Source organism: Chelmon rostratus, chromosome 16 (assembly GCF_017976325.1).
Source record: "Chelmon rostratus isolate fCheRos1 chromosome 16, fCheRos1.pri, whole genome shotgun sequence".
NCBI lineage: Eukaryota > Metazoa > Chordata > Actinopteri > Chaetodontiformes > Chaetodontidae > Chelmon > Chelmon rostratus.
In genome coordinates, this window is record NC_055673.1 from 20,122,615 (window position 1) to 20,261,229 (window position 138,615).

Genomic DNA, 138,615 nt, shown 5'->3' on the forward strand with positions numbered 1-138,615 from the left:
TCTCGTATGGGCGGAACAAAAATCCTGCACAACAGTTACCACAGGGAAAGTCAAATAACTGAACCAAAAGCAAATAAATATACACAATGTATGAAACATTTTCAGATCAAATCATTTGGTCTGTAATTTTGGTAGTAAAATATTTGAGAGGAGCGTATTCAGTATTGTTGGCAGACGACAGAGTTACAAACCAAAACTGTTGTGTTCACATTAATACAATCATATGCAGGGAAATCAAGAACTGTGTGCAACATATTGTTTATGGTTTATTTTTAAATCAAAAATACAACATATTTCGGATGCTTGCAAGTTTAAGATAGCCGAATAAACACTGGAGCTTGGTGAGCAATCCCAACAAGCACCAAACTGACTGTTACAAGTGAAATGTCATGCAATAACTGCTGTGTCCCATCTATTTAAAGACATGGCACAATGAGACTTATTGTACTCAAAGGGCACCTTTAAAGCTACTTAACTGAAATGGGCTTTTTGGGTTCAGCTGTTTGAGTTTCTCTTGAGCAGACTTGACTAAACTGAAGAAAGGGGAGCAACTGATCAGTCGACAACAAAGAACTTAATGAAATTACAATCACCACAATAAAAGTATCCACTGTACACAACAACCTATTAGCCCTTTATAAATCAAATTCACTTTTTTAATCAAGGCAGAAACATTCAAACAAAAGCAGTCCTTTTCTCGACATTTGGTGGTTATGATCTGATGACTCATCCGTCTTCTTCAGCGGTGGATTCTCTGGCACGTGATGAGATATTCAGGAAAAGCCTGCGTATCGTTGAAGATGACAAACATGGTCGGCTTCGTGATGTCGTCAGTCACGCTGTCGTATCTGATTGGAATATCACCAGTCTCCTTCAGCGGGGCCGCCTTCATCGAGTGGCAGCCTTTAGTGTAGTCTCCCGTTAGAACCTTTGACACGAAAACAAACTTGTATCCATCTGCGTTGGGGGGTGAGTACTGATCATGGACCGACAGCGCAGAGTTGACAGCAAAATACACTCCTTGACCATAGACGGTGGCTGTGGAGAGAAACCAAGATGTCAGAAATTGACACCAAAGATACAACAAACTGAGTCAGACAAGAGAACAGCGGTGCCAAAAACATACCATTCTTTCCACAGAAGCTTCTGTTGAATCCATGGACGCAGATCTCTTTCACACTCGTCTCACTTGTGCCATGGTAGAGCGTCCGTTCAACTTCCGGATACACGGCACGCTGCAGTACGCTCGCCTTCTTCAACTTGTACTGATTGTACAGCAGTCGATTCATGAGCTTCTCCACCTGGGGAAAATCTTTGCGTTACTACAGGCTCACCAGCTCATTTGTTGCAAAATATATAGCTCATTTTTTCACCTGAATGATTCTGATTTTGCTGTGGTATTCCTGTATGGTCTCATAGAAGTTCTTCACCACATTCTGAAATTCATCAGACTCCTCGTGCACTTTGGTCACTTCAGGCATGTTTGACAGCAGAGAGTATTCCTCTTCTGTTAACACAGGATTCCCTTTCATATTAGATTTTCTTATTTTTACAATTCACATCATTTATCATTTATCCGCATGGATATGGAGCCCCAAATCTCGCTAAATGCAGTAAAGGATGATCAGATGGATCAACAATATAACTGAGTGGATCAATAAATGTTATCTGAATCAGTAAAATTTAGTATATATAAAGTTCCTTTTACCTGGTACTTCCTCAACCAAATCCCCTACATTGATCAACTTCCTGGAAATTTTCACAGACTTCCCAGAACTTATGCTGTATTCTTGCATTTTCTCGAAGTTTATGGTGTGGGGCTGATTGTCCAGCAAAATATCAATCTTTTTCAGCTTCATCCTCCAAACATTCTCGATGAACACTGTAGCGTCCGGTGAATAGGGAGTCGTGTCTGAAGAGACTGGGTCATGATGCACCCACTGGACAGCTTTCAGAATTTCCTGGTCAGATACAGAATTAGACAATTTCTCCAGCAGCAGCTTCAGGTCACACAGTGCTCCCTTCACAAAGTCCTTGAAGCCAGAAACAGTGATTACGGTGCCCTGGACTTGAATCTCGACCGCGTGCTTCCTCTTAATCAACTCCAGACACTTCCTGTGGTACTCGGACATGTTCTTCACAGTCCTGTGCTCGAGTTTCTCCTCAACCTGTCTCTGGCTGACCCTTTTCCCAAAGGCTATGTCCACCCGAATCAGGTCACAATTATAACCTGCAAACACATCTAGCTGTATGGTGTTGGCTGCCTTAATGGTGTCTTGTAAGGAAATATTGATGGGCCTCTTACGCTGCTTCACCTGGGGGCTCTTGTTGTTACTACTACAGGATGCTTCATGTTGGATCATTTTCTTGGACAGCTCCAAGGCTTTTTGCATCTGTTTCTCCTCATCCTCCAGGGACCAATGGCTCGACTCCATAGAGTACTGAATAGCTAGAGACAGTTGGGCCTCTTCTTCGAGGTCACTAGAAAGGCCAAGAGGTCCATCACTCAGCTGGGGTAACCCACTCATAGTGTTCCCTTCAGCTGAGGGCTGGGAAGCGTCCACAGCTATCACGTCAGAGTCTTGGTCTGCCAGGCTGGTCGGATCCTCGGCTGTGTACAGGTCCATGTCATCCATATCATCAAGTTGGTCTGAATTGGACACACCCTCCTCGTGTCTTCCATCGATGGCTGAGACGATTCTCTTTGCCTCCTCTAAAAGGCCTACAAAGAGGCAAACAGACAGTTTGAGACTGCACGGAAATAAGACAAATTATTGAAGCTGCTATTTAAGTTAATGAATTATTGATTACCTCTGCCTGCAGCTGCATTATCATCAGTTTGCACTGAATCTGATTTTAACTCCTGTGCAGAACTATCCGAAGACACTTTCTGGAAGTTTGTGTGGGACATCATGGTCCATGCTGTTTCAAAAATGTCCTGAAAAAATAAAAACAATGTTTCTGTGAACTCAGAATGTTTCTGCCACAAGGAGGCCTGAATTCATTATTTGGATCCCCATTAGCTGCCACTTAGGTAGCAGCTCTTCTTCCTGGGGTCTACACACAGCAAAGCATAAAAGATAAAACAAGACACACAGCGTAATGCATGTAAAAACACGGAACAAGTGCCTCAAATCACCTTAACATAGCACAGCCATGACAACATTAATCATTCTTCATCTGCCAGGAGCAGATATTGTAGGGAAAATAAACCAAACATGTTGACAATGGATAGTTTGCAAATACATTCATTATAACTGGTCGGTGGTCAGCTGTACGTGTCTTACAAATGACTTTATTTTTGCAAACCAGGTGCAATTAAAAACACATTTTCGCAGACAGACATCTTTTTCACATGTGTGAAAAAGCTGTTCTCTGTCATCCACATGCCAATGAATGCCTCTGCATATTCTTTTTAAAGGATGATTTAGTTTTTATTATGTGAATATTATGCATCATATATGCAAATTACTTCACATTTACATGTAAATTAGCTGATTCTGACTTAATGTCAGAAAAATTATAACTGTAATATAATACATTTTCTGTACGGAAGGTAGGAAACCGTAACAATAACAAAAAGAAAAAAACATCTTGGTAAGACTAATAAAATATAAAACCAAACAATGGATAGATTTTGTTTTTCTGCTGATCTTTGGTGCACATTTGGTGAAGCAGAGTCACACTGATCCTGCTCTGTTTTATTGCCTTTAAAGCAGAGGTGGTTCCACTTCCACGGCTCACTGAACAGTGATGATATATTTCATTAAACTGCTGGCTGCTGTTTATTCATTTGGTGTCGTCAGTCAGGGTGTGATTCTCATGAGTGTGCCGACGCATTTTTATCAGCTCGTGTACCAGGAGTACAATAGCTCGCAATAATCAAACGATCTGAAATGGATCAGGCTTTATAAACATAAAGTGCCATTAAAAGAATAGTTTGACATTTTAAGAACTACTTATTTGCTTTCTTGAGAGCTAGATAAAAAGATCAATACCACCTCCTATACCTGTTTGTAAAACATGAAGCAAGCTGGCAATTAGCTTAGCTTAGCAGGAGACTGGAAACAGGTGGAAACAGCTAGCCTTGCTCCATCCTTTCTTATTCCTTTTTCATTTCTTGGTCTTGCACAGTGAATTTTTCAGCAAGACAGCAAAGACTTCCTACAAAAACAGCTTGCTTCCCCAACACTAGGAATGTTTTCATTGTGTGGTAGAGCAGCTGCAAGAACTAAGTGAAAATGTGTCTTGCACTTGTGAGTGCATGGAACGTCTGTCAAGCTATGAGATAATATGAGAGAGTGAGCTGCAGAAAAGCATCACATTTACATACTATGCTGCTAGAATAATCCATGCCAGAAGAAGAGCAATAAGCAGAATTGGAGACTATATGTATATAAATATGCATTAAAAGTTTGCTGTTGAGATTTTTTCAACAAGAATTCATATTCACCAACAAGAAAAAGTTTCAACGGTCCTCTCTCCTCACACTGTACCTGAATTATAATGGGACTCTGTGAACTCTGTGATAACTTGATTCTCATACAAACATTACTGAACCAGTGGCTGGAGGCTCAGAAAGTACATTCATCAATCTAAGAAACTGGTATGCTTTGAAAAATGGCCAGCAGACTTCTTCAGACAAACAGTAAACAGCAGTTTTCACTTGTGTATGCCGCTGAGCTGAGTCGTCTGAGAGGAAGTGCGGAAGAATGAAGTTGGATATAGCTTCAAAAACAAAAAAAAAACACAGAGGAATACAAAAGGAAACACTTGCTTTGTTCCATCCTTACGTTACCTGGTGTGGCAGGGGTTCCCAGGGCACGTGTTTTGTGATGATATAGACCTGAAACTTTGTCTCCATCTCTTTCAGGATGCTCTTGCAGTCCTTGTCGTCCAAAAAGCGGGTCACTCCTGGAGCGTTTACTGTGATGGTTCTGGTGCAGATAGAAGAGACCACACCTTGCAACACCTCCTCAGCCATTTGACAAGCGACAGCCTGGCCATGGATCTATCAGGTACGTTAAAAAAAGAAAAAAAAGATGAAAGGGAGAAAAGATGAAACAATCTGATGAGTCTAGGGATTTTATATATAATGTTAAAAGGGCACCAGAAATGAATAAAAAAGGAGCTTGAAAAGTGCACTGCACTCAAACAATCTACACACTGATACGCCACATACCTTTAACCCACACGCATCCTCTGCTTCGAGTGGAAAGATAGACACTTGGTCCATGTCAGCCAACAGCTGATGACAATGGATCTGGATGTATTTCAGCATGCCTGGTACCATAGAGATAACTGTGTCCCTCTCAATGGGTGTGTTGAGAAACTCCAGGATAGCAGTCTGCTTCTCATTCTCCATCCCTTTCAGAGTCCACACATCAATATTCCCCCCTCGCTCTGACACCTTTACAGAGGAGAAACCCAGAGCCTGCAGGAACTCAGACCATTCTCTGCAATAAAACATGCCTTCATACTCGCCGGCCATCGGTATGCTGAAGTGACCCAGCTGGGATTTCAAAAAGCTACATGCTTGGACAGCCGAGTCCTGTGATATTGAGGTTACTACAGCGTTACAGTCTGATACGGTGTACGTAGCCGGCGGTGATCCAGACTGATTCATGGTCTGCAGTAGTCGCTCTTTCACATCTTTTCTTGCAAGAAGCTCAGCCTTTTCTGGTTCGAGGGTGAAATGAGCCTCAGCCATGTTGGCAAAATAGTCCAAGATAGAGTGTTTGACCAGCTGAAGTGTTCGTCTGTCATTACCTGCAATGTGTACACCATTGTCTTTGAGTTGCACAGTGACATTTGGGTGAGCCTTTTCAGTGTCCCGCTGAAAGGTGCTGAGTTGAAACAAAGCAAGTTTGACTATGTCAGTAATAGTAATATGGCTTGATAGCATATCTTCGACCTCCATTTGATCCTCTGTGACTTCCTCCGCCGCTTTCTCTACTGCCTCGCAGGCAGCAAGGGGCTTTGAGGCTGTCAGAGAGGAGGACTGGCTGTTTGTACTGACCACCATGGGAGGACTGGTCTGCATCTGCATATCACTCAGATCCTCTGAGTTTCTCTCCGTCACATCTTGGCTTCCAACTCCAGAGTCTTGCGATGTTAAACTTTGCGTGGCTTGAAGAAAGTCGAAGTACGGCACCACGACAAGATCAGCACCTTCCAGCTTGTGTGCGTGATCCAGGACAGGGCCCACAGCTGATAAAAGAAATACAGACCTTTTGTTTAAGAAAGAAAACTGCCAGGCAAGAACCAAAGAGTTTAAAAGGTTGCCTAATACAAAACTTACAGTCATAATTGACAAAGGACACCTTGGCTGTACCCTCTGAAAGCATTGCGACCTCCTTCACCTTCTGATTCCCACCTCCCTTGTTCTCAAAATACATTGTGAGCAGGTCTGGGGTGATGCTGGGGTGCAGGTTCTCCACTAACACGGAGTCAGTTTGCTCAATCTGCTCAAGAGCGACCACGGCCCCATCAAGTGTCCTTTTGGAGATTTTAGCACTAAGGTTTTGGAAATCTACAGAAAAAAAAAGAAAAACAACAATTTACGGTGAAAGAAAATTTGGAGCATTTGGAAACATTAAAAAAACATCAGCATGTTTTGAAGAAACAAGACAACATGTGCATTCAACACACCTTTCAAGAAGGGTTGGCTGAGGTGAATGAGGATGGAATCTCTCCCTGCCGATGGATGCAGAGTGTAGTCAGGCACGTTCAGCCCCATCATGTTCTCCACGTAGAGCTCTATCATCTCGACGCTGGTGCTGGGGTTGATCCCCCGCAGCAGCAGTCTACACGGGTCCTTGGAGGCCGGCTTTCTCACACTCAGCTCCACATTATGCAGAACGTGGTGCCCTTTGGACAACACTTGGGCTGCAGCTGTTAGAATGAGCAGAGCAGAAATAAAGGCAAAGTTGAAGTAGAATTTTCTGTGTGCCAGTGCAGTAATGCTTGTCTCTACTCCAGTGCTTCTGGAGCTAAAAGGGAGTGATGTTTAAAAGCTTTTAATCTGTTTGGGAGTTTGGTCCTCTAAGAAACTGTGCATATTCTACCTCCATCAAGTGCTGTGCAGACTACACCAATGCACCTGTTGCCAATGATGATATATTTTTTTGGTTGGTAAATTGGATAAAGAACACTTTGAAAGCAGATAATATCAAAGGCTAACAAATCAAATCCATATATGGATATACATGCAAAAAATATCCCAGACAAATACCCTCTGTGTTGCACTTGCCTTCTGCCTCTTCAAACACCAGTATGGCTCCATCACCCTTCCTCTCCACAGAGACAAGTGGACCTCCCCCGGAGCGGCGCTTATTCTCGAAGTACAGGCAGAGCAGCTCCTCGTCCACTCCCGCGGGCAGCGCCAGCACCTCCACCGTCCTCTCCTCCGGGCTTTCAACAGGCATCCTGGAAAATACAAACACATACAGGTTACACCACACCAGCTGAAGGGGTTCAAATCAACTCAAATGTATGACCACTTTACTTTTCATTGTGCCACTAATAATATTTTTATAGGTGGCTGAACATACTGATAATAAGATAATGCTGTGATAATTACTATTATAGATAATTCATTTTGCCCACTTGTAGCAGTAACACAGTTTAACCCCTCTGTTACAGCTCAGTCCTGTACTAAGTGAGGTTATCCATGAGCAGTTTAACAGAAAGTTGCCTTTTGAAACATATGACATGATTGTGTGCTGATTTAATTCAATTTAATGTTGACCCATATGCATCAAAACATGGCATCAAACCTTGAAAAGTATAATCACGACTGATCTCTAAACTTATGGGAGATATCCAACGTTTGTCCTTTAATGTAACCAAAGAAGAAGAAGTCTGATCTTATGGTCTTTTCTCATAGATACACAACATATTTACTGTCACTCAACTACATTTAACAGAAGTCATTTTATATTAGTGCACACATATTCACCATTAACTAGCTGCTTATTAGCATGTATGCTAGAATCATATTGGCTTTTAATAAGCCATTCTAAAACACTTATTCAGCATGAACATACAGTACACCAGGCCATTTCCTCAAAAACCTGATTACTGCTAATGGACAGGAAGAAAGGAAGCTGCTCTAACTGAGATTAATTAGGATTTTAATTACCTTAAAATAAAGTGTGAGCCAGCTTTAAAAACGGCAGCATTTGTTTGTTTACGTGGAGAGACTTAGGAAACGAGGCTGACAGGACGGTTACTCCGGCCTCCCTGACACCTGACAGGAAGCTCGGCCTGTGGAGCTGCTTCTTCATTAAGGAGAGAAATGTTCGCCACAAGAAAGCTTTACTTCAGCGGTTCACATGTAGAGCCAGTGTAGCGCTTTGTTTCTGCTTCTTTACTGCGGACTGAGCCTGAAGTTCACGGACGCTACGCTCACTCATGTCCGCCAACTAGAAAGTGAAAGCAGCGGCCACAGCGGCCATGTTTCCCCTCTGACGCTGTACTTTATCGCTTCTGCCTTTCATTCTGGCCACAGAGGGAGAAAATACCTTGTGACGAAGGATTGAGGAGCTTTGCCTACCTGTGCTACAGAGAAAACATCTGTCCAGAGAAGCGCTCCGTCCGTCCTGGAAGTGGACTCAGTCATGAACACTTCCTTGTTGTGCTGCTTGTTGACCAGCAGGTGGCGTCATCAGCTGCACGTGTTAAAGGGGAACAGACAGTTCATCATCAGCACCATGGTGCCAGCGGGAGCAACTATTATTACTATTATTATTATTATTTATTTAGTTATTTTAAATATATTTAAGCAACTAATATTATAATTGAGACTGTCACCCAAAAGTCTGTGTTTATCTATACCTTATTTGTTTATGATCAATTTATTTTTTCTTTCTTTCTTTCTTTCTTTCTTTCTTTCTTTCTTTCTTTCTTTCTTTCTTTCTATCCCAGTGATGTAGATCACGTCACGCCATTACAAAGACCTGAAATTGTTTTGTGCTGCTGTTTCCTGAAAAATGAACTCACTGTATTATATAATACAAATATATGCCACTGTTTAACGTGGTGGAAATAAGAAAAGGAAAAGGAAAAGGACTTTATCACACACACATCTATATGCTGGACTTTATCACACACACATCTATATGCTGGACTTAATTGTGGACAAAGCGATTGTTGTACACTGTCATTTTGCACAAATGCTCTACTGTGTCCACATTTAACCGCCAGAGGTTTATTTTATACAGCTTAGTTCTATATTTTTATCTATCTGTCTATCTAAAAGTGGAAGTGGAACTGGAATTCTACTCCAACACGCTTTAAAGGGAAATATTGAACTTGTGCTGTTATTCCACCACATTTTGTTACAGTTACTAATTCATTTGCATATTTAATTACATGTACAAAACAGGCGGTCAACCCATTAGACTTTACGTATTATTATAGACTGAACTACTCAAAAATATTGCTTACACGTTCATGCATCAATAATAATAATCCAATAATGTATCACACAATGATGTACACTTTTTATTCTTTCACATTTTGTCAATAATGCCATTGTGCTTTTGCAGTAAGAATAAAACTCTTAATGCTGGACTTTTACTTGCAATGGATTATTTTTACATTGCAGTTTAAGGTGTTCTGCCACTGCTGTTAGAACGTGGTGCACTGTAAGCATATGAAAACCTCATACTATTTCATAACTTATAAAAATTTTAATCAGAACTGAAGGACGTTCCTTCACCATACGACTATGAGGCTTGTGAAATCGGACAGCAGTCAGTGTTGTATAGAGTTCTAAGTTATATAGGGAGGAGAGGATGACGCTCTTGAGCACTTAACTGCATTTTATGACTCACACTAAAGTCGTCATTTGATCAGAAGGCCACACTGAATCTTTTAAACTGCATTGTGTTCAGTCACTGAATTATACTGTGGAAGCATTCATGCGTGAACGTACAATTTAAATAGCCTTGACATGTAATGTCTGAGTTATACATTCAATGGCTGCAAGTCCAACACACTTCCATGCATGTACCCTGCAGCTTTTTATGATAAGCTTATACATGCTTGATCAGTTTTCCATACTGCATGTTATCTTCACTATAGTAGCACTGCATATATGATGAGCTAGTCCTGAGACTGAATGCAACCCTGCATGTATGGGCCGTAATGCAATGCATAGCTTCGAATTACTCAGATTATTCTGTCTGTGTGAAATGGGATGGAATGAGATGCCAGCAAGTTCACATCTGGTTTATATCTCTTGAAAACTAGAAATGTTTTCATTTTAAGCAGAGTATCTATTATTGAATTATATGCCATACTTTGCATTAAAATAAATCACAAGTGTCATCAATATGTGCTCAGAAGAAGCTCATCAGTGTGCAATACTGAGCATACTGAATTTTGCTTGCAGTGTTATTATACACTGGATGAGATGTAAATAACTTAGAGACTGAGCTGATGCCATACAGTTCAACGCATTCTACATCTCATTACCTTTCCATGCCGTTATTATGAGCTTATACATAGATAATCAGCGAGCCAAAGGGAACATTGTGAAATTTTAATGTAACATGTGCAGTGTATATATAAATACATTGAGTGAATATGCCCATTGCCTTAAATACATTCAATATCTCATAATAACTCCCATACCGTTCATGTCATTATAAGTGCTGATGAATGTAGGTTGTGTCGTTGACAATGGACAGCCATTAAAGCTATGGATAAAAAAGTATAAAGTTTATTAATAGGAGGCGCTCGCTGATTCAGCAAGCACACTAATTACACTAATTTGTGAAAATGAACCAGTTTCCCCCCACAGCAGCCACAAAACAGCTGTGCTGTGAAGTCAAGCTGTGAGAGGTTGAGCTGCCTCATAATGAACAAAAAAAGCAAAGAACATGAACGCGTAGCAGCACTCCGGCAGCCGATTCTTCAGGGATAACAACAGCAGTTTATCAGATTACATCACATGTGCATTCTGATGGTCTCACTTTACGTGTTTATACGTAGATTATCTCAGCAAGAAACATGAGGTGACATAACAGCATAGATTCAGTAGTTTCCTTGTGTAGTAAACAGAAAGAAGAAACAATAACCTCTGGCTTTCACAAAATGTTTTAATCAGTATTCTGGTGTGTTAGTTGCAGCGTGTAACGGTGGTTTAAATAAACATACCACACAGAGAGGGGCACTCAAATGAACACCCCCTCGCTAATTGAAGCTGACAAATGGCCATGTTTCAGTTTTCATCCTTTAAAAGAAAACATTTTAAATGATGGACATGAGATGAATACCTTTGAGAAAAAAGACAATCTTCATAACAACAGAAACCAGAGAAATATGTTCAAAGTTGTTGCCATGGGGCGCATCTTCATATTTTTTTTTTAGAAACAATTAATGGCTAGAACCACTGAAATGTGATGTATTTCTCTTCAAATCAAGGAAATCGTTCATTCAAAATGATCCACATTTTCCTTTGTGAAATTAAACCATTTACACCACCATTAACTTCCAAACACTGGGATGCATTTGACTTGTCTCCACTGTTACAGGCTGACGTGCTTCAGTGTGGTTCATGTATGCCAGCCTGCATGCAAGCTAAATGACAGCTTACCCACACAAAATCTGCATAAAGTTCTGAAATGTATTATTTAGAATTAATTAACCTCCTTGTCCTTTTCACACATTTTAGCAGCAAAAAAAAACAAGCTCCAATTGTATTTCACCATGCTGTTGGAGTCCACTGAATAACTGAATAATGCAAGTTTTCATTATCCATCCCACGCAAGTCAGCAGCAGTGACCTTCTTCAGACAACAAAAAATAAGCCACGGACATAAACATGAGATATTTGTGAAGGTGAGTTTTTAATGATTTTCAAATAACTGGATGGAAAAGTATATCAAATACAGGTGAGTGACAAACTTTGAACATTAAACAATGATTAGGCCTACAGTGAGTGAGTGTCAGTTCATATTAAGCCATCACATCAGTCATATAAAGGACAAATCAAGTGACGTTAATGCTGATGCATGTTCGTGTCCACTAGGTGACAGTGTCCCCTGCTCAACAACTGTACACCACCGTCATCTACAAGTTGGCTGACAAATTTGAACTGAACAAATATTGTGGTTCCTCTGCTTATCGGCCTGCTCTCACATGGAGAGAAAAGCCATCATGAAGACACTGACCGGGCAAATGTCCCATTATGTTTCAAGGCACATGGAGCAAATCATAGCCTATTAGAGAAGCACCACCGAGCTCAGGTCCTGACGAATGTGAGGCTTGCGACATTTCAGATCACAGATTTGATTGTGAAAATGACACCACGAGGGCGGGATAAAAGCTTCTGTGTTTCTTTAAGTCATAAAGCATTTAGTATTTAGACATCTACGACAAGTTCAGCAAGTGCAGCTAATAATGTTGAGCCTGGACAAAACATAGCTGCTTTCATCAAAACTGCAGAGCCAAAGATGGTGATATCCCGACACTATGTGCATACAACAAACAGCTTGTTCTGTGGCATACACAAAACTCTCACTGACAAAGATGGTTATACTGTGTGTATCATGCATATGATTCTTTAAAACTGACACTGTATATACCGCAATAACACAAACTTATAAAGGTTGCTGACAAATACAGTGATGCAAATGGCAGAATTACAATACAGCACAAAAAAATGGTAAATAGTTTAAAAATCCCATTAAAGGCACTTCACACCCAATTTTCATGAAAAACCTATGTCACAATGGACATCAAAAGTGTACATCATTGATTTTAATGCTAAGGCACCCCTGTATAGGCTGTTTTATATTCCCATGATGAATGATGTGCGTCTGCAACGTGAAAAAGAACCTGGTGCTTGAGTAACACCTCGAGCACTTAAACCTTTCTATCCCCTCAGTGGCTTCACTATAGCACGACTCTGCTCACTTTGTTATGATTCATGTAGTTAAAAGGATGTGAATCATAATCTTAATCTCAATAATCTCAACCATCTGAGCCTTTGACGCTGCTCCAGCACTGTGCCGATAGCTGCAGCTACAGCTTCAATTCTGCAGCCATTCAAGCAGCTCTGTGACGCTGCACGTACGGAGCTAAATGCTACCGACCGCAAGTTTAGCGTGCTAATGTTTGCTAATTAGCAAAAAATGCAAAAATTATATTTTTGACCTGATGATGAAGTTAAATGAAAAAGGGTTATTACATTCATCCTGCGGGGGACATGAGTGTGTGTATGCCAAATTTCATTGTAATCCATTTCATGGCTGTTAGGATATTTTGCTCTAAACCTGCTGGCGGCGTTAGAGGAAAAAAAATCAGGGGATCAGGAAAGTTCTTGAGATTCATGGAGAACATGAATGTCTGGCGGAGCTACTGACCAATGGGCATTGCCATCCCGAGAGCCACACTGCTAGCGTGGCTATAAACGTACAAGTTGTTTTGGGTCGCTGATTTTAGCATTTAGCATTTTTTTTCAATTTGTTCAAATTTGATTGACTCTCTTTGTTGACTCTTTGGTTAACAAAATATGTACATAAATAAATATTCAGTTGAACAAACCAATTAATAAATATTACAAATTTAGGGACTTTTTCGTATAGTCAAACCTGTGCGCAAGGTGTTGGAGGGACCTGGCTTCGTTCCTGTGGGTAATCTATGTCACATTACAGTAAACTATGTTCTTCGGGCCTGATTTTGATTGTAGCCTTATATTTTACAGCCCCAATCAGACAAGCAAGATACGAGCAACTCTGCAGCGCACGTAGTTTTTATGGTTTCGGTCAGAATCGGTCAGTGTGGTGGAAAAAGAGCTGATACTCTCTCTCATACCTGCCAGTATTACAATGTAAAACACCTTTGCTGCTGTATGGTGATCATTTATCCTCAAGTGACATTTACAGTATTGTCAGTGGTGTTTTTGTTCTAAAGCTCATTAAAATGCTTTTAAGTTTGTTTCTTGGACTCAAACTGCTTCCAGTATACACCTTTTAGATCATTGGACAGCGGTTAAAATTATATGAGACACTCTTCCTGTATAAATGACACTGATGAACTTTGCACAAAATCCCCCTCTGCTATGTCTACAGTATACATCAACAGGGTAATATGGCACTTTGTCTGACTCATTTGTGTCAGTGATCATTTACACACAAAGCTTCAGGTAGCCACAATGCTAACCATTTATAGAAAAGAGAAAATAGAGAGTATACACATACTATATAATAGTACTCAGTCTTTTTATGTATAGCATGCTTTATCGTATCTTTTCATGTTGTCTGTGTGTTCACTGTGTGATTTGGGGTCACAGATTCTGAAACAAGTGGCAGTGCTGCTTTTGCCTCGTCTGAAATGTTGAATAGTGAACTGTTGGGTCTCTGTACATTAGAGAGCACAGACCTGCTCTGTATGTCAAAGTGCCGTGAGCCAACTTTTGTCGTTAAATGACGCTATGTATGAAAAAAAATGAATCGAATTGAGACAAAAGCTGTTGCTTGAAGTGATGAACTGGGAAATGAACAGAACAGAAGAATTCATGGGAGAATCTCTTTGGGGATAATGGCAGAAATGTTCTCCCAGAGAAAGGGGAAGGAAAAATAAACATTAGAAGGATGTTGAGGTTCATTTGGTGGTCGTCCCATCGCACATATGGGCTTGGTATCATCTGCCTTTAAACATTCGGATTTTGTGCTTGTCTGCCAGCAGCAGGGTGACATTATATTCATAATCCCCGTCATGGACTCCTGTGTGTCGGAAAGCACCGGCCAAATGGTTCTTCTCCCAGTAGTGGTGCCAGTTTCCATACTGGTCTGCACCATATCCAAACACACTGACCTGGAGCAAGCGAGGAATAGAAGCATCATGTCACAAGCACAGGAAAACATCATACCCACTCATTCATCAGTACACTTTGTTCAATTTGCACCTAATATCAGGTGCGCAGCAGGTCAGCTTACCTCATCACATATGTGGATGGCGAACAGTAAGCTGAGGAAGCCAGTGGAAGGATATCGTCCATGACCATCAAGCCAAGACTCATAGACATATTTGAAAAATGTGGGACTGTAAATCAACACCTGCAAAAGAGTCATAGGAGTTTCTTCTGCAAGTTCCCAAGAGAATAAATTCATTTCTGTACACTGACATGCTTAATTTTACACAATTTGACATAAAAAACTCTTTACTGAAAAAGAAATATAAGGAAGAAAGAATATGTACACTCAAAGGTAAAGAGTGGTTTGGAGAGCTTTGTTCTGGGGCTGCTGTTAGTAGTTTGAGCTGACCCTCTTAACTGAAGCAAAAAGTATAATATTTTTATTTAAGTAAAGCACTTGAGTAAGTGTACTTAGTTACTTTTCACCACTGGAAGTACCACTAAGAATCAGCATGTGACACTTCAGCGAGATGGGCACACTGGCGTCAGCACACAGTAATTCATGCCCACTGTTTTGGAGTGAGATGTTTGACAATGACACACAAACAAAAGCAGTGCCAGGTATGATTAATGATATGAAAAAATCGTTGGCCTTTGTGTAACTCACCTTATCTTTGTTTGCCTTTATCCTGGATGAAACAGGTGCATACGTGCTGTAACACAAGAAAACACCAGCAGCTTAAAGACCGGGCTTTGCCATGAGAAGCAGTGATGCTGTTTCTGCAGAACGATGTTTGTCTGGTATCACGTCCACAGTCTCAGTATGATCCATCCACCCGTGATTTTAATCGCATTTAACTGAGGACATGTCTAAAAATAAATACCCAGTGTCTGTCCTTTTCACAACTGTATGGAGAAAGCTGATTACATCTCACGGGCAGATTCAGAGCTCTTCGCATTAACATATGCTCACAATCGACGTTTTTGCTTTTTGACTCATCAGGCGAGAGCAGTGCGGAGTTGTTTGGCATTCCAGGTTGGTGAAGAGAGTTGAGTTAAACCATAAAACTGGGAGAGGCCCTTTAAATAAAGGTGTGTGCAGCTTCCATGAAAGTCATTCGTTTATACTAACTCCATATAAAGGAGCTAATAAAACAAAGATATCGAACCGTTAAAGTCTAAATCAAGTCAGTGCAAATTCCACACCACGCCTGTGCAGACTCTGCTGAGACCGTAAAGGGGTGGCATGCTAATGACTGAAACGAAAAGTAATGAGGAAACGGTGAGATACAAATGTTTCCAATTAAAGCAAGGTTTATCAAGGCTATTACCTCCACAGCAGTGACTGCCATTAAAGTTCAAAGATTATACAGACTGCTCTAATGCCATTTAGAAATATGCTCTGTGCAACAGATGAGCCCAACTGCTCCTCTCCGTTTTGTGGTGAATGAATACGAAAATGACCGGTCATGAGTCTGGTGAATTGTACGAAAGACGACATTATACACCCTAATGTTAAAAAGTACATCCTTTAACACACACTGGCTTGACACTTTTTCAGAGAGGAGCTCCTTTTCAAAGTTTGCGGAGCAGTCCTGCGTCCCTTCACGCAGTCCAGTCCTTTCATAGAGCCCCGTTTTATTTCACAAGACTAGAAAATGCAACAAAATCATTCACAACACTCAGTTAAGATCTAATGGCTGTTGGGCTAATGCTGACATTACTGCCAGTACAGTGAAATTTAATGATGCAGAATGATTGCTTTGGCAGAGTTGGAAGGCAACTGCATATTTATAGGAAACATTTGTTTGGATTTACTCGTCCTCCCACCATCTAACATGTTGGCGTGTTTGAGTCGTTGGCAGCGGCATTAATTGGCAGCGGCTTCATTTTTTTTCCTGGATGTCCAGTAATCAAGCTAATGATTCCAGGTCACTGAGAATGAAGCAGCTGAAGGTGAAATTTACTGGGAGATTAAGGCTGAGTGATTATACTTGTTATGGCAATCTGACAAATAGCAATACTGAGTGAGGGTGATTGTTAGAACAATCTGGTATTTGGAGAGGGGAAGTGAACGTGGGAGTGCGACACATGCATGATGCATGGTGATGCTTTGATAAGGCAGTTAAAGTTCTTGAACTCTCGTTTCATTGACAAATTGAGTTGTAGATGAAGCACCTCTACTCCCCACATTTCCAAATGAGATTAAAGCCCATTTTTCATCACTTTCAAAAATGAGAGAGCCTCTTGTGGATGTAGAATAAGTATTTCTTGGTTGAATGCCAGCAAATGCAGTGTAACAGTGATGCATGTTGGCTTAATTTTAAGGACTTCTGAAACGTGTGACTGAATGATGGCTACAGAAATCATGCTCATGCATCTGTGACAGGGAAGTTAAAAAAAGAAAAAGAAATTCAAACCATGAAATAATCACAATAAAGCGAGCATACATGTCTGAACTCAATATACTATCGTGTATTGAGACATACAAGAGTTGTGGACATTTAATCCCTGCCCCCCTTTTTAGGGTTGTTTCTGGCCACCTGGCCAGTCCAATATCAACTTTCCTTTTGGCTCTGTTTTGGTCTCCACCATCCCCAGACTCTGGCTCCTTAGCTGCTAAATGCTCCATGATATATGGACCAGCTAGTTGCTAACTTTGTCTGTCGGTCGTGTGGTGCCAGGATGTTTGCTCTGTAAAGCCGAGGAGATCTGCTGAGGGTAAGGTGATTCATAAGGTCACTCGGAGCAACACCTTTCTCATCACACAGACTCATTTGCACCACTCTTGATATGTAAATATTGATTAGTGCACCTTTAACATCTGATAAGTACACTTACAATTTAATGGTACCGGTGGTCAGAGCGCTAATCATCCACTGCAGGTCCAGAGTCTTGAAAGGGATCAGCACGAGACTGGTGGTGTCGTCCAGGTCTATGGCACTTTCTGGATACATGACGTGATGTGTCGTTCTGGCACCCACATCCTCCTCAAACCCACTGGTGGGAGCCTGGTTCATTCTGCAGGGACAAGGAAGCAGCCATTTGTTTCTTATTTTTCTAACATCCTTCCCATTTATTTTCCCGGACAGCTCAAATTGAGGTTTATTTCGCCCACATGTTACAAAGATGGGAAACATTTGCCTTTTGTTGTACTTATACCCATAATCTACAGATGGGTTAATTTTCAGGAGTCTTCCAGGTCAGCCAAGCCACACCAGTTATGATGACTATAGAAAAAACATGTAAATATAAAGACAGAGACAAACAAAACGCACAAATTGTCCCACTTTACCATGTTGTGGACATCCAAACAACAATTCAGAACAATCCAGTGTCCATTTAGAGCTCAACAATTACAGCTTGGCAAGCTAGGCGAGGCGTCCCTATTATTACGTCCAACAATGCTCACTCAAGCCGGAGCTGTAATTGGCAGGAGCATAGTTCGACAGTGGCAGCGGGGCTGCGGAAGGAGGTGGCACTTAAAAGAAAAATCACGAGGCTGACCACCCGTGTGACGAGCATCACCTGTTTGGGCGCTCAGGTCTGAGCAATATCACCTTCCTCATTACTGGCTCCGAGATGACAGCTATATAACAACTTGACATTTTCAGCCTGAGCCTGTCAGGACTCAAAACAACCTCCGGCAAAAGGCATTTTGTGCCCAGGCTATATCTTGCAGTTGATGAGAATTTGTTTTGCTATTCCATGCTGCAACTTAAGTCCATCCTAACAACTGAAAATTAATAAGTCACCAGAGTCTTTCATTTGTCCCTGCCTTTTGTGCTCCATGCTAATGCTGTAAAACTTGTTGCAGCTCTTGGGCCAAAAGGCAAACCATTTGGTTCAATGAGTGTTAAAAATATGAAAGCTAAAGTCATTTTTTTTTTTACATGTATATTCTATTTGTCTCAGATGGGCTGTAGCATACGCACACAACACCTCATATTCTTAGACTGAATTTGGATAAGAAAAGTCTTGCATTAAACATTAAACCTGCATTCACCATTCACTTATTTATTTTTTTTGGCCAATTGAGGGCAAAGGGAGCAACCTGTTTACGCAACACTTTCACAGCAGCATCCAACAAATATGACATTCATTTGGAGTTCTGTTTCTGGCCATCTGGCAAATGTAAGTGCAATACTGACTCCCCTTTTAGCTCTGTTTTTGATTTTCATCAGCTCCTCGTGGACATTTTTTTTTTCAGCTCTTTAGCAGATAAAAGCTCCACTGTGTTCACCAGCTAGTCGCTAAGTTTGTGCGTCTCATGGCGGATTTATCGGAGTCTAACACTGCAAACGGCTGCGTACTGCACCTTGAAACAAAGCCAAGGAGAGCAGAGAGCGAGAAAGACAAGCTGAGAGGTTGATATGTGAACCAAACCAAGAACCAAAATGAAAAACATACATCAGCTTATGAAAAGAGGAAGGATATGGAGACATGACGCGCAGCTGTCTTTGATGCAACAGCTAACTAAACGCTTCAGCTGTGAAACGGCAGGAAGGCCACTCGGGCCCAGAGGAGGGAGGTGTTTTGTCACCAGTAATAAAGCTGCCGCGCCAGATGTGGTTATTATCAACACAGCGCTGATTATTGTGATGCTGCAGCATCAGCTGTAGCGTTCTGGGGGAAAAGAAGCAGTACCTTAGAGAATAACAGCGTGTCATTTTATGTGAACACATCTCCAAAACTCACGGCACAGTCCGGTTTACATCCGAAATGGAGAGAATGAGGAGAAACAGCGCTCTCCATTAACAAGTAATGTGCATCATTTCCTTCAAGCCAAAGCAGGTTCACGGCACTGACTGAGCTAAAACTGCAGTCTGGAAGAAGACAACTATTGACAGGAGGTTTTATGGTGCAATATCTCAGCAGAAAAGAACCGTTTCTGACAGAAACTACACTGGCAGATTTCTCCTTTAATGATAACTACAGCTTCTGGGAATTAAGGGAATTGCTCAGCAAATGGATCCCCGCCGTCCAGAGCAGATGAAAAAGCACGGCAGCGAGGGCAGAGGAGCACCATGCAACATATTAAATAGCATAATGTGAAGAATCCATCAGTTCTGCAGCAGATTCAGAGATAGTCTACTGTAACACCACATTACTCCGTGTTAGCACTTGCAGGTAGTTTTCCTTCGATCAGGCTTTGGTGGAACTTTATGTGATGCCCTTCTCAACTCACGCCCAGCAGGAAAACAATAGACTCTGCCTTGATTCCTTCTTCTGCCACCTTTTTCTATTTCTCAAAAATGACCAAACTATATTTGACACCGTACACAACAGCGAAAAAGTTGTCATTCAGTACAACAGACATGTTTTTGAACATTTCTTGCTTTTTTTCAGCTCATTTTTCATGTTACTCTGACCGTATGGATCATCCCATTACTCACTGCGGGGGGTCAATGCCGCGATAATGCAAGTCTGTAAGGGCACTCAAGAAGTTAACTTAGCCGTTAAATGAATTCAGTGGGCCGCTCGTTCACTTAATCTTGCGGGGGCGTGTGGTGTCAACTGCTCTAAGGAGGCGAATATTTCAGATTGGTCTAATCAATATTCAACTTCTACTCTAAGTCCCCTCTGGCACTGGAAATGTGTACCAGATGGACTTGAAGCAAACCGGAGCAGATGTATTGAGCCTTTGAAAAGCCCATCTCACCAACAAGATTGCTTGCACAGGAAAACAAGGCTTTTTACCTGGAATATACAAACAGTCAGAGAACACATAATACAGGTGAGATCGAGAATGATATTAAGAGCTTTAATTAATCTTATTTAAGTGCTTTTCATGCATATCAAACAAGATTTTGATGTGTCTCTGTTATAATAGATTTGGAGAATCTTAAAGATTAGTGGGTCTGTAATACCCTTCCAGACAAAACATGAAACCAGGACAGATGACTAATTCTGAGTGGAAATGATTTACTGATGACAGATATCTTGACCAGTGATTTTACAGCAGGATCATGGGTAGGCTAAGTACAAAGCGTCAGTGCTTTGAGCATCAACTTCACTCAACTGGAGCGACGCTTAAAAGCTCAAGTTGGAGCGTTTCACTGCAAATGGCAGCACTGTTGTATCTGCACATATTTTCAGTCCTGCTCGTTTTTATAATTTAGACATCAGTGGGTGAGGACGACCTCTTCATCGGATCCGAGGGATTGCACCAAAAACACTTCGCTTCAGATAAAAAGAAGACCATGCATAAATGAAACATCACTCAGCCAGGTATTTTAATTGTTAACACGCTGGTTTGGGCCTAATGCAGCGCACCTGCTTGTGTGGATTATGGGCTGCTGATGTGATGTCTATGCAATGTTTGATCTATTACATTGACATCAGGCCTCAGTGCTTGGTTTTTACAGATAAAATACAAGTTCGAATTAGCGTGGAGCCCCTAAAAGAGACCCGAGCTCGCCTGAAAGCAACCAAAGCTCTAGTGTGGGAGGTCTAAAATAAAGCCAAATTAAACTCCAATGTGCTGGAGTTTTAAATGTTTGTGGTTAGTGTGGCTGACTTTGTCTTGCCAGTAACGGATAAAACTACAGACTGCTTTGTGGAATTGTTTTGTGTCTTTGCTTAAGTGTGTAAGGTAGACCAGCGAGCAGTGACCAGGCTCCAAACTGGTCCATGGCGCGTTGGTTACTGGTCCACAAAGATGTTTTGAGCAAAGAACTGACACGTCCTACCTGCTCCACCTCCTGCCAGTGTGAATAATGATCACGCACTTCCGGGCTGCCACAAAAACTAAACCTTTGCAGAGAAACACCTCCCAGTAACACTCATTTCGCGGTATAACACTTCTCATTCGGTGGTGGCAGTGGCTGATCAGGCAGCGATAGCCTCGTTCCCTCCCCTCCTTTCTCTCCTCCTTCTAAACCAGTTGACTGTTTTTAGATCTCTGAGTCTGCTCACACCTGATTCACTCAGTGAGTCATAAAGGTCTGGTGCTGCTCCTCGCCTTTAATTGTGCCGCACATTCATGCACACGCACATGTATGCACTTATGCACGCGCCACAGGCGTTTCCATCACATTTTAGGGCTTAGCACACCTACCGAGCACACCTTTCAACACCACGGATGCCGTGAGAGCAGCATGTTCGTTGCCGGGTACTTTATGCAGGAAGGAGTAAGCCTCCTGGAGCTCTTCAGAAAAGACAGACTTTCTCTTTGGCATGCCGGCCAGCCATTAGCATACTGACAGGTTCTGTCAGAAAGAGCCTATGACGCTTGACTATGATTCACTGGCTTGCAACAGCCTTGACAACGACATATTGATTGATTGACACACATATAGACAAAACAGCATTGGATTCAGAAGCGTGGTCCATTGTTTATGTTTTTATATTGGGTTGGTAATAATGGGTGGGACAGAACATGATAAACCTCTATATAAGAACTGAAAACAAACATAATATAATTATCATTTTAATTGAGGTGAAAGCTGGGATAATTTGGTAATGCATGTTGAAAACCGGGACATTTCAGTGTTTTACAGATGTCAGGACTCCAAACACCCAGTCTGAAACCAGGACTATCCTGGATGAACCTGTCTGCTCACATGGGTACAGGTTGAAAGATTTTGTCCGTGGAGGCTAACCAATTGATGAGAGCTACATTACTCGCGTTTATGTATTCCTATTTTCAGACAAATGGATTTTTGCTTATGACATTAAAACAGGTTGAGGTTTCAGGCCTCTGCAGTTTCCCTTGAAAAATGAGAAAAGTGAGACTGTGATGCTGATATGATTAATGGAATGTTTAATGTCAAGGCTATTTGCCTGCCAGCAGGCTGTTGGACGTTATTTGTCTAATTGTTATTCATTTGCTCTAAAACTCTCAGAGCCGAGAAGCACAGTAGTCCGAAACACGGCCACGTGCCACGAGGTGCAGCCAGATCATGAAGCGTGACGCAGCCAACGCTTCAAAGGTCAGTGGTATTTCAGTAGCCTTCTGTCTCGTTTCTTCACAGGCTCACTAGTTTGCTGCTGTTAGCGCTGCGCTCCTTTGTAAGCCCGACTGTGCGTGCGTTCTCAAAATGCTTTGCAGTTCCAGCTGACTAACAGTCATGATGAGGAGTGAACGCTGTGTACATTTTTATCAGGTAAGTGAAGCAGCGAGGCCAGAATGAGGCAACGGCAGCAGATGAGATGAAGGCACAGAGTCCCAGGTGTGGCTTTAAAGCTTGAGGCTTTGTAATGAACAGGGCGAGTACAAAACCTGCACTCAATGTGGCACTCAAGGTTGTTTTGAGAACAGTGTGGTCCTCGGCCTGTTTGCTGTAGACGGCTTGCAGTTGTCCTGGAACCACAGCTGACATTATCCACCCGCTGTGGACTGATGAAATACCAGCAGCCCAGCTCTGTAGGCCAGGAGACCAACAGAAAGTTTGTCTCATATGCTGGAGGTGGGTAGCAGCGTGTTGCAATCGATTCCTGTTCTAATAGGTGTCCAGTGAAGAGCTGGAAGAGTAAACCTTACCCAGTCTCATCAAAAGTTTAATGTTCAGCTCTTTGCCAGACTGCCAAGTACAATAGCCAACAACAATGAATGCCCTTTCCTCACTGACTGATTCCTCTTAATTAAACACACATGCCCTCACCATGCCTTACCTCACACAGCAAGGAGCTCTCAGCTTGCACAATGTGGGAACACACACGAGTGCTCTAACCCACATTGTGTATCACATTTGTTCAGCGTTAATGAGTACGTCTGCAGTCGGGATGTAAGCGCACAGCTTTTGCTGACATTTTGGGTGCTGCCACCTTTGGTTTTCTCTCCAGACAAGTGGTTTGGTGCCCGGCTGGATTCATTTGTAGCTATGTAGCTGCATCTTCATTAAGGGATCGATTGGCAGAGCGACACAAAAGCTATAAGGCACAGTTCAAATACATTTTCCTCTGACAAATAGTTGATTTTTGAAGATTTTTGCTTGCTTGGACTCATGTTAGGGTTTCTTTGTTGTTTCACTCTGTGTGGCATGAAATAAAATCTAATTAATGCACACATTACATTTCATTCAGTTCCATGAGCCATCACCAGCAAGAGGACATAAAAACATTTATACCCATATATTATTATCTTTCCTATTCTTCTGCTCGTTATTTGGGTGAGCAGCTATGCTAAGCTAACGGTAGACACAACACACTGCACGAAAAACAAATTAAGGTACAAGTAATGCCGCCTGAAAACGACCTGCAGTTAAAATAGGCTGTCATTTTAATTCATGTCTGCAGATGGGCATTTTGTTGGATGCTCTTCGGTTAGCGTGGGCAGCTCAAGTGGCAATCAAGCCCCTGAACTCCATAACACATCGGTGAGCGAAGGACAGGACTGATTGTAGAGTGGATTGTGCACAAATGAAAATAAAGTTTTAATCAGAAAATTCTAGTAAAGGCGGATCTTTGGAAGCACTGTTCACTCTGTCCTATAATAATAATAATAATAATAATGCTAATGCTAGTAATAAAAATAATAATGAGAAATAATAATAAAAACAAGCTTCAACACTTGAGCTGTGCTCAAGCTTTAGGGCACTGATTACAAAGACAAAGTGCAGCTCTTCTGTCCTTGGTCAGAGGTTGTTGATGGTAAGAGCCACTTGTAAGGATTCTGGTCATTCGTGGGCCCTCAGGAACACATCATTATGGTAATAACACCCTCACAGAGGAAGGACAAAGTCATTTTCTGAATCTTGTAAACAGGTTCAAAGGACATCATTACTAGTTGCTTGGCAAACCCAGACGCCGGCTCAAGCTGGAAAGCTTGCATATTAGTTGTGAAGATCCTGGTTTTAAAGCCAATTTCAATCAGGAATTTTGAGCCACAAACGCGACTATGCCTACCTATTACATCTGCTGGCTTTGAGATCCATCTTAATGAAGTTATTTGCAAGGGCTTACATCATCGTGTAGAGTATAAGCTTGACTGATCCTCAATTCAGCAGAGTAAATATGAATGATGAGACAATCACATAACCGGGACAGCCTACTTCTTTTTTCTTCTGTGAGCGATTATGCTGCTGTAAAAATGTGAATCCTTCTTTGTCTGGGTTCTGAGAGACCAACATTTCATTAAAAATGTATTCTGGACAGACTGTTGCCCTCAAGCATGTTGCTCCAGCTTTGTGAAATATGCATCCCACACCTTAGTGTTAAACAGCACCTTCCGGTGTAGATGGGGTGACCTTTCGGCTCGGCGGCGCGGCTTCCAACCGAGCGTGACTCCAAATGCGATGCTCGAGATAGAATCGATAAAACGAAAACAGCATATTACCAAAGCACGCTTCTGCAGGAAACTACTCTGCTAATAGTAATAACTCTTGTCTCTGTGCTGTCCCTGTCATGTGATAATTGAATTGCTAGACAACGGCATGCTGCTGTCTCAGCGGGGGCTGACAAAAACAATAAGCGCAGTAATGTGGCTTTATATGAAGGCAACATGTCGCAGCAGGTCGACGGAGCCACGCTGGGATAAATTAAGTGCCATGCAGCAATACTGCATGAAATTTGCTTTCAGATGTTTAAGTGGCGCCCCGGTTACTCTCATGATAAGATCTTCATGTCATCCACATCATCGTGAAGCTCGTTTGCCATCAATCTTGCCAGAGTCCTCGGTGTCAATGTCACTCCGCTGACTTTCCAAACTGAATCCAGCTGTTATTCCCAAAAACTGCCTGTTTGAACGGAGCCACTCACTTCACTGCCAACCTACCACAGCTATGCGCTCTCCGCTGCAAAGCGTGATCATTCAGAAGCTGGATCCACTTAAAAAAAATTCTTTCAGTGGAGAACACATTTAGAAATAGATTTGGAGAGCTGACCGTCGAATTCATCCTGCACGCATCCTGCTGACAGCAACAGCAGCGTGATGTTTCTGTTTGTGCTCCAGTCAGCAGCCAACGCGGACGACGAGAGGCCGAGTTACGAGTTTGAGAGGCGGCTCGTCTTGCATGTTCCACAGGTTTGGAAGGAAATCTGGGAGCTGTTGGGAGTAATTGTGTCATCAGCAATACGTAGATAACGGCACACATTCACGATTCCTACAGAGGCAGCAACATAAATAACTTGCATAGCCTACAAAAGGTAACTGACATCTGCTTTATGGACACATTCTCACTTCCAACTCGTCACAGTTTTTCCCTCTGTCTTCATCGTCATTCTCATCGTCTCACCTGGTGTGTGTGTGTGTGTGTGTGTTCCAGTCTTTTCCTGAGTGTTTTTTTTTGCGATTTTGTACTTTTGCTTTCTTTTTCACTGGACTTTGCCTGTTTTTTCATTGGTTGATAGACTTTCTATAGAAGTCTACCTGACTCCCCTGCACTTTGAAAATGGGACTAAAGGCGTACCCAGGGCCTTAAAGGCCTACACCTCTGCCTGTGGAAATGTTGCTATGTTATATTTGTGCACATGTAAGTATTTAGTGTGCACTCAAGCACGTTCACTCACATACTTATTCTCTTTGCTGTTTTATTCCATGATGTTGCATTATTAAATAAGTCAGTTGCCTCTACTGTATTGTTCATGTACATGTCCAGCTTTGTTGCTCCCCTCACCTTTAAGATGCACTTTCCATTACACTTAATTGATCATGACGTGAGGCAAGCATCCACCAGGGCTTGTTGCTTGTTGTTTCCTCCTTATCTCCACTGTGTCCAATCTACAACAGTAACTGTGATATCCTATCTGTGCCCTCAGCTCTGTAAACTTTGCTGTATTTTCACATTTACTAGATAAAAGCATTGCCTCAGTGTCTAAAATGTGCTTTTTATCTGCAATCAAATACTAATTGGAAATGGGTATGTGTGTACCTTTAGGTTTCCTTAAGATAAAATGTCCAAGCGAGTGCATCTGCCTATTAACTCGTGTGTCTCAGAAGAACAAAAACCTGATTCAAATCTAATTTGAATAAATATGATGACTTATTAGTTCTTCAAACAACACATCCTTACAAAAAATAATTGTTCCAAAGCCACAGAGCTCATTTGTGTCTGTCTAAGGCAGATGCAAAGGCTCTTTTTATGACTCAGATCTATTTCACCACTTCAATCTGCAGAGTAAACAAGAGGCTTTAGCCGATAGGCCAATACCGCTCAATATTCATAAAAGTCTAAAGCAGGCTTTAGAGGATCTGGGTGAATTGCATTGTGGATATTTGACAGTCATTGTTCTTCAGTTGCTGCTCAGGCTCACACTTCCTGTCATTTCTGAGCGGATATCTTATCAATGTCATTAGTTTTAAACATTTGAAGATTTCTGTCATCTGCCGTTGTGCATGATAAGTATCTTCTACATCATCCTGCTGCCCCCTTAAGGCAGTCATTTCTGCGCAGAAACAGTCTCACAAAGATGATTATTTCTTATAGTATACTTGTAGTAGATAATGCAATCTCAGATCGTAATATTATTTAAAATTGTCATCTAAAATTCGAAGAACAAGTCAGGGGAATACCACTCCACTCTTCAGGGATTTGCATATTCTGCCCCTGCAGCCTTTAACAAAACCTGCAGAGAGACAGCCAAGACTCAAGTCTGTGACTTGTACAGCCTGGGGATATTGCATGAACATTGAACTGTCTGAGCGAGAATGTTTGTTTACCCTTTAACGTCCAAATTAGCTTAATTTTATCATAAAGCCGGCAGTTTTGCAGCAGAAAGCACACCCGCAGCCCCTCAGAGGAAATCTTGTCGTGTTTTCCATCTTTTCCAATTTATTCTCTGCAGGGCTACAATTGCTGTGACAGATAACAGGGAGCGACAAACCCTTCTCTTGTTTGCTGCCGCCCTAAGGCACGGGAAAAAAAACATTTGAATACTCAAAGTGTGTATTGTTTTAAATCTGCTGCATTGTTAAGATAAATTTCTCAAATGTTTATCGAATGCAGAACAAAGACGTGTGAAGAGAAATCTCCGACCACACCTCTGAGCTGAGCGCAGGCTGGGACACAGCAGAAATAAATGTGAGGGAGAGGGAGACAGTACGCAGCCAGCAAAATGGAGGCTTTTCCAAGTGTTAGTGCCACTGAAGTAATGAGTGAATAACTTAGACTGGATCAGAGCGACAGGAAATTGACAAAATAAAAGCACACTAGCCTAAATCTCACCTAACTAACCCGATGAGAAACAGTTTTTGTTATTCCAGTCAGCAAAAGCTCAGTATCGGGTTAAGATGCACACATTGTGATCCAAACGTTGTTGCATGTCATTTGTCCTGTCTCCACCCTCATTTCCTGTCACCGCCCTGCTGTCCAGCTTTTAAATGAAGACAAAAATGTCGTAAGACGCTGAGAAGCACTTTGAATATGTTTCCATTGAGCTATACATCTGACATCTGTTAGACTTCATGAATTATTCAAATAATCTAAAGATAATGAGGATAATCATTAGTTGCATGTACCGTTTACGACCAAGTGGGTCTTATTTTTGTAGATTTGACCATCATTTGAATTGGTAACATACACTGTATAAAGTTAATGAATGAGGCGACATCAGGTTTTAAACCCCCACATTACTGAATGGCAAAACATGACCCTAGCTGGCAGCTCTAAACATGCATCACTGTGTACATACTGACTTCCATACTCAACTTTGACCCGTACTTGCTGCAGTCGTGTGCACACACACATTCTTCCTGTGACCTGAGGGCAGAGCCACAGCCAGGATTTTAAAAATACTCGTTCTATCTTCTTTTACGGTTTTTGTTTTTGCATGTGTGTTTTTGTGATACTGAGTCTAAACAGGAGCATAGTGAGCCAAATTACAAGAAAAAAAGCAGAGGACATGACTCAGTGGTAGCTATGGCCCTGAATAAGGACGTATTACCAACATTTCCGGTGCACTCTTTCATTTTTACCTCCAAAGAGGTTTAGATAATCCAGCTCGATTGCTGGCTTGTACAACCTGATGATCCTTCTTGCCCTGTCTATGTTTGTTTGCGATGTTTCTGTATTTCCAAAATGTCAGCATGTACTTTGGTGGGAACAGTGTTATAACTGATAGAAATTTAGCCAAAGCTACAAAAATAAGACCCAAGTTGAGAAACTGAAATAATCTTAAAAAAAAAAAAAAAGCAGTGGGAGACTATTGTCAGTGAGAAAAATGAATAAATGTCATAGCAAATGTCAAAAGTTTGCGACTGTGTTATTTTCAAAGCCACATCACAGATTGACGTGCTAACTGACCTTATGATGAAATCGCTGGAGTCGATGAGGCCGCCGTACTGGGAGCCTTTCAGGTTCCCGGAGTTTCCCACCACGGAACAGGTCCTGCAGCGCTCGGGGCCGGCGTCCATGTAGACCACCTCATCAGGGATGACCTGGAACAGCTCCTCCACCACCCTGCTGAAATTGGCCGGATTCCTCTCTGACTGCAGCCACTGGTGACACAGCAGAGACAGGCCTCAGAGACAGCCACGGCTCCGGGGCCACTTTAAGTAGAAGTGATTGAACAAGGGCAGCGGGACTCGAGACACCGAGCACATTTCTGAAATAACCTCAGGGGCGGCTTAGCTTCGTCTGCAGGGGCTCTTTTAGCCTGGCCGTCTTCTGGCGGCTTTGAACTTGGAGAGACAGCAAATAAATGCAGGAATGTGTGTGCCCTGTATACCGCTACATATTGTTCTGTGGCAGCTGGAAACAGAACAGATACAGAATGTTCTGCAACAATCTCTCGTGAGTTTTAATGCAGAGTTTTACTGACTTGTGGTCTAAATATTATTGTGGAGACTTTTCCACCTCACAATACAATTCTGAGGAAACCACTAAACATTTTTTGGCACTGAATATGAGCAATAAGCTATTATGTATTGAAATACAGCTTTCAATAATAAGACTAAAAATCTAATTCGGTATACACGGAAAAAAAAAAAAAACAGATTCCACATATTTTCTATCTTATTTGAAACTCTCCTTTACAGAAGTTACATTGTGCTCTGTAACATGTGAGCTTTAACATGGAACAAAGAGACCATGAACACCTGAAAGGTCACGCCCTTGTCTTGCAGCAGCACAGCCCGAACCATCCAGCCGGGCTACCGTTGATATGTGGCACTTGCCTCATCAAGCTCCCTGTGAGCAGCACTTCCTGAAACGAGTAGTGACAGGAGGCAACCTTGCAGTAATTTTTCTATTCTTGCCTCTAATTGGACATGGTGTGAGGTGAATGTGGGAATACCTAAGGCGCTGGACGCCTTCCAGACCAACGTAGGATAATTGTGTGACATAAATTTTGTGAATAGGCTTTTCTAATTTAGAGAGCTGTACTCTAATAATGGGAATTACAGAAAGTACAGTATACATCGGTTGGATGGAATTAAATTAAGGCTGGTATGTAGTTAGTAATATATGTGACATGAAATCTAATTTACAAGAAAGTGGATTTAAACATGAAACCCTCAATAAAACACTCTAACAGCTATTGTATCTAATAATTCTGGGATGATTTTTATGGTTGGTGAGATTGCTGTGGATGTCTGGCCAGTACTGGTGGCCTTACATCCATATAGCTATTTTCAGGGGAGCTCAAATGGAGTTTGATATGAGGAAAGGTTTAAGCTGCACTAACAGCAAACACCCGCTTTTTGTGTCAATCACTCGGAATCCAAAGGTTTGTCCCCTCAAGCAGCCATTTAACAGTGACACACAGCAATCATATAGGTGACAACATCATGGAATAGGGAGAGATATCAGTTCCTCCACTCACTGCAGTGGCAGGTGGCAGTGTACAAATAAAAAGTGGAGTAAAATTAGTCCTGTACTGTACATCTGCCAGATAGGTATTCATCTTACTTAGAACTTGCAAAGGAAAGGCTGAATATTCATTGACGTATTAGCTCTGATTGGAAAGGAGAGTTTTCATGAAGCGATACCAGGATGACCAGAGTTCATTACTGTTTAACCTTTAAAGGCGCAATCCAGTCTCGTAAAGTTGGGGAAGATAGATTAAAAAAAAGAGGTCAATATGTGTGCAGCAGAAGCAGATGATACTGACTTGACCAGTCCACAGTGTGGCTCAAGCTCCAGATACACTGGATCCTACACTTCCCACAATTCAACATGATAGCATCTTCAGTTAGACGCCCTCCGACTGGTCAAAGCCCACCTCTTTCAAACTCCACATCCCCAGTTTGTAGCACAGGCTGATTTTCTCAGCTTAAACACAGCTCGCCCTGGGCCACAGAAGACGACTGTTCTCACAGGCTGAGCAGGACCAATCATGGCATGAGCGATACAGTACGTTACACATAACTGGACAGTATAACCAATCAGCAGATTGTTTATTAAGGCCGAGTGAGAGCAACAGGGAAGCTCAGCTAAAGAGCCCAATACATCAGTATTATTAATAGCCTGTCTAGTCTAGCGTACCATCGTGGGAACGATAAAACAAATAGTTCAGCATTTTGGGAAGTAAGAGTTGCTCTCTTGCTGAGGAAGATGAGAAGACCGACCCACTCATCTTCTCAGCATGAGGCTGCAGAAGCTTAGCTTAGCATGAAGACTGAACACGGGTGGAAACAGCTGTCCAGCTTCTAAATACGCCAACCAGTACCTATAAAGCTCACCAGTTGATATGTTCTAGCTTGTTTGTCGTCACCATGACATTATTGGGCCACCAGTGTAGACTCCAAGAAGTCACTGCCTGGGTAATGATAAACCACATCATTCATTTTTATATCTCTGTTTGGATGCAATAAACACACATTTTAGTGTGTTCAGTAGTGACACAGTAGTGAAAAGAGCAGACAATGGCTCTCAGTGCTCTGCCCTGTATCCACCTCCTACCCAGCTGCTCCCCTACCGCCGCCGTATGTCCCATCTCCACAAGCTCAACAGCCACAAGCCGCCGCTGCAGTAGAGGCACGAGCGCAGGGAGTGGTCCCTAAGCAAGAGCCTGCAGCAGGGGACCCGCCGCCTGACGTAAAACCAAAGACAATGAGGACTGTTCCAGCGGGGGTGAATCCATTATTAACACCTCCACACACTCGGTCAGGACAAACTTATGACAGATCCACCGATCCTGCACCCGCCTGCCCTGATGATGCCCATAGTGGAAGCAGCAGGGCCACAGGGGCCGATGCTTGTATTCCACTACTGGACCACCACTGATGTCATGGAAGCAGCCAGGTATCTTCCCGATACTCCAGGATGCTCCTCTTGCAGAGCTCCGCAGACATGCAGTGCACATCCATGAGCGCATGCAACAGAAGAAGAAGCATAGTGAGGGCAGGAAAACAGCAGATCTGCACAACGCTGCCCTCACCATGCTGAAAGCTGTCCAGATTAACACCCCAGGTGACAGACAGCTAAGCGACCGGGGAAGAGGGCGTGAAAGAGGACGAGGGCACAGAAGAGAAAGCCAACCAGAGCATTCATTGCAGACGATGTGTGTTACACATGTGGGAAGAAAAGACACTGACCACGGGACTGTTACAAACACAGGTCGGACTGACGGGGAGAGCAGGAGGAGGAGAGGGAAGGGCCCCAGCTGCAACTCACTGTGTTGTACAAACAAGGTACTGCACACACACATACTAACACCGGTGATAACACTGATAACAGAAGAGCAGATATAAACCGAGGCACATATGTTCATTATCACACAGGGGCGTATCAGCGATTGCGTTAACTGTAAGGGAAAAGAAATTGACATTTCTTGATGATTTGGGCGCAACAAACTCCGTTATAAGAGCGCATGATCTCTCTCCCTCTCCAAAAATGAGTGGACGCTATATGTATTCTATAGGGGCATCAGGCGCATTTTACTGATCCTCTTCCCTGTAAAGACACTGATAATGTTACAACTAAACTTGCATTTCTATTGTCTGACCACTGCCCAATTAATCTTCTGGGAAGAGACTTAATGATAGCACTGGGAATATCAATTTTGTCAACAATAGAGACCACACAGAGACAAGCAGCGCTCTAATTGAACAGGCAGAGACAATCATGACAGCTCCTAAAGTAACACGTATGACCTGCACTGTATTTCACATATATCTGAGGGTAATGACATGACATATGAAACTGACTGGTACCAGTGTAAATCACCTGACGACTTTGACATGCTGACTGTTATGCTATAAAATGGGATGTAGATAAGTGTGCAGCAACCATAAGCTTGCCAAAAGACTTGACGACGTTCTTTGATGTTCCCAATTCAGTCCCACATGTAGCATTAGCAAAGACAAACAACTGTGAGTGGGACGACATGGGACCATTTGTTATTAACTGCTCCCAAGTGACTGACTGGACAGACACGTCTACTGAGGGAGTCCAACTGGACTCTGCACAAGTAGCTGAACTGATAGCACTAACTGAAGCATGCAACACTGCAAAAGACAAGTCTGTGACCATTTATACAGATTCAAGATATGCATTCGGACTTGTTCATGATTTTGGAACGTTGTGGCAGTATCGTAACTTCATGAAATCTGATGGGAAGCCTATCTTGAATGCCAACTATGTAGCTGTGTTGCTAGAAGCCATCCTGTTGCCATCAGAAATTGCTGTCTGTAAATGCCAAGCTCACTTAAACGACAGGGATGATGTTTCTCGGGGAAATGCCAGAGCAGATTCAGCTGCAACGTCTGCAGCATTGTCTAAGCACTTTTATACAATGCTTGTTACCACCACTAACGTATCTCCTTCTGAAGCAGTGTTAGCAGTTCAGTCACGAGCAACGCCTGCTGATGTGTCTTCATGGAAGAAGAGTGACTGCAGAAAAAAATGATGGTGTAGGGTATGGACCAGATGACAAGCCTTGCCTCCCTAAAGCATATTTTCCTCATTATGCTAAATTGACACATGGGTTAGACCATGTGTCAAAAGGGGGGATGCATACAGCAGTGACAAAATTTTGGTTTACAAAAGGGTTTCAGAGTAATGCAGAATAATACTGCAACAGGTGCCATATTTGCATGTCACACAATACTGGGAGACCGATGCCTATCAAGCAGGTAGCACACCCACAACCGACGCAACCATTTGATCACATACAGATTGACTTCATTGAATCAACACCGAGTGAAGGAAAATCTTATTGTTTAGTAGTGGTTGACATGTTTTCTAAGTGGGTTGAAGTTTTCCCTGCATCTGCTCAAACTGCACATGTGGTGTCCAAAGCGTTACTGTCAGAAATAATACCCAGGTGGGGGATTCCACACAAAATCAGCTGTGATAATGGAAGACATTTTGCTAACGCCGTCATTGCAAGACTAAGTGAGTTCCTACACATTAATCCAAAGTACCATTGTGCTTATCATCCGGCTAGTGCAGGGGCGGTGTATGCCCGACCACCACATCACAGGTGACCTGAAGGCAAGGAGGTGGAACCAGAAGAAGTGGCTAGGACCATACCAAGTCCTCCTGATAACTCACACTGCAGTGAAAACAGCGGAAAGAGCGACGTGGATACACGCCAGCCACTGCAGGGAGGTGCCAGAGCCAGCAGACGACACTGTTCAGGATTAGCCATCGCACAACATCACTCGCTCACACACACTCATAGCAAAGCAGCGTGGAGCATCCGACAAAGGGACATCAAGGGAACACAGATCTACGTGGAATCATCCGAAAACACACATGATGGAAAAGAAAACAAAAGAACTAAGCATAGCAATGTGTAGAATTGAAGCTGTAAGCATTTTCTCAACTGATAGATGAATAGTTTATCATAAATGATAAAAAGGGGGGAGTTGTGATGGAATTTCTGCACGTTTCTATACTTTTCTATTTTGTTTTCCTATTTTTATGTAGTTGATCTGTAATCTTAGCTGTTTTACTGTTGTATTGACCAGAGGATTACCTGGTGAATTAGCTGTTGTAACTCCACTGCAATTAACCCTTGGGTACAGAGCAAAGTGCATGAGGAAATTATACCTGGCTGTTAATTCCTGAGAGATAAGAATACCATCAGGTTTTATGCACACAAATTTTTTCCTGATGCCATCTGTTAAAAACAAGTTCTGCTAAGATCAACCAAAGGCCAGAGGCATGTCAGAGTATAAGAATGGGGTGAAAACATCTGATCAGGGAGCACAACTCTGAACTGCTTACTGCCGTGTGGTTCAGTGTGTGTCTCCTCTCTATGGAGATTAAACACTTTGTGCATGTTACTTGCTTTCCAGAGTGGTTTGTTTCGCTCTCTATTGGCAGACCGGGAAAGTTTTCCACAACAGTCTCTATATCTAATTTAAAAGTGAATGGTTATGGTATCACCTATAAGTTGTGATGGAAAATATCTCTCCTCATCTATAGATGGAAAAATGGTGAGAGTGAACAACAATTTCCATATCTATGGAAGCAAATCTGTGCCATCGGAGTATGAATTTGAATTTTTAGCACTGAATTTTTTTCCATTGAATTTCTGGCACTGATTTTTTTTTTGCATCGAAATCAGACTATGAATTTTAAAAGTCATCGAATTTCAAGCATTGAATTTTATTTGATTCTGATTTTTTCCAATGTCTAAAACAATTCAGTGTAAAAACAAATTCAATGTCTCAAAAAATTCAGTGTAAAAAAAATCAATGTCTAAAAAAAAATTCAGTGTTGAAAATTCAGTGTCTCCAAAGATTCATTGTCAAAAATTCAGTGTCAAAAATTCAGAGTCAACATCCGGGTAACAAAACAGAAGCAATCGATCCCTGAATCAAATCGTTCAACAACCAGCCAATCACGCTACGCTCCACCTGTGACCTGTGACCCCGAAACAGAGAGCGGTGAAGCTCACTCAGCTATGGCAACAGCAGGCAGAAACGACGGCCCTTCGGTGAGTGTATTTACTCATTATTTACCATTTTTGTTCAAAAAAATTCAGTAACAGATATTACCGGACTCGTTGCACATTAACAGAAGTTCTTGAGCAGTATCTGCACAGAACGTATTATGAGTTGGCGTCCGTTAAAACGGTTGGCAATTAGCTAACGGTATGTTAAGATGTGACCGGCAAGAAATATTTGTTAGTTTGTTTAAGCGCAGACTATTAAGTTACTGGCTACTTCACATTTCCAAAAACATTAAAAGAAGGCGCAAATGATTTAATTACAGTGTTAACTGGTAACAGCATGTGTCATACTAGCTCATAAGTTAGTGATGACAACTACAAGCAATATAGGTTGTTTGTAATGAATGAAACAAACAAGCAAAACGTAGCCTAGGGCTCGGCTATGAGTTGGCAGCGCAGCTATAGCCCAAATTGGAATTTTTGTAACAGTTACCTTCAGTTGGCAAGTGGCCAAATTAATCGACTTGTATGTAAGTCTTAAATGTGGCAATATTATGTATATTTTCTGTTCTGGTTTATTCATTTTTTTCCGCTCCTTTCTGAATCACTTTGCGACTTATTTTATTGAAATGTCTTTATATAAATGTATTTTTCTTTGAGCCAAACGTTGGAGTGGAAATGTCTCCCTTCCTCCTGAGTCCCAGGAAAAATATATTTCATTTAATTTTTGACATAAATTAAGTGTTGGGGTGGTTAAAAAAACACATTGCAAAGAAAAAATTTTAAATCTTTGCTTCATTCAAATTTTAAAGTATGTCCACGTAATTGGACAACAGGAAGTATTCTTGATGTACTGTTAGAAATACTGCAGTCTCTATGGCTCAGGGCAGCATTATCTGGTGTAATTCTGCATACTTTCTAACACAGGCATAAACTTGAGGAGAAAGACAAAGTACAAACAATATTTTAGCACAATTAACATCACAGTGGGATATATCACTTGAGAATCTCTTCAGTGATTCTGTAAATAATTGTCTCTGTTTTATCAAAGTCTGTCTACTGAAAAATATTCCAAAAAACATAAGTGCAAAGTCGTGACTTCCACTACAGAGGACATTTATAAATCAATCATGAATTTGCTTCTCTATTGGTAATTTTCTATTTCGTTTTTCTTTGCTAGGAATTCCTGCTTAATTACCTGTTAGAGAGACTTCGCTCTCGACTGGAGCATATTCTGGGACGCATGCCTCTGGATCTGGACTTCTTAGAGTTCACTCGCACACAAGAACTTGTGTTTTTAAATGCAGTATCCAGTCAAGTAACTGTTTGTTCAGCTATTTTAGATTCTTTGACACAGCTGCACAATCTTATCAATTTGGAAAAAGACAAAGGGGAGCAACACATTGCAGTTGTGCAGTTTGAGCAAGGACCAGCTGGGCGACAACGAATGGTCATATCCCCAGAGTACCTTAGCAAACTTTTGGAACTTAATTTGTCTGTTCCATATATAGCCAAACTTTTGGGGATGTCCACACGCACAGTATACCGACGCATGGCTGAGTCTGATCTCTCAGTAAAGGCATTATACAGCACCATGACAGATGAAGAGTTAGATCAGTGTGTGAGAGAGATTAAATCGAGGGAGCCTCACTCTGGATATCGCATGATGAAGGCCCTTCTGCAAGCCAGAGGACTGAGGGTGCAGTATGACCGTGTCAGAGCCTCCATGCACCGTGTTGACACCACTGGTGTCATAACTCGGATGGTCAATGTAGGATGCATTGCTCGACGGACCTACTCAGTTCCAGGACCCCAGTGTTTGATGCACATAGATACAAACCATAAATTGATACGGTAAATTCTTATTAAGCTATCTTTTTGACAAACTACATAAATTTAAAAACTATGCAGCAGTTATCAGTAGGCACCATAACATTTTTTTACTGCTTCTTTCATGTTACTGTGTGTACACCATCACAGCTGATCTCTTAAAATTGCATGTCTATTACATTCAGCAACTGTGTGTAGAACACTTTACTTATTTGCAGTATGTTATATACAGTTGACCAATTATCATTATTATTATTTTTTTCTCTTTCAGCTACAACATTGTTGTCTTTGGTGGTATTGACGGTTTTTCCCGTAAGGTAAGTACAGTTGTTTGGACTAAATGTACACATTTCTATAATCATTAAGGAATTGTGTCTCTCATGGAGGTGTAATTCCATTTATGCTGCAGATAGTGTATCTCCGTGCAGCCTCCAACAACCTTGCATCAACCACTCTGGCTTTCTTCCAAGAATCTGTTGAGAAGTTTGGTTTTCCACTTAGGTAAATACATATTTTAAACTAGGAGTTGTTACATTATGTCAGTACAGTCTGTGGCAAAAAGTACATTTACTCAAGTATTGTACTTAAAGATCCCCCTCAGACAGGTTTTAAGGTGTATATGAAATATTTCTTTGAGAAATATTAATTAAAATGGATTTTCAACAAACTCAGAAAAACTTCCCCGTCAGCAGATGAATGTGAAAACAGCCCTTAGGTGTCAAATTCTGAACATGTATCGTACTGTACACTGAAACTGTAACTGGCAATAAGAACAAACACTATAATTTGAGTGGAGGAGGACTTTTAAGTACAAATTTAAGGTACTTGTACTGTACAGTAGTTAAGTATTTCCATGTGATTCTAGTTTATAATTCCCTCCCCTACATCCCTGAGGAAATTTTGTACTTTCTACTCTACTAGATTTATTTGACAGCTATAGTCAGATGAAGATTTGACACAATGGATAATGAATTGTTTTTCAGATGTCTATTGACAGCTTTACCACTGTACTTTTACTGTAATACTGCATACTATCTCAAAATCACAATACTTCTGAAATTTCACTGAAGTTGGATCTCCAATGCATGGTTTTTTCTTGTAATGCAGTAATTTTACATTGCTTTATTGATACTTATAGATAAGTAAAGGATATAAATACTTCTTCCACCTCTGAGAACAATACAATGCCCAAATCACACTACCCCCTACAATTAGTATAATTTGAAAGGAAAAAAAAAAAGATTTATATACATTTTCAGAATTTTAAACCACTCCTGTTGCATTGTGTTAATAAGCAACCAATAAACTGTAACCAAAATTACATAAATGTGATCTTTGAAGGTGTTGTGTGTCTCCTTTAGGGTTCGTGGTGATCAGGGAGTGGAAAACGTGGACGTTGCACGCTTGATGTTTACAGTTCGTGGCACCGGAAGGAGCAGCTTTATATCTGGAAAGAGTGTTCACAACCAACGGTTTGTTCAAGGGAATAGTTACTGTTACTTAAAGCAGCCACCTCATGTAGTGGTAGTATGTTAACATACACTTGTTAGCAGGAGTACTATAATTTGTCACGTTTGCATAGGGGGTAATGACATGCAGTATTTATGTAACAAGATCTAATTCTAAATATAGTGGGTTATGCATAAACACTATAACAATAAAGTAGAAATCCTAAGGCATGGTCTTAACTATTATATCAGTCATTTTATAATTGTGCATGTGTGGATCAAAACCTTTTCATAAAAAAGTTTTTTTCGTTCTCAATTACAATTTTCCAGGATTGAGAGGTTGTGGAGAGACGTGTGGGCAGCTGTAACATGCATCTACTATGATGTTCTCCACTACCTTGAAGAAGAGGGCTTCCTCAGCATCGCCAATGATACACACCTCTTCTGCTGTCACTTTGTGTTTGTCCCACGCCTGCAGGATGACCTGGATACTTTTTGCAGTGGTTGGGACAATCATCCGCTGACAACAGAAAGCAACATGACCCCTAACCAGCTGTGGGAGCTGGGCCGTACATATTACCCAATTCCAGGACCAGATAACACACTGGATTTTCCTGACATTGAGTGGGAAAACAGCGGACTTCAGTATAATGACCACTCAACCATCGTTGTTCCAGACACAGCATGCCCTCTGACTGATGGACAAATGACAGCTTTAAGAGAGGCAGTTAACCCAAGAGCTGCATCCCAGTCCTTTGGCTGCGATACTTACATTGCTGCTGTTCAATTCTGTGAGCAGTTTCTTGATCTGTGAAAGAACTGATCAGAGAATCAGAAGGTCTTTTGAGTTGAGAGACTGAAGAGACAATGATTCATATTTTGTATTTTTGCAAAATCTGAATGTTGTTATTATTCTTATTGCTTTGGCAAGAGAATAAGAGAAAGGTGCTGCCTAGTAACATTGCAAAAATGAAACCAGTACAGCTCATTTCAATGTATACACCTATATTAATGATCTATTCAGTGTAATACAAGGAATGTTACAAAAATGGCTTTCATTCCCTTTTAATTCACTTGTGTGAATGATATCAGTACAGAGAGAGAGACTGTTGACAAGGAACATGTTAAACTGCAAAAACGTAAGATATACCACATTTTTTATGTGAAACCTGAGATTGACATGTTTGTACTATTGCAAAGGACTCTCAGTAACAGTGTGGAAATAAATTCAGTATGCAATAAGAACTTCTTGAATGCTTAAAGAGATAGTTTACAAGGAAGATTTGTGAAGTACTTCCTTGGGCTAGTTCCCTTCAGTTTTACAAATGTTAAAACCATAATTTAACAGAATAACTAACAAGCTTAAAAACAAACACTGAACAAATCTTGTCTGACAAGGGTAAATGCAGGCCACATGACACTCACACAAGACCAAATCCTGTATGGCAAGTGGAAATACAGGCCAGGATGTCATGTTTAAAAGATGTGTAATCCTTGTAGTGCCCTGGGATGCGCAAGGTCTCAAAGCAGGTGGAGGCTGTGGGGTATCTGCTCTTGACCACTTCTACAGAGAGACTTGGTGGTAGAATCTCCCATCCGGTCCAGAATTTGACCAGGTTGGTCAGTTCAGTTGGTGTTGCTATGGAGTAATTAAAAAAGGAATAAAAAATCTATTTTGACTTCATTAGTCATCAGGATAAATCACCAACTATGACAGTAACAGCTTACACTCAACAGAAGATTAGTCAAACCCTTGAGATAAGTTAACAGAAAAATAATTTTTAGAATGAGACTGGTTGGACTTGACTATTGAGTTGAAAACAGTGACATGACTATAAATGCTTTTTTCTTTTTAATCAGGTGGATTTTTAAAAATAAATGTATGTCATGTTACTGTTTCCAGCTCAATAGTAAATGTATGAAATTCACACTGAATGTTTAAAAAGCTATGTAGCTTTTAGACAGCTACATAACCAAATATTTAAATGGCACCTCCAAGTATCTCTGTAAACCTACCATTAGCAATGAACTGTCGAAGATAGCCTAATATGCAGCATTTGGTGTCAACTGAACACTCATCATCATCGTCGCTATCCTCATGAGGCCATGTGAGTCGCTGAAGAAGTACCTGCATTGAAAAATAGCATGAGAAAGACCTTGGTCATCTTAAAATTACATCTAACTTTTGCACTCAATTGTGGGTTGTGTATGTAGGGAAACAGAAATAACAAGAACAAGACTGACAACAGAATAGATGCTGACCAGGTATGAACCCTAATATTTGCTAGGAAAATGATATAAGATCAGAGTAATTAAAATTAACCTCAGGGCTGAAATGTCCTGCTCCCTCTTTAGGGAAAAGCAAGGCCACTGTGTCAGGTCTCTGGGTCACCAGTGCCCACATTGGGGTTTCTTTAAGACCTCGTCTCAGCTGCTTAATTTGCCTTGTGACACGTCCAACTACCTGTTAATAGTAATAAGACAGAGAGGATGAACTCAAAACATTCCTTATCTATAAGTAAGATTTAAGATAAAAAACAATAAATCCATTTGAATACATTTATTATGCTTCAATCCACTTGTGAAAGAGGAAATAATACTGTTAATAATAATACCCACTATCTTTTATGTTTCTGGAAAAAAAAAGGTTTTTTTTGTTTGTTTGTTTTTTAGCTTTCTAATAAAGAAAAGTACAACAATTTAATTTTGTCATTTTGACATTTTTTTAGAATCTTAGCAATGTGCATTTATGAACATCACTCACAGGATAAAAAAACAAGTAGTTTCACTCACAGCATGGATCAGTAGCTTCTCAAAAAGCCATCTCCTGTTTTTCTCAGTTGGGGAAGGGAGGTCCCAGGCAAGGGCCAAGTCCTGGACGAGCTGTTTATCCTTATCTGACAGTATGGATCTCCCTTCAAGCTTCAAGACAGAGGGAAACTAGTCTGACAACAGGCCAGACTGAAGAAGTCAATGATAACAAAACAAGTCCATTTTTTTTGTTGACTTTTATAAATAAAATTACAATCAATTAGTTTGCAGTTGCTGATTTGCAGTTAGGCATGACCTAATAAATGTTCACAAAATTCCTTAAATTGAAATGGCTTAATAATAAATGTACAGTTTGAAGAAATCTTTTGAAGTTTTATTTAGGTACCATCTGTTCAAAAATAAAGTAACAGTGTTGCGCATTGCATAATGTGAAGTTAGCTGCCACATATGTACTGTTTTTTATGAGTGAGCAACTGTCAATCTGGGTCACCCTACCTGCAGATTTGTATAGCAGCCACCCACCAGTAACATCCCCCAATTTTGGAAATAGAACTTTGAGGGCATCACATAACTGTAAGCAAAAAATGGATGCAAGTGTAAGCCTCTCCAGAAGAGAATTAAAGCTCATCATTCCAGCCAGAAATAGCATTTATCACACTGCATGACAAACTAGCAAATCCTTACAATACAGCTAGCCTTAAACAACTAACTTCTTGTTATTACCTCTTCATGTGTTGTGTTTTCATCTAGATGAGCAGTCCGGCGGCCCAATCCTGCATGCATATGGACTATTTGCTCCTGCTCTTTTGGGGTTTTTTCACACTGCTTCGGCAACAAATAGAAGGCCACATCAAGTGGTTTAAGTCTCTTGGCAGGAACAAGATTTGCTGCAGGAAAGCACCTCTTCCCTCTGCCCTTGTTAAAAAGACCTGGGAAGGATCTATAGAAAAGACAAAAACATGGCACTGTATTGCCTATCCTCACCAGTTTCGTATAAAGTGCAATAGGCAATCTTTTACACCTTCAAATCCCATATATATTTTTTAGTTCAAAAAAGCAATTTCACATTAGCCTTAAGTTAAACAGGACTTTATACATTTTGAAGAGTCACAAAACATCAGATACTTTCTTCCAGGGTTTACCAACTTAGATTTGAATGTCTGCAATATTGGTAAAAAACATACCATGCAACACAATATTATAGTTACTTTCTGTAAAAGTAAAGAGCAGAATTTTACCTGTACAAATCAGCAGCATCTGAAAATGTGCATACATAGGGCTTGCATTTAAATTGACCTTAAGTCTTTACCTGGTCATTTCCATTTGAAGTGGTGGTCTCTCTGTCTGTCTCTGTTCTCTGCAGGATTGTATCCAAAAAATATTCATTAATCATCAATACATCTGCAACAGATCAAGCAGTAAATCAAGCCATATGTACATGAACTGAAGTTTAACACTAAACCTCAAATCTTGATTTGTTGCGCCACCACTGGCTGAGCCCCTCTCAGACGAACTTATTAGCTGCAATAAGTGCCTGGCTGACTGCACAAGGTCAGCCTGACTATCCTGTCATCACAAATAGAGCACCAAAAAATAAGGATCTACAAGCCAGCGGCACAAAGAGGGTTTAAACAGCGGAACGATAATGACAAGCAATGAGTTTGATGACAGCTACATGATTTGCTGTCCATTTGTACTATTTTTAAAACTGTTTTGGGTAAAGCAACTGTTAAATGTACTGTCAGTCAAATATTTCTTGTCAGATACTCGCTGCCACAGAACTGTGAGTGACATTACTAGCAGTAACCCATGCAAACATACCGTTAGCTAATTGCCAACCGTTTTAACGGACGCCAACTCATAATACGTTCTGTGCAGATACTGCTCAAGAACTTCTGTTAATGTGCAACGAGTCCGGTAATATCTGTTACTGAATTTTTTTGAACAAAAATGGTAAATAATGAGTAAATACACTCACCGAAGGGCCGTCGTTTCTGCCTGCTGTTGCCATAGCTGAGTGAGCTTCACTGCTCTCTGTTTCGGGGTCACAGGTCACAGGTGGAGCGTAACGTGATTGGCTGGTTGTTCAACGATTTGATTCAGGGATCGATTGCTTCTGTTTTGTTACTCTGAATTTTTGACACTGAATTTTTGACACTGAATTTTTGACAATGAATCTTTGGAGACACTGAATTTTCAACACTGAATTTTTTGAGACATTGAATTTGTTTTTACACTGAATTGTTTTAGACATTGGAAAAAATCAGAATCAAATAAAATTCAATGCTTGAAATTCGATGACTTTTAAAATTCATAGTCTGATTTCGATGCAAAAAAAAATTCAGTGCCAGAAATTCAATGCAAAAAAATTCAGTGCTAAAAATTCAAATTCATACTCCGATGGCACAGATTTGCTTCCATACATATCCGCCAGCTCACTTGCTAAATGTGAACAAATTGTGCGTGGGAGTTTGCTTCACAACTTGATCCTGGTGAGGATCGCTTGGATTTGAAACAATCAATGTGGCAGAAACAAGCATTTCCTGGTAGCATTACAGCAGTGCGTGATCTCCGTTCTTTATTCATGATCTTTCTTTTCGGCACCTCTCAGGAGCTGAATGTGCATGTTTTTCCTTTCAATCCTCTGTAGCAAAGCATCGCAAATCCCCCGAAACACATCCTGAGAATCTTACCTGCCACCATTTAAAGGTTTCGTCGGCGAGGACACTGTTCTCCCTGGTCATCAGAGGGTGGATGGACTGATTGAAGCGCTCGACAAACCAGGGGTCGTCCTCCAGCTCCGTCATGCACTGTCGACAGGCGCACAGCCCTTTGGAGAAAAAGTTGTCCGTATTCCCAGAATACCCGCTGGACCCCGTAGTTGGATCTGTCCTAATACGGCCTCTCGTCTTAGAGGCACTAATGAAGAAGTGCAGCGAGGGGTCCCAGAAAGTGTAGCTGAACAGGAACATTGTGAACGTAATGACGCAAAACAGCAGAGCAAAAGTCCTGATTTTCGTTCGCCTGGGTACAGTCATGTCGCCGCAGTCAAAATCAGTCGGCTGGGAACTTTAAGGAAGTGCAACGGACAAAAATAGCATCATGATAAATGTAGAGTCCCAGAGGTGTGAGAAAAAAGCAACCCTGTTGACCACATGGTGCAAGAGGCTGAACTATATCACAGCTGTCCAGTGAGCAGATCCTGTTGTTCTTACTTGTCAGAGAGGATGTCTTCAATAAAATCCATTGAAATGTCTTTGTCAAGCTCGGTGGCTCCTGGTTAATCATTCATCCACTTTCAATAACCACTTAGTTGTTGATTCTTTGAAGTCAGTGACTGGTGTGTCATCCATTTTTTGACGGTCCACCTACAGGGCAAATAAAAGGACATTTTGTGACACACAAACTGGGACAAAAGGGGGGAAAAACAGCCCATGAGCCTTCAATACTGTTTGAAACAGACTGCTAAATTAATGGATAAATGGTTGAAATAGATAAAAGTAATGGATGCTGTTCATGGTTGCATTAGCTAAAAGGAACATGCAGCTAGTGTGACTATATGAATGCAAACCAACCGAAACACAAAATATTGTAACAATATGCACATTTATGTAATTAATGGTGTTAAATAGCATCTGGTTAAAATCAGTTCAAGTCGACACATTTGGAACACGACAGGAGTTATGTGCTTCATATGACAGAGCTGTAGGAGCACGTCTTAGTGTGGGGAACCACTGCTATAAACCATGCTGGAGTGACTATAGAGTGTTCTATACAGTTAGTCAGACAGCAGCTGGGGAGAAAATTGCCAGAATAAAATAGAGTAGGGGAATTTTTTTTCATGACTGACAAAGCAGGCAGACCTCCTGGGGTTTCATTTTCAACATGAAAAGGCCACCTCTGCTTTTAAACAGGGCCTGGGTTTCATTCTGACGTGCAGCTGTGTTTAGGCTCCCACAAATACTTCTATATTTAGCGAACAGCAGATCCACATCGGAGATTAAGCGCTATCATCGCCGCGCAGGGCGAGGAATGTACCTGAAAAATGAGCCCGAGAAAACATGCTACCTGCCCTTTGCTCTGAACAATTTCTGAGTGAGCCGTCCATATAGAAGATTTGTGGGGAACTCCATTACAACGAGAGAAAAGGCTTCGGGTCTTTCCTGATTAGAAATTGATCAGGTCATTCAAATTCCACCCTGGAGGGAAGCAAAGAGGATTGGGTTTAAGACTGGCTGGGAAAGACTGCGCAGCGACACAGCTTGCCTGTTGATTTCATTCTCGCTATCAGAGCAGAAAAACAAACCGTGCAGCCGTTTATCAGCAGCACTGACACAGGCCAATGCACAGGAAGGCTTATAAGTGATCCCGTCTGCTGTTCGGAGCTCCGTAACTCACAGCAGACTGCAGATTTGCATACAGCCCAAGGTTGGTTATTGTCTAAGGCAGCAGGTTTGACAAGGATACCTGGGGACACGTATAATGGACACTTCAATGAATATGCCTACTTCTATAAAGCAGGCTGTTGACTCCACTCAGTTTGAAGCCCTTTGGCATGAAGGGTCCAGGTAGATGTGAGAGCAGGCAGAGTACATTCTCAAACAGGTGGCAGCTCCCCGCTTTTGACAACCCATCGGCCGTCATCCCGTTCCCCTGACCTTGTCCGACTGAAGGCTGGCAACCTCGCGCTGATCAAAGTTCCCTAAGCTGAGACAGCAAAGCGTCTGTTCACACTTCAGAGAGGAGGGAGAGAGAGGAAGAAAGAGAGGCGGTGGAGAGCAGCAGCGTGTGAGCTGTGATTTTCACCCTAATCTTCAGTTTTGAGAAGTCATCAACTTTGCAGGGGTGTAGTTACAGTGAAGTGTTTTCAGTTTGTGTTGTGTGGAAATTGTTTTTCTCCCCGGCTTACCTCTGCTACTTGCGAGCAATTTGAGAAATCAGAATTCTGCGGTTCTGAAGACTCCTATGTATTATGTACTTGAGAAAGGTATTTCTGCTAAGCTGAAAGAGTGTGTTTGCTGAGTTGAACCAAGCCTCTCAGCGGGACTTAACTCTAAGAAGTAACTCTGACACTTGACAGAGACATGCACCTCGTTACATAAATGGGACTCCAGTTCGGGATGTCGGCTTCATCTCAGAATATGCGCCTCACGCACCAGGTGCCAAATATCACGTGAGCACCGTGGCTCCGTAAAGATCCTGTCATGCCTTATTAAGTGTGCCGAAAACAGCCCTGAAACGCATGGAGCCGTGCCGATGGGAGCAGCCTTTGCAGGATGACATCGCACTGCAGTTAAGATAAGTCCAGCTTTTTTCCCGGATGACCCTGCGTTCTTTTGCTGGAGGCTCCTTCGTTAGCATAGCCAGCTTCAAAAGAGTGGCCTCATTCAAATGAATGATGAGCCTGTGCCTTTTCATGCAGGGTTAAAATCAGTCTGGTGGTCAATAGAGGAAGGCTGCACGACAGACATTTACATAACGGACACCTACCGAATGTCTGAGTGACAAAAATCCATTACGAACAGATGTTACTTTTCCCATGTCTAAATTGAACTTTAGAAACCCTTAATGAAAAAATAAAGTAGCCACACAACCCAGTTCCTTAATATGAATGATATCGTGCCAAAGCTCGGGATAAAAACACTTGAATCTCTGACATCATCAACATTCAATATCTGAAACTGCACCAGACGGGACGAATAAGAAGAGATGTTAAAGGCGACACAGGAGAAATCCAGAGGGATTTCCTGTGAAATTCCCGCTCCATAACTAATAATATCGCTCAGAGAATAAAAAATGGAAAAGCTCCAGATTTTACATTTGATGGCATCACATCTGTGACTCTTCACGCCGCAGTCTCCGGCTTTGGTGAGGAGTATTTCATTAGCGCAGATATTGACTTTCAGTCAGCGCTTTATTCTGATGAAAAGGGAGGCACGGTCGTGTTTCTTTCTCAAGCACATAAAGAGGATTCTACAGGCTTGGAGTGACTGAGAGGTGTGGGCAAGGTCTTCTCACAATGACTCTGAGAGATGCCTCTGAAGTCAGCGCACAGACATGAACATAACACTGGGTCAGTCGGCAGATGAATTTAATGAAAGTGAGGATGGATTGTATTAAAAAAACACACACACGCAACCACAATTACTTTGTTGGGCTCTTAGAACTGCGAAGCTAAAACCATGTTTACTATGAAAACCTCATTCTTGTTCATTTTGCTATGTTTCAGCTGAGGGTTTATATGTTCCTCAGAGGACTGTGAGCAGTGTGTGACCCCTGGCTTTATGAAACCCTTTCAAAATCCAGAGGACAAAACAGGAGATGCAGGGTGGTCAAATTTAAAATGAGCCTGACATTTTGAAGGTGAGAGCCTTTATTTTTGCCCATCAACGTGTTATTTATGCATTTTTAAACACGTGTGCTTTTCTAGCTGTTGATGTTTCCTCGTCCTGGTTTGTGTGTGTGTGACCTGCATCCTTGCACAGGTCATCAGAGGGAACAAACTATACTTTATCATCAAAAACACTGTTTGCACTGGGCTTGAAAGAGGCTGGAGACCACTGCAGGTGCTCTTACTTGGTTATTCATTAAAGCAGGCCTGGCCAACCCGCGGCTCTTAAGTTCATGTCGAATTTTGCGTTTGTGCGTTGATGCAAATGACTTTGTGGGAAAAAAACGTTGAGAAGGGTAGGCCTACCAATTCGCTCTCAAAATGGAAGGGAAGAAATGTACAGCAAAACGAAAACATGAAGATGTCAAAATACTGCCTGACCTGGTGCAAAGTGTGCTTGCGTTTGCCAACAAACTGAAGCTGTTCAAGACGCATATTCAGAAGAGAGATTTAATGCATTTTCCCACTCTGCTAAAAGCCAGCCGGCAAGTCACCGGCGCTGTCCTGAATAAGCAAACAGCCAGATGTGCAACAGTGGTTGAAAACCTGCACAAAAGCTCCGTGATCTTCAACTGAAAAGGCCACAGATTATGTTCCTCGTCGACCCGTTCAATGTGCAATGTTTGAAAACCCCGCTGGTCACAGATGAGCCTGCGGCCGAGTTGGAGATGATCGATCTTTGCGAAGAGGACCAACTGAAACCTGCTTTGGGAGAAGGGACCATTGAGTTCTCAAACGAGCTGCGCTCCAGCTACTGTTAATGTTTGGGTCAACTTATGTCTGCGAGCTTGTTTTTCTACCCTGAAAAACGTGAAATCAAAGCATCGATCTGTTCTGACAGACACACGTGAAGGAATTGCTTCGAGCGGCAACAACTGACTGTAAACCAGACTTGAAAAGGATTGTTGAGGGCAAGGAATGCCAGAAGTCCCACAAAGCAACATGCACGATTGTAAATTATTCTATTTTTATTTGTTGACATGAACACTAAACTGAGAGTTTGTTTGTGAGACGGTGCACACAGTGTTTGTTCATTGTTGAAAATGCCTGGCCTGTGGTCTTCATTCTGTGGGTGTCAATTTTTGTCATTATCATGTTGATGTGTGACATTTACAGTAAATCTGGCAGAGCAGAGGTCTCTTTGTGTAAGAGAGAGCGAGAGAGTAAGGGGGAGGGATGGGGGCAGTTCATGTGTGCCCATGTGCATGATGTGGCTGTTTGCAGTAACACAGTAAAAAGCGTGGCTCTTAGCCTCTGACTGGTTGGCCACCCCTGTGTTAGAGGGTAAAGCTAGTTCTTATCATCAAATCCCATGAGAAGACCAAATCTTTATAACATCATAAGTCGTGAACTGATCTTACTGAACAAGTAATGTCTCTGTATCAAAAGCTTAATGCAGTCTTGTCCCTTTGTGCCACTGTCAAAAACAAGATGAGTCTACAGCCATGCTAGCGACTTTGGTAATTGGGTAATTTGAGCTAAATGCTAATGATGGGACTAATATCCTGAGATTAAGCAGGTTGCACTAATCAGTCACTGCTTTGCATGCTCACTAACATATAAATGTGCATTAATCCACCCCTGAAAAAAGTCCCCAAAAAGTGCTCCACTTATTACTGTTTGAGTGATGTTTGCTAAAAACTACACTGGCCAACTGTTTTAGGAAATTACTGAGCCATCCTAAAAAATGATATGATATACTGTGATATCTTCTATAAGATAGTAACTATATCTATGTATATAGATATGTATCTTAGACAGTCTGGTCTTTAGGTGAGGTTTACAGGATTGGAGTGGCACAGACAGTGTAGGGAAGCCAAAAAGAGACGGACTAACCGATGATTGGTTTCGGTCATAATTTGTTGTTGTTCATTGTTTTCTCATTGTGCTGGTTCCCAAATAGGCCTATTATATACAAGAATATTTAGATTTATTTTGGTCAAATGATTGGTTGGCCATAGCATTTATTAGACATCTCATATGCTGTTACATGGGTGAGATGCTCCACTGCTACACAGCTACACTGGTCTTTCCAGTTACATCATCCCCTGCTTCTTTTATGTCCTTGTTGCAGCTAGGTGTACTGTTATTAACATAACTCCAATGGACCTTTACTCGTTTGCCCTGGCTCAGCGGCTTATTATATCGCTAATTTTATTATCGCAAAATTGCATTATCCGACCAGTTTGACTTTCTCTCATTGCATTTCCACTGATTACTGCAGACTCTTATTCGTCACGTCCTTCACGCCCGTCCATGTACCTGTAGTTGCCAGGAGCAATAAAGTCTCCCTGGTGTGTTAACTCCCTGTGAGGCTGCCTTATTCACTTCAGGCTGGTGTCACTGAATACAAGCACAGAGCACTGCAGTCTGAGGAGAACCACCACACTATTACTCTGAGCAATTCCTCCAGCTCCGACTTACCATTTTAAACCCCGCAACATACTGTTTTTCTCTGTTTTCCCCTTTAATTTAGGAAAAAATCATCCACAATGTACAAAAGGTTCATATATATATTCTGTAACACCTTCTTCCACATTTCTATTTGGCCTACAGCATATAACGTCAACGATGAGTGATATTCAAACCCAGGAGTCAATGATTTTTAACGGCTGTACCATGCCATCCAGTGAAAAACTCCAAAATCAGTTTGAAATCTTTGGATTATTTGGCATCTCCACAAGAATTTAAACTTAAATTCTGTGAGTTTTAACAATGTTTACATGCACAGCATAAGTTGTGCTAAGAGTGACTGGCCCACTGGTGGGTCACTGCAATTTATAATTTAGCCTAGTGCTAATGCCCAGGCCACAATATATGCTGATCCATAATTACATGTTTATTTAATGCTGTTAAGGTAGAATCCATCGACTATCTGGGAATTTATTTATTCACAGTATTGAAAAATGCATTTAAAAATAAAAAATGTCAAGGAAATGAAGCTCTGCACTACTGCTCAGTGATGAATCCTCTCTATATCACCGTCACAAGAGCATAATTTTCAAATCACAAGAGTTGATTTTTGACACGGTTCACTAAACATGTAGAGAGTGAATGTTTAAGCCAGCAAATGATTTTTCTCGCTATCATGACAACTGCTGCAAGCAATGTGGGCCGACTCTACTGTAGTTAATTAATGTTCATTCTAGGAGTTGGCAAAAGAAATCTTGGCTGCTGCCTGGTTAATTTGCTCTCTGCACTGATGGCCTGTTGTAGACCTGACTGACTCCGTGTATTTGACCTGATGCTGCAGAAACAATAGTTGCGATAATATGTGGTTGAATCACATATTGCTTAATACAATGTGGACCAAAAATACAGGCCTCTCGCTTAATTCATACAAAACAATTTACATTGCAAGCGCAATATCAGTCAGAAAATCTGCAGTTTGATATTTTCAGCAAATTGTTCAGCCCGGCTCTGTGCTGTATGTTCAAGAAGTAGGCACAAAATGAAGAAAAAAAGAAAAAACATACCAATATATAGCATGCATGATAGATAGAGCGGTTCAGTTTGAAGTCTACAAACCACTCGTTCTACCCAGCTCAGATTTCCAGATAGGAAAAGCCCCTGATTTAATAAAACCAAATGCAGGTAAAGGAAGACTCAGCTCCGTCCGCCCCCTCCTCCCCCCAAAATTGGTTTTGATGTTTACTCTCAAATGGAAAATCTCCAACCATTTTGCATGCAGTCAAATGTTTTTTTTCCTGCACTTCCACTGATAGCAAGGTGGACAGAATGTAAAGCAGCTCCGATTATTGATGTGTGTTGTCAAGCACATTCTCGGTCCAAAACGAGACGTCTGTCCCATTAATCATTAACAAAGCGGAAGACGTGGGATGCGCCTGATGGAATGAAATGGGTAGCCCATTTGCACATTTGTCAACACAGAATACGTGTTCCAATGATGCTGGTGATTTTTTTTTTTTTTTCCAGTTTCCTATGTTTTTATCTCTATTTTATGATGAGGCCATTTTGCATGCAGACAAATGTTTTTCCTGCACTTGCACTGATAGCTAGATGCAACCAGGAAGAGAATGTAAAACAGGCCTTGGTATTAATGTGTTTTGTCAAGGAAGTTCTCCCTCCAAAATGCGATGTCTGTCCCATTAATCATCAGCAACGGGGAAGGTGTGGGCAGCCTCGAATGAAATAAACCAGTGCATTTGCATTTTTGTCACCATAAATGTGCCTGCCATGATACTGATGATTCTTTACGTTCCCTGTATTAGATCATAGGCTTTATGCAGCCTGTTTTACACCAGAGGGATGCATTTTCTGCTTCATGAAGACGTGAAAATATGAGCCACAAAAGGAGATCAGAGAGCAAGACAGCATGTTTACTGAAGGCTGGCTACACATGGTAACAAAATAGCTTACAGTGTGGAAGAATCCTCCAAGGACTGCAGAGACCTGGCGCACAACTAGGAAACATGTTTCAAACAGAACTGCTTCCAAGTGCAAGTGGTCTTAAACATCTGCGCGGCACAAGGACGCTTTCTCTGTTTAATTTCTTCAAATCTCGGGGGATATCAGATGCATCGCTACAGTTCATTAACAGGGCTTTTTTTTTTTTTTCTTCTGAATCGGATGATTTCTCCATCAGTGTCAGTCAGATCCACTGAGGAGTTCAGTCTGTCTCTGATCTTGTTCCAGATCCACTTCTGCATTTGGAAAAAATCCACTTCTGTCAAGAACAACATGAAAAGCACACTGTCCTCTCCAGAGATCGACCGCATTGGCTGTTTGTTCGAACTTAAAAGGACCTATATTTATGTTCAGTACCGTGGCGCAGCAGAAAGTGGTGTGATGTCCTTATAGTGGAATGAAAATTAAGCATGGCGCAAAGTGTGAGACTTTGACACAGAAGACTGCGATTTGCATCAAGTCTTCTACCAACACTCAGAGAGCGGAGCACTCTGAAAGCTCACTCCACCTGACAGCTACAGATTCAATCAGCCTGGGGACCATGATGCTGTATATTAGCGGAGATCTGATATTGTTGTTGGTCAGCAACAATGAGTTGATCAATACCTGTTGGAGTGCTGACATTTCTGGCTTTCACGGCTCACTGTCTAGCTCGTGCTCTGCTTTGGTACAAAGACTCTCTGCTCTAAGGATCCCAGTCTTCTCTACCAACCTCAATTGCCACGAGGCGCCGCAGAGAAAGATGGTGCCAGATGTGAGTAACGCACCTAAGCTCTTCGGGTTAAAGCTCTTTAGATCTAAGATCTACCTTTTATTTTAATATTGAGTGATGATATGTGAAAGGGTTGTGAATGCTGTGGAGCCCACAGAGAAAGAGCACTCAGCATGGCAATGTCGGTCCGTCCACCACCTTGATCCAAACTTAAATACTGTAAAATAGCCTTTCTCCTACGCCCTTAACCCGCCATTGTGCTGACACGCCTTACCGCTGCTTGGATTATGCTCACAGTCAAGTTTGTTTGAGTGAATGAAACACCACATTTCATGTACTGCAGTGGAGTTGCAGGGAGGTGGATGGTGGGCGTATGAAGTGCAGGACTGTGACACCAGACTCCAGGGACTGCTGCTGACTTTGACTCTGTATTAAGACAGACCATGATCTTTCTCTGACATTGGCCGAGTGCTGTCTGTGCCTTGACATGCTTTAAAGTGTTGTGTGGTTGCTGTGGTCACTATGAACCGAGCAAAGCAAATATAAGTATGTTGTTAGTGAACATACGTTGAGTATGAAGAAACTTGTCAGGTACGTTAATGAAAAATATTTCCTCATTATGTCAATACAAATGTAATTTGGTCAGCATCATGTTTCTTTCAAAATGTATTTGCTGTTGCTAATGAATTATATGTATTTGGAGGAGACAGGCCTCATTGAGCCAACACTTGAATTGCGCCACCATTTTTCTTTGCTGTTGAATGGATTGCCATGAAATTTATTACAGGCATTCGTGTCCAACTCAGGATGATTTGCTATCTCTTCGGGGATTCCTTTAGTTTTCATATTAATTAGCGTACGATTAGTAAATGTTAACAAACTAGCAAACTAAAGTAAGAGGGTGAATGTGATCAGGACCGCTGCGAAAGATCAGCATGCAATAATTGGCACACTGATGGTGTCATTTAGCTTAATAAGAATAATAACAAAAGTAATGTTTATAGAGCATGTTTCATGATTCATTTCAAGTTACAAAGTGTGTCGCAAAGGAAGCAAAGTAAAACAGACAAGTCATAAAATCACCAGGTTTGTAGAAAAAAGCTGGCAGCAGGATTTTAGGTCAGGCGACCAAGGCTACAAAAGCTGTGTGACTGTACAGTATGAAATAAAGAATTATTTATTATTATGGCATATACCAGGGTTTTTAAAATGATTTATGATTTTCAATACCGCCTGGATTCAGCTGCTCTTCAGATGGACAAACCATGCGTCTCTGTAGAGCTGCATGCATCACACTGATTCGCTCTCTCTGTCTCTTTCCCACAAACACATCACAGCTGTCTGTGTAGCCCCTCCTCTCCGTGAACACGCCTGTCTGCAGGGTTGTCAACCTGGCGACTGCCTTGCTAGATTTAGTGACTTTCTGACCTTCTTCGCGACTTTATTTCTAAAAAGTGTTTCATTGGCTCTTCTGCCAACAGGGTCAGGGTCTCACCCCCACCTCCTCTTGCGCCGTGTGCAGGCATTCAGCGTGTGGATGCGTGGCGTCTGGGGCTACTAAAACAAAGCCTTGATGAGTAAATACAGGCTGGTCTCATATAGAAGTCGCTGATTAAATCTACAGTGGCTTTTTTAACACATTGTTAAAGTTAAATAAATTAAATTTTGCTCTGACGTACTGTTGTTTAGCTACAATAGTTTGAGGAAACTGACAGTATTCTGCCAGCTGAGCAGCTTTTGATGTCAACCAGATGAGGGAAGTGTTGAGTTTGTGTTAATGACGACAGCGACAAAAACAAAGTGACACGACAACATGGAGCACTCTCTACTATAGTAGTACTAGTGGCCTGTGTCAAGTGTCTCAACTCGATAATTTTTCAGTTTTGGAGGAACTCACCAACATCGGTGATTTCCTGTCACTTATGGATAAGTAGCAGTTGATGTGCATGGCCAAAAAAAAAAAGCCCTTAAGCCAAAAATGCAAATGCCAAAACAGTGGCAGTGCTTTGCATGCTGTTCACTAGAACTTTTGTCCGGCCTCTGCTGTTTACCAGCTTTCTCATCTCTGTTACAATAAATATGGGAGCCAGCAAATGAGGAGGGAGGGATGGGGGAGACAGTGTCGAGGCTTGCGTAGGAGGAGATATTTTCTATCAGCGTTGTTGCAAATCGCACTGGTCCCCAAGAGAAACTAATAAAAACCATACAATGTTTAATGAACATATATATATGTTGACAGTTTATGTCTTGAGAAATCACGGTGAAATGACTGTTACTTCACTGTGACATCAGTCTCAAAAGAAACGCAGAAAACCATTTAAAATGTTTTTTTATGCTCTCTTACATTCAAAATCACCTACATCAAGGGACCTCGACAACTTTTTAAAAAGTTTCCAAACTTCGTACATTCAAGAAGCCTGTGTGCAGGGAACAGATGGACTTATTTGGCAGACTTTTCAGTTACAGTGTGTGGGATTAAGACAGGCAGCATTAAATAACCTGAACCTCCTCAGGAAGAACAGCCAGCTCTGCCCTGTCTAATCTATTGCCACAGTGTTATCGGACCACTGCAGGTTTTTAATAATGTCCCCGGCAAGTAGTCAGGACCGAGGCTGCCATGCGGGATGGACCCTGTGCCTTCTGGCTAAGCCAGAAATCCACAAGCAGCTAGTTTGTTTTAGTCCCAGCATGGTGGCAGTGCTGGGGGTCAATCAGTGGTGTCAGTCAGGAATAAAATCAGCAGTCAGGGTCTAACAAACAGCACATTAACATGCAATATGACGCTTTTATCGACCAGTTCAAATCACTACAACATTATTACATCTAATCCCCCTCTATGGACCACTGTGGGTTCAGGCTGAACTAAACCAGCTGCCATTATAGCAGTGACTTCTCACTCTTACACCACTGTACACTGTACATGTATGTGCAGGAGATAATAAGATGGCCAACAAACACCATCAAAATAAAGGTTGTGATCTAAAAAAAAATACGAATGGAAGTAATGAAAATTAACTGATGAAAGTACACATGACTTAAAAAAGGGGGTAAAAATGGATGACAGATGAAAAATGGAGTAGGAAATTATCAAGTGAGGTGATTAATTTAAAGCTGATTTGATTTAAACAGTCGTGAGATGATGAAAACAGAGTCATGTTTCATCATTTAAGCAGAAGTGATGAAGGTGCTTACGTGTTAGTAATGAAAGTGATGGAATGTGTCTGAATTCAAAAATAAAGAAATCAATTGTGAATTGATTTTGATAAACTTGAATGACATTTTATTGTAAATAGTGTTGCAGTGATAACCAGCTGGGCTGTGTTACTATCTGCTCTCTACCATTCGTCCATTACAATATCCAACTGACATTTAGTGTTTACAGCAAGCTATTTTTGTTACTTCCAACCACATTTTAAAGCAAACACCACGCCCACTGACTGAGCAACAGAGTCACCTGAAGCTCAGTATCAGCAGAACCAAAAGGCCTGTGCTGGACTACAATGCTTCAAATATGGATGCTGCTGCAAAGATGCTACTGACTGTAAAACATGGCTGCTTCACACACATCCTCAACTCGGCAGCACAAAAGATCTAAACAATCAGCACAGTTTCAAGGTGGACACACAACTCAGTATCTGACCACATGTGAAATATGGCCACAATCTGCCTTCTGTTCCTGAGTTGTGATGCTGAAAAGAGTTTTTGCACAACATTATGATGCTACAGTGAAGCTGACCTTTGACCTTCTGGATATAAAATGTCATCATTTCATTTTTTCATCCTGTGAGACATGTGTGAAATTTTAGCATTTGAATTCTGGAGTTATGATTAAAAAAATGTGTTGTGTGTTGTCACGGTGACTTTTGACCTTTGACCACCGACATCTGATCATTTCATCTTTGAGGCCAAGTGGATGTCTGCGCCAGATGTAATGATATTCCCTCCAGGTGTTACAGAGATGAACGCGCTGAACGACTGCAGATCGGATAGACAGGAGTCACAAAACTCTTCCTGTTTCTGCTGTGTTTCAGTAATTACATTTTTTTTGTTTGTTTTATGCGGAAAACTGCCTAGGTCCAACATGTCTAAATCTCTCAGGCCATAATGTCCAGAGAAAATAATTCCTGAGTCAGATTTGAAAATATTCTGGCGCCACACGCTGTTTCCCTCACTGCTTCTCTGAGCTCCACCCTCTCGCTCCTCTCCTGACTGATGATAAAATTACTGGTTCTGTGAATGGAGTCTGGCGGCTTTGGCGACCTATAGCAGCTATTGAAAAAAGGATCTCACTCTTCAACAAAAAGGTTTATCTCTGTAGGGATCCTTTCCATAATGTCATCAGACACTTTTTAACATTGTCAGTGGCAAAACAAAACACTTTTAGTGGACAAATATTGACAGCGTTCAAACGCCTGAAGCAATTACACTGCAGCCCATTCCAGCTGCCGGCTGCAGAGCTCTTGCGAAATACTGGAAAAAAAATTCAAAAATCATTGTCTCCATTAGTCACTTGGACACAAAAATGAGGGAAAATAGAGTCCATAATCAGATATTATCAGACCTGAATATCTCCTGTTTGTCCAGGACATTGAAATCTGAAGTAGTATGAAGTATGAAGTAGTATCTCTCTTGTATTTCTATTTTGTTCTCCCGCTTGTGGGGGTAATGCACAAAAAAAAGATATTTGTATGGTTTTACGAGAAGGAATATTCGAACATGATTACAGTCAGGAGAGACAAGTGAATGAAGTAAAGATGATCGTTTATTATGACAGATGTTATGTGATAATTAAGTCTCATCAGAAAGTCTTCAGCGCTTAGACTCCGCAGGGAGAGTTTGCAATCGACTGGCATCGCCCTGACCTGCAGCAAGATAAATCTCCCCATGGAGTCCAGACGCTGGTGGTGGCGGTGGCTGATGACTCTGTTGACTGATGAGGACGCTGAATAGATGAATAGATGGAGCTGAAGATCTGCGAAGACTGCTAACGGTGAAGGTGTGACGCGGTGCTATTGGATAGATGCGACCAGCTGATACCTCAACTGACGGCCCCAGACAATGACGGCAGGAAATTGCGAGTGAGCAAGAATGAGAGGAATGACCGGAGGATGTGAAAGAATAGTCTTCCTCACTGAACTGCAGCTTCATTCCTTTGTTTGCTCAGCTGTTGCCATCAGGTTTCACCATTTGTCAGCTGTTTTGTGCATTTATTTCATCATCATCATCATCAACAGCATCATCATACCCTCCGATTTATATTCCATATCATCTCGCCCTTTTGCACTTCGCTCCGCAGCACCTACATGAACTAAAGTGACCGGTGTGCCTCCAGAAGCCGACACACACCCCAAGTAAGTTTGCAAGTTTGTTATCTTATAATTATAAGGCGGTGAGTAATTCCTGCGTGGTTCAGTAGCTCCACAGCACTTTCACATCCATGCTGTTATTTTTTTTTTCCCCAAACCCTGTATCATACCTAATTTCACACCCGTGTTTTGAGTCTGAATAACTTCCACATTTACATATCTGTCAGACCCAAACATCTCTGCTTCCACTGTCAGAGGAATGGTGTTCATTTTGACTCTGCAGGAATGGCGGCGTCACAGAGCGCAGCATGTAAATCAGCAGGCGGATTAGTCTGCACAAATAAAAACTGGTGTTGAACCATACATTTAACAACCCGCCATAGACATATTATGGTCATTTTGCACTGAGAAGTACATGTTTTCTTAAATACTTAACCTCTCAAAGTCAGTAGCCAAGGAATAAACTGGACAAAGAAGGAAAAAAATGATTTATCGACAGCGGCTAATGCTCTGGGCACCTGAATGTAAATGTCACAGTGTCAGTTATCAATAATCAATAATTTCCTGCATAATCACTAATAAAGGCACTCAAACACTCACCGCACTTAATGCAGTACATGCAGGCTGTACTGCATTAACCTTTACCGATGCAAAATGCAAGATGTTTCTCCGACCTACACGAGCCCACACCCCATCACTGCAGCCTAAAACCATTTTGTGCTTACACATATGAAATTTGTAAAGCCTCTCCAGGTAGTTTAAACTCAAACTCAAACCACTGACACATCAAAAATGGCCTCAAACGGACACAAAGACTCGACCTGGAGTATTCTGGCCTCTCTGAAAAACCACAAAATACGTGGAGCGCCTTCATTGTTATGGCAGCACCTATCGAGATATGTGTAATTAGCGCTTTAGGCAGCGGTATGCACAACCAAAAGGTCACGGTCAATAATGAGCACGAGATACTGAGAGCTGTTATTTTCCATTAAGGGGCCAAACCCTCAAGCACTGTATGTATTTTTCAAACATGATCCACAGAAATACTAATTATCTTTTTTTTCTGTAAAAACCAAAGGTTCACATTTCTTGTTTGAGTCTAGTTCATGGGTGGCTGCATATCGCCAACAATAGATACATATCTAATATTGTGGGAAAAAAATCAATGAACCCAAAAGGAATTTTCTGGGCTAGTGAAATGAAATGAAATGAATGTATCTGGTAAAACAGGATGCAGGGCCTTACACAGGGTCCACTGAGGGCTTGTGTGGGTTTGGTGCATGTTGAAGCTGAGCTGCGCAAGCATCCAAGCTTAAGCTCAGAGCAGACTGAGCATGGTATACACTGAACATGTAAATGATCCCAGCTGCCATGATCTGATTTGCATAAGGCCCAGTTAAATACAACCTGATGTTTCAGACAAGCGATGCTCATTGCTGGAAAGAAGTGTCGCACAAAAGAAACTTGGAATGGTGGTTGAAGACATAGCATTTCTTGCTGGAAAGAAAAAAAAAAGACCCAAAGAGACGCAGAACAATGACAGAGAAGCGCAAAGCAAAACATCTAACCGTAACTGTGCCACTGCTGTCTGGTGCTGTGCTGAACTGTAGGGAATCTTCTAATTTGCTAATTTGATGTTCTTTACTGCTTTCACTAAAATATTTTATGGTCACCGTTTCTCCCTCTCTCTATGTCTCACTCACTATTTCACAGTGGAAGAATGTGTTAAGATGTAAGATGTGTTAAGTAAAAGTGAAATACCACAGCCTAGAAATATTCAGCTCCAAGTACAAGTACTTAAAATATCATAAGAAAAAGTACACATTGTGCAAAAGGGATCCTTTAAAATATTATAGGACATTATATTGTATTTTTTTAGCACTAACAAATACATGAAAGACCATTTAAAGTTGTATTTTCTCAATGTGGAGCCAATTTTTAGATGTATACAACTGGGTAGATAAGTATATTATCTTATATCATGCTGTTTATATAAAACTAGTAACTTTTAGTGTCAAATAAATTAGTGGAGTAAAAAGTGGCTGCAATATTTCCCTCTGAAATATATGAAGTGCAAGTATAAAGTGGCACAAAATGGAAACAGTCAAGTTAAATGAGTGTGGTACTGGAATAAATGTACTTAGTTACTTTCCCCTGCTGCTGTTTCAACCTTGTATTTTCTCCCTCCATGTGTACCTGATAGAAGAGTGGCACAGATTTTACACCTCCGTTTCTCAGCCCTGCAATTTCCGATGCAGTTTCTGCTGCCACAGTGATCGGCCTGCAGTCTCACATAAGGCTCAGCGGCTATTTGGAAACATTTCCAACAAAAACATTCATATTTTGTGCCTCTGAACAAGAAAGTATCAGCTGCATGAGCCTCAACACAGTTCTCTGTGTCGCTTTTCATTCATTTTACTCGCATAATATCTCTGTGCGGCCATTCAGTAAATCAGGACAAATAAAATTTGACTGTTCAGTGCCATAAAAAGGGGAGCAAATCCTTAATAAATAACCCCCTGTGCACTGTATGTGCATTAAAATGGAGCTGTGACATCAGCTGTCTGCTGCCTACAATGCTAACATCACTAGATCATCACTGAGACTAAAAACGCCAGCTCATGTATATGAGGAAGAAGTCAATATAAAGTGGCTCTTTCCTCAAACATGTCCTCATTTATCAGGAGGCGTGGCGCCTCCACCGAGACAAATGCAGAGGAATCCCACCTGACAGCAGACTTTAAGGAGCCAGTCAACCATTTAATTACCAGTCCAGTGGATTGTTTTAAACTGTGTTTGACATCTTGCTGCCTGGATGACTCATATGGATCCACACAGACCTTTCCTAAAGTCATCCTGGTTCTCATCAATGTTAAATCCTGTAACTGGGGTCATCAGCGTGGCTTTTTATGGTGTAGTTAAGGTCTAGCTCGAATCAGAGGTAAGAAGGCAAACGAGATGACAGGACGGCGCTTTGAGGTGGCCCCTGGAATGATACAAGCTGGGGCCTTTGGGCAAGATAGTCTGTAATCCAGGACACCGGGGCAGCCACCTGCATTGCCTGTGGCTTATCCCCCCACATGTTAAAAGCACAGGGAGAGGGAAAAAAAAGGACCTCGCAGCGCTATCATAGTCATCTAAACGGGAGGAGGAGCTGGTGAGCAGCTGGGTGATGGCATCATCCAGCAGGGGATGAGCCTGGAAGGCAAACTGAGGGGATAAGCGGGGGTCCAAAGAGAGTCTCAGGAGGAGTCTGGGATGATCCAGGTGAAATTCACCACTGCTCTACAGCCGCTGAGTAGATTCACATGCACTCAAAGAGAATCAATATTAACCTGATACAGGAAGGACTCTAGCTTTCTTTATCCGAGCAGTTTAATTTAACAAAGCATCTCACAGAGTGAGCAGATACGGACTCTGAAAGAAGCTCCTGTCACAGCGTGCTGTGAAAAAGGAAAGATCTGGGAGAGCTGGTTCGTCCATTTAGACTGTTACATCGATTACACAAAGCCATTAGAGAGCCAATTCACCGGATTAAAATTTACACTGATTCCCGCACATTAAACGCTGTGTTTGTAGAAATCTGCTGAGGGACTCCATACAGCCAGCCAGCGAGCCCACCAGAGATGTCTGATATCTCTGTTTACATTACAAGGTCCAGAGCCATTAAAATTCATGCACATTTTCTTTTGCTCCAATACAGCGATATGGGATTCCTTCAGCTTTCTTTCTTTCTTCCCCTGCAGCCTTTTTTCATGGGTCCTGGCTTTTGTTTCCACTGCCCTCCACCTGCTTTGATGGCGAGTTCCTGGAATTAAATTAGGGCGCAGGCCAGCAGATGATGGTTAATGCAAGTTCCAGGTATTTCCAGGGGTCGGCTGCATTGCTGTCCATCATGATCAGTCAAGCAGCAACAGAGATACAGACACCCAGCCGAGCACAGGGGGAAAAAAATGAAAAGGTGAAAACAGAAAAATAAAGAATCACAATGCACACAGAGGAGCAAATAGGTAAACTACTAAAGGTTTGATGCCCTGGATGCCACCTCGGGCAACAAACAGCTCGTGCCGACCCCAGCAGCGCCCTGGATTTCCTGTCAACATCTCGTGTTTATGCAAGTGTGAAAGAACATAACTGACAACATCAGGGCCATCTTGCACTGCTGTCTGTCCCACGACCACTTAACTTCACTCTCCTGCCAAAGAACACATAAGAATATATTGATTGGAATTGAAATGAGCTGATATTGTCTTTTCGGTGTGTCTGAAACATCCAAACTGGGACCCATTTGCCAAATTTGCAACATGGAAGCTGCAATTTGCAAAATGACATCAAATCCTCTTCAGCTTGTTTTGACACATATCGTTCAGGTTGCAGGAGACACACAGGAATGAGGATCCGCTCATAGAAGCAGCTCCAACGTCTGGAGGTCAAACAGGTCTCTTCCACTGCATGGTATGGCTTGGCTGGACACCACGCTCCTCACTGTTTTTTTCTTCCATGTGGACGGCACCTGGCGGCACCTGTACTTCTTCAGTTGTCACCTGGGTCGAGGTTCAAAGTGAGCTGAGTCGGTGATGTGAAAACACTGCAGATCACTGATTGGTCAGAGGGAATCGTCACCGGAAACGCAACTCGCGCTACACGGGACCACTGTTCACCTCGCACAAACCCGGCATTTTTAAATAGCCAAGCTACCAGCAACAGTGACCACGATTTCTTTTACTCCCCCCGCCCAGATAATATCAAAAGGTGATGTACGACATCCCTTTGATGTCCTCCGCATGTGGTTGAGGAACAGGTTAGCGGTGAAGTTGTCGGTTTAGCATTAAATGCACAGTGTAGGATACAGTTTGCCAGTGAATAAAGGCTTCAGCCTCTCCAGACCAAAGTAAAGCTCCGTGTTGTTTCACAACTGCTGGGAAAGTCAAGGGGGTGCTGCGTTGCTATGACGATCAGCCACAAATCCTGTCTAAGTTGAGGGAGTACTACTGCAGAATCTTGAGAAAGCTACCTGGAAACAAAATCGGGTCGAGTCGAGCCACGCAGTGGAAATGCTATGCTAATGCTATCTATATATTACTACAGATTCAAAAGAGCTCTGAACTGAGGAGCAGACTCAACACTTAGCATATTCGCTAACTGCTGCGGAGAGCCTACCTTCGCCTTATCTTCGATAAGTGACAAAGATATTTCACACTGACTGATTCTTATAAAAACACGCCCCACGCTCTCAGCTCTAAAGGCAGCTGGTGTGACACTTCACACACATTCTGCTGCTGAGAGCATCTCGGCTGCAGGCGAAGCATCGCCGGCACATCTCCGCCGACTCCTTCCTCCTTTCACCTAACTCTCTGCTCAGATAGAGTACTGTGCATAAATGTCAAACCAAAAGTCAAATAAATGTATTTCATCCTTTATCCCGGCAGAATGCGCAAACAGAACACTTTTTGTGGCTGAGCTATGGGGCTGTAAGCGGAGGTTATGGGATGCATTTCTCACCCATTTGATTTCTCCGGAGCTTTTCCCTTTTGACAGACACATCTCTCGTAAATGGGGGATCAGGACAGGGCCGACACCTAAATGTTGCATGTGTTGAAGACCACGGTGTCTGCACTCACTCCTCTTATAAAGCAAATGTCCCATTACTTTGACTAACAAAATTATTCATGATGAACAGTGAGTAGGTTCGTGCTACTTGGCTTTGACTAAGTAATATTTAAATGTCTCCTTTTTAGAAGTGTCCTGGATTCTCTCCTCTTGTCCTTTAAAATTTCAAAGTGCTCAGCGTAAGTGGGAGAGCTTTATGACGATGCTGCGGACTTTTTCCTCAAAGAAGACTCCCAAATTATGTTATTATCTGTCAGTTTTTGCACTGAAACCCCTCCTCTAGCTGTCAGGCTCTTCTGTGCTGTGCGCTGATTGAAGCTGACAACGCCGATGCTAGTAATTGGGAACTATAATGAATCGCATGAATATTCAAACTGTGTTAATAATAAATGAGAAGTGCATTGTTAGTGATGATAATGATGAACACTAAATTGCTCCAAACATTGCGAGTGGCTTTACGTGTCAATCAAAATACATTCATCAACACCAAACAACCTCTGTAAACAGGCAGGCAGCCACATTTCATGAATCCAAACATGACAAACCAATGTGAAAGCCAAAAACAAGCACAGAAATGAATACGTATACAAATCAATCACCCCTGTCTGTTATTTCTAATGATGCTGCTTTTTCAATGTCTAAGTCTTATCAAATGGACAAATAAGCACTTTTTCAGAGTATTAGCTCTGCTCTAATCCCTCTGGATAAGCACCCTCTTGAGTGGACATGCTGTCCTCATCACGCACCTTGGATCAGTGATAATTCAGCAGAAGCAGCAGCATAAAAGCGGTCTGGGGAACATCCAGCATGTGCTCACAGCTCTATCTCTGTGCTGAGGCTCACAGGCTACATACAACCTGAACTTGAAAACAAATAAATGTCTCTCACATTCGCCATTATTGGCAACAAAGTGGACAAATAGAGCCAGATTAACCCAGTAGAGCTCCCCAGGGAAAACACCCCCCTCGCCCAGTTTTCTCTTTGTGACGTGTTGCCTTTATGTACCCGTGGAGTACAGTGCACACAGCTGGCTACACATGACAGCTTTATTACGCTTTTCCTTCAGCCCCAGAAATCAAACAGTGCTCCAGTGATTATTACCTGGCCACAGGTCTGCTGCGTGTCAGCTGTCGTTTTGATTAATCTCAAAGTCATGTAAGAATTACACAGTGGGAGATTCAGCGCTTTATAGTCTGACGGGTACTTTACCAATTAATGACCAATTAATGAGAGTTAGAAAAATTACATAAAGTTGGCTGACATTTTTTTTTTAACCTAAAACACACAAAAACATGTTTATTTTTTTTATTTTAAAGAATTTTGACCAAGACATGTCCTGAGTGGGGCATTTTGCAGTGCCTGGGGCTCTGAGAGGCTGGATTTATAGGCACAGCTTTGAGCTAAATGCTAATTTCACCATGTGAACATGCTCACAGTGCTCAAATGCTGTTTATCATCATAGTTCAGTGCATTACCATGCTAACCACATCAACTAATTAGCACAAAAGACAAAGTGCAGCTGAGGCTGATGGGAATGTGATTAAATGTCATTCAAACACATGACTTTAAACCAAAAGGTGAACCTGCTGGTGGCACCGCAACAGGAAAAGTCAGGGGGTCACCAGAGTCATTAGGCTTCATCCTCTGGAGACCACAATTTTTGTGCCAGTCCATCTCGTAGATGTTGAGATATTTCACATGCAAAGTGAAACCATCGAGGAAAACTCAGGGGATTGCATGGCTTTCCCTGGATTTCCAAGGATGAGCTGGATTTCCATAGTTCATGGTTGTTGAGATATTTCAGTCTTGACCAAAGTGGTGGACTGACCGACCAACCAACCGACTGACACCGCCACCCCCTTCGCCAGACTGCTAGCGTGGCTATAAATAACCATGTCAGCGCTCTCTGGTGAACAAAATATGACATAGTGACACTTCTGTGCTGCAGTTTCCTGTAACTTATCAGCTGACACTAACACTGATGTATTTGCAATAAGCTCGTATTGGTCAATATACTGGCCTCATCCGTCTTTAGACACTAACTGTTCCTGTATTCAGCAGGCTAGCTTGTTTAGAGATTCTCAGCCGAAGGCTTTGGTTTGGAATGTATTTATTTTGCTTCCTGTCCTCTAGATAAATGTAGAGCACAGGGTGGGTGGCCGTCTTTGTTTTGATTTTGATTCGTCACCGTGTGCTGTGCCTGCAGGGGGTGCTATTTTACATAAATCTTACATAATCTACCTTTGAGCTGAAAACAGGAGTTTCTGGAGATTTCTTTCAGCAACAAAATATCAACTCCAAGTGCAGGTCTTATCCTCTGGAGGAGACAGCTTTAATATTTAGCAGGAAATGTATTTTTCCATTTTCTGTCAGCGGTCTCCGTCGGGCATGCTGTACCTTCCTGCAGTTCATATATCCTGAGTAAACGCATCCCTCGGTGTACTCTAAATAAGTAGACTGCTTTTAGGGTGCTTCAAAGGTTTTCGGGGGCGCTGGCTGTGAAGGTTCCAGCTCGAACCCTCTGAGGCTGCTCTCCAGTTTTTTGAAGAATGGCGTGCTTCTCTGCTTGCCTTTCCACTCACCTTAACTTTTACCACAGCTCCAAAAGGCATCGGAAATACTTTTCAAATCTATAGTCTCCTGTTTGTTTGTCTGGGTTTTCAGTCCCAAGCAGCCCCAGCTTCACGCTGATGCATGCTGATGTATAGCAGCCTCACATAAAAGTTGTACCTCCGCTGTGTTTTAGGCCCTTGTCATAAATCCTGTCCTCATAAAATATTAACCACGCTGATGTATGCTGTGGTTTTATATTATGAATCAGCCTGAAAAGGGGAGTAAGCTGCATTCTGCAGATAAAACACTGGGTTAATTTGAGTTTACGGCACATCCCTGCCACCGCTATACACAACTGTCAACACTTCAAATCCCTCTAATGTGCAATGATCAATAAGTCGTCATGGGCAACGGGGAGCCTGTGCAGGTTGCATGGCACAATATTTGTGATCATGCCTTGCGTGTGTGAAAATACACGATCAAAACAGCGGTGCAGATCCCGATGGATTCAAACATAGCTCATTAGTTGCACAGTCTGTGTTAGTTAATTCATTTTGGCCTTGTAAGTTCATCAATTAACATGAGTGTGATTTTGGTTCCTATAGAGGGGGTTGAATCTTGAATGTTTGGCCTTAACATCCGACCTCTCTGTGCTGATTAGACTGATTAGCAGCTCTTGATTCGGCTGTTTTTGCATTTGAAAAGTGGACAAGGCTGCTTATAAAAATACAGCATCTTAAGACAAAAACCAACAATGAATGTATCCTACTAACAAGTATTACATGTGTATCCCAAGCCTTATATATCTTATTCTCTATACCATAGAGCTCCATTGTTGTCCAAAAACTACCAAAATATCAGTGAGCCACATCTTTGCCACTGGATGACATATTCCTCCACTACCATAAACGTATAGACATATATACACGTATATATACACATACACCTTTAACTCAGACACATTTAACTCAGCTTTTCTGCATGAAAATAATGTACGCCTTCTATGCCTACACCGAACGCAAACATGGCACCACCGATATTGTCCATTCAACAAAGGCATTGTCAAGACAGAGGGGGGCCTTGTTACCTCGTGTGCAGTTCTTTGAATGGAAGGCAGGGAGAAAAAAAAGGGCTATGCACCTGAATGATGCTGGTCAGAAGCAGACAGAGTGGTCTGCTCTGTGGCAGAGTTCAGGTGGATTTCTCAGTCAATGTGCCACATCATGAAAATGCTGCATGCAAAATGCAATAACATGAAAAAATATCTGATCTTAGGACACAATATCCGCTCGTAGCAACTACAGCATTATTAAACATCATTATGGTCGTGTTCAGGCACTGGCAGCTCTGGGTTAAGGCTGGGGAAAGATCATGATCTTGAATTAACCTCCTCCACATGACTTCTGTGCATAAACATAGCTCTATATTCAGTTAGAAAATTCAGAATTGGTTAAATAAAATAGATTAGTACAATAATTTCTTGGAGACTGAATGAATAATTGCTATTGTGGGCCGTGTGATATGGTTGAAAGCTCTGAAAACAGCTAGCCTTGAACCTTGAGTTGGAATCTACTATTTTCAAGGTCGAGTGAGAACTTTGATTCTCATGCTGTCGGTCGTTAAAGGAATTTGAACAGATGACCTGGGCTCTTTTTTTTTTTTTGAGGAGGCAGGTGTAGTAAATGCAGTGTTTTGATTGTAATCAGCAGCTTCAGTCAGTCACAGAAAAGCGTTTCATCAAATGTGGGGATTTTCAGATTTAAAGGAGGCGAAACCTGATGGGAGCAGAAGGTGCTGATAGATAAGCAGATGTGCATGAAAGGCTTTTATTTAGCCGCAGCCACTATGCAAGGCAACGATATAGCTCTTCTCAGAGATCTACTCTATTTATGCTGTAATAGTATCAACAAATGGCTTTCTTCCCATTCAGCCAGCCCCATACGTGTTCTATACGTTGATGCAGGACTGATCCCATGAATGTCAATTTATTGACTGTCACAGTTTTTATTATGTATCATGAAGCAGCCGCTCGCCCTCAGGTCACGTGTGCTCGGGAGGGAAAGCTTGACTGGTGATTTTCATTTTGCTTACTTTCATCACATTCACTCTGGAGGACAACTACAAAATATTAAGTCTCCACTTTTGATGCGCTGGCGAGGCAATGGGGGCAATAAAATAAGTTAATTCCAATTTGGAGAGAGCAAAGTGAAATTGTCAGGGTGGATACAGGAGATCACAAGCCACTGGAGATAAGGAAAAACTCAATAATGGTGGTATTATCCTTTAAGCTGATTACCAGCGCCTATGAGATGTCGGCCTAATCTGACAAAGAGATTGTGTGTGTTTACGTGGATGATGAGAAAGTTATATGTGTGATTCACATCACTGCTGGATCCAACCGTGAAGAAACTTCTTCTTCTTTTTCCTTCTCTAAGGACTCAGGTCATTTGATTAACTGGAGGTGAGGGTCCGTCTGTTTCATTTCCTCCACCCTGTGTTCTTTTCTGCAGCCGGGCTTTGACAACAGCATCGGTGACACAGACAAATTTAGCTGTTTGATCAATGAAAATGAAAGCTGCAGAGCCTGAAAGCCACACAGGCACTAGTTTGTGCTTCCATTTGTGAGGAATGAGACGGAGCCTGTCACGCTGTGAAGCTCAGTGGGTGAGTCCAGCACAACAGCGAATCAAAGGTGGAGGAACACAGCCAGCTGCAAATATAGCTCTCCATTGTGGCTACATACCGCGTACGGCATATTAGCATGGGAGTTCTACGTGTTTTTAACTTTTCATACCCCCTGCAGTACGACTGACGCTAAAATAATGAAAGTACTTCTGTCAGAATTTCTTGAATTCATTCATCTCAGGAAAAACAAAGTGTATATTAAAAAGTCACATTATTTGAGATCCAGTCATGCTTAAATTACTGCTCGTGTATCACAGACACAGACTTAATGGTATCAGTACGAACATGTACGAACATGTACAAGGGAGACGTAGTATTTTAAACATATATAATATTCCTGTTCTAAGCTACTGTGGTCACATTGTTCCACAACTGATTTTGATTAAGGTGTATTTCCTGCTCACAATCTAAATCTCAGGGTTCAGGAGTCTCAGAATTGGACTTTACGTGTGGCCAGGTGAAAAACATTACACAATAAAGGAAGTACCGTCATGTCATATTGTCTCAAGGCTGGATAACCAATAGACCAACTTCTCCAGGGCCCCGGACCCTGAAAGCCCCAGATTCACAGCATGTCAACTGGTTTTGGTGATTTCATTGTTAGATATTTTGCACCAATTAAGGACTCACCTTTACTGTCCCTAATGTTTGGGATTATTGTAACGAGGGATCCTGTGTCCGAAATAAAATAACCACAAAATAATAATAATTGGGTGTTTCTAACTTTTAGTTAACTAAAAACCAGTACTATGCTGGAATAATGGATTAATTAACAGGGACCTGTGCTACAGGTGGAGGTCAGCAGGGGCCTAACAGCAATTTCGGTGGATGGACTTAGTGCTGCATTAATGACAAGCAGATTCAAGAGCAAATTAAGAGAGGAGCAGGTCAGAAAACATGGACGACTTTTAATAAAACATGATAAATTATAGTTATAAAGCTGCAAAATCTAATACAAGTTTCAAGTCAACGCTCGCGTCTCTGAAGTTAGATGGCAGGCAGCATCGGAGGGTTTACAGTGCTTCCCACCATCTACCCCATAACTCCATCGAGTGCTTCTTTAGGAAGTCTACATTCAGTTTAAATACAAATACCATGACATTTACATTTTTCAATACATGTTCTAGCCAATTCTTCCTGTTTTCCTCCCCGTAGCATTATCTCAGTACCCCAGTTTTTTAGTAGGTACTCTGTATTTATGCATTAACAAAAAAATGTAAGAAATGATTATACAGTAGTGCCCAGTAATGACATATTTTTACATCCCCAACCCCATACTAACCCATCCTTCCAGAGGAATTTACTTCTATATCTTTCACAATCTCCTCTTTCTTTTTTATCTACATTTTACTGGTGTTTATTTGAAAAGGCTGAGATTAAAATGGGGACATAAGAAGATTTCCAACTGTGTTAACAAAGCCTGAGACACAATGAAAACTGTAATCACAGGCTGGAGGTGTTACAGCAGCAGGATCTCACCAAGATCAGGAGGTTCCTCTGAGATGAATGACTGCGCAGAAAGAAGCTCATCAGGGAAGAACAGAGGCCGGCAGCAACATTAGCAGCAGCGGGACATGCTGTACGCACGAGTCCTCCCGCTCCATGGATGTAATAGCTCATTTGCATGTTTGTAAGGTTTCTGGGCTATGTGGAGCGGTGGCAAGACAGACACCACTTTCCCCTAAAAATAACATCCCGTCCATCTTAATTAGGCAAGAAGCTGCACTCGGAATGATGCAGGAAGGTGTCCCGGGGCGGGCGAAACTGGAGTTCGAACTTTTTTTGGCCGAAAGATTTGATGAAGAGTCAATATTGTGATTTACATTGTGTCTATATCATTGTACTAATATTCCAAGAAACTCCAGCTCTGTATTTCCCGTCTACTTTGTATCAAAGATACATTTGTACCAAGCATAATGAACAAATTCATCTTGTTGCTACATAAATGGAATCAGAAAGAATAATGCAACCAGCAGTTTTTTGACTCTCTCACATTATAAACATTAGTTGTACAGCAGTACTCAGCAATATTCATTAGTAGTGTAATTGGCCAACAACTAGTTGGCCAGTTATGCTAATAATGACTGCTAATGCTTTCATGTCACACAGATGACAGCTGATAATACTGTTGATAGCCCTGCACTTTAGCTGACGTTAGCGTCAGAGTGCTACACAGCTCTGGATCCCAGGGGGTCTGCATTCAACTTGAACAGTGATTTAAAATGACAGGCTGTGCTTAAAGCAATATTTCTCCACAATACACTCATATTCCATTTTTCCGAGAGTTAGACGAGAAGATCGATGCAACTCTGATGCTTGCACAGTAAATATGAAGCTACGGCCAACAGCTTAGACGTAGCTTAGCATAAAGCCTGGCTACGTCTAATGGTAATAATATCCACCTACCTGCACCTGTAAAAGCTCTCTAATTAACAAGTTATGTCTTGTTTGTTTACCTGGTGCCGGTGCTAAAAGGACTCGCTGTGGTTTAATGGGAGGACATTCTTTTTTGTTGATTTGCCAACTCACACGATCAACATTAATTAACTGCAGTTGAGTAAATCCACAGGTGACAGTCGTCATTACAGCCGCTGAAATCAACAGCCGGCGTTTAAAACTTTCACCCGCTACAGGTTGTTGAGACACGCGTTTGTTAATTATGCAAGTCCCAATTAGCGCACGCTTTCAAATCCAGATTTGGACATAGCCCCGAGGCTTACGCTCCTCCATGAAGCAGCTCCCGGTTCGACACCATGTTTTAAACACAATGAAAAATGAATGAATGTTAAACAGGAACACGCAGTGCCACGGGCACCATTCACCCAGCACAGTTCAGCAGTGTGCAAAGAGGAGCTGACCTGGTTCAGTGTGTGTCAACAAATGAATGAGTGCATGCAGATCTACTATAGATCCTCTAATAAAAAGTGTGCATTAAAAAATGACTGGGATTAAGTTAACTCCAGTCACCAGCAATCAATCAGAGACTGTAAGTGCACTGCTGTGTTGGAAGTGTGCTGGTGCTGCGTCATGCGACCAGGCTGGACGGGAGCTGTGGTCAGGATACAGGCGGAGATAAATGGCTCCTAATACCAAGATATTTTGGGAGGGAAATCTGCTGCCCTCTGGAACAAAAAAAACACAACGCCGGAGTCAAAGAAGAACTCCATCTTTCAACTTGACAGCAAGCGAAGCGCGTGCACAGCCGAATCAGCCACCAGCCGAGACAAAAGGAAGGTCTTTTTCCTGGACTTCTACATTTGAACAAACACAGTGTGGAGTGATCCACGGAGAGGTGCGCAGGGAGAGACGCTTCAGTCCTAAGAGACAAATCCAAGATTCATACGCCAGAAACTCATCCAAAAAGGTCACGGTTGTTATCCAAGCAATAAGTGCAGGGTGTTCACCATTACATAACCGGGACTTTTCTATTTTTAATACATTGTCAGAAATTAGCTGCCTTTCATTTTTACCTTTTGCTCATTGCTTCGGCATATCCGAAATGAAAATGGAAAAATCAAGTTTGATTTAATAGGTTTTCCTTTCAGCCTTCAAGGCAATAAATACTAGAAAATTAGACAGAGCCTGTAGACGTCTGATATCCATGCTATATCCACACAGAAGTCAGCCAGATGTACTTCCAATACTGATTACAGAATTACTGAAGACAGTAATTATTCATAACCATTACAGAAGCCAACTAGCATGTGTGCGGTGCTCTGATGTCTTTCAAGGACTGAGGCAGAGTGCCAGACTAGAGCATACTGTGCACAGAACCAGTGCTTGTGGAATATATATACACACACACACATACATATATATATATATATATATATATATATATATATATATATATATATATATATATATATATACAGTAATTGCAGATGGATTGGGGCAATGGTTCATTCTATGTATTATTAGCAATAATCTAATCTCAACGCAAACAGCTACCTCAGTGTGAATGTGTATATGAGATCTACGTAAAGGTGTAGCTTTTTGGAACAGCTCAGCGTTTTGGGAAGTTTATTTTTCCATATTTCTGAGAGTAAAATGAGAAAATAAATCAACCAGTGTCATTTCTGTGCATTAAAGCAGCTATAATCAATGTTTTTACGTGATAAGTACGGAGCTCAACTCAGGATGTGGTTAGCCTAGCCCGGGGGGAGCAGCGAGCTGAAACCGGAAACCTCGCTGTGACCACTTCAGGAAGCTGCACACCGTCACAGCCCTGCTGAAAGTAGTTGCAGCGTGCAACTCTCTGAAATCACAAGGTGCCACTTTTATATTTCTGCATATGTGCACGTTACAAACACAGAAGATGCAAAGTGGCAGTTTTATAGTCAATTCTGGAGGTGTTAAGAGCTAAGCTAAGCTAAGCTAAGTTATGCTTAACACGCCCTGACTCCAGCTTTGTACTTAACGTGCAAACAGGACTGATGTGGATCTTCTTGGGTCGCTCAAAGCAAATAAGAAATTCAGAAAATGTTAAGTTATTCCTTTCACTCGTAAGTGAATTTAGATGTCTAAACCATTTTGCATTTTTTCCACAAAACTACAGAAATAAATGCCCAGTTGAAAGCTGCTTTTCTGTGCTATTTTTTCCCCCTTTCTGACAAAGCATTTTCACTCCCCTCCTGCTTGTATTAAAGTAAACATCTCATTATGTGGCTGAATCTCAAATTTGGCTTGTCTCAGGTATTCTAAGTGCCCCAGCAGTTAAGCAAAGAGGAGTATTTACATTTCTCCCGCTCATTATTCCTGAAATGACCTCCAGAGCAAAATTAAGCTCCACTCTGTAGCTCAGTGGGTCCAGTCAAGGAGAAGTCCTTTTCACAGAATGGTGCTGCTGTTTTCCATAGCATGTTTAATTAATGAACTGTTATTAACGATGGTAGCAGTGGAGCATTAGTGGAGGTAATGGTTCTGCTGTCAGTAATTATAGCAGCGATAGCCCTGTTTATTATGATTAGTCTGTTATAACACAGTGATCTGCTGTTTTTGCTATTCTATGTGACCTTTCTATTGTTCTATGTTTTTAAATCGTCATTTGCAAGTTAGTTGTTACTTATTGTTGCTGGATTACTGATTAAACATGAGCCGTATATGCTGAAAATGAGAATTCTCTTGGGTAATGTACATGTATACCGTGTACGTAGGTTGAAGCACACGCTGAAAAAGCTTAAGGCCTAAACAGAACAGTTCCTGGAAAAATAAACTACAACAACAACAACAAATCACACAGATCCAGATCATCCTCAGCTGTGCTGCACCACGTTAACACACTCCGCCTAAGGCTGCAAACACAACGCGGTTACGACGTATTTCTAAGCATTTCGCTCTGCTCTACCCGTCAAGATATAGCACGCTTCACAGCTTTACATTTCAAATTCCCATTGTGATCAGAGAACAAAGGGCTGACACATATGGGAATTAGAGTGAACTTTGGATGCTGGAGACAATGCAACCCTGTTGACTTTGTGCTGTGAAAAGACAAAGGTCTTCTGTCCTCCAGAGCACAGCGATGCAAGGCGCATTTTATCAGTTTGTTTGTGTCATGCACAGGACACACCTGTTTGGCCTTTCGAAAGGACAAAACATTATGACTGGCGTGCTCTCTGAGCAGTTAGTCAACACTTATGAAGGTCATGGGCGACCTTTCGCCACCGCTCTGCATCATGTACATGCAGAGGAATCATACAGATGACTCTGCGAGTTACCAATGTCAGCTTCCACTTTCTTGTGAAAAGCAGCTGCACTATCTCTAGATTAAATCGCTGCCTTTTCTCCACAGTTTCCCGCTCAGTGTTATTACCGCGCTGAAGAAAAGACTTAATGTGGATTCTGCTTGTGAGTGAAAATCTTTTGCCGGAATCGATTTTAACATTCATCTCTCTCCGTGAATAGAAAACTATACTATCATGATCGTCCAATCATCCTTCATTTGCCTTGTACATACAGACGCTGAAACAAACACTAAAAGCCTTTCGGATCCCAGCTATTATTCACATTCACTGGCTAAACTTATTTTTTCCCTACAGAACACAGGTAAACAAACCTGGGCAGGCTGTGCGGGGTGTTGATGTGCTGCCACATCACTTCCTCTGTGGTATCAGAGGCCTGAAACAAAGAGGTGAGATGTACAGTGACGTTTGCATCAAAAGATTCCACTAATTTCTCTGAACTTTATTTTCATGCCAGCTTCAAAAGGCTTGTTAATCTACGTAGCATAAAAACAACCTTTTTACAGCCGCTTTGCAGCTCCGCCATTTTTGCAAAGTTGGCCGGCACCCGTTGGCTTCTTTTCTTCTCCTTTCCTGCCTCTCACTCTTTTCCTGTCTGTCTTCTTTTACGAGGCGATACCCACATAATGCCAAGGCCGACGGTTTTGCTGGGAGCACCTGGTGAGTTAAAGGCTAGGCCAGGTGGTACACAGCTTTGACTGCCAATTAGAGCGGTGACCATGTGAGAGCTGCCCGAGATAACTTCTAATTAACAATGGACCTCGGAGGCATAACAATTAGCCTTTCCTTCAAATAAACCCACAGAAAGGATGCCATGTCAAGCCCACTCACAAATTCTTTTTTTTCCATTTTTAGTTGCCAAATAATACCCTACTGAGGACAAGCAAAGCAACTGAAAAAAAAAACATGCAGGAAGTAACAGTAATCCTGAGCAAAGCCTTGCAGAGGAGAGCTTATGGATGGCGTACATATTGTAGAGGCGAGTCTCTATTTAAGCAAAGAATGGAGGCATTTCTCCTGACAAGGTCGGAGATGCTGCGGGCCTGTCAACATGACTGCAAGGAGAATAAAAGGTACAAGAGACGCTTTACATTGATGATGACACTGGGCGAACGGCGCCGACGGAGAGATGCACGCTGTCAGCCTAACTGATTGTACCATAAAACGATTATGACAGCGAGGGGACAATTTGTGGAGAACGGCTCGGCCTGACAACAAAGTGATGAAAGTCAAGGATGGCGCATGTGTCCGTCAAAACGGGGGGGAGAGGGGGAAGCTCCTGAGGTCTTGTGATGTGGAGATGCATGGTTGTGTATCTGAGCTAGCCATCAGAAGGAAGCAACATCTGCTGCACAGCACGCTATGGCTTTACATAATGCATCCATCCCTCTTGAAACAGCTGTGGATTCCCTTCCCATGCTCCTCCGAAGGCACCTGCCAGTGAGCATTATCAAACAAGCAGTCGCCAGATAAAAGCCACGCAGTAATTTGACAAGCCTAATTGCAGGAGTGATGCGTAGTCTCGACATCGCTGATTGCTCTGGGGAAAGATTAAGACAGCAATCACGGGACGGCTTTCTTTGTCGCGGAGGCGGTCCTGCTTAAACTGTCGTTTCGCGGTCGTCCGTGATAACCTCACAAGTGGGTAAATTGTAGCGAAACGGCAGCGAGATGTTGTTTTGTGAATGCTCACGTTCAGTGAAAGCCATGTTTTCTTCACGTGTGCCCAGAGTATAGGAAGTCTGCTCATGCTTGGAGAAAAAAAAACTACAAAAAAAAAAAAAACGAACGGTGCTGAGGAGTTTCTTGGAAAACAGCCAGGATTGTTAAGTGGAAACAGAGGGCAAATCAAAAAGCCAGGGAGAAGTCCAAGGGGAATACTGCGAAGGAAAAAGACTGCCTGCGACCGAGCCGAGGGGCCTGAACAAAAGACACTAACTATTAGTGAAATATACATGTACGCGCTGCAGGCACATGCAGACCACCACCCGAGGGACTGGAAACATTTCTGCCGCTGCTGCTGCAGTCTTGGGTTTCTGGACCACGCTAGAAAGCCGAGCACTTAAAGGGTCTGATTGGGTCTGCGGCGAGCCACGGGGATTCCTCTGTCTGGAGCTGGGAGTCTGAATGCCAGAGCTGAATAACTGATTACAGTAAAACCCACGCTGACTTAACTCAGCCTTCACGCCACTGCGACTAAAGACTCAAGGATATACCTCGCAGGGAAGATCTTAAAACTGGAAGTTGCATCGTTAGAGGAACTTGCGCAAACTTCGAATGAGACGTCGGGCGCCCTCGCGGAACGCTGTGCGTTTCTGCTCGGGCCTGGCGCGCTTTGAAGTGGAAACGGCAGCACGACTGCGACTGCAGTTCATCAGACTTTTCCTCGCAGGATGTCTTCATCTGGCTGGCAGCTGGTGAGAGTTGCCATGATTCACTGTGACTCACTGCCTCTTCCCTGCTCTATTGTTAAAAGGAGCCCACAAAGGACTTCCTTTCAGACAAATCACACAGATCTTTTAAATGTATATGCAGATGAGGAAACCTGAGTGAAGTGCACGTTATCCGGGTGATACACATTTCTCTCAAAATAGCTCCTCCGTCTTTTATAGTGCAACAAATGGCAATTGCTTATGGAAACTACAATTTCCAGATGTAATTGGGTTCCTTGATAATGGAGGCTCCCCATCTCCATCTCTGCCACCCTCCTCTCTAAATACTGCAGCGCGGTCCCCCAAGGTCACGCCATCCAATCTGATTGGAGATGTGATGAGGAGCCGCCTGAGCCAATGTATTCCACTTGCTTATTATTTATAATGGCACGGAGAGGTTTGAGCGGAAAATTAACCAGCAGACACCTTCATTAGCAAATGAGGTGACAGCTCCTGTAAAGTAGACAACAGAGGGGGTAATTTCAAAACTCATAACCCATAAACCTGGAGTTTACTCACGCTGACACCGAAACACAGAGCGACTCACTCACGAGGCTGCTTCCAGGACAAACACACACTCCTGTGCCGTGGACAGCACAGATATCTCCCCTCTGCTGTACATTCAACAGTTGCTCCAGCCTGGCGTACAGCTGCACACAGTGGAGGGTGCCCGGTCTTTTTGAAGTCACAAAGCTGGGCCCCCACCTCACAATCTGAAGCCAAGAAATCAAAAAGCGATCCTCAAAAAGAAGAAGTTCCTCTCAACGCGATGGTGGCTGCAAACACTCACAGAGAGAGAAAAAGAGCATTTCAAAGAGAAATGAGCGCAAACGTGCGCACACTGAAACCTGACAGGCAGGGGAGGGGAGGGGGGGTGAGGGTGAATTATGAAATTCGCCTCATTATAAGCAGTGAAAACTAATCATGGAAATCAGCAGGTGTGACTTGAACAGCAACATGTTTGATACAGCAGCAACACGCGGCTGCTTCCTATCACACATCCAAGGAATCGTGTTTATTTCCGCGGAGGAAAGTTACAGCGAAACACCTGGTCGGCAGCACTTTAAGACTTTAAGCCTTCGTGTGCGCCTCTGTGTTTAAAGCACCGAGATTAAAAGCTATAATTAGATTATAAGGTGAGCGGAGCGCGGCGCTGGGGGGGGTTAAAAGCAGGCGATACTCACTTTAAGTCTGCGAGCGAAGTCCCGTCCGTTCCGCGCGGTGCGGCGGCGGCGGCTCCGCGGAGGACCGGGAGCGAGCGATGCGGCGCCGAGGCTCCAATTTAAGAGGAAAACAAGCTCCGAACTGGCAACCTCGCACCTCCGCCCGCTCTGAACGTGAAAACACCGGTAGGAGGTTCGCTCCCCTCCCGGAACGAGCGCATCCGTGCGTTTTTGTTTTCTTTTCGCGGAGGATGGCAAGAGTTTCTCGCGTACACCGTTCCTCGCTCCCAGGCAATGAGAGGCACGCATGTTAATTCCTGAGCGCTGACCATGAGGGGCTCAACGCTGCTACGCCCCTCAGCATCCTCACTCACACTCTTTCACGTCAGGCGGGTTTTTCTTTTTTTTTTTTGGCAGGCGTGACCGGGTCCTGCTGTTAGCCTCCAGCTTATTGCTGCGGGGATGAACAATAAGCTCCAACACACCAATGAAGCACCCATCTGCATTTACGCGCCCTGTTAATATCAAACAGGAGCTGCGATGCTCTTATATATATTATAATTATATTATTAAACACTCGCAGTAAGTGACTATCACCAGCTTTGATTGATAAATCTAATATTCTAGCTGCAGTGCTCCTGTAATATTCCCATAATATCCCCCAGGGCGAGGCGTTAAAGGCCTGCTAAGTTGCACAGTCTTTGATCCATAAAATATTTGTAGACTTCTAATTTTGCTGACAGGATCACTGCAGCTCGTTTCCATAAGTGCTGCACACTAATAGGATAATAGAGGTGAGTGGTAGCTTAACTGCGGCGAGGTGAACTCGCCCAAGCTGGAGACCGCTCAGCTGTAACAGCCTCTGGCCTGCAGATACCTGTTGGTCAGATTTATGCCCTTGGATAGGTGAGTGCTTACCTCTCCCCTCCCTGAGGCCGCTAAAAGGCATTTAGTACTCTGAATAGGATGTGGCTGCTTTATGGAAACTGGCAGCGTTTACAACAAATCCTCAGCAAGGGGGCTTGATTTAAGATATTTGTAACTAATTACTTCTGTCAGGGTTTTAATGCGTCGAAGAAGTGCGCTAACTGGTATTTCAAGGTCTGTGGAAACCTGAAAGAGTTTGGCAGCACAGTGAGTGAGAGAGCGTGCAGGAATACATCATTCCTGCGTCCATACAAAGCTCCAGTCTGTGTGATTGAAGTCGACTGGCTCGTTAAAAAAACAGACAAACAAACCTGCAGCTTCAGAGACTTTCTGAATGCACAAAGGAACAAAATAGATTAACCCCGGTTAGTCATTTAAATCAGTAACCAGAAAAAGTGTACTGTACTTATCCTGTAATAGTAATATACTAAGATGAAAGAAGAAGTGCATGAGTTGCTTAACCAGACCGTATCTTGCATCAGTGTTACTTCTGCATTGCAGCCAGATGCACACACATACACTTTTGCAGCACGCCCCGAGGCCCTGGACCCCGGAGGCCCCTGAGAGCCACCACTGGCATGCAGATAAGTTCATCGTTTGATAGAACATTTCCTCTCTGGTTGAGATTTGCATGCCGTCTTAGGTTCAACAGATGGGTGGGCACTTGGTTGGATGGGAACTTGACAGGCCAGCTGAACATACAGGGTGGAGTGATGGCTGCTGGCAGTGTGTGTGTGTGTGTGTGTGTGTGTGTGTGCAAGGATGTGTGTGTGTGCATGGGGGTAGAGTGTGTGGGGAGGTGCAGACAACATGGTCAAACCGGGAGTAGGGCAGTGGAAATAGAGCTGAATTTAGAGTGATAAAATCATGTTTTTTTCTTGCTTTTGGCAACATCCGTGGTGGTGATGGTGCTGGATATGATGGCATTTGTTGCCATGGTGTTTTGCACCAAATGTAGCCACTGGCTTGCGGTTTCTTTGTGATTACTCCACTGTCAGTTCTTAAAATGAGAAAATAAGAACTCCTGTTATCTGGAGTCTTTTTTGTAGGACATCACAAAGCTAAATTTGGTTGTAATTTAAATCACTATTGTATGAAACATATTAGTAAATGACAGCTCGCTGAGCCTGTTCCCTCTGCTACGCCTCTCACAGCACCTGTGCAGTGCACAGTGATAAGCAGAGGGTTTAAACCACAGATATAATGAAAGATTTTTAATATGTTTTAATCAGAAGAATACACACATCAGACGATTCGATCAAGACGCAGGAGCACACGTTTGGCGTTTATACTAAACCTGACTGAGAAGACGAAATCAACGTTCCTCATACATTTTGCAGCACGAGCTGGAGGTGAGTAACAACAGCATCCAGTTGGTGACGCTTCCCGGTCAGCTCGCTCTCACTGGCCATTGAATATTCCATCACTGTCAGTAACTTTTAAGATTATGTCTGTAAACTGTTCACTCTACAGGATCGTTTGGGCAGATATCCTAATCTGTTCAGACTAGCCTCGAATCGGGAACACTAGCGCCACTAGGTTTAGTTCTTGATATTGTTTATGATTTCTTAAAACACGGGTCCTTGATGTCACACAATTGTGAGATAATTAAGCGAACATCAGCTCCATGAATTGGTTGAGTTTTTAATGTTTGCAGCTGACTTGTGGTCTTGAATCCAGACTTTATGGCAACATAAGTAATGCTGAAAGACTAAGGCTTAATCTGATGTCCAAGGGAAACAGCTAGCATCCTCATGCAGAGGAGCATTGTTCTCGTATCGCAGCGTAGAGCTTGTCGTACAATGAAGGAAGGATGCAGGATTAGGCTATTATTTCATTCTTGCATAACATAACATTAATCCCGTTTGACTGCTTATCTTACACGCTTGTCCTTGTCCGTATGTTGGTGAACAGTATGCTTCGCTTGTCACGTTACAAAAGAAAAGGCTCGTAGGATGCAGACTGAGCAGTGTTTGCCTATCATAAGCCTATCTTAGATAACACATTTGTCTGGGATTGCTTGCACACGGTGGGGAAATAGACCTTTTTTTGTGTTAGACACAAATAATACAACTTTTGTTAATTAAGACTCAGTTCCATTAAGTTCCAGTATGCTGTTCACAATACCAGGACCTTGGAACTGGAACTAAATGAAAAACAGTCATTTTTAATGCTATCTTGTGCTTTTCTTGCTATCACATAGCACAATGTCTGCTGTGAAAAAGCTCGACAGCATGCTGGATGATCCACATATGAAGACCTTTTTTCCTTCATGCAATCCATAACCCAACGATAAAATGTTGTTAGTGAACGACGTGCCACCGAGCCTTGGAAGAAGTGCTCGGCCAGACGTGCTAAGGTTTGCTCCGGCTCACACTTGTTTTGATTTCGGTTTTTGGAAAGGGTAAAAAAAGGCTCTACCTCCAAACTCCAAACGGTTAATATTACACACTGCTTCAGCATGTGGAGAAATCCAAAGCTTGACGGGCCTGCTATAGTCGCCGTTGCTAAGCTAAGACTGGATGATCGCAGCTCAAATGAGGGGTTTAGCAAACTGCCAGTGAAGACTTTATGTATATGGAAAAGTTGCTTTGAAGGTTACTTTTTCCAAAAGTTTTTGGAATTTAGATTAATTGGTCCGTTCTTCGATTGACGGCCTCAGCTGATTTATTTTTCAGAGGCATGCCTTTGTCCCCAGGTCATGAAATTTTAATGTAGGGGATAATGTCAGCTCGTAATTACAAAAAAAGGGGCAAGATTGGATTTGTGCACTTTCTGCAGCGCTGCCAATGTTACTCTGAAGGCACGGTACAGCCCAATCAATACTGTGAACATTAACAATTCTCTCCAAATGCTAGCCTGGAGATGTTCAATTAACAATGAATGGAAGATAGATTTTGTGGTCCCAAACTTTGTCAGGATTTGTAACTTAAAATAAGTTTTATTTCTTTTATTGCGCCCATCAGTTGTGAATTAGGGAGCGTGTTCGCCGGAGAAACAGCACAGCTCGCAGTCGGCACTTTCATCATTTTCTTTTGCCATCAGACATCATAGATTAAAAGCCGAGACAAAGTTTTTACTCGTGTCTCATGTCAGTAATGTGGACCAAACTCTCCCAAGGCACAGGAATATATCAAATCTGCAGTGTATTGATGTTGCAGTGTGTTGAGCTCTGAAATCTTGTATGACCAGTCCTCAGGAAAGCTGGATGTATATTAAGAACACTTGCGGAATAAAGGCATCAAGGTATCCTGTTGATTTCATATTGCCAGCTGTTTTTCCATGTTTGATGTCGGTACAGTGACTGGCAGGTTAATGAAGCAAGTTAATTAATTTCAGTATCTGGGGCACTACTTTTGGCTCATTTCGAACATCCTCACAGTGGTCTGTTTGCACTATGGGAGGGTGAACAGATGAAAAGTGATAATTTCCAGAGAAACAACATTAAATATGAAAAATGTGTTCTTTACTGTATACAGTGTGGGACACCAGAATAAAAGATTCTCACAAGAATGTGTTTTTTTTGTTTTGTTTTTTGTTGTTTTTTTTTTTTAACACAGAGAGTGTGATGCACGCTGGGCTTCAGCTGCAGTGTCTGTGCGCCAAATAGCAATATCTCCCAGCATGAGGCGTACAGCCCTCTGGCAATATCCTTCTCACATAGAGCCAAGGTCACTTGGCTAACTACAGTATCTCATCTCACAATGCAAAAGGATTACCAGTTTGTTGGGCCGCTCTCCGGTGGGGAGGAATCTTCACTATCGCTCTACTTCAGCGGACCCTCCATCATGAAGGGCAGTCGCCTCCAAGGTTGTGTGACCGTCATTATTCAGGGTGTAAAATGTTGCTCTCGTTCTCACTGTTGTCCAGATGCACGCCTAATTACACCTGTGGAGAATTGCACTAGGATGCTTTTTGGCTCTTGCCCAAAAATGGAGTCTTTCACTTCCTCCCGCTCATCCTTTTTTCTCCTTCCCTTGTCCAAAAGTGTATATTCATCTGTAAGGTGTGTCACTGCTTCCTCTTTATAGCTTATGCTCAAGCCTCTCTTTCAGAGGTGATGAACAAAATGATCACTCTTGGAGCTGGGATGATAAAAATGGTCTCTAAGGGGAGAAATCCACATGGCAACCTTTCCCACAGATCATTGTGGAGGCGAGTAAGCTTTGCTGTCATGACGGTGCAACATTACATCAGTGATCCGGAGTGAAAAAAAAACGTCAGATTACCCGAGCAGAGCTTTCAGTCAGCCTCGCAGTGGCAAACTGCTAAAGATGTGTAGATGCTGTAACAAATAAATGGGAGTTTGAGTCATTTAATTAATTGCCTTATTGCCATGTTGCTGTCTTGTGGCCCTGCAGCCGTGGGCAATTAGGATTAGGAGGTGTGAGATATGGGGAACTGAGTGTTGCGGCCCTGAATGTTGCCTCGACCAATTCAGCAGCAGCTCCACATGAGAGCGAAGACCCCAGGAGTATTTTACAGAGCGGATTATCAATTCACCGCTGGTGGAGAAAAACTATCTCTCCACTGGGAGACGCCGTTATTTCAAATCTTTGTCCAATTATATTATGCTTTGAGGGGCAGTGCGTGTGTGTGTGTGTGTGTGTGTTGGCATTCGCGTGGGTGTGTGTGCGTATACATGGCGGCTGATTGGGCGGGTTCGAGAGGAGCGCTGAGTGCTGGGGATGTAATCAAAAGTAGCTAAGTGTTTGCAGTCAGTAGAAATAGCTGGAGAGCGACAGTACATGACTTCTGAGGGGAGATGAGAGGCAGGGTCTCTGAGGGGGAGGGTGTTGGAGTCCGTCTTGTTGATGGAAAATCATAATCAAAAGCATTAAGAGCACTGGGGGGCTGCGGCCAATAGAGTCCATCTAAAACAGCAGCTGTGTCTTTGTGTCATCTTGTGAAAAGTGATTCAGTAATGGCCTCCCTTTTGATCCGGCAGTCCTTTTTGTTCCTGAAGTCCACTGTTGTCGATTTGTGAAAGTGACTCGGCGTCGGATCACAGCGTGGGCATCAGACGGGTTATTGGCATGGTGTGACACTTTTGCCTCCCTGAGTCCAAATTGATTGAGCATAGTGTTGTTTGTTATAGCGGGGAGCAAAGTTCATGGAAACTTTGCAGAGGCTTATTTGAAAGCAATGTTGAAACGAAGCAAGGGAAGTCTAAAAAGCCTGCTAATGGTCTGGAGAGGCTGCAGTGCTTTACTCGTAGTGGGGCTGTGAGCACCGTGGCTTCATTAAAATCAAAAGGATGCATCCCCTTGGGAGCGCGAATGAGCTCATAAAGCTCTATGGTAATCTGCCTATTTGAATATGACATAATTGCATGAGAGCGGGACATTTTATGACTGATGGTGGTGCAAGAAGAAAGCTCATGGATGTTCCAGAATAGAAAAGGTCTGCACTCAGGGGATATTTACCATGGTAACCATCTTAGTTGAGCATGTTAGCATGCTAGCATTTGCTAATTAGCACTAAACACAAAGCACAGCTAAGGCTGACTGACATTGGTTCTGCAGATGTTTAGTCATAATGTAGTCAAAGTTTTGGACACAACATTTAACGATGTTATCACAATTCATCCCGTGGCTAACACTAAAGTATCACATTCATTTAGTAGATGTCATGATATTTCTGACCTCCTCCTTCCCACCACCCCACACCCTACCCACAGTTATCACTGAAGACAGGGAGGTCATGTCTTTGATAATATTTCTGATAATTTGGGTTTTTTAAAGAGGAACTCAAGTGATTTTACACATCAAAGTCTGTTCAATACTGCATAGGTGGGAAAAAAAGTACAGTATAAGGCCTTTTACACCTCCAGAGGGAGCTGGGTGGAGGCTGATAAATGCCCTCAAGTGATGACTTGAGTCAGCATCGGTTCGGGCTGAAGACTACATTTTTGAAACAGAAACAAAATCTGGGGGCGTAGAAAGATATGAGCTTAGCAGGCCTCTGTAGCCCGCTTGAGGCTAGCAGCTTGAAGCTACTAGTCTCCGACTGAACTGTCTGTGGTTGAGTTGCATCATGGGAAATGCAACCCAGTGCATAAAGTGAAACAAGACAATATCTTGGGTTCCTTTTATTTTTTTTAAATTAATGTGATGTTCACATTAACGCATCATTACAATCAATATAATAATAATAATAACCAGTATAACAAATATAATTGTAAAATGGGCCATTCTGCGTAATGAGTATGTTTGCTCTTAGTGCTTTAAGTATATTTTGATGCTAACATTTTTGCACTTTCCCTTAGGTAAAAATTTTGAATGCAGGACTTCTTCTTTAAACAGAATATTTTCATCGAAATAAAAAATATGAGTACAAATAAAAGGCTGCTGAACTATACACCTTATGTGCAGTGCTGGTATGAATGAAACAGACTGAACGTGCTATTGAACTGAAGACAGTCTGAATCAGCACTGAACTTTGGGCTTTGTGAATGATGGTGTGTTCACTCACTGATACACGACCTAAAGTACATTTGAACAGAGACAGAAGCAAAGAGAATGAACTACAATGAACATTTCGGTGGCTACAAATCTTTGAACTGAAGTGAACAAAGTGGCTTGAATCAGCAAAATGTTAAGTGATTTCCACCGATAGACCTCAATAAATCTAAAATCTTGAGTTTTGACCAGATGGTGGCATAAGACTGAAGGTCAGGGCGTCACCAAAACATTATGATTCATTATCCCATTAATATAAAGAGCAGCTTTCAAGACAATCTGGACAATATTTGTGAGGACCTACCATAATGATCATAATAATAATAACAATCTTTATTTATAGAGCACTTTTCAAAATCCACGTTACAGAGGGCTTGCTACAGTCCGAAGCGATGGACACGGCCTACAGATGGACTGTTGGTGCAACAGACTGACAACACCATCACTCAGGGCAAACTGATGGTTTTGTGTCTTTCTTTTTTTGCGTTTGTACGATGAAATAAAAGTATGTTGTCAGTTATCAGCCAAGGTCTCAGAAATGAATCGTGTAACACAGAAACGCAGCTGACATGAATGAGCTTGCAGAGGGAAACGGCCTGGAATAACCAGAGACGCAGTAAATTAGCATTTGTGCGTTCTTCACATTTTTAGGCCTGATGTCACATTGCTTCCATTTATAGGCGGAGGAGAACATCACTGCCCCCCCCACACACAAACACTGTTATTTTGACAGTAGACAGAATGTACTATGCAAGACGCTAACAGTGACAGAACAAAACAAAATCACCGGGACACACACACACACACACAACCCCCCCACGTACCTGAGGATCAAACAACCAAAACAACTTTGTGGGGATTCTGAGACCAGATGCCCCTGCAACCTCCCAGCCCCTCCACCAAACTCTCATCTTTCTTTCTCCCTTTTTCTTTTTTTTTGGTCTTTTCTTTCTTTTTCTTCCCCCAGCCTGTTTTTCTTTCACACTCCCAACTTCTTAGCCAGGGTGCAGCGGTGTTGCCGAGGTACTAACAGGCTCTTTTGCCAGATTGCTAAGAACTTCAAAGTGTGTTTGACATGTACACTTGGGAGGCCCGCGCTGGGAGCGAGTTGTGTCTCACACTGAGACCTGAGGACGGGTCTTAAAAGCACCGCGTGTATCTACACTATTAACATTCATAGGAGCTCGCACTTTGCTGACTCCGACATGGCTCCTTTGAATTAAATATGTGTCATCTGTGTCACAGCAGTAATATACTGTAGCTCGCGCTGCGGCGTCTGACTGACGAGGACTGCTAAGACAAAGGTTGTATGGCCTACATATCAATTAAGGAGCTCTTTCTGGCATTTCATTTGGCATTTGACACACTGGAGGCACCTTTTTGTTCCGGCTGCCATGTTTGTGTCTGTCCTTTTTAATTTGAAGTGCCTCGTCTTTTGGGAGAGGCATTGAGAGAGCAAGCTTTAATTTTTCCCGACAGCGACTGTTTTAAAAGGGAATGCCTTTTCAGTATTTAATTTAGCGCTTCTTCCACAGAACATGACAAGTCTGTATAGAAGAAGCCTCCAATCCTCTCAGTACACTTGAGATCTTTTCATTTCATCCTGATACGCCAGGGTTTTTCTGCCTTGTCTTTTTATCTTCCCAGCCCCCACACTGACTAGTCACAAGACTCAATTTATGACAATGCTCAAGAGGGCATTAAAAAAGCAGAAAGTGCAGGGAAATGGATTAAAAATGGGAGAAGGCATGAATGAGTAATGAATTCACTAAACACGGAAATATCAAGAAATCGCTCCTCTAATTTCGATTTTGTTTCACGCTGCATGTATACCAAAGACAACGAAAAAAGTTGGTGAAGAAGAAACAGAGAATGACTATCTTAAGCTTTTCAGATCATAAAGAGTCTAAAGGTGAGTCCAAATGTTGAAAAAAGTGTAGATTTATTATTTATACCCTGAAACTAGATCTATTAGGCTTCTGGTCGGTTCGAGGATATGACAAAATTAAACCAGCTGCTTTTTTTCTTGACAAATAGATGGTTTGTCCTGATCGATACCAATGAAATATTAAACAAATAGAAACACCTGTCCTAGTGGTTGATTGACATTCGTGTGCAAATGCAGGTGAAAGACGTACTCTGGCATGTAGTGAGTGAACTTAAACGCTGTGGAGGTAGGGGTGGTAGATGGTCATGTGGTGCATCCAACCTTCACCATAGTTTGTGTAGCCTTACAGACCAACAAACAGCAGGTAAGATAAGCCGTAAGACTCAACCAGAACCAAAACAATGAGCTGAAAGATGCTAAAATGCTCTGCAGAATGAGGAAACCTGCTAAATTGAGAGATAATTCTCTGCTGGTGTGTTGCTCCAAGTGAAACTTTCACATTTCACATAATCATATGATCCACTGTTAACATAAAATATTTATTAGTGCAGCTTTGATAATCTCTGAAATCCAGAAAATTAAAATGCTAACATCAAATGTTACAAAAACATGAATATATTCTGTGGCTTTGAGGAACTGACCGGAACCAAGCTTCTGTGTGATGACAGGGTTGGATGTTCTATGCTTTCACTATGACTTTTACATGAAGTAAGCTCTCTTAGATGTCAAGCATGATTGTCAGTTTTCATAAATGTTATGAAAGTGCAAAACGTAATTAGCTGAGGAGAAACACGCTCTTTCAGCACATAATGAAAACCAAGGCTGTACTGAATGTGTTTTATAAGCCTGTCCATGGTAGTAGGATGCTCTTGTCTGATGTCTTTGCTGTGTCATCCGCGAGTCATTATTTCTCCTGTTGAACACCTGACTCTGGAGTACAAACACTGCAGAAAGAAATGGTCAATAGACGATTCCACTTGATCCTCTTTTCATCCCCATAAACACAAACAGAAGGAGAAAAAAAAAGTCTTTGAGCAAAGAATTTAGCAGTGGGATTCCTGCAGGTCTCAGCAGACAATGGCCGTCATTTTGTTTGGAAATGAAGCAAAGTCAAACATAAACGCTTCTGCAGGATTAAAATCCTTCAGTCGACGTGTGAAAACTGCTGAAATAACGTCGGTTTGGCATGTATTTTATTCATAGAGTCATGCTCCTGTTGTTGAAATTTGTTGTTGAAGCGTTTAAATATTCCTTTTGAGAGCTGCTGAATGTTTCCCATCTGAAAAGGTTTCGGGGAGCAACAAAGATTGAGATGTCTGTGTCAAGAAACGCCGTGAAATATGAAACAAGTGCAGCAGTCAGCGAGAGGGGCCGTCTGGTCTCTGCTTACCTTCCTGCAGGATGACATTTGCATAGAAGCTAATGATGTGTGCAGCACCCTGGGAGTCATGTTGTCCTAATAGCATTGCAGAGGGGATTGGGCTTCCTGGTGGCGGCTGATCATAATGTGTTCGGACCAATCTATTAACATGACCACCTCCCACCTAACTAGATCTGAAAAACCAGCAGGGGGAGAAGCACAGGTTCCCTGACGGCGGGAGGAGTTCACTCACAACTATTCTCTACTACAGGAACATTTTCATTAAACAGTGTGTGGTTTGCATAACATTGTTTGAAGGCTGGCATCCAAAACACATCTGACTAATTTTTTTCTTTTGGTCTTTGGATGAAAGTTGTTGATAACAAGAAAAAGGCCGAGTAATGCCAGCCTCATCCTTTAAAATCGTGAATTTCGTTGCAAAGAATTCAGACGTTGGACTTCATAATGAATCATTCATGTTCGGTAAAGCTGCGCTGCAGCTCCAAACCCCTGAAGCAATGCTTTGTAGCATCTTTAGCCATGCTAGCGGGTTGGCTCAAGGGATGGCAGCACTGGTTTGTCGGTTCATCCGCCGCTTCGGTCCATCTGGAAACAACCAGTGGATTTTTTTTCTGGCATTCATGGTTACCAGCTGATGAATCCTGCTGACCTTGATCATCTCTTCCCTCTAGTGCCACCATGAGGTTGACAATTGTGTTTTTTAGTGAAAGTCTGAACAGCTATTAGATTTGGTTCCAGTATTGAATTAACTGTAATAATGTTGTTGATCCCTTAACGTTTCATCCCTTCAGCCATCATCAGGTCAAAATGAATTTAATCAATTAGTCCAATACAGCAAAGCTAATGACGTTCCCATCAGCCTGAGCTGTGCTAAACTAAGAGTGTAAACAAGGGGAGCATTATACATGCTACACATTAGTATTCTAACATTGCTATTGTTAGCATTTTAGCATGCTGATGTCAGCATTCAGCTCAAAGCACCACTGTGCCTCACAGAGTTGCTAGCTGCAGACTGAAAATGCTGGTTTTGCTGTATTTCATTGCAACTTATTTTCCTTACAAAATAATCATAATAATACTAATAATGGCACCTTTCATACAAGAAATGCAGCACATGCATCAAGTGCTTCACGTAAAAAAGATATAGAATGAACAGAAAAACAGGGATAGAAGCTTAATTTGAAGATGGAGAATAAAAACCACTTGATAATAATGGTAGAAATATGATAGAATAAGGCTTAAATAAAGAAAAATGCGTAACATAAGATAGAAAATAGAACCACTACATAATAGAAATAAAAGAAAGTTGAAAAGGGAGCAAGTAGAAAGCATGAAATCATGTACAATACAAATTTAAAAAGAAGGGCAGCACTGCACCAGCACAAGGCAACGCACAAGAGTTTCAGGCCTGCATCAGGAAAGGTTAAAGAGAAGAGATACGTTTTCAAAAACTAAATCAATCTGAGCCACTTCGGGAAAGCTTAGGTCAATCTTCCAACACATAAAATGACTCTCTTTTCATTCCCAGTTTGATATTAACAGGAGAAGAACTGGAGAAAGAGGTGTTTCACAAGAAACGATACCCACTGAAATGCAAAAATGAGACGACGGTCAACACAAACATGCTGCTTAGATGTCGATGATAAGAAAAACTAATCCACTTCAAAATCTTCCTTACTCACCGGAGCTTAGCTGCTACTTAAAAGCTGCTTTCTTCGTCAAATGTTGCACGCTTTGCTCTGAAACTCACCTTGGAAGCATCTTTTTGTAAACACTGCTACACAGCTACAGTAATTAGAGCCGGCTTTGGGAGGATTCAAGGCTCTTCCTCCTCAGATACTTCCATCGTGGGCATGCCCATTAGAGGTAATTGGATTATTTCTACTCTGTTTATCTCTTAATTCCCCACATCTGTAGTTGGGTGGGGGGCGGGGGCGGGGGTAGATTGGATGAAGGGGAAGCACGAGATCGCACCGGGGGTTGATGGGAGTCTTCTCTCAGCGGGTTCAGCCTGTCAGTCTCCCGGGAGCCAAAACTGAACATGCGAACTGGAGCCAAGAAGAGGGAAGACAAGGGCTTATCCGTCGTCAATTATACACCATGAAGCAGAGACAATGCCACGCTTTAATGTGACTATTTGATCCCTGTGACACAACACAAATGCTACCAGACATCGTTACCCTCTGATCCAACCGCAGATTCGAATATTTGGATCTCGGGCATGAGGCAGCAGATCAATAAAGTGTATATTGTGGGAGAACGCAATCCAAAGCCATCGATTTTTCTCAGTATTACATTGATCTGACAGGCTAAGAATAGCGTAGCTTTAGCATATCGCAGCCAAAATCGATTCGTCTTTTCTTCCCCTCTGTTCGTTTTCTTTAAGTGCCAGCCTTAACGGGATAAAGAATGTGTTTTCTCCTTCCTCGTTACCGTGTGTTGGATTTTTTTTGTGTACCTGCATATTTCAGCTTCGGGTCCACAAGTGTGAAAAGCAATCCCCTCGAAGCGTGTAATGTTGTCACGGTGCTTGACTTCCTTTTTAACTGGAAGTAGGCTGCGAAGCAAGACCTCGGCTTGCAAATAAATCGCGGCTACCGGGCTCCCTGAAAAATGCATTTACACACGCACACACGCACACACGCACGCAGGTGTGACATGCACAGACACACACACACTTTCACTATTTGATTTCTATTTTGTTTGTACATTCTTTGTCTCTCATTAGGCGAAATTTCCTCCAGTGCTTCAACGCTGCTGATTAATTATGCATTTAGACACAACTGCAAAAGCAGCCTCTACAACACAATAATGAATTAATGATCTGCATTTGCAAGATTGTCATGTGCGACCCACATTTTTTCCGTGACTGTTTCTTTTCTGTTTGAAGCTTCGCAAGAATAATTATGCTGTAAAGCCTGTTTTTACATTAAAATCGATCCTCGCTGTGATGTGCCGAGAGACTGCAGCAGCAGCAGCGCTGGGAAGGAAAACTCAGCTACGGGGCTTGTTGCAAAATCCTTACACAACTTACACATAGCGGCCCTTTTCACACAACCATGACATAAACATTAGTCACTCCACCTCCCCATCTGCCTCTTCCATCCATTTCATTACTTAGCTCCATGCCATTGTCACTTATAATAAAGGTCCAGATCTGTACACATCACAGGCTGCTCCGGTGACCTTTTCTGAAATGTGGGGTGTGTGACATATTCACTGCTGCATGATTCCTGCATGCCGAGCTGCCCATTTGTAATAGCGAAATTAAAGGAGATTGCAAGGTTAAGCCCGTTGTCAAGAGCGACGAACAAGCGCGGGAGAGGTTTCTTACATCGGCTACATCTTTTGCTTTCAACCTTGGGAGACCTTGAAGTGCTATCCCTGCTTGACTGGCAGCAAGAAAATAGTCTTTGGTTTGGGATGACAGTCTCAAAGAGATATGAAAGTGGGTGGGATGTCTTCTTCGAGCTCCTTTTTGCATAGCGAGGTAAAGCCTTGTGAGTCACAACGAAAGCACAGGACACGCATTGTTCATTCAAGGGTAAACAGGAATCGGTTTTTATGCAGTTTGCTATTTCCAAACATGCAAACAGAAGTGATTTTTTAATAATACGACGGCATCAGCTCCAGCCCAGGGCCACATGCTGCACCTCAGTGGAAGCACAACTCGCAGAGAGAACTCAATCCAACGCTGTAATGTCATTCTCACTTATTATAAATAGCATCTTCATCGGTTCACCAGTCAACTGATTGTATGAATTACATTCCCAGGAGTAATAAAGCCATTTGCATCGCCCTGGTTTACACAGCAGTGAAGAGGGATGTCGATTCCCCCCCCCCCCCTTCTCGTTCTGTCGCAGCAGTGAACTGCCTCAGCGCTTCCCATCAGTCCCAGCTTCGTCCTCGGGCGCCACAGCTGTCCCCGTCCCAGCTTCCACTTTGTCAAAGCGCTAATTCAACACCCAGAGTTGACATTTGGCTACTGTGGTCTGTCTCCTAACCCACCCCCGCCCCCGCCAAGCCTGATGAAATCTCATTAGCTATCAAAACACTCGATAAACAATGTGAAACTTAATCCCGTCCGATCCGGCGTGTAGCTTTGGCTGTGTTTTTCTATTTGCTCCTGAAATGGGTTTCACAGATGGAGAGCGCCAAGGTGCATCGCCGACTGTCTTCGGGTTTTAACTCGCCCGCGAGTGAGTGTCAGCGAGTGGGGGAACAGGTGAGCTACACAAGGAGAACTGTCCACATATTCAGCCTGATGTATAGCACTCGTGGCTGTGAATGAAATATATAATATTGAGCTGCACTGATTTTCCCTGTCTGATATAAATGAGATTCACACTGTTGTGATTTTTCTCTCTGTGTGGGGGTTATATATCTATCTGCATTTTACAGCACATATCTACAATTAGAAATCATAACGAAAGAAGTAAAGTCTTTGAGAAAATGTCTCCAGATGTCAGAACGAAATTGCTCTGCTTCATGTTTATTAATTTTAGGCGATATATCCTGGAGCTGGGAGGGGGGGAAAATACAATTTGCTGCACCACAGGACAAGAAATTCTTCCTTGGGTGCTGTGGGCTCAGTCGAGTTTGTGGATTCAGCGTGTGTCTTTCATTTTTACAGAGAGAAAACCGGGAGGGAGGAGGATCTGAGATTCAATTTACGGACAAGATGGAAAGCCAACACAGATGTCAGGAGTGAAAAATAGTTTCAATTGACAAGTGAAAGAAGTTTGCAGCGCTGGGCTGTGATGGTTCTGGCAGATGGGTTTCTGTCCTTGCCACCGTGTTCCAGCTGACACGCAAGGTCCCCCGGCTGGTGAAATCCTGCGTCGGAAGATTGTTTACTGTGAGACTTTCTTTCTTTCTTTGAAAAAAATCCTACAGCACAACAGGTTGGAGGGACGAGAGGAATAATTGATGTGTGGCATGTGCATAATTTATTTCCCAGCCATCGTGATCAAAGCAGTCAACGCCACGCTGCTTTCCCGTTAGCCGATGAATGTCCTACCTGTAAGAGTGTGTGTGCGAGTGACACAGCAGCTGTAATCCACGTCTAGAATCACCGCCTGGAATTCACTGATATTCAAGGATATTGCGTAATCAGTGCTTGTTCAGCAGGAAATGAATAGCGAGGCTTTCTCATTCCGGTGGAGCCAAATAAGCCTTGAACGATTTCCATAAATGAAACAAACATTCTTAGGTATTCAGTCCCCCACCTCTCAAATTTTATATTCTTCCCCGTCAAGGTTTGTTTATTTTTAATCTCCCCTGTTAGCCATCATTTTTAAACCCCCCCTCTCTCTGCTTCCTCCCTTATCGGGGTGGAGGTGGGACATGTTTACCAGACTTAGTAGCTCATTCAGTCACCTGAGGATCCAGCAGAGTGGCAGGAAGCATCGGCCGCCAGCTGCAAGTAATACATAAAGATGAAGTAAGGAGGCTGCCTTTTGAAGACAAAACCAATTACGTGAGCAATTTTCCAGTCAGACAACGGACACAGGTCATTTCGTATCATTTCATGCTGATTCTCCCGGAAATATACCTTATAATATAATATATGGAGCCACTTTGTGTGAAGGCACTCGCCCAACAGCAGAGGCGAGAGGAGAGACAAAGACGGAGGCAGGGGGATGCATGCACTAGCATAACATGAGCTTGTTTTTAATGGATTCTCTCGCATCAGTGCATGCAGAACATGGTGGCAGGACCCCCATTCATGTTTTATTTGTCTGCGCTGGCTGCAGCTGAAGTGTGTGCGCTTGGTAGTCAGTTCACTGCTGACAGCTGTGTTGCTGTTCTGCGATTTAGGATCGTGATGCATTCGTGTCAGAGCTCTGCTAACACTTTACACATCTCTATTGTGGAAATGCTATTATAAGTTATGGATTGATTATTTGGTTTTTCAACTTCAAATTAAGCCCAAATTAAGAGAATGTGTGGTTCTCTATGACCTGAACTGTTCCATCATCTTCTTTCAGCCCATAAAATGTTCTCCGGTGCATTTGTATCAGTAGATACAAGAATAGAAGATAGATAGAAGTAAAAACATTGACTATGGTCAACATAATACATGTGAGCACTTCTCCACACTTAAGCATGATATTGCCAGACAAAAATGGGCAATGTTCTCTGAGGCAATGAACAAAAAAGACAGTTTTAGTATACAAATAAAAGCAAAATAAGTCAGTAAAACATGCTCCTTTACACACTGATGCACAAGAATATATATTTTTATATGACGTTATTTCAACTTAAACATGCTAAAAAGGGGTATTTATCTCATTGGTTGGTGGCACTGTGTCCCATGTCCCAGGCAACAACCACTTCAGCCCCTCATTTCACTGGACACAGACATGTCTGGTGATATTAGACACACATATTATTTTAAGTCTGACAGTTTTGAAGAGCAGTCCTGTTCTGTAGGACTCACACCTGATTTCACGTGAAGCCTCTGTAACTGATGAAGAGCCAGTCTGGGCTTAAAGTGTTGCAATAAAAAGGGAACATAATCGAGTGTTGTGAGTTCCTGTGAAACAAAAAGTCTGTTTGTTTAGGACCTGGACATGAACGATGTGTTTTGCACAGTTTGCTCAGATAGAAAACAATAACATCACATCTATAGCACGACGTAACACATTACACAGACACGTTAGCGCCAGCTTTGCCTGTCTGCTGTTCGGTGCTGGACAGGTGAAAGCACAATGGGTTTATCAGGCTTTTCTCAGAAAACAGCTGCCTCCTGCTGGAAATAAGGTTGAGAGCGGTGAGAGTGGACCAAAACAATCAGACGAAAGACTTATCCTGAAGAGTTGAGGGGAACTATGGAGTCAGTACATAGTTCACACAGAGTCTGATCCATTGTTATTATATAAGTATTGTTGAGTGTGGCTTTAAAATAGCAGAACAACCGCAAAACACGTCTTTTGACATGCAGCATGGCTTTATAACCTTGCATATATCCAGTAGACACAGAGCAACATTAGCATTCTGATGGAGTTGTGTTTCTGATAATTTAAAGTACAATATTTTCTCTCCTTTTAGCTCTGCTCAGACACTATACAATACTGGGCAGCAAATTTGGATCTTTAACCGCCACATTCTAATGTCTTCACCAGCCAGTCGCTATTCTTTTGGTGCAGGAAGCACACAGTGAGTCACAGCTTTTGGTGAGAGAGCTACTTATTTCGCACTGCAGCAGGAAATGGGATTGATGGCAGTCGAGGGCCAGAAAACCAAACAATGAGAGAAAAGCAGCTAAAAAGCAGCATAAAGCTGACAGGAACTGCAGTTAACAAAAAAAAAAGTGTCTTGTTAGACTCATACATGTTGCTGGCTTTCCACTCATGCCCACTCACTGTATTAACAGCTCAGTGGCTGATGCTGCCGTGCACGCTCCTGGTGCGCAGTCCCGTTGCATTGATACTATAACCTATGTTATTGGGCTTCGCCCTTCACTGTCTTAAGTGATAGAGTCACTATGTAGATGGCCCCATTCTGGCAAAGCAAGTCAGTGGATCATTAATCATCTATCAGAAGGGACTTGGCTGGTATATAAGGCTATGAAAGCCCAGCCAAAGCCGGTGTGGTCCTGAACGGCTGAGGGGTGAAACAAAAAGCTGCGTTTCATCAGAGCGTGCAGTATTCTAATGAGAATATATGATGGGAGCACTATTTCCTCACTATCATGTGATAAGTATCCCGGAGCTGTTTGATGTTCTTAAGCGATGACATGCTGTGCAGCTGCTACATTTTTCATAATTTCACATGAACGTGACAAATGCTTTCTTTGAAAAAAGCATTTTGAAAAAAATAAAATAAAAAGAGATTTGGTACTTACCTCTGGAGGAGTGAATGTTCAATTAAACACTTCACAGTCTGGGGGATTTCACAATTTACTCCTTGAGAATTTGCCATAAACTTGCAACAGAGATGACTGGATATTTCTTTCAGCAGAGTATTATTAAAAAAAAAACAAAACAAAACAAAACGCACTAGAAAACATTCTGCTCCATAAAGCCTGCCTCACTTTGGTAGACTTGTTACATATAACTCTGTTTTTGGCTCCATGAGCCATCACCTGCAAAGTGAACGTGATGCATTCTTCTGATTTTCATATTTCACTGCTGCAGAATCAGGAGAGAAATCCACTCTCCAGGGGCAGATAAGTTCACGCCATGTCACAGCGAGCTCCGTGAAAAATGAAGACAGCACTAAAGTGGAAAGTCACCCTTAAAACTCTATCTGATATATAATGTGGATGATATGCGACTGTTAATTTTAAGAGTATGGTTATAAATAATAGGCAGGAGCGCTTCAAGTGTCCCCTGAGCCTGGAATTAAACTCGCCCGCTTAATAACTTGATGATTAACACATTCATAAGGCTTGACTGCGGGCTCCTTGCAGCAACATGGCACATTCATAAATACTGATTTATGACTCGTGCAAGCCTCATCTCTAATGAAATGATCATTTGTGACGGACCATGGAACAATGTGTCAAAACTGTTTGGCTAAATGAGAGAATAAAGGTCTTCCCGTCACTGAACATTTCCAGCAGAAAAACATGGCTCCAATTTCAGCTTGTTTTTTCAAGCCTCCCGTTCTTTGTCACCTGCTGCTCCTCTCACCCCCCTCTCCGGTCTCACACTGATCAAAGAGTTGCTTCATCTTTGCAAGCTAAGTGTGTGTGCGTGCATGTGTGTGTTCTCCGGTCGAAAGAGAAACATTAGATTTGATTGATTGTGTCATGTGACCTCAGTCTGAATCATAGGACCAAACAGAGAGAGTTAAAAGTAGTCCTTGCCACCCAGAAACGCTGAATTAATTCTCTTTCTACAAAGCCATCGGTGTAACGGTCACAGCACTCCCGGCTCTGACCTTGCATCAAGTGTCTCTCTGCAGTAGCCACCACTGCTGCACACTTATTAAAATCTTGGCTCCCTTTTGCCTTTTTCAGCCTCAGTAACCTTCATACCATATGAACATTAATGTACGGATGAACGTGCAGTAAGCTGACTCATTTTCATTTCCTCGTGCTGTATATGCAGGACCGTGCTGAGTTCAAAGTCTTTGTTATTGTTCTTTTGGGTCGCTCCAGGATCTGGCGCGCTTCAGCGCCGTGCTGGATTTTGGCCACATTTTAGTACTTTGCACCCTGAAAACATTCCAGCTGAACAGAATTTATCGCCTCAAAATGTGAATTTCGACACAGGTCACCTTTGCAGCACATGGCCTCAAGATTGGGCAACACTGAGAGACTACAGCCAGGCTAACAACTCCATGAGGCTGTCTGTGAGCTAATCGCTGTGACAATGCTAACATTCTGGTGTTCAGCAGCTTAGTTCAGTATGTGAAGCGACATTATAGAAGAATTGGTATTTTTTTTGCTGATTGATTATACAGTGCAGCTGGAGATCATTCACAGCGATCCTGACCCAATATGAATATAGTTTTAATGTGTCAGGAAAGTGTAGATTTAAGGGGGAACTAAGGGGTTGAACCCAAATGCAGACACGAGGGGACGCAGATATAAATTAACAAATTTATTTAACACAAAGAAAACCAAAACTCGGGAAACTATGAATAAACACACACTAGGGTAAAGGGTTTACACAGAGAACGAAGACAACACAGGGAAACACTGATCAAACACAAACACAAAACTCAATGGGGCATGGGTAAAGAAAAAGACAACACTAGAGACGTGCTAACAAAACACATGGCATGACTAAGACAATGCTTGAAACAAACTAACAGGGACTGTGGCAAGGTTAGGGAACATAGACTACACAAGAACACAGAGGACAAACAATTGAAACACACTGCAATTAATCAAATGACCACATACTCAGTGCCATAACAAACCTGGGGGCTTTGGGGCCTCTGAGGGCTGGGGCCACCCCGGGCGGTCACCTGCTTTGCCTGATCGATAATGCAGCCTGGTCAGCAACAAATAGCAGCAGAGGGGAATATATCCTCACAAGCAGCTGCACAGACGCCTCTGGATGTTAGAAAATGAATGGAATGAAGTTACAAAGAACAAAAAGGAGCAGGGGGGGTAAACACCACACAGAGCACCAGGTGCTGCAGTGTACGGATGTCCATCATAAATGTGCTCTTGTGTAGAGTTGAGATAAAAAAAAAAGTCTCACTCTTTAATGAATATGATTAGCCTTACAAGCCGCTCTCAGTCAAATGAGATTAATTTAGGCGAGTGTTCAATCAGAACGATGAAATCAGCCCTGCAAACACTCTGCTGCGACGCTTGAATTAAACGGACACCTACGCACATCGCAGGTTCCCTTGATTATTCGCTTGATTGTTTCTTAATAAAACAAGAAGGAGGAGGAACGAGCGGCCTGTCTAATAATTTTCATGTCTTTTTTTTTTCTATTTCTGCTTGTCATCACCTTGACTACAAAAAGGAAGGGAAAAAAACATGTTGAACATTAGTGTGATGAGTTCCTGACTGCCATTTAATTAAATGCAACCACGATTTATCCGAAGACTTGCATTTTAAGTGGCAATAGTAAAAGTTACAGTGCTTTGTAATTCTCAGACAACACTATCAGCGCTGCCTCACACTACTTTAATTAGAAATTTAACTCCTTCCACGCTGCAGATAGACCACCTGTTTATACAGACGTCAAGCTTCCTGTGCCTAAATGAACACCACCTGCTTAGAATAGACGACAAAGCAGCTGAAAACAGTACTGTCACATTCATTAGTGAAGTTCATCATGTATTGTGATGAATGTGCATGTCGTAAAGGAGGTGTTATGTGACAGTATTGTAAGATTAAAGGATGAGGGCGAGAGGTGAAACAGCGAAAGTCTGAGCATTTAGATAATTAACATCATGTTCATGAAACAAGTATTTCTCCTCTTATCCAAGGGACCCTAAAAATCCAAACACTGGGATTGTTTTTTGACATTAGGAAAGTAAACACCCTGTAAAATGTCAGAAATCTTGGATGTGCATCCAGGCTCATCGGTGAAAAGCAACAGATTAATAAAGATGAATCAGTATATTAATTCGTGAAGGAGTAAAATGTCACCCCTGCAAACATGTGATGATTAACTGTCTTTTAAATACCCTGCAGAAGAGGCTGCAGTATAGTCATGCAACTCTAGGTGCTGGTTAAACTGGGCCTATTTACCAAAGACAGAGTGATGCTGTGAGCCTGGAACAAAGCTGCAGTGATGTGTGTTGGAGCGGGAGGCGCTTCATTAAAATGGCTCCTCGTTGTTGTGTGCAACACGCACCACTAGAGGGCACTGCAAGCAATGCCTGCATCAAATCACCATTTGTGTGTGTGCTTCATTCAAATAATAATTGACGCAAACATCCATCTATCTATCTTTCAACTCAGTGAACAGAGTCTTTTCAAAAAGACCTGTGGGGCTTCCAGGACACCTCCACCACAGGACAGGTGACAGCAGACCTGCTGCAGGAAACCACCATTTCATGTGATTGGTAGGGCTGATATTGGTAGCATTAAAGGTCATTTTGACGTATAGTGAAGAGTATATAGTGACCTGTTCCTGTGTATTTCTGAATAGATATAATTAGTGGGATCAATGAAACTGGCAGCCCAGACTTATGAACTCCAAAAGACAAAATCTTGCAACTCACTTGGTCACAACTGAAGCAAATGTATTGATGAAAGTTAAAGTTAGCAAATTATCATAAATGAGTGTATTGACGATTTTACTGTGAAGAAGCAAAATAAGATAATTAAAAATCCCCATATACTGTACGTCCAGTGAGCCTAAGATAAATCAGCTTCTGTTAGGATGCTTTTGGTCCTGTTGTGTGTGTTTACCTGCAGGGTGTGGCTGCTCCTCTCCTGAGCACACCTCACACCAGCCACTCAACCAAGACCCGCCTGCTGCCACAGCATAAAAGCACCGGCCTTCCACCCAGCGTTCGTCGAATCGTCCGCTCACCGAAGCGGTAACATCGTGACTCTTGAGATCTTCCAAGTACCTTTTGCTCATTTTTTGCCTCGTCTGCCTGTCTGCCTCCCTGACTCCTGGTCCCGGTGCTCCGGTGCCTCTCTCGTGCTCCATCCTCCGCCCTATCAGTCTGAACCGTGAGTAATCTGGAACTGGATTCCCTCTCGTCCTGTCTACTCTCTGCCGGCTCATCAGCTTCAGTGATTGGATCTCCCAGATTCACCTGTTGCACATTTTTGGAACATAAGTTTTAGGCATGTTTACTCCGGTCTCAGACATAACGGGGTCAGATTCCAAATCCAGGCAAACAATGGGATCCTTTCTCAATCTGCATCAGACATTTTCCAGCTCTAGATGCAGACTGCAAAGTACAAGCACTGCACACAATAGTACAGGGCAACCCACAACCACACATGTTAAATTAGAGCCTTTTAGGTCTGTTTCGTTCCATGCATGCATGTACAGCACAGCATACATCTTCAGGAGTCAAACCCCCCTCCTTTAAATAAAATCACCAACAATAAACGCAGCTAGCAAGACCAGACAAAACCACCGTGAGAAACATCTTTAAGGAACTAACACAAAAGTCCAGTCAAAAGGAAGGTGGTTGTCAGCTCCCAGACTCCCTGGAAACCGCGTCCCCGGGGACAAGCCGCCCTGGGATTGGACAGAGAATTTTTGAATCTGCTAACTACACTTTCTGTATAAGAGGCCGTCACGGTATTAAGATCCACAGTCTACACTCCTAGCATCAGCTCCAACCACTGAATCTTCACCTGCACACTGCAGCCGTAGCTACACCTCCCAGCCTCCTCCTGAAGTCGCTGCTCAGGCTCTGCAGCTATACTGTTCTCACGCAGCTAGCATCGTCCTTTTCTGCTACCTGTGTGGATTTAAAATTTAGAATTGGCTCTAACACGACTCTAAATGTATCCCCGCTTCAACCAGCAGCTGGTATGGTCATTTTATGTATAGTTCCTTTGTTATTGTGTCATTTTTTTGGTCATTCTCTGTCAGCCGTTTCAGTAAAAAATGTTTTGATAGGAAGTCTGTATCTACTGTCAGTCATTTCACTTTTCGGATTCTCTTTTGCTTCTTTTTACTTGGGTTATAATAAATTTCCCCAAAGTTAATTAGTGCATTAAGTATTCTTGCCTGATCAACAAGTTTTGTTATGCTGACTAGGAAGTTATATATCTCTGGATGAATAATTAGAGTGTGCGTGTCATAATTCTTATTAACGCCATATTTCCCCAAACTGAACTGCATTTTCCCCACAGCAGAGGTGAATGAATGACGGTAGATTTGCAGGTATGTTCATTTTAGTAAACTTCCATTCATTTCACAGTTCTCATAACTTCTTATATAACTCTCATAACAATTATCACATCCTGCTGGCTTCAGAAGAGGAAGCAAAGTTCATCAAGAATTCTGAAATACCCGTTGATCAAAGTTTAGGGACATGCGACGGTGAAAACATTGTATTCAATGTGATTATCATAAATATGTTGCGTCTATTTTGTTTAGCACAGTGGTGGTTTGACATCAGATAACTGCGCCTCACACACTTTGGCTGGAAAAACCTTAGCTATTGCCTAGAAACTCTTGCTGCAATTTATCAGTTTCTGACAGCGGACCAGGAGAACCTGAAGCCATCACTTTATCAGTTTATCTCAGAGCCTGAAGCACTGCTACACAGAATGATAAAGACTGACTCAGCAGGCAAACACACCACTCAGTGGGGATGATGAGACTCTGAACCAGGATGTGAGTCCACGCCGAATGGACAGGAATTAGTGAGGAAGATTAGTTGACAGTTACTTGATACATGCACGTGCATGTGCTCAATACATTTCAATACATACAAGTTTATCAATGAAACTGTATATGTATTTGTTTATTGTGTAAATGTAAGGAAATAGGTCGGCCTACTGTTAGAGAGGCTGAGCAAACACACGGCTCTGAAATAAAGATTAATCACTTCATTCGCTAACAGTGAGCAACAGGAATCCACGATGCATCCTGCACTAATTCATGCATCAGATCATCACGAGTCGGGCGTTGGTTAAGCATCACTTAGGTAGATGATGTGCACCCTTTGAAGTGTTACCCAAAAAGCTGCACCAGCGCTGCTCAACACAGTCTGTGAGAAATTCAAATAGAAATCGTGAGCAGCTCTGTGAGATGAGAGGGTACAAAGGCAATCACAGGGCAATTACTGCCACAAATGGACTTCACTGGGGTTTCAGAGTAATTAGCAAGGACTTCCCTTTACCAGACACATGCTGTCTAATTCCTTCATCCAAAGCAACGCTGGTGAAGCAGCCTAATTTTAAAAGCAATCTCCTGGTCCCATCATAAGCCTGGGATTTCAATTAGCATCTTGTTACTGCTCAACCACACTGCAATTACCTCTTAATTGGGGCTCATTTTGCACTTATTTATGGAATAATAATCAAGACTGCATCCTACAGAGCCTAGAATTAGGTGAAAATTGGTGTATTTGACTCCGAAGAGCTGACTGAGCCTGAAAGAGGAAACCTTTGCCGGGTATGACACCTACAGATTTGGATGCAAGCAGCTCTGTGAGGCTGTCCTTAAGCACAGCAAAATGCTAACATCAGCATGCTAACATGCTCACACTGACCATGCTAACATGCTTGCTAAGTAGCACTAAACACAAGATGCAGCTGTGGCTGATGAAAATATCATTTGCAGGTATTATTATCAGTCATTAACCAAAGGGGTTAGATGAAGAGGGGGATCGCCACAGTCAATCAGCTTTATCCTCTGGGGACCATGAATGCATTTGCACATATCATGACAACCAGCAGCTGTTGGGATCAAAAAGTGATGCTGCCAGGATGCCTAAAGTCGCTTCCAGTCAGTACATTTAAATAACAGTATCTGTTGCGTATTAAATTCGACCTTCCAGACACTGTACTGTATACTCCAGTGCCTTCACACAACGTCACCAGCTCTACCAAATCTGTCATTTAGACGTACTCACGTCTGCTGCCCTCGAGCTCATCAGCTGCGTCTCAGACTCGATTGTGTGTGATATTACATCCCAGTGTAAATTAACTGCACGAAGAGCGACAAAAAAAAGGCTTCTTAGCAAAGAATTTCCTGACCCTCCAAACACGATACCCTACAGTAAAAATAGCAACGCAATCATGGTGATGCACTTGGCGAGGCAGAAAAAAATGACTAGGCCTTCGCTGGTCTCCGCTCTAATTGCGTCCCATAGATCAGGTAGACAGAGCTGGAGCCAGAACTAATTGAGCACGGCCGGTTCTCCTGCTGGACTTGGGCGATTCCCTGTCCGTGACTGATGGATGTGTCTCAGAGGAAAAGCCTGGCCCCTCTGCTGCTATCACACTGATGACTAACATCTGTTGGATGACACTCAAATTAACTTGATGGAAAAAATAATAATCATATATATATATATATATATATATATATATATATATAATCATTTCACTGAAGAAATGTTCAAATGTCTGGTATGAATGTTTGCCTTCTGCTCACCTTAAATCTGAGGCAGAAAAAATACAATGAAGATGTCAGTTATCCAACAGGACTAAAAGCCCACAGCCATGCTAGCAGCTCGATGCTAACATCGCTATGCCAAGATGCTCACAATGACACTGCTGTTTAGCAAAAATGCAAAGTACAGGTGAGGCTCATGAGAATGTTTTGCTGATATTCAGTCATAAAAGAAAGTTTTGAAATATTGAAACCAATGACTTTGTATGAGAAGGGTCGGTTGTACGGGAGAACCCATTCACTGCAGTTCACCTCAGCTTCACAAAGTGTTTTAGTGTCTTTCAGCTCATTGTTTTGGTTTTACAGCAAAAAAAACATGACTATTTTGGTTCACATTAGTCACATCAATCTTATTTCTGCTGGCAGTAAAGGAATCAGGACTAAACCTGGAAGTGCAGTGAATGATAATATGTATTAATGTGTAGAAACACATGATACCACCAGGTGGAGGTAAAAAGCATTAACTAGTGAAATCACCTTGATACACTGTCCAGTGTGTAGACTGATGGGAGATCCTACTCAGGACCAATCACTGCTCAATTATTATCAATAATCTAAAGCATCAAGCTGTTTCACAGGGAAAGTAAGGTTTCACCTGGTGGTTCAGATGGCCAGGGCTGAAGTTGAAGGTGGAGGAGAGCAGCGTTCAGGGTGTGGGCCGCTCTTGGTCCCAGGCTGCAGCTCGGTCAGCTGATATGTCTCCTTCTGTCGAGTGGAGCTCGCTGGAGCCTTCGGGCATTTTTGGGCATTCTGGGTTTGATGTGGCGACTCGGCGTGAGCCGGCAGCAGGTGGCAGGGGAATAGCATCTCCACACACCTCCACGCTGGGGTGTGAGATTATCACAGTTCTGACTTTTTTAACTTTTGGTCGTGTCAGGCATCAAGCAACCAGGCCGGAGCCGACTTCTCTCCCATTTCTTTCTTTCAGAGTTTGCTGGGTGCCGGCCTTCAGACAATCACTGTCATTCATCTCACGAAACAAATCACATTACTGCTTATTACAGGTGAAGCTCGGTTTGTCATGAGCAGGACCTGCCCTCGGGTAGCGTAGCTGTGGCATGACAGCAGGTTCCATGCAAGTAGCTTTGCTCCACAGTCAACCTCAGGAGTGATGGTTGTTGAACTAAACACATGGTGTCCCCTTCCAGCCACAGGGCCAGTGCAACTGTACAGAACTACAGTACAGTTAAGTTCAGCTTTCACACACCTGTCGATATCTTAAACACAGCGTTTGATACACCTGGCCTCAGAAGTGTTTCAAGCCCCTCATCACTCATCATGCCACTGCAGCTTCAAGGAGTCTGCTGGGTGTACTGGGCCTTGCCTTCACTGAGCTGCCAATAACTGCAGGTCTGCTCCCTATGAAACGGACTGATGCTTTGTGGAAAAATGTCCAGCAGCATTTAAGAAAGATTCATTATTTTAAAGTGCCCAGTTTTCTTAGGGCTCATATTTTCAGTGTTTTATTCAATTTGATCCGTCTCTTATTGGATGTCTTAAAAAACTAGTTGGCACGGCTGGGTAAAGTGATTGGTGCAGGAGGCCCAGCTTCAGGTCGGTAAAAGGCTTCTCAGTAAGTCTCAGCTGATTTGAAATGTTGCTGATAAGGAGCTTGATCTCCATCCTTCAGGCAACGAGGGGCCTCTTGTTCCCTCCCTCTTCATCCTGCAGTCAATAAGGCTGAGCTCTTCACAATACAGACACCTGCACGCTTCATCTTCATTTTACCTGGAACTGCACTTTGTCTCATATATTTAGCTCTTCATGGGTCTTAACCTTCCACTTTTAACCATCAGAGTAGAAGTTCATCTTGGTCTTTTGGTTTTTAAATTTTCTCTCTTATTAAAAAAAAGGGTTTCTTTCTTGAAGATGTGGTCTCACAGATCAATCATTTCCTTGGGAAGAGTTCAAAGCAGAGTTCAGCAACAAATAATCAGTCAGTGAAGGCAAATTAGGCCGATAAGAGGCAGGCGGACAGAAGCATGGCTGCATCACAGCCTGGCGTGGCATCTGTACTGCCCTCAGCTGTAAAGCTCTACAGAGGATGAGCAGAATGGAGCTGCCATCCATGGAGGACCTCTACACCCAGTGGTGTAGAAAGAAGGCCAACCAGATCATCAAGGACCCCAATCGTTCCAGCAACGAACTGCTCCGCCTGCTGCGGCCGGGCAGGCGGCGCCGCACCGCCAGGCTCAGGGACGCCTTCAACCCGTAGGCCATGAGACTGCTGAGCTCTCCGCTCATTACTGTCACTTTACTTGCACTGCACTATACTGCTTTTATTTAATGCTACTATCAGTTTACATCTGTGAGTGTGTGTGTGTGTGTGTGTGTGTGTGTGTGTGTGTGTGTAGTATACTGTACTGTTCTAAATCCATCCATGACAAAGTGTAGTTGTGCTGTTGCATCTACTTGCCTGAATGCTGTAATTGAGTTGTTTGGTGCCACCTTGTGAGCTTTGTTGTTTCCCGGTGGAAATGATTCGATAAGGACGGGCTTAAAAAGATTGAAACAATTCGTCTGCTGGGCGGGGGGAAAGCAATGAAAAGAAATTACCTGTTTAGTTTTCAATGTTGCAATTCTTCCTTGAAGAGAGAGCGGGAGATTGGTTAATTGGTTTTATTAACGGGCTGTGATTGAGTTTGCTAAGGTTCCCTGTGAGGTGTGAGGCTCTGTCAGGTGATGAACAAACAAACCTCCAAAACTTGGAAGGGTGTTAAAGAAAAGCACATACTGATGTGTTTGATAAAGTAGTTATGGTTTTGATTTGTTTTTGTTGTGTTACATTGATTAGGTGAATAGAGATTATGTCGCAGGCCTTTGATGCCGTCATTATTCGTAGCTCATCTTTTTCATCACCTTCTCCTCGATGCAGAGCAAGTTCTTATCTGGATTCACTTGTTTTCAGGGAGTTCCTCATTTGTTCCTCCCTCATTTCTTGGTAACTAAACTGCATTGTAAATTATTAATCTGTTAATAAAAGACTATTATCAGCCTTCTGCATACAGAACTGGGGAGTGCACTGTTGGCAAGAGGCATGAAGTACTTGTAGAGCAAAGCTTTTCCACGTCTGGTCCTGTTTGTCGTACTCTGTGCCTTAAAGCGATGCTTAGCCAGCCTGTTGTGAGCCAAGCCAATAAAACTTATAGAGCAGTAAAACTACAAGAGCCTTAATCTGTACACACAGTATGTCCTCGTGCAACTACTGTTTACTCAAGATTAGTTGGTTTAATTTGAAAGAATGTTGTCTGCACAGCGTGTGTCTAACAGTTCACGTACTGGTGCACCAGCTTTTTTAGAGATGATCCGACAAATTAACCTCTCGGCTAACAAACTTTAGCTGATGCACGAGCCTGTTTAGAAGTTCAGAGTTTAGAGTGGCAGACACATCTGACCAGTGAGATAAACTGGGAAGATTTTGAATTAAGTTTGACAAAAATAACAACATGCTGTGCAATTACTCTTTAAATGCCGTCATCTCAAAATCACAAGTAACCTAGTGAAGTTTGTTTTCTTGAGATAACAGGATAAATTATCGGAGAAACGAGTGGCATGTCACTCCTGATCTCTGATGAGCATTACAAGCAACAAGAGGAAAACACCTTTTGTTTTCTTGAGATGGGTTGATTATCTCGTTATCTCCAGATGATGAGATAAATTACCCTTTTGTCACCTGAAAATGAGCTTTGTTACCTCGAGATAACAATATAATTAGCTTGTGACGACATTATTAAAAATAACTGCACGGCAGTTCTCGGCTTCTGTAGAAATGTTGTGTAATTTCAAATCTTTCCAGTTTATCTCGTTATTAAACAGGATTTTATAAAGTCAGGTTCCAGACATTTCACAGCAATTTAGAAACCATTATGGCAAGAAGGTCTGTTTTAATCTTGTATTGTCTTTGGTCCCTTCTAAAACATACAAACATGGAGATTTTTCCTCAATGTCTGAACCTAAAAGTCAGAATTCAAGCAGTTCCCTCATGTATTTCTGCCAAGGACAGTCAGTGACAAATGACCTCTGCCGACCTCTCGCCAAAAGCCATGAAGCAGATGTTAGGAGCAGAACAGCTGATGGTAAGAGCTCGACACACAGAGACCGTCACCACAGGATCCTCTTCTACTTTGCATGTGAACATTTGTCCCCACCATGTTTGGAGATCTAAAGTGTTCAATAATAAATGAATAAATAGGACACCATGTAATACATGTGTGAATAAATACAGAGAAAATACAGTATATTGTGGCGTTGAGCAGACTGCAGCAGAGTCCTTGAAGGAGGCTTCTTTCTGTCAGGTTAGCTGGACGTGTTCAGAGCGCTCAGTGTGTCGCTGGGTTCAGCTGATCTCTAGGCAGTGGAAACTAGTTGGTCTCTGGATAAATGGACAAACAATTGTTCTTCTTGCTTCAGTCCTCTGTAGAGACGGCGGTGGTGTCCGGTGTCTCTCTTGTTCTAATTCCCTTCTTTTCTTCCAATTTCTTGCCAGAAGAGTGAATAAAGTTTATTACAGGATTAGTGCTTCCATGTTTAGCTTAGCCTCATGTTACAACCTCTGCAACATGATTGCATAATGCCTATAATAACACATTTTGTTTGCTTAGTATTAACATTTCTCTTCTTGTATTCCTGGCCACAGTTCTGACAGATACAGTGCTCTGCACCCTCAGTGCATGTCTCACGGGACCAGTGGAGACAAAAGAGACACTGCAGCCACACTTGGCCAGGCAAGGATGGGCTGCATGTCTCCTCACACACAGACATCCCTCATCCTCGTCCTGGGAAATTGTAGCTGCAGTGCTTTGATACCTTTTCTTTGGCTCTTTGGGTGACATCTGACCCCTCAGTCGTTGCTCCTCCTCTACAGCCACCTTCACAGGAGTGTCGGTCAGGATCGCTGTTGACCTGCAACATCCAGCGTGAGAATGATGGTTGTCTACATTTATTTAATTTACATGCACATCATTCATTCTCCTTCCACAGGGTGGCAGCAAGCATGAAGAAATTACTCTGGAGGACGAGCTACTCCTGTAGTGGTTTGCTGAGGCTTTGATTTCTTTCAGTTTTCAGTCATGTTTAATTGCTTTGCTGCAGTGGTTCTGCCTTCATGACAAATTTAGGTAAACAAAAAACAAGCCTAGTTGTAGATACATGAACAAAATGAACACACTGGACTCAATACGCAACCATTTTTATCTTTTCTGAAAACATAATGACAAATGACACAAGCGAAAGAGGCAATATAGAAATCAGACTGTTCCAACATGAACAAAACTTTTCAAATAGTCAGCATTATCTTGCTTTTGTGATGTGAATTCCACATTGTTCTCTACCATTAAATCCAAAAAAATAAGACAAATCAAGAAAAGAGAGACATGGCATAAACCAAACTGTCCTCGTCTCTTTTTGCCTCAGACAACTGAACGTCTGGACAGAAGGACTGGGGTTCATGCAGGTTTTGTGTCCCTGGGCGCCTTGCGGGCTCCCTTGAGACCTCGAGCAGACCTCCTTCCCTCCTGCAGGAAGGACACCTGAAACAGAGAACAATCTCAATGCCCTATACTGCCAATGTTACTTTTCTATTCTGTTTTACTTATTTTACTAAATGCATCTTATTTTTCTTGTAATTTTGCAAGGCACTCCTTGTCCTAGCATTTGCTCCTTATACACTACACATTTATTACTTTATTATTGTTTTTGATCTCATGTTGTTGTCGCAATTGTTGAGAAACCTCTGGGACAAGAATTTCCTGATGGATTAATTAAGTTCTATTCTATATTATCTCTGAAAAGCTATCCCACATTGAACACTGAAGATGTTGCAGGCTGCAGCTGGACTGCTGTTGGTCCGTCAACACATGGTGTCGGTGAGGAAGCAGGGCGGTCTGTGATGGGCGAAGGTGAGAAGACTGTCATAGTCATATACTGTATTTATTTCATTGCTTTATTATGTACTGTATTTTTGATTATAAATTGTGAGGTTTATAGTTTTATTGTAATTTTTTACTGATACATTTTTTTATGTGTTTTTATAAACCTCTGACTCAGGCACGTGTCCTTGCAGCTCATCCAGTTTGAGACTGGTCTTTTTCATGACTGTGAGCTCATTCCCACAAACTAACTGAGACACACTGGCTGCATTTCCAATTGGAGAAACGTGCCGCAGCTTCAGAATAGACGCCAATTCAAAAACACACACAAAACACAGACATCCGAGACGAACACAACAACGGAAAAGTGCTGCAAATGAAAAAGCATGCTGCAGAAAGCCAGAAAAAATCACAAACTTTACAACCAGCCACACTGCAAATACAGACACAGCTGGAACATCTCACAGTTAATTAGGTTGACTGGCAACAGGTTAGAAACTTGGATATAAAAAGAGCATCGAGAGAGGCCAAGTGTTTCTGCAGTAAAGATGGGGAGGGCCTAACCACTCTGTGACTCTCTCCACCATTTGTTTAGTTTAACAACCATCACTCCTGAGGTTGACTGCAGAGCAAAACTATGTGCATGGAATTTGCACTGGCAAATACAGCAATGATGTTTCTCCTCGCAAAGATTTGGGGATTTCATAGTCTTCAGTACATAATGTCATTAAAAGATTCAGAGAATGTGAAGAAATCTCTGTACGCAAGAACAAGGCCAAAAACCAGTGTTGGCTGGCCATGATGTTCAGGCCCTCAGACGCTGCATTGGACATCGCTGCGTGAGCTCAGGAACGCTTCCACTTCCACCGCGTCGTCCAGGCTGAAGAGGACAGGGACTTTTACTTGTAACAAAGTATTTCTGTACTGTGATATTTCAACCTTTGCTGAAGTAAAAGCTGCATTTTTTTCAACATCAGTCTTCAAACTATACTCACATACTCATTTACTGGCTGCAAAGACGTCTCCTCTATAGTGATTTCACTGTAAGACACGGGACAGACTCCACAGTCCTCATTTTGTTTGAAAATGCATTAAGATTTTCTTTCAGAAGTCCGAGGGAGACAAATCAGGTGTGTGTCTTCTAAAGCTACAGTCTGTTAGTGTGAGATTTCCTCTCTGCTCCTCCACAGCAGCTAGACAGGAACACAAAGAGGGAATTTTGTGCTAAAAGGCTGCAACTTTGTCAAATAGTCATTTCTCATATTGGCTCAAAATGAATTTTGAAATGAATTTGAGGACGGTGGATTTCAGCCTCCATCTCCATCTCTTAGGCTCTTAAAGGAGGGATTTCTTTGTAGTGATATGAACAGGACTGTCAATTTCCAGGAATATGTGCATGTACACACAGATATGGTCCTAGAAGAACTTAAATGACCAAATATACATGTGTCAGCGTGAGAGAAAATGTGAGGAGAGCTGGTTCTCATACATATTTGCCCTGAAGAAAGTGACAACTGAGAAGAATCCTGAGCCCCAGGAGTCTTGATTGTGCACACATCAACCAAACCAGTACTGGTGCTGACATGTTCTCAGTTGTTCAGACAAAAACCGCATAGGGTGGAAGACCGATTCACCGAAGACGGGAAAAATCCTCCTGGGACAACCTAAGACAGGTTCAGCCAGGAGTGTGGTTGCCAAAGCGTTGTTAGGTGGTTGCTACATACAGATGCCTCATCACAAGAGGTCACTTGTGTGGGAAATGTTTAATCATTATAACTGCTGCTCTCTGTCTCAGAAGTATATCCTAGTAGAGTAAAGACGACATTTGTGTCTCAAAAAATATAAGCGATGGCACTTAAGATAATGGACCAATCACCATTTTATGCGCACATGCTGACAAAGCAGGTTGCTCCAGTGTTTGGGGTGGTTTCGAAATTATGTGGCTGCTTCATGGGAGTGGTTGCAAAGCCCTCAGCATGACTTGCCACTGTTCACCACCTCAGTGACCTCTGCGGTACAAAGGGCGAAGCCTCCCCTGAGTCGTCCATCACTTCCTCCTCAGCAGCCCTCTGTTCAAACATTCCCCTCGCTGCCTGACTCTGCCTGCTGTCCAGCTCAGCATCACAGTCCTCCCCTGTTTGTGACCTCGCTGATCTGCTCCTACACCGTACACCAGCTCATCAGTCCCTCATCAGTCATCAGTCCCCTCAGCTCACCTGGCCTTGAACATGGCTCACTGTTATTTCACATGCTAAACCTCGTTCAGTATGTAACATAACATGTCTCTACTGAACCTGTTCTGACTCATCAAACCCTGATGATCAACTTCTCAATCCCTTCCTCATGTAAGTGCACTAAAGCCTTCTGTGTAAAATGTTCACTTTTTCGGGATTCCTTATTGGTCCGTGCTGCACTGCTGTGCTGTCAAGGCACTCCTGATGTGCAGCACATCGAGGACGGCATCAGTGACCTCTGATACAAAGATGGGCAAAGCTTCCCCAAGCCCTCCAGCTCTGCCACGTCCTTCAAATGTTCCCTCCACCCCTGATTATATCTTCAGTCGGGGTCAGCAGCTCTCCTCCCCTGCTGCGAAAAGCCTGCAAACAAAACAAAAAAAACCCTCCTCAAGATCCTCCCACGCAATGTGAAGAGTTTCTGCATCCTTTTGTGAGTAAAACCTTCTGTTGCTCCTCTGAACAGAGAATTGCATGTTGCTTGTTAGCCCGCTGCCTATCAGGACGCTCCCGATGGCTCGCAACGTGAACATCAGTGAGCTGCTCAAAGCTTCCCGTGAGCCCTAAGCTCTGACACGTCCACAGAACAGAAACGTTCCTCTAAGCCCCTGATTATGGACAACTTTTCTCAGTCTCGTGCAGGCTCGCAGGATCCTGCACGAGACCTCGTCAAGCTCTGCCCACATCGTCCTCATCCCCTCTCGAGGCATGTGTGACAAAACTGGACCGTGGCCTTACTACACCTTCGAAATGATCAATTTAACCTCGCTTGAAATAACTGAGCCCCCCTTGAGACGTCCTTCAGCCTCCCACACCACAGATTTCACTTCTGGAGCTGCAGTCCTTCCAACCGCTGAACAATCCTCCCTCTGATTTATACCGGAGAGAAGAGAAAATACAAACAATCAGAGAATAATAGAAACACTGCACAACCTCAGTGAGCACTGCCAGAGCAACAGCTTTAAGATGGGTTGAAACTGCATGAATACAATTTAAGCTTTTAAACGGGTACCACTCCCAGCTACATTTTTAGATGAAATGATCCTTAATGAGTCACAGCGCGCTCTGAATCCCCAGTGCAGGACTTTCACCACCTCATCTTAATAGACCTGTAATAAGCAGGGAGTAAGTCCCATTTTTCAAATACGATGATGACCTCAGATTTTACATTTTTCATGAAGTTATTCAGCCGCACGGATGATGAAAAGTTGGAAATGTTCTTTTAACTGAGCTAATTTTGTCTGAAAGGTTTGTAGAAGGCGGCGTTACAGGAGCATCTCTTCCAGTGCCAGCAGACCTGCAGCTGCTGTATTTACATTATATCACTGATTCCTTCGGGGGTGATGCTTCATGATGATGACGATGAAAAAAAATATATTAACAAAAACAATCTGATTGCTAAATTTAATCAGTTCTTAATTAATTACAGTTTGTTCATATGTAATCATGTAACTATTTTATATGCTCGTGTCCAGGCAGGTGACAAATAAAACTAAAACTCTAAAATAAATATGTGCAGATGCTTCCATGCAGAACATGAGGGGTCCCTGAATTGTCTGATGATTATGAAAATAATATGAATCATATATTAAAGCCTTCACAGTCACAAGATCTTAACCCAGCTGAACAGCCGTGGGAGGTTTTTGTGTTCGATCAAAACAGCTAATGAGGGAATAAATTCTGTAAGAATTGTGTTCATCCCTCCAGCGGAGCTCACACACTTGGAGAATCTCTGACAAGCAGCACTGAAGCTGGATCCTTGTAGTGGCCGAACACCAAACTACGACACTTAATGCTGGTTTTCCCTTTAATGTGTCACCCATCTTTAATTGTCAGATATGAAATGAGAAAAATAAGGCGTCCATTATGCAAAATGTCTTCTTTTAGAGTTTTAGAATAAAACATTTAAATATTGATTGAACGTGTAAGCAGCATTTTGATACTGTACCTGGTGACAGTGGAGCACCTCTTACCTACTTCATACTCTAATGTGTAGCTTAATCTGGAACAATGCAACATATTTCATAACTTTGTAAAGTGGAACAAATATTAATGTGCAAAGTAAATATGTCTGACAAATTCATGTAGTCAAGTAAAGACTGTTAAATATTAAAAAAAAATGAAAATACTTCAATGGTACAGTCTAGCACCTGAGTAAATGTACATCCTGCGGGTACTTTTCACTACTGATTAAGAAAAAGCAGAAGAAGAAGATTGATGGAACAAAAGCAACAACAACAACAACAAAAAATCAACATTTAACACATCATGTATTAAATAAAGTGTTTTATGCATTTTGGCGACACCTTGTGGTCACATTTTGATTTGAAGAAAGCTTGGTTTAGTGCAGGCATGTCATACTCATTCCATAAAGGGCCGTGTGGCTGCAGGTTTTTGTTCCAACCAAGGAGGAGCACACCAGGCCAACTAATCAACATCAAGAGATTATTTAGTTATCAGACTGAGATCAGCTGATTAATTGATTCCAGCCAGGTGTGCTCCTCCTTGGTTGGAACGAAAACATGCAGCCACACGGCCCTTTATGGAATGAGTTTGACATGCCTGGTTTAGTGAGACCGTGACCACGAGGGCCTGAGGTGAAGTGAATGTTTAAAATCACAGAGCTACATGTTTGCTTAGCGTAGAGTGTGGGTTTATGGAAGCTGTGTCTGATTTAGCGAAACAGCTCGTTGATGAGCTGCAGTTAGTGAGCAACAAACCTGACGCTGTCAGTCTTTTAGTTGACAAACACGGCTGATGTCTGATTGCCATTCGACAACTGATACACACTCTAATAAGATTTTCAGACTGACTAAAGATCGTCAGATTGTTCTGCTGTTTCACAACAACAACAGGAAAAATCAGCTCAAGATAAACACATCAGTCATATTTTGTACAGTGCACGGCATTGTCCTGCTTAAAGCTCAGAGGCCCCACAGTAAGTCATGCATACATCCATATTTTGGTGAAGCCGTGTGCATCCAACATGCTGAGGCTCTATGAACATAGTGAAGACGTGGATTCTGCTGGAGGAGCCATTTGAAGAGTTTCTGTTTCGAGCCTCGTCACCTTTTCTGTCCGGGCCGACCGCAGTTCTTCGTGTTCTCGGTGAGGAAGGAAGCAAACCACTTTTACAGCAGCTACAGGAAGTGAGCGCTGGCACATGAAAATATACTGCTCCCTCAAGTTGTTGTCCGTTCTCCTTTTTATAAATGAGTTCAAAAATATGAGGACTAACAGATAAAATAGATGAAACAGTATAGTCTGCAGGCTGCAAACACTGACGATTACTGAAATGATCACAAGACTCTGTGGAGTTCATTTTGGTTCAGTTTTACAGTCTTTTTTTTGGGACAATTTCATCTTTGTTTAGCACCTCGTAAACCTTACATGCATCGTATCTTTTTTCATCACAAGCTCAGCTGTGAGTCTGATCTCATCGGTTGTCAATAAACGTGCCAGGAACCCAAAATACAAGAGCCATGACACAGCTGTCTATAAAATGTGCAAACCTTTAGTGATAAACACACAGTTTTATTATAGAACAGCTCAGCGCTGTAAAATATATTGTTTCACTATTTCTACACACAAATAGAGCAGAAAAGCACAAGAAAAAAGCTGCAATACAGTCTGTTTACGTGCAAAGTGACTTCATCTCAACTTGTTTTTCATACAAGGTTCATGCATGCCTGTAAATCACTGACACAGTTTAAAAATGTTTTTTTCTTGTAATGTCTACAGAGATACTGTGTGAAAGCCACACGTCTCGGCTCGTATCTTCACAAATACATTTTCTGGCAATAAAAAATGCTCCGTGTGCTCACTGATGACTCCAGAGGGCTGGAAAGGTCCATGTGATGCTTCCCCTGGTGCGTTCAGCGAACACAGAAATAAACACCTAAAAATGAAAGAGTGAAGAGCGAGGATGAGAGAAAAGACAGAGCAACGGAAGTTCAGAAAGTTCGGGCTGGATTCTGACAAAGACTACAGGTTTTAAATTGATTTGTGCAGCCAACAAGTGGTAGAAATAAAATAACTAAGTACATTTACTTAAGTACTATACTTAAACATGGATTGGAGTATTTCCATTGTCGTCAGATTTCTCCTCCACTGGGGAAAGAGTCTACTTTTCACTCCACTACATTTATCTAATAGCTGGAGTCGTTAGAACAGAACTAATCTATGCAGTATTTAGTCACCAGTTACTTTACACTTTAAGATGTACACATATGTCACATGTGATTATATTCAACACATTAAAGATTAAACCAGTGGTTCCACCCTTTCTGTCTTGTGACCTCTCATATAAAAACATTGTCCCTTACCATTTCTGTAAAAATTAGCCTCAAACGCCTGTTCGAGGCGTTTACCCAAAGTAAACTGATAGCTGTTCTTGAAGCATTTGGAGTACGTGTATATTTTAAACATTAATATTTTAAATTTTGTTAGATACTTAATTGAAAATTTGCATAAAGGAGAAATAAAATAAAATAAATAAAAGGAGAAAAATAATCAAATATTAGTCTGATGAAGTGTTTTCTGCGCAGTCTCACAAGAAGCTAAGCTAACTAAGATCCAAACTTCCCCAAACACACACAAGCGGTCAGCAACAGAACTCCAGTCACCACATAAATCTTCACCCAGGGTGTTCACTATGCATCCCCCTGTGTCTGTTAGAATAAACTATGGCCACACCAAAGAAGCAGATGTTGAGACCAAAGCAACACACCGTGTAATGTATCTGGAGAGTGCTAGTTATTTGGACGACATGATTTGCAGCAGCTCCTCGAGACTTTCAGATCTGAATACGGGCTGTTCATTTCGAAACAATCCCTATTCAGATCTGAAACTGAATGAAAGACCTGGGGAGGCATAAACAATTGCAATTTACATTTTGATGACAAAGTTACAGGATTTGTAGTTGACTGTGTGGGAAAAGTGTAGTTTAGGCTCGTCATTACAGCCAGTAGTTTCTCCTCAGTGCATTTTAATTACTGACTGATAAGTCCTGAAATCCATTGCATCGTGCATTCGCTGCAGAAAGGGACGGTTTATAAAAGCCAGTGTCAGGGCTCAGTCTGATTCACAGCCGGTGATGATCCTCAGTCCAGCTTTCATATGTTCATGAAATGAGGTAAGACGGGCACGTATCCATCCACCGGCTTGCTGATTTTGGCTCTCAGCATGCGCATGTGTGATGAGACGGGTTCACATTACACATTCTGTTCACATTTAAAATTTCATGCTAGTCCACTGACGGGTGGTGGCAGTCATGCACAGAAACGCTGATGCACCAGAAGACTGCTGGGTGATAAAAACATTCAAATGCAACTTCCAAACTCTGTAAAAAATTAGCTTTTTGGGCAACTTTTTACGGTTTATTGCTGAGAATTAGATGAGAAGATCTCTATAGTGAGTATTTTAGCTTGAAGAGTGGAAATGGGGAAACAGCTGGTCTGGCTCTGTCCAAAGATGAACAAAAGTCACCTACATCACGTCTACAGGGCACTACTTCACATGCTTCATCTTCTTTGTGTGGTGTTGAACTTCATATCTACTGTACAGACATGAGAGTGGTAAATGTACATAGAGAAATATATGCAGAAATAAAAAAATTGGAAAATTCTATAAAGCATTTACTAATCAAATTAGTACATTAAAACACTTTGAATGGCAACAATCCAGCTGTGGTTCTGGTATCAGTGAGGTTTCCTCAGATCAGTGTTTTCAGGTTTGGAACAGACAGCGGACACTAGAAACTGAAACCGTTGTTATGAAATGCTCGTCAGATCGTCTACAGCTGAGAACTGGACCACATGGTGGACCACATGAATATAAAATTATCCAGCAACCGCAGGAGCAGCAGAAAATTGTTTTGTTTTGTTTTTTAAGGACGGTATTTTTTGCGTCTCCATTTCTGACGTGTCTCCTTCTGTCTTTAACATGAGCAGCAGCAAGTACTTCAGCTGTCAGAGCGAGGACTCACCTGATTCTCTGCTCGTCATTTTCACTGTTATTTATTCAGCATTTGGGTGTGTTCGTGGCGAGGGGAGCTTTTATTTTGGCTGTGTAGAAAGTTTTTTTGTCCATCAATACAGACGGTATACTCCACTCTCTAACATATAGAAAATACTGTAGCGGACCATCCGTTGTGTTATTAGGTGCATCATCCATGTCCTATATTGACATTCTGGTGAAACAAACTATCAAAGAAAAAACATCATTGTTTGACGGTTCGGCTCCCTCTCTATCCTCTCCCCTCCTCCCACAGTTGTGGCAAGCCAGGCAGTACATCGTGATCGTGATAACACTGATCTGACTTGATTGATTTGTGTTGTATATGATGATTGTAAATGTGACTTGAACAAACAGACAAACAGAAATGGAGGGTGTAGTTTGTCTTGTGTATTTGTGTATCTCATGATATTGATGAAAAGAGGCCAGATCACACAGTAAGTAATTCAAAACTAGGACTGGGAGGTGACCCCTTGTGGATTTTAAAATGCATTTTGCCACTGAAGCCTTAAATTCTCAGATGAGTCCCCAAATAAATTTTCTCATTATTGGGAAGTTCTGCCCCCAATACAATACAATTCTAGCATCTATTCTGGTGGCTGGTTTGTTTGAAAAAGAGCAAGTTGTTTCCAGTGGAGATCCTGATGGGAAATGCTGAACGTTGCATGTGAGTGCAGGCATGAAAGACGCTTTATAAACTGTCTTCAGGTGTCCTCAGTAACTGATTTAATGACTATCTAGAGTCTCATGAAATGTGTTGGTGGATGAGCAGATTGAATTTTAGCAAAAACACAGCATGTATTGATCATATATATATGCTGTATATCCTCTGTGTGACAGCCTAGCCTTTAAAATGCACCAGCTCTATAAATGTCTTGGTTTTTAATGACAATATGAGCTTTCCAAAGGGAAGAACTGCATTGGCAGGAGTCAGCGGTAAGAGCGTGAACGTCCGCGATGAATCAAATGAAACTGTGTCCTGACCTTGGTTTTTAAACCCTTTCAAAACTTTATGATTCAATAGCGGGCTCAGTTTTATTTCATGCTGCAGGCGTGCAGGGTTTTAAGCCCCTGACAGTAATGCCATCCAGAGTGGAGCCATGAGGCGCTTTCTCAGGGTGCATAAAAACACTGCAAAGTGAGCGGTTCAAGGGGGCATGGGATGGGAATTATCCTTGGTCAAGAGACTTTGCTGCAATATATTCTATTTCCGATTCACATTTTTATTTTCAGCAGTCCTTTGCAGTGTAATATGAATACTGTTAAACAAAACCCACTGTAGATCCACAGGGAGCACACAACATTCAGGTCATACTACATAGAAGCTTCTATAACATTTCATTCACAAAGAAGCCAGAGGTCCCTCTGTGCTCAGCCAAGAGCTGGAAGCACAGAAAGGCGGATGTGAAGACTTTCCTGAGGAGCGTGTCAGGACAGAAAAACGCTGCCGTTTTCAAATGTCCCGTGTGTCATTGCTCTTGACATGGTGTCCTGCGCCACCATATGGTGCAGGACACTCAAATAAACAAATCAATCAATCAATTAATGACTGTGGCTGTATGAGGACGTGGTTTAATTCCTTTTGCCCTTCACATTGAGGGGGAGAATGGTGCCCAGCTGACAGGAGGAGAATCTCCTCAACTTAAAATCGACTCCTTCACTGAATTTAACAGTGTAATAAACTGATTTTATTCTTTTTAACAAAAGAAATTATACTCCAGATTGCGAAAGTTTTTATAATGGGAGTATCTGAAGTCATTAGAGACAAATTGCTGTTCAATATTGACCTATAGGTTGACTAGATGTGAATGTATCCACAGTGAATGTCCACTGGTGGGATAAATATTTGGTTAAACTCTCTCTTGAAATTTGCAGAGTTGAGAACCTAAAACAAGCTTTCACCCCCTTCTTTATAGAAATATATTGTTATATATCATTAAGATGAACAGGCATCAGACTTGGCTAACATATCTAACACATACGCACATGTATGAGGTGAGGGGGGCTTTAACAGTTCTCTCGACCAACGCTTGACGCACTCCTCACGCACGAGAAATAAATGCCCCACGACCCTCTGCTGGACTCGGCGCTGATGTTGTGCTCTGCTGATAAACAACAATGAGTTTTCTGGCACTGACATCAGAACATTTCTCTTTCATGCCTGACGGGGTCCAGTTAACCTCTGCCTCCATGATCAACGTGGCTGTTTTGATGATGATGGGTGTTTCGTGACGCGTTTGTGGCCGATGGCGGGAGCTAACAGGACATGCTATGAGCCTCAGACGTGTTTAAAAGTTTTCAGATTATCATTTAGAAAGCATGTAAAGTTTTGGGTGCACACAGTAACCAGTAATATTCAGAATATTGTTTGATGTGCATTGCTTTTGTGGAAACTATTAAGTTTGAATTGATGGTTTTAATTATGAAAACATTGAAGAATGAGGCCGACCTTAAACCTCAGCGGTTAATCCTCACGTTGTTCCTGAATTAGCTGATTTTTCCACTTGTATTTACTAAACAAAGCAGTGCAGTTAAATCATTGGTCATGCAATGCAAGGAGGCATTTGTTCTACTTGTTAACAGGATAAAGGCTTTATCTCATCATTTGTCTTTGCTTATCACAGAGATCATGGTGGTAGATATCTTTGTGTTCATATCAATGCAGCTAAATAATTATGAGTAGAGCTGAAAAACTAATGCGATATATAATATGCACCCAGAATCGCCCTCAGTGCTGACACGCCAAATACAACTTCAAGGTCAGTTAACCTGAGTCGCCCCCGCGCATCAGAGGTGGGTGTGTTGCCAGCTGCCAGACAACACTGATGACAGCGGTTTGCAGAGAATAGGCTCGTCCTCAGGTAAGGGCAGAGCAGACAAAGCCACCGCTGGGGAGAAGAAAAACTAAATGCAGAGACATATAAAAACAAAATAGCAATTAGTGCATTGAGCACTGTGTTCAGCATCGTTAAAAGCAGCACAACACTGCAGCATCACTTCACAGGACAGCTTTCCAAAGGATTCTGCTCGTCTGGGGCGTCGTGATGGCTCTGCTGCTAGAGAACGTGACGTGCACTGCATCCAGGCTGAGTCCTGACTGCAGCAGCCCGGGGTTGATTCCCATCCAGGCCTGTTGCGCCATGTCCTCCCCTCTCTCCCCCCTCTCTCCCCTGTCCTTCCTGTCTTCATCTAGCTGTCACTATCTACATGAAGCTGAAATGCCAAAAACTTTTTCCTAATCAGCAAGAGGAATTTCATGTGTCTGAACACTCACGCCGCCGACTGCGGGTCATAAAACATCTGTGGACAGCTGAGGTTGTGCATTTCACATCTCAATCAGTTAATTTAGAAACCTGATTGATTGGTCTGTGGACGTGATGCCATGGGTGCTGGAGGTCACATCAGCGCCTGACAGTCCCGGGACCTGGAGCAGGCCCTCGTGTTGTCGCGCTCTGGTTCATCTTTTACTTTGGTGTTAAACGGTCCTGGCCGGGTGGAGCAGGAAATCCATTAGCGGATGGAATGCAGCTGGATGGTGTACAGGTTACTTCAGGCCTGCCGTTAACGGGCAGCTTGGCCGTTCCCTCTTCCTTTGAACCCACTTTTGTCGGCTCCCAGTTGACCTGGCAGTCCAAGCTGCTGGATTTGGCACGTATAATTGGTTATGTGAGTAAAAAGGTGGGTTTCCTTTATTTAGAGCCAGCATGAGACCTCAGAACGATAAATGGGAACTTTCCACACCAATTTTACGTGTCAGAGTCAGTTTACGAGTCAAGAGGAGCACTGCACTCTTTTTTTTTTTGCTCTGTAGTTTGTGAACTCTGAGAAAATTACTCGAACATCGATTGAGCGTTCTCCGTTTGGGTTTGGAGGCTACCATTCTGAAATAAAAAGCCTGCACTACAAACTAGGCATGAGTTTGAAAGACATGGGCATATACCAGGCCAACAAAGCCAACAGAAAATGCTGCTCGGTTGTATTATGGGGACTTGGATGTACTGCTTTTGGAGCTTCAGCCAAATCTGGGACGAAAAATCAAGATTTTTTTCATACTTTTCTCCCATGTTCACCGTCTTAATTCATCATGTTGTCATGCCAACATTTGCTTCTTACAGTGCCTCTAAACACAAAGTACAGCTGAGGTCAATGGGAGTGTCATTGGTTTGCATCTGGTTTGAAGTGGGCTAGTGGACAAATTAAAATTTTGACCCGATGATGACGCTAGATGAAAAGTCAGGGGATGACCAAAGTTACAGCAATTCATCCAGAGGGTACACGGTTATCCACACCAAATTTCATGGCCTATTTCAGACAATCAGATATTTCGGTCTGCACCGGAGTCATTGGACCAACGAAACAGGCCATCAAAATGCACTGTCCCAAACTATGGTGAAGGGACCAATGCTCGAAAACCACACACAGGTAATGAACAAACTCATTTTAAATCATGAAACTACAGAATTCAACCCATTAACTTTTATTTCGTCTAGTCAATTCATCACATATTTACATCCTAAAAATGGCTTCAGATTTAGTTTAGTTATGGATTGACAATGTAGTATTAGCTGAAACCGGTTTGCTTTCAGATTACTTGTCAGATTACAAGTAAAATATAACTATCGTACCCACACAGAGTGAAGAGGGATTCACCTAAAAACTCTCAAAAATGTATTGAAACAAACCATGTCTGATAAAAAGCTATGAAAATCCACTGGAGTAACTAGACCTGAAACGATTCAGTGTGCATGAACACATTACTTTCCTTTTTACAATTAACAATAATAACAAGGAGGACACATCAATGTGCGAGTATAGAATGAACAGCCTTTAATAAAGAAGTGGTTTTTAGCAGACGTTGCCACCTGTGGCACCGTCTAAGCTGAATGAAATGCCAACAAACACGATGAAACAGGATCCCGTGTTGTTTAGACAGGCAACCGTGACGCTGTCACGACAGAGAATACAGTCATTAAGCCGTCTAAGCTCAGACCTTTGCTGTCACACACTACTGAAAGCTGCTGTTTGTTTAGACATAAGCCTGCTGCTAATAGGCTGCTTCACTTGGAATCTGTTTACTGTCAAAGCAACTGTATCCCGTGAGCATGATATAGCAACATTTCAATTTTATCTCAGTCCATCACACACACACACACACACACTGGCTTTCAAACTGCCCAGCAATCATCTTGGAATTAGAAATTATAGCTTTCTAAAATCTCTTCCTGATCAGTAACTCACCAATGACAGTGAGTTTAATGAAGTGCAAGTCTGACATCTAGTGGTGAATATGTGGTATGTGCAGCAGTGAGACTGAGCATGTTGAAAATCAACTTTTCTGTTCAGTTCAGCTATATCTTACTTAAACTTACTCAAAAAGCCCACAGATTTTATTTGTTAATTCTTTAATTTTATGACACAAAACATAAATAAATTTATGTAAATATACATTTATTTGTTTGATTTTTAGATTTGTACTCAATCTCACTTCCAAACATGCAGGAATGAGTATGTTTCATCAGATCTTTTGTGATGGTGCTATTTCATAAGACAGTGAGATGTTGGTACATACAGTATTTCATGGAAGACATTTTCTGAATTTACAGATTATCATCAGTTGCTCATTGATACTTTCAAAGTCTGAAAAAGGCTTATAGAACATAGGATACATTCAGATTTTCCATGTCAGCTTTATTCATTTCAACATTCAAGTACTTACATAACCTTATCATTATGATCTTATCTAATAATCTGCTTTTACAAAATGTTTTAAACCTGTTCACAACTCCAGGACAACAAGTCAAACATCTGCACATTGATCAACATCCCATTGCATCACATTTGATGGACAACTCTGGACCAAATCTATATCACATACAGTCAACAATTATGTGTTGCACTAGAGTAACACACCAAACTGTGGTAAAAATAAACTCCTCTTTTACTCACTAACCTACCTACTCTTGGTGATTAATGGATGTATTCAGAAATTAGACTGCTCTGTTAGGCCCTAGCAGGGCCTCTATTTATAGAACTCTATTTAAGAGGTCAACATGAAAGCAGGAACAGGACTTCTGTTGGAGCTGAACTGCCTTCAGTGATCTTTTATCTTTCCCTCCTATGCTTTTATGTTTCATAAAACTATATTCCCACACATCCCCTTTCAATTTAATATTTGGTTACTTTATGCATCACGTTGATAGGAGCGCTGTACTCATGCAAGACACCTTCGATCAGACAAAGAAAAACTATCACTGATTACCGCCACGATTACATCGTAGAGATGGCTTGCATAGTTTACATGCCAGCATAATCATGCAGGACCACAACACAACAGGCGAGTTCTCACTTTGACACCGGCTCACCGTGGGATAATACTTCTTCTGTTTTGTCTGTGGGGGAAAACATGTAACAGCATCACACCCAGTCACCGAGAAAACAGGATAATGAGCATAGTCTGTCAATGAATCATTTAGCCTATGAAATGTCAAACAAGTTCTCAAAACTCAAAAGATGACGATTTCCAATAGTTTAATATGTATGAATAACAGCCCAAAAAGACGAAAGGTTTAAATTTATAGTAATATGAAATGAAGAAAGGTACACATAAGAGTTTTGTTACAAACAAATGTTTTTTTTCCTTAATTTGTCTCAAAATTATTATCATTTAAAAAAAAAACTGACTGGCTGTCCTTCGCTCAGCTCGCTGTGTGTGCTTCAAAGTGTCACTTCAAGCCAGTTCAAGTAAACAACCTTCTCTCAGCCACTGCTGCAACTGATTACAGCTGAGTGTAGGATGTTTACATAAACTGAGTCTGAACAATTCATATTGAGGATAAGGCCTAATTACTAAGTATTAATACAACGTTACCAGACAATTAAGTTTGAGGAAGCAGGTCAGACGAATGGACACAGCACATGTACCTAGCTCGTCCGTCTGTGGCGCTGGAGGTCGTCAGCAGCAGTAAACATCAGACTGAAAGCTCTGCAGATAGACAGCTTCCAGTCGGGGATGTTTACAGCCGCAAACTACCTTGTGCAATTGTAACCTCAGTCGCAATGTTGACAAGCAATAGAAAATCTAGACAGCAGGAACAGGACTCAAAAGTTGAAGCCCTTACCTCATCTTCTCTAAATTTTAATATCTCTATCAAGCATGCTAAAAACTGCCTGGCCTTCCTCCTGCAGGTGTAACTCGCTCAGAGCAGGAAACGATGTGGCAAATGGCCATCTGGCCACTATCACACTCTGACTGCCACCGTAGATGATGTCTGTAGCGAGTCCAGATTCCAGTGTCGAAGCCATTATTGTCTGCAGTCTTGTATTTTTACCTGCAAGCTGCAGAAGAAGAAGAAGAAGTTAGCCTGACCTCATTTCCATTACGCTGCACGAGTCTAACCGGGTACTCATACTGATGCTGAGGATGACTTTCAATGACAACGTACAAAGACATTCAACGGCATGCTCGCTGCCAAGCACCTATTAAGACTAATGATTTATGATCTGTGTCTATGAATTATGAGTCAATTAAAAACCTTGTTTACCTGCACTCATTACACTATTCTGCATAGATTAACAAGCTAGCTCTATATGTCATTAACTTGCAGCAATGACATTAGCCATAGCATCACGGTTAGACACACAGTTATTAGACAGAGTTGCAGTATAACGGTACTGTAGTGTCAGTGAAGTTACACAGCTGAGAAACATTGACTGTTGCAAGGCCAGCTACTGTGTCCTATCCTGACTGACTGCAACACTGAAAAAGCTAACTTAAAGAGCGAGATAGCCATTAGGAACAGGCGTCAGTTGTCGTAAGTAAATTGCTATCGCTAGCGAACCGCTTAAAGTAACTTTGTCTCGTCAGGCAGCCTGCCAAAGCAAACAATGTAATGTGGTAACTGTTAGCACTAGCTCCTGTTAGCCAACGACCTAGGCTAGCTAGCTCGCTGGGACAGCTAGCTTCGGTTAGCTTGTCTGTGACCCTAACCTTCTGCTGTCTGACGTTTCCTTACCGGCGAATAACACGATGATTTCCAGGCAACATTAGGTCGACAGCCGCTGTAGTGCACCGGTTTGAAGTTTGAGCCGATTTGGCCATGTTCTGCCCTATTCTCGACAGCCTGTTAAGTTTCCTTCCGTTTTCATTCACTTGTCTTTATTTTGACCTTTGGTTACTCGACACCAACATTGACGTCATTGTCATGGCAACAGAGTCCCGCCTACCGGCAGCCTGACAGACGGAATAATTGCATTTACATTTTACACTTGACATTTAGCCATTAACTTACACTCTCCAGCAGCATCTTAGACTGAGTGCAGCGGCCTTATATACAAAGTTTAATGACCGACAGAGGCAAGCGAATCCAAAGCTGTGGCAGCTCTCTGCATCTACCAAACAGGCCTATCAACAACTTCAAACAGAGGCTAAGAGCAGCAACCAGCTGTTAGCAGTAATGGAGGAAGCATTGAGATCCTTTACACTGCTAAGTAGAAGTAAAACTACAAGAAAGAACAAATATACCCAAGCAAAAGTTTTGTTAATCAGAAGTAGGCTATCTAAAGGAAACATACCCATGTAGCAACAGGACTCACCTGAGCGTTGTACGTTAAATTCTGGATAATGAGGGATATTATTACTGAGAAATTAACATGTAATCAGCATGCTTGTGTATCCAGTTTAGTTGGAACCAATTTTAACTATTTCACATACTGTTTGCTTAATTTGTGTCATTGCATCATATATGCATTATTTACTCATTATATAGTCGCTATTTCTAAATTATGCTTTCACCCCTTTTGTTTTTGTGGCCTGTCATATTTTATATTGTTATTTCTGTATCTCTGAATCACGCCTGATTGGATAGATAGATGGAGTAATGGAGTAAAAAGTTCAATATTTGAGTATTAAATGTAGTGGAATACTAACAGAAAATGGAAAATACTGAAGTACAAATGTCTTAAAACTGTATATTTAAGTACAGGATTGGAGTAAATTCCCCCACTGCCCATTAATATATTATATTATTATTATTATATTATTTACAAAAATATGTATCAGCAATGTATCTGCTTACAGGAAATACTTGCCTCAACAAATTCTGAAGTCTGTCTGCAATGTGAGCTCACAAGGACAAGCTAAAGTGAAAATAAAGCTGAAACTTATATATTGAAGTTGGATCCTAAACTATTTGTTTATAAATTAATTAAGTGTATTTATTATTAATATTAACTGCATTAATACATTATTGATTTAATGATTAAAATAGTAACAGTAAAGCTAAAATAATTACTGACTGATTCCCTTTTAGCTCTTCTGACTTTCGAAGGTAGCAATCTGAAGGCATCACTTTGGTTTCTGAACAACTGCCTTTTGTCATGGTGTTTTATAGGCCAAATGAATTCTTGAGTTGTACTAAAGGAACCCGCTACTTTAGCCCCAATTCAAATCTCATCATCAGTTGAGACTTGAAACAGCTCAAGATGCCAGACTGCTGGCACCAGCTCTGCTTTGTCAGACCTTCATGGAAATGCTCAGTCCAAAACGCTTATCTGGTCTGTCAATAACCAGCAGGCAGTCACTAAAAATTACCATCACTATGTCGGATCACCTGAGCGAAATCTGGCAAATGCCTTTTAGCTTTGAGCATTCATCAGCTGATGTGCGTCTGCTCCCGGCTGCCTCCTGCATATGCTTATGGTATGGATCTTTACCCCACCCCTGTGTTAGATGATGACAAGTAGTTGACATGTTTGATAAGTAGTGCAGTCATTAGCCTAATTAACGACTTAGACTACAGAGAGTGATCAACATAGACAGTTTGACTCTCTTCTTTACCTTTGCATGTGTCTTTGTGAACATCTAATGCACATTGCTTCACATCAGAGGGCAATATTATGAGCTTTAGTGTCATCCATGGAGCATGAAGGGGTTAAGGACCTTCCTCAAGGACATATTTACAAAGAGCAGAGACTGAGGGCTAATTTTCTGACATTAAACCTGCTTTGTACAGTATCCTCCACATGAGGTCAGGCTGGATCCATCTATTCTCCATCTCCTCATTATTCAGAGGAACCAAGTTGTGAGCCATTGGATAACAGAACATTTATTCACTATTTAATATTCAGTGCACATGAATGTGTTGCTAGATTACTTAGAGCATCCACTTTTTGGTCCGAACTGTAAAGCAAGATCAGCAAATGCAAATTTCTAAAATTCTCTTTGAATGCATAATAAAAACAATTTCCATTAGGTTTCAGGAAGGTGGTGTAGCCCACAGTATGTAACACTGCTGAAGATTTCTTAATAATTTATATAACATATCTCAGTTATTTCTTATGAAAAGAGCGGGCACAGAAAATCCATCTATAACCTAACCAGGAAAATTGATTCCCTTGTCATTCTGTGTGGTCTGAAATTGCCCAGAGCTATTATGAGAGAGACTGATTTTCTCTGTGCAGTGGACTGGAACATTTTCTCCTTGTAGAGCTTCTTGCGAGATGTGAACAGATTCATAAGCAACAGCACTGCTAAAGAGGTATGTTGTCATGTGCTCTCAGACAGATATCCTTAACATGCTAAAACATTTGGAGTAATTTAACAAGACGTTGCCTCTGCTAAAAGGTGCATACATATATATATATATATATACTATACACACACACTCACACACATATATATATAAAACATAGCTATATGTTCGACTGAGCCCTACATAAGTGAGGCCCATTTTCATTCAGATTTATTCTCAAAATGATATGGTTAAGTATCAGAGATAGCATGTAATCTAATAATATAAGACCATAATATAATAGCAAACTATCTTGTAGTGCACATGTTGGTGTATTTTGAAAAATAAATAGCTGTAAAAAGAGTGTGTTTCACTGCAAAGTCCAATGAAAAATAAAGCTAAAGTCACAAAAAGGTTGATTGAGTTATTGAAGAAAATCTACCTACAAAGAGATTTCAGCCAAAGCAAGAACACAGCAGAAAAAAAAAAAAACGGGAACAATGCTCAGGAAGTGTGTACATCAGCACAGTCAACATAAAATAAAGTAAATGCTAGCTTTATAATAGCAAAATGAAACAGATGTTCACTATTGCATTCTGCTGGGATGACATTCATACCACATTATTAACTCAATAGATTTCACCTCGGGCCTTGATATTATCACAACATATGATTTACTAACCGCTCAGAGTATGTGGGGTGACTTCAGCGACAAATGTGCCTATGTGGTTTTAAAAGTCAGTTTTTCTGACGTGATATATACAACGATCAATACGGGCTCTCAGTAATTTCAAAGTTTCTGTGAAATGTGTGTCTGGATGGTTTTACTGTGGAGGCTGGAAATTACCGAGGCTATCAGCCCTCACAAAATGTAAGTTCGGGCCATGTGTGCTCGACTGACAGATCTCTCAAGGCTGAACTGCGGTGGTTGCTGCTTTACCTCAAGTTCACCACACGCCACCACCTGTCTGCAGAAATATGTTTTTTTTTGGCTCTGGGTATTATTTTACCTTGATGTCACACCCAAATAGTGTACTCATGTAGGAATAAATGAAAAATGAAAAGGGTCATTGGTTTTAGAACAAGCGTAGGGAGTTTGTGAAGGGCGTTTGCTTTAGCATTTTCCATTGCCATAAATATTGTGGTGGGCGGGACTTGCACATAATTGGGTGTCATAAGGATAAGTTCAATCTAGTGAAGTCAAGTGGAACATGAGCCTGGAAGAGCTAAGGCCTCGGTTCTGTGCAATTTAATCATAAATAAAATATTCATTGTAAGATTCATTCTATGCAAAATGCAAATGCTATACCAGTTACACTAAGCCTGATTTGACAGAGGACGGAGAAATTTCATTTGTATCGTGCCAGAAAATAGACATACATAATACAACTCAGCATGCAGGCAATGTTAGCTCTAAATAAAGAGCAGGATGAACAGCAACCCCAAACCGCAAACGCCAAGGCCTGGTCACACCGGCATTTTAAACATTTTAAATAGCATTTGAAATTTTGTGCCAATTTCCTTCAAGGCATGGCGCGATGGAGAGTCCAAAACGGAGGAAGCTATCTCATTAGTTTTATTTAGCCTCCTCTTGTCAGAGAAAAAAAAACTGTTGTGCAACAGAGCAGTGGTTTGCAGACTGCTATGAGGCAGGAGGCATTGGTATAAGTAAAATGATGAACAAAATGTAGCTATCGTGGCTGACAAATGTGAGCATTTAGCATTTAGCCTTGCATTGATAGCAGTTCTGCAGGTGTAGCCACTGTATCACCAGGCTTTTGGCCTTTTTATGCATGAATTATGACCAGCTCGGTCTGGATTTTCACCCTCTTTAGGCATGAAAACAAAAAATAGAATAAACTTGATTTTTTAAAAACACATTTTTCAAGGAGTTTTTTCACACGTCCACTCGGGTGGACAGCATGCGTTTTAGTTTTGAACTGAAGAAATATGCATAAAAAAAATCAATGAAGAAAATGGTCCTTGAAAAGTATAAAGTTACATAGATTTCTAAAGCTGTGAACTGTTGACACTTGAGCTTTACAAAACATAAAGATGCAAAATGTTATTCACATAATTAAACTAATCAGCACAAAATGCTGCAGTTGATTTTCAGCCAAAAAAAAATGCTGTAGGTGAAGTTTTTAAAAGAACAACAAAGTCACAGTAATAGTTTGAACTGTGGCTGAAATGTAGCCAGTGAAGCATGATGTCCAGTTCAGCGGACAGATGATTAATGGTAATTTCCTCCCAACATTAAATCAAAACTTGAAGATTTTTACATTTATATTACTCCTTAGCTGTCACTTGGTGCTACCTCATTGTATTTACCTGCATGGGTCTTCTGCAATAGAAGGACTGGCAAGATATTCCTGAGCTGCTCAGCATTTCTGGCCTCCAGTTGGCCATCTGTATTGACCACTATGCATGAATGAGGGCTACAACCAAATATTTCACAAAAATGGGGAGATTTACTGACCTCTACCACTTTTTCTGTTGTGTCCAGGCCTTTAAAGGTCAGACTCGAGCAACACCTGTATTGTACAATTCCAGCTTGTGGTTTGGGGGTCACACCTGTTGTTACCTCTTCAGACTTTTGCCCTTCTCCATGCGCCTTAGAAGTAGGTGAGGTCGTGCCTGAAATCCCTGCTCTCCTTCTACGTGGCGTGTACAGTTGCTCATTAGATGCATCTTCCACAGTGAAGCCTGGCCTGTCAGTTTAGAGATCAGCGGCTTTTTTGTGCATGTAGAGTTTTTAGCCTGTTTTGACTTTCCACAAGTCAGATAGTTTAATCATCAAGGAGCTATATTAGGAGCCCCTGGCTCCGGAAGTTAAAGCTCCGCTCATTGCTCCCATAGACAGTGTAACTTGAGCCTTATTTTTCACAGCTCTGAGCCCCTTTCATTGCTGAGCAAATCACAGATCTGTTTAATCTCTGCAAATCTGCCTCAGGTCTGGAAATGTGCACTTGTAGTCCCACTGCATGAGGATGGTGACAGAAATTATCTTAACAACTAACAGCCAATTTGTAAACTGTCATGTCATGCTTAAGTCCTGGAGTCATTAGTTAATAATCAGCTCAAATCGCTCCTCTCAAGAAATTCTGTGTTCAATTCACACCAGCCTGCTTTCAGAGCTAAACAGTCTGTCACTGCTGTTACAAATCATATTGTATCTGCTGTTGACAAAGGGAAATATTGTGCTGCCCTCTTTGTAGATTTAACAAAAGCGTTTGACACTGTTGATCATGTTCTGCTCCTGCGCAGTCGATGTGATGCTGGTTTTGACGCTAAGTCCTGTAAGTGGTTTCAGGACTATCTGTCTCAGAGACTGCAGCGTGTAATTCAGGGAAGTGATCACTCTGTATTTCTAACACTGCTAAAGTGGCTTCCACAAAGCTCAATACTGGTTCCTGTCCTATTCACAGTTTCTATCAACAATATTACTTCCTCTACATTGAATAGTAACGGCCATCTCTATGCAGATGATACAGTGTTGTATTGCTTTACTAACACTGCACACTAGAATCAAACAACAATTTTTAACTAGAAATTAGACCTCAATGAAACAAGACTAAATATATGCTACTCTACAGAGGCGGAGACATTATGGACATAGGTTTGCATATTTCCACTCTGAAGGGAGAGAGAGGGTCCCAGAGTGTCAATATCTTGGTATCTGGCTGGATCAAAAACTAATGTTCAAATTACACATTGACACACTTGTCAGCAAGCTTTGATAAAAAGTGGATATTTGTACAGAAACAGAGTTAATTCTCCTGTACTCAGTCGGAAGAGGATAACTGAGGCCGTCTCCTTGTCTGTCTTGGATTATGGTGATGTTATCTATAGACATGCCTCTGCCTCCACTCTTAAACCCCTGGCTTCAGTTCATCGCTCCACCCTAACAGTCATTACTGCTGACAGTTATTCCACTCATCATTGCATCTTGAATGAAAAGGTTGGGTGGGCATCTCTCACAGTAAGACGAATGAATGAGAACAGCTGAAGCACTTTCAGCCAGGCCCTTCCGTCCCGGGACCCCCCAGCAATAAAGAAGCTGTAGAGATTGACTGTATGATTGTCTTAATCAGCACTTACAGATCCTGATTTATAAATGAATGCTTCTTACCTCAGCCATAGTGTGACATTCAGAGACAGTTTAGAGGCTCTCTTGGCAACAACCGTATGTTTTGTTCTCTGACTGTCAGTGAACGCAATTCTCGGGTATTCTCCGAGCTTGTTCGCTAAAAAAGGCGATGAAAAAGTAATGCTCAAGAGTTCCTTTCTTGTTAGCTACAACTGCGCTCTGATTCCCCCAGTGCTTTCCATGTTCTCATATCTAAAGTATTATTCAGTAGTGTCTGAAAAATGAATAAATCATTCTACCATCCTCTCTATACTGTTCAGTTTGCCAGGCGGGGAGCCTGTTCCGGCATGCACTGGGCAAAAGGTGGGTTACGCCTCGAGCAAGCCACCACCCTGAGACACGTACAGCACATCCCTGCCTGTGGACAACTCAAAGTGTCCGGTTCAGCTGACGTGCATGTATTGGGACGTTCAGAGGAAACTGGAGCACCCACGCAGACACGCGGAGGGCCGAAACATTTCTTGCCGTGAGGGGACAATCCTGACCACTGAGGCACTGTGCAGATCAACAGTAGCACCACTGTTCATATAGTGGAAACATCTTAAAGACAAAGTTTCCTGGGTAACAACAGTGATGTTTACATTTTGTAGGATACCATCATAGTCTCTGCCATCCCGCAGTACCGACCACTATGGTATTTTTCAGGCCACAGCGTGAACACGACATGAACATGGACTCTATGGAGTTCAATAATGACACCCAAAGGACTAGGGGAGCTTTTTATACAATGGGTCCTTCCAACCATCAAATCTTATTGGTTAACATACATACCAGCTGTGATGTTCGTTCCCTCAGCCTCCACTCCCCTTCACTCTCCTTCAAAGAAAGTGGGTTACCTGGGAGCTGGATGGGCAGGGATGGGGTCGGGAATATTCAGTGAACAGGGAGCTGCAGTATACGTTATAGTCACTCCTAATATAACCAGAGAAAATCACTTACAGACCTTGTGACCCAGCAGACGTAACAGTGCGCAGAGGCCTCATGTAGGTGTTCGGTGAAGCGCAGTGGGATGCTGGTAGTGCTGGTGAAGTGAATCTGTCTCTGCTGTGTCTTTTTCAAGTTCAGTGTGTACTGCTCCCCGGAAATAGCACAGCCTTGCACTCTGAGTCTGAGAGATGCTGACAGAGCTTTCACCTTCTCATGCCTACTCAAGTTTTGTATATTGCAAAGCTAAACACCAGCGATCGAGATAGAAGCATTTGAACTGTCATCATTTCCTTTCCAGCTCCTATGGGAAATATGAAATGCTGCTAAATGCTCCACTATCTGGACCTGCTAGCTGTTAATTTGCCTGTCTGCTGCTTGGTGATGGGGGTGGTAGTGTACAGTGGGTTTATCAAAGCCTTTTCACTGAAACCAGCTGCCTGCTGTGTCTGGAAGCAAAGCACATGAGAGTGGTAACACTGAACCAACACAGTAATCGATGGCCAAAACAGTAAGTTGGGGGAAAAAAGAGGCTGATTTGCTCCGTAGAGCTGAGGTGAGTGCTGCAGAGTCATGTGATAATGCTCACTTCCTGTTCATGCCCAGCTGCTACCTGTAGGCCCAAGTGCATCGGGCGCTGCTGGGGTTGTCTGATTGTTTGATTCCAGTAGACTTGTTAGCCTGTGATTGATAGCTAAAGTGGCAATAGACAAGTTGTTTTTGCTTTAACAAATCATTATGAAGTAAATGTTGATTGGGCAACGTAATGACTATAAGATAATGACACCATCGGCTTTTAGATTGGCTCCTGAAAAGCCTCAATTTCACTACACAATGTTGTCTGCCACCAGTTCCAATCTTAGGTGAGAAGAAGGCTAACAGATGATCCTGGCACTAATTCTATCTATTTTCATGTCTCCACTATAGATTAAATGAATCAATGAACTCACACTTTCTCTCCTAATGTTTTCTTCTACTCTCCTCTCTTGTTTGTGGAAAGAAAACACCTAAAAGTTTTGTGCATTTAAATATCTGTACTCTTCTGTACTCAGTTTACTAACTTAACTGAAGTTCTTGCTGTAAAATGATATCAGTTCTAACAATCAGCCCAGTGTTTTTCACAAAGTGATGATAATGCAGAATGATAATCTCTGGCATCCTGGCAGTGGTGGCTCACAAACACCTGAGGTCAAAAAGGTACCACGACCCACATGCACTGTATGTACTGCATGTGTGTGTTTTATCAGTGCGTGCAGCCAGCTGTGGAGTCAAACTGCTAAGTGACGGACCTACCAGGAGGTCTCTTTTTCTTTCGTCTAAAAGTTTAAAGTAGATCAGTCTTAAAAGTGATGTTACAGCACACCAAAGCCTGTCAAAACCAAAAGTTCAAAGTGGGCTTAGACAGTGTGTATGCAGCACTGTGACAGCTCTTATGAAGGATCAAGTGGATTATGCCCCACGTTTTAGGTAAAGTGCACCTTTCATGAACTGAATGACGAGGGGATATTTTTACCAGCAGTGTGAAAACGTTTCTGTCCTCAGCATCAGGTGGGCAATGAAGCCATACAGTGACGTTTGCATCTGCCAATAGTCTCAGTAAAACAGAGGATTGCCATGATATTGAGTCAAGGTTTATAAGGCTTAATTCTCCACTCTCTGCACTTTCTTGATGCTCTGTCAAGAAAGCAAAAGTCCTAACGAAGTCATGTCTTCTAAAATATTACTGTATTTATTCAACACTGCTGGAACTCATATGAAGATCGATATGTTAAACTTGTTCTGACGCTGCTTGTGGCATTATTCACGTGAAATAAATTCATGCGTCAGTGCTGCACTTCACTAAAAGCTCCAAATAACTCACTGCCCATACTGCTCCTCTTCAATGGCCTTGGAGGATTTATGTTTTGTGTTAAGTAAGGCTGAAGCTACTCATGTTGTCTCACTCCATCAATAGCAAATACATTAACAATATCTAGTCGCTGCAAGCACACTATTAATTTACCACGATCTCTCCCTACAGGGGCAGAATGATTGTTGGAGGCAACGAGGTGTATCTGCTTACCGCTCCCTGGGACACTGTGTCGCTGCCGGGGGATCAATGTCCATTGAGCTTGGAAGAAGAGGGGCAGGCAGGCAGCCAAGCAGCCGGCTGGAGGAAGCCCTCAACCTCAGCTCGAGTGACGCTGTCACCTAAGAGGTCCCAGCAGGCCCTGCAGAGACAGAGAGGGATGTGCCGCCTGATGCTGGAGCCATGTCCTTTCACACGGAAACATGGGCCATCATTCCTCAAAGGTTGAAGAGGACAGAGGTAATGGATATTGCGACCTCCGGCTCGTGACAGGGAAAACCCAGAGTGCCACTGGCAGTTAATTGTGGGTCAGACATAATGACACTTATCACTTAGAGAAGTGCAGTGGCTCTCAAGCAAAGCAAGACACGGACGCACAGTGGCTTAGGTTTAGGCCTCAAAATGACCTGGTATGGTTTAAGAAGAGCTCACTGGCTTTTGGTTTCACAGGAGACATGAACACCAGTCTCCTGGGTGAAGGTCCTGTGTATGACCCTCCACTCTACCCTGACCTCTACCCCTCCAAGAACTTTGTCGCTCTTTCTACTACGTCGGGCGGAGAGGTTGCTATGAGCATTTAATATTGCCACAGATGGGTTTAAACTGGAGTTAGCTGAAAGCCTGGTTCACCTTTTGTGTGTGCATGAGATACCGAGGGGTGTGACAAAACCTTCTCTACTGGTGCCACTGTTTTGCTACCTTTTAGCATTGACAGTACCATTTTAATTGCCATTTGTGACCAAAGTGTAACACATGTAATAAAATCAAGTTTTGCATTCACCGCCAAAAGGGCAAGGCATATTCAAAGCATTTAATAAGAACAACACTCAGCCAGGAATCGCCTCGTGGCTCCTCCACACATAAACCTCTCCTTTGACCTCTTCTATACAAAAAGACCAGTGCAAGTTTTCCACCCTGCTGCTGTATGAATGAGAGCGTGTGTTGGAACTGATAGCTGTTGCAGAAAAGCTACCGAATCAGCGAGTTCCCCAACATCACGACTGTTGCTCTCAGTGAGGGTTAAAGGTCAATAATAGAGCAGACGCAAACAGACGGTGTAACACTAGGGTAGGTGGTGGAGCCTGGGCTGGAATTCATTTCGTGGAAGTGTGTAAATACAGGATGGAGTAAGATACAAATCCGAGGAAGAAGATACCGGGATTTAAGGAAACTGGTCCTCTGCAGCAAACATCAGTGCAGGCGCATAGTTATTCCAGGTCAGCCTGCGAGAACGTTGAAGCCAAACTTCCCAGCAAATAGTTTTGACATTGAAATTTCAGACAAGCAGAAAATTGAGTCTTTGATCTGATCCATTACGAGGGATCACTTGGTCATATCAAAATCATGGCTCAAAGGATGTGTTATAGATGCAAGAGCACATCATGAATCAAAGAAGGCATGCTTGCGCTGTGCTGATAGGAGCAGTCAAATTCAGTGTGATTTTACGGTAATAAATTCAGATTCTTTCATCTTTTCCCATTTAGCTGTGTCACACCAAAACAGTCTCGCGCCGTCTCTCTGAAAAGTCACAATTCCTTGCGCGCGACGCTCCCAGCTGCCAGCCCGCGAACGCTCTCGCAAGGCCTCGCTTGATGTGCCTTTGTCTTCTCTGTGGCTCTGGAGGGGATTGAAATTCCTTGTGTGAAATGATATTTGAAGTGATTAAAGAGAGTCATTCAGCAGAGCTGACAGTTCTAATGGAGAGCAGAAACCGCTCGTCCAGCCTTAATAGCCAGACGGCCTCCTGACAGCCGCCGGAGGAGCTCAGAAACACAAGTGCCAAGAGGGATATGTTCTTTGATTTAATTTACAAAGACGTTGTTTGTTGAGTTGGTTATTCGGGGTGAGCGACAGAAAGCTAGAGACAGAAAAATGGAAACGCAGTAAATGCGGAGCTTTTAAGTCCTACTTGGCACCACAAGCTCTAAAAATCTTGGTGGTCGACCAACACGCAGCTGGTGGTCACACACTTCAGAGTCATTTTTGACTGAAACCTAGCTCAGTCTTC

The 138,615-nt window shown here is 42.2% G+C and overlaps 3 protein-coding genes and 1 long non-coding RNA gene across 10 annotated transcripts; all 4 read right to left on the minus strand.

Annotated features, from left to right (window-relative positions):
* Positions 1–242: 242 nt before the first annotated feature.
* parp10 (poly(ADP-ribose) polymerase family member 10) lies at positions 243–8,676 on the minus strand. Its single transcript, XM_041955331.1, has 11 exons — positions 8,558–8,676; positions 7,253–7,428; positions 6,652–6,894; positions 6,302–6,532; positions 5,183–6,210; positions 4,799–5,011; positions 2,812–2,938; positions 1,709–2,722; positions 1,374–1,507; positions 1,127–1,301; positions 243–1,038 (listed from the first exon to the last, which is right to left on the minus strand). The coding sequence occupies exons 2-11, from the start codon at positions 7,425–7,427 to the stop codon at positions 740–742; spliced, it is 3,639 nt and encodes a 1,212-aa protein (XP_041811265.1). The 5' UTR covers position 7,428; positions 8,558–8,676; the 3' UTR covers positions 243–739.
* Positions 8,677–10,906: 2,230 nt separating this feature from the next.
* Positions 10,907–79,013, minus strand: LOC121619291 (CMP-N-acetylneuraminate-beta-galactosamide-alpha-2,3-sialyltransferase 1-like). 5 transcript variants are annotated; one of them, XM_041954878.1, is made up of 9 exons: positions 78,685–79,013; positions 78,020–78,213; positions 44,858–45,010; positions 44,336–44,711; positions 29,052–29,245; positions 17,710–17,889; positions 15,536–15,581; positions 14,951–15,070; positions 10,907–14,828 (listed from the first exon to the last, which is right to left on the minus strand). In XM_041954878.1, exons 3-9 carry the CDS (start codon positions 44,887–44,889, stop codon positions 14,655–14,657), a joined length of 1,122 nt encoding a protein of 373 aa, XP_041810812.1. In that variant the 5' UTR covers positions 44,890–45,010; positions 78,020–78,213; positions 78,685–79,013; the 3' UTR covers positions 10,907–14,654. The 5 variants fall into 5 exon arrangements, with proteins under 5 accessions (XP_041810812.1, XP_041810813.1, XP_041810814.1 ...); XM_041954879.1 differs by lacking the exon at positions 78,020–78,213; XM_041954880.1 differs by lacking the exon at positions 78,685–79,013 and having other exon boundaries at positions 78,052–78,310.
* Positions 39,920–44,477, minus strand: LOC121619292. 3 transcript variants are annotated; one of them, XM_041954886.1, is made up of 8 exons: positions 43,621–44,477; positions 42,952–42,999; positions 42,366–42,582; positions 42,138–42,213; positions 41,664–41,792; positions 41,194–41,334; positions 40,887–40,998; positions 39,920–40,509 (listed from the first exon to the last, which is right to left on the minus strand). In XM_041954886.1, the coding sequence occupies exons 3-8, from the start codon at positions 42,386–42,388 to the stop codon at positions 40,292–40,294; spliced, it is 699 nt and encodes a 232-aa protein (XP_041810820.1). In that variant the 5' UTR covers positions 42,389–42,582; positions 42,952–42,999; positions 43,621–44,477; the 3' UTR covers positions 39,920–40,291. The 3 variants fall into 3 exon arrangements, with proteins under 3 accessions (XP_041810820.1, XP_041810819.1, XP_041810818.1); XM_041954885.1 differs by having other exon boundaries at positions 43,105–44,477; XM_041954884.1 differs by having other exon boundaries at positions 42,952–44,477.
* A 45,405-nt stretch (positions 79,014–124,418) lies between the features above and the next one.
* LOC121620034 lies at positions 124,419–127,109 on the minus strand. The gene is made up of 3 exons (XR_006007546.1): positions 126,970–127,109; positions 126,076–126,292; positions 124,419–125,346 (listed from the first exon to the last, which is right to left on the minus strand). It is a non-coding gene; the product is annotated as an uncharacterized LOC121620034 (long non-coding RNA).
* Between the last annotated feature and the right edge of the window lie 11,506 nt (positions 127,110–138,615).

Coding starts and splice junctions, on each gene's coding strand:
- parp10 (XM_041955331.1), bottom strand. CDS start 7,427: ATGCCTGTTGAAAGCCCGGAGGAGAGGACGGTGGAGGTGCTGGCGCTG. Junction 6,895..7,252: donor GGTGTTTGAAGAGGCAGAAG/GCAAGTGCAACA, acceptor TCATTCTAACAG/CTGCAGCCCAAGTGTTGTCC. Junction 1,302..1,373: donor GCAAAATCAGAATCATTCAG/GTGAAAAAATGA, acceptor GATTTTCCCCAG/GTGGAGAAGCTCATGAATCG.
- LOC121619292 (XM_041954886.1), bottom strand. CDS start 42,388: ATGAAAACACAACACATGAAGAG. Junction 42,214..42,365: donor AAAACACAACACATGAAGAG/GTAATAACAAGA, acceptor TTTTGCTTACAG/TTATGTGATGCCCTCAAAGT. Junction 40,999..41,193: donor CAGGACATTTCAGCCCTGAG/GTTAATTTTAAT, acceptor TTTTCAATGCAG/GTACTTCTTCAGCGACTCAC.
- LOC121619291 (XM_041954879.1), bottom strand. CDS start 44,889: ATGGATTTTATTGAAGACATCCTCTCTGACAA. Junction 17,890..29,051: donor TCCAGCGATTTCATCATAAG/GTCAGTTAGCAC, acceptor TTGTCCCTGCAG/AATGAACCAGGCTCCCACCA. Junction 14,829..14,950: donor CCATCCACATATGTGATGAG/GTAAGCTGACCT, acceptor CGCTTGCTCCAG/GTCAGTGTGTTTGGATATGG.